Here is a 140257-nt window from a genome sequence, read left to right as displayed (position 1 = left end):
AAGCAATACGCGCCCCGAGGAGCGTCTTGCCACATGTCAACAATGGGTCTGACTGAGGGCCTCCAGGAGAGAAGCCAAAGCAAGACGCGCCCCGAGGAGCTTCTTTCCACATGTCAACAATGGGTCTTACTGAGGGCCTCCATGAGAGAAGCCCAAGCAAGAAGCGCCCCGAGGAGCGTCTTGCCACATGTCAACACTGGGTCTGACTGAGCGCCTCCAGGAGAGAGGCCCAAGCAAGACACGCCCCGAGGAGCGTCTTGACACATGTCAACACTGGGTCTGACTGAGGGCCTCAATGAGAGAAGCCCAAGCAAGACGTGCCCCGAGGAGCGTCTTGCCACATGTCAACACTGGGTCTGACTGAGTGCCTCCATGAGAGAAGCCCCAGCAAGACGCGCCCCGAGGAGCATCTTGCCACATGTCAACACTGGGTCTGACTGAGCGCCTCCAGGAGAGAGGCCCAAGCAAGACGCGCCCCGAGGAGCGTCTTGTCACATGTCACTACTCGGTCTGACTGAGCGCCTCCAGGAGAGAGGCCCAAGCAAGACGTGCCCCGAGGAGCGTCTTGCCACAGGTCAACAATGGGTCTGACTGAGGGCCTCCAGGAGAGAAGCCCAAGCAAGAAGAGCCCCGAGGAGCATCTTGCCACATGTCAACACTGGGTCTGACTGAGCGCCTCCAGGAGAGAGGCCCAAGCAAGACACGCCCCGAGGAGCATCTTGACACATGTCAACACTGGGTCTGACTGAGGGCCTCCATGAGAGAATCCCAAGCAAGACGCGCCCCGAGGAGAGTCTTGCCACATGTCAACACTGGGTCTGACAGAGGGCATCCAGGAGAGAGGCCCAAGCAATACGCGCCCCGAGGAGCGTCTTGCCACATGTCACCACTGGGTCTGACTGAGCGCCTCCAGGAGAGAGGCCCAAGCAAGAAGCGCCCCGAGGAGCGTCTTGCCACATGTCAGCACTCGGTCTGACTGAGCGCCTCCAGGAGAGAGGCCCAAGCAATACGCGCCCCGAGGAGCGTCTTGCCACTTGTCACCACTGGGTCTGACTGAGCGCCTCCAGGAGAGAGGCCCAAGCAAGAAGCGCCCCGAGGAGCGTCTTGCCACATGTCAGCACTCGGTCTGACTGAGCGCCTCCAGGAGAGAGGCCCCAAGTAAGACATGCCCCGAGGAGCGTCTTGCCACATGTCAACACTGTGTCTGACTGAGCGCCTCCAGGAGAGTGGCCCAAGCAATACGCGCCCCGAGGAGCGTCTTGCCACATGTCAACAATGGGTCTGACTGAGGGCCTCCAGGAGAGAAGCCAAAGCAAGACGCGCCCCGAGGAGCTTCTTTCCACATGTCAACAATGGGTCTTACTGAGGGCCTCCATGAGAGAAGCCCAAGCAAGAAGCGCCCCGAGGAGCGTCTTGCCACATGTCAACACTGGGTCTGACTGAGCGCCTCCAGGAGAGAGGCCCAAGCAAGACACGCCCCGAGGAGCGTCTTGACACATGTCAACACTGGGTCTGACTGAGGGCCTCAATGAGAGAAGCCCAAGCAAGACGTGCCCCGAGGAGCGTCTTGCCACATGTCAACACTGGGTCTGACTGAGTGCCTCCATGAGAGAAGCCCCAGCAAGACGCGCCCCGAGGAGCATCTTGCCACATGTCAACACTGGGTCTGACTGAGCGCCTCCAGGAGAGAGGCCCAAGCAAGACGCGCCCGAGGAGCGTCTTGTCACATGTCACTACTCGGTCTGACTGAGCGCCTCCAGGAGAGAGGCCCAAGCAAGACGTGCCCCGAGGAGCGTCTTGCCACAGGTCAACAATGGGTCTGACTGAGGGCCTCCAGGAGAGAAGCCCAAGCAAGAAGCGCCCCGAGGAGCGTCTTGCCACATGTCAACACTGGGTCTGACTGAGCGCCTCCAGGAGAGAGGCCCAATCAAGACACGCCCCGAGGAGCATCTTGACACATGTCAACACTGGGTCTGATTGAGGGCCTCCATGAGAGAATCCCAAGCAAGATGCGCCCCGAGGAGAGTCTTGCCACATGTCAACACTGGGTCTGACAGAGGGCATCCAGGAGAGAGGCCCAAGCAATACGCGCCCCGAGGAGCGTCTTGCCACATGTCACCACTGGGTCTGACTGAAGGCCTCCAGGAGAGAGGCCCAAGCAATACGCGCCCCGAGGAGCGTCTTGCCACTTGTCACCACTGGGTCTGACTGAGCGCCTCCAGGAGAGAGGCCCAAGCAAGAAGCGCCCCGAGGAGCGTCTTGCCACATGTCAGCAATCGGTCTGACTGAGCGCCTCCAGGAGAGAGGCCCAAGTAAGACGTGCCCCGAGGAGCGTCTTGCCACATGTCAACACTGTGTCTGACTGAGCGCCTCCAGGAGAGTGGCCCAAGCAAGACGCGCCCGGAGGAGCGTCTTGCCACATGTCAGCACTCGGTCTGACTGAGCGCCTCCAGGAGAGAGGCCCAAGCAAGACGCGCCCCGAGGAGCATCTTGACACATGTCTCCTCTGGGTCTGACTGGAGGCCTCCAGGAGAGAGGCCCAAGCAAGACGTGCCCCGAGGAGCGTCTTGCCACATGTCAACACTGGGTCTGACTGAGTGCCTCCATGAGAGAAGCCCCAGCAAGACGCGCCCCGAGGAGCATCTTGCCACATGTCAACACTGGGTCTGACTGAGAACCTCCAGGAGAGAAGCCCAAGCAAGAAGCGGCCAGAGGATGGTCTTGCCACAGTTCAACACTGGGTCTGACTGAGCGCCTCCAGGAGAGAGGCCCAAGCAAGACACGCCCCGAGGAGCGTCTTGGCACATGTCAACACTGGGTCTGACTGAGGACCTCCATGAGAGAAGCCCAAGCAAGACGCGCCCCGAGGAGAGTCTTGCCACATGTCAACCCTGGGTCTGACAGAGGGCATCCAGGAGAGAGGCCCAAGCAATACACGCCCAGAGGAGCGTCTTGCCACAAGTCACCACTGGGTCTGACTGAGCGCCTCCAGGAGAGAGGCCCAAGCAAGAAGCGCCCCGAGGAGCGTCTTGCCACGTGTCAACACTGGGTCTGATTGAGGGCCTTCTGGAGAGAGGCCCAAGCAAGACGCGCCCCGAGTAACGTCTTGCCTAATGTCAACAATGGGTCTGACTGAGGGCCTCCAGGAGAGAAGCCCAAGCAAGACGCGCCCCGAGGAGCTTCTTGCCACATGTCAGCACTCGGTCTGACTGAGCGCCTCCAGGAGAGAGGCCCAATCAAGACACGCCCCGAGGAGCATCTTGACACATGTCAACACTGGGTCTGATTGAGGGCCTCCATGAGAGAATCCCAAGCAAGATGCGCCCCGAGGAGAGTCTTGCCACATGTCAACACTGGGTCTGACAGAGGGCATCCAGGAGAGAGGCCCAAGCAATACGCGCCCCGAGGAGCGTCTTGCCACATGTCACCACTGGGTCTGACTGAGCGCCTCCAGGAGAGAGGCCCAAGCAAGAAGCGCCCCGAGGAGCGTCTTGCCACATGTCAGCACTCGGTCTGACTGAGCGCCTCCAGGAGAGAGGCCCAAGCAATACGCGCCCCGAGGAGCGTCTTGCCACTTGTCACCACTGGGTCTGACTGAGCGCCTCCAGGAGAGAGGCCCAAGCAAGAAGCGCCCCGAGGAGCGTCTTGCCACATGTCAGCAATCGGTCTGACTGAGCGCCTCCAGGAGAGAGGCCCAAGTAAGACGTGCCCCGAGGAGCGTCTTGCCACATGTCAACACTGTGTCTGACTGAGCGCCTCCAGGAGAGTGGCCCAAGCAAGACGCGCCCGGAGGAGCGTCTTGCCACATGTCAGCACTCGGTCTGACTGAGCGCCTCCAGGAGAGAGGCCCAAGCAAGACGCGCCCCGAGGAGCATCTTGACACATGTCTCCTCTGGGTCTGACTGGAGGCCTCCAGGAGAGAGGCCCAAGCAAGACGTGCCCCGAGGAGCGTCTTGCCACATGTCAACACTGGGTCTGACTGAGTGCCTCCATGAGAGAAGCCCCAGCAAGACGCGCCCCGAGGAGCATCTTGCCACATGTCAACACTGGGTCTGACTGAGAACCTCCAGGAGAGAAGCCCAAGCAAGAAGCGGCCAGAGGATGGTCTTGCCACAGTTCAACACTGGGTCTGACTGAGCGCCTCCAGGAGAGAGGCCCAAGCAAGACACGCCCCGAGGAGCGTCTTGGCACATGTCAACACTGGGTCTGACTGAGGACCTCCATGAGAGAAGCCCAAGCAAGACGCGCCCCGAGGAGAGTCTTGCCACATGTCAACCCTGGGTCTGACAGAGGGCATCCAGGAGAGAGGCCCAAGCAATACACGCCCAGAGGAGCGTCTTGCCACAAGTCACCACTGGGTCTGACTGAGCGCCTCCAGGAGAGAGGCCCAAGCAAGAAGCGCCCCGAGGAGCGTCTTGCCACGTGTCAACACTGGGTCTGATTGAGGGCCTTCTGGAGAGAGGCCCAAGCAAGACGCGCCCCGAGTAACGTCTTGCCTAATGTCAACAATGGGTCTGACTGAGGGCCTCCAGGAGAGAAGCCCAAGCAAGACGCGCCCCGAGGAGCTTCTTGCCACATGTCAGCACTCGGTCTGACTGAGCGCCTCCAGGAGAGAGGCCAAAGCAAGACGCGCCCCGAGGAGCGTCTTGCCACATGTCAACACTGGGTCTTACTGAGGGCCTCCAGGAGAGAGGCCCAAATAAGACGCGCCCCGAGGAGCATCTTGCCACATTTCAACAATGGGTCTGACTGAGGGCCTCCAGGAGAGAAGCCCAAGCAAGACGCGCCCCGAGGAGCGTCTTGCCACATGTCAGCACTCGGTCTGACTGAGCGCCTCCAGGAGAGAGGCCCAAGGAAGACGCGCCCCGAGGAGCGTCTTGCCACATGTCAACACTGGGTGTGACTGAGCGCCTCCAGGAGAGAGGCCCAAGCAAGATGCGCCCCAAGGAGAGTCTTGCCACATGTCAGCACTCGGTCTGACTGAGCGCCTCCAGGAGAGACGCCCAAGCAAGACGTGCCCCGAGGAGCGTCTTGACACATTTCTCCTCTGGGACTGACTGAGCGCCTCCAGGAGAGAGGCCCAAGCAAGACGTGCCCAGAGGAGCGTCTTTCCACATGTCAACACTGGGTCTGACTGAGTGCCTCCATGAGAGAAGCCCCAGCAAGACGCGCCCCGAGGAGCGTCTTGCCACATGTCAACACAGGGTCTGACTGAGCACCTCCAGGAGAGAGGCCCAAGCAAGACGCGCCCCGAGGAGCGTCTTGCCACATGTCAACACTGGGTCTGACTGAGCGCCTCCAGGAGAGAGGCCCGAGGAGCGTCTTGACACATGTCACCTCTGGGTCTGACTGAGCGCCTCCAGGAGAGAGGCCCAAGCAAGAAGCGCCCCGAGGAGCGTCTTGTCACATGTCAACACTGGGTCTGACTGAGCGCCTCCAGGAGCGAGGCCCAAGCAAGAATCGCCCGAGGAGCGTCTTGACACATGTCAACACGGGGTCTGACTGAGCACCTCCAGGAGAGAGGTCCAAGCAAGAAGTGCCCCGAGGAGCGTCTTGCCACATGTCAACACTGGGTCTGACTGAGTGCCTCCATGAGAGAAGCCCCAGCAAGACGCGCCCCGAGGAGCGTCTTGTCACATGTCACTACTCGGTCTGACTGAGCGCCTCCAGGAGAGAGGCCCAAGCAAGACGTGCCCCGAGGAGCGTCTTGCCACATGTCACTACTCGGTCTGACTGAGCGCCTCCAGGAGAGAGGTCCAAGCAATACGCGCCCCGAGGAGCGTCTTGCCACATGTCAACAATGGGTCTGACTGAGGACCTCCAGGAGAGAAACCAAAGCAAGACGCGCCCCGAGGAGCTTCTTTCCACATGTCAACAATGGGTCTTACTGAGGGCCTCCAGGAGAGAAGCCCAAGCAAGAAGTGCCACGAGGAGCGTCTTGCCACATGTCAACAATGGGTCTGACTGAGGGCCTCCATGAGAGAAGCCCAAGCAAGACGCGCCCCAAGGAGAGTCTTGCCACATGTCAACACTGGGTCTGACAGAGGGCATCCTGGAGAGAGGCCCAAGCAATACGCGCCCCGAGGAGCGTCTTGCCACATGTCAACAATGGGTCTGACTGAGGGCCTCCAGGAGAGAAGCCAAAGCAAGACGCGCCCCGAGGAGCTTCTTTCCACATGTCAACAATGGGTCTTACTGAGGGCCTCCATGAGAGAAGCCCAAGCAAGAAGCGCCCCGAGGAGCGTCTTGCCACATGTCAACACTGGGTCTGACTGAGCGCCTCCAGGAGAGAGGCCCAAGCAAGACACGCCCCGAGGAGCGTCTTGACACATGTCAACACTGGGTCTGACTGAGGGCCTCAATGAGAGAAGCCCAAGCAAGACGTGCCCCGAGGAGCGTCTTGCCACATGTCAACACTGGGTCTGACTGAGTGCCTCCATGAGAGAGGCCCAAGCAAGACGCGCCCCGAGGAGCGTCTTGTCACATGTCACTACTCGGTCTGACTGAGCGCCTCCAGGAGAGAGGCCCAAGCAAGACGTGCCCCGAGGAGCGTCTTGCCACAGGTCAACAATGGGTCTGACTGAGGGCCTCCAGGAGAGAAGCCCAAGCAAGAAGAGCCCCGAGGAGCATCTTGCCACATGTCAACACTGGGTCTGACTGAGCGCCTCCAGGAGAGAGGCCCAAGCAAGACACGCCCCGAGGAGCATCTTGACACATGTCAACACTGGGTCTGACTGAGGGCCTCCATGAGAGAATCCCAAGCAAGACGCGCCCCGAGGAGAGTCTTGCCACATGTCAACACTGGGTCTGACAGAGGGCATCCAGGAGAGAGGCCCAAGCAATACGCGCCCTGAGGAGCGTCTTGCCACATGTCACCACTGGGTCTGACTGAGCGCCTCCAGGAGAGAGGCCCAAGCAAGAAGCGCCCCGAGGAGCGTCTTGCCACATGTCAGCACTCGGTCTGACTGAGCGCCTCCAGGAGAGAGGCCCAAGCAATACGCGCCCCGAGGAGCGTCTTGCCACTTGTCACCACTGGGTATGACTGAGCGCCTCCAGGAGAGAGGCCCAAGCAAGAAGCGCCCCGAGGAGCGTCTTGCCACATGTCAGCACTCGGTCTGACTGAGCGCCTCCAGGAGAGAGGCCCAAGTAAGACGTGCCCCGAGGAGCGTCTTGCCACATGTCAACACTGTGTCTGACTGAGCGCCTCCAGGAGAGTGGCCCAAGCAATACGCGCCCCGAGGAGCGTCTTGCCACATGTCAACAATGGGTCTGACTGAGGGCCTCCAGGAGAGAAGCCAAAGCAAGACGCGCCCCGAGGAGCTTCTTTCCACATCTCAACAATGGGTCTTACTGAGGGCCTCCATGAGAGAAGCCCAAGCAAGAAGCGCCCCGAGGAGCGTCTTGCCACATGTCAACACTGGGTCTGACTGAGCGCCTCCAGGAGAGAGGCCCAAGCAAGACACGCCCCGAGGAGCGTCTTGACACATGTCAACACTGGGTCTGACTGAGGGCCTCAATGAGAGAAGCCCAAGCAAGACGTGCCCCGAGGAGCGTCTTGCCACATGTCAACACTGGGTCTGACTGAGTGCCTCCATGAGAGAAGCCCCAGCAAGACGCGCCCCGAGGAGCATCTTGCCACATGTCAACACTGGGTCTGACTGAGCGCCTCTAGGAGAGAGGCCCAAGCAAGACGCGCCCCGAGGAGCGTCTTGTCACATGTCACTACTCGGTCTGACTGAGCGCCTCCAGGAGAGAGGCCCAAGCAAGACGTGCCCCGAGGAGCGTCTTGCCACAGGTCAACAATGGGTCTGACTGAGGGCCTCCAGGAGAGAAGCCCAAGCAAGAAGCGCCCCGAGGAGCGTCTTGCCACATGTCAACACTGGGTCTGACTGAGCGCCTCCAGGAGAGAGGCCCAATCAAGACACGCCCCGAGGAGCATCTTGACACATGTCAACACTGGGTCTGACTGAGGGCCTCCATGAGAGAATCCCAAGCAAGATGCGCCCCGAGGAGAGTCTTGCCACATGTCAACACTTGGTCTGACAGAGGGCATCCAGGAGAGAGGCCCAAGCAATACGCGCCCCGAGGAGCGTCTTGCCACATGTCACCACTGGGTCTGACTGAGCGCCTCCAGGAGAGAGGCCCAAGCAAGAAGCGCCCCGAGGAGCGTCTTGCCACATGTCAGCACTCGGTCTGACTGAGCGCCTCCAGGAGAGAGGCCCAAGCAATACGCGCCCCGAGGAGCGTCTTGCCACTTGTCACCACTGGGTCTGACTGAGCGCCTCCAGGAGAGAGGCCCAAGCAAGAAGCGCCCCGAGGAGCGTCTTGCCACATGTCAGCACTCGGTCTGACTGAGCGCCTCCAGGAGAGAGGCCCAAGTAAGACGTGCCCCGAGTAGCGTCTTGCCACATGTCAACACTGTGTCTGACTGAGCGCCTCCAGGAGAGTGGCCCAAGCAAGACGCCCCCGGAGGAGCGTCTTGCCACATGTCAGCACTCGGTCTGACTGAGCGCCTCCAGGAGAGAGGCCCAAGCAAGACGCGCCCCGAGGAGCATCTTGACACATGTCTCCTCTGGGTCTGACTGAGCGCCTCCAGGAGAGAGGCCCAAGCAAGACGTGCCCCGAGGAGCGTCTTGCCACATGTCAACACTGGGTCTGACTGAGTGCCTCCATGAGAGAAGCCCCAGCAAGACGCGCCCCGAGGAGCATCTTGCCACATGTCAACACTGGGTCTGACTGAGAACCTCCAGGAGAGAAGCCCAAGCAAGAAGCGGCCAGAGGATGGTCTTGCCACAGTTCAACACTGGGTCTGACTGAGCGCCTCCAGGAGAGAGGCCCAAGCAAGAAGCGCCCCGAGGAGCGTCTTGCCACGTGTCAACACCGGGTCTGATTGAGGGCCTTCTGGAGAGAGGCCCAAGCAAGACGTGCCCCGAGGAACGTCTTGCCACATGTCAACAATGGGTCTGACTGAGCGCCTCCAGGAGAGAGGCCCAAGTAAGACATGCCCCGAGTAGCGTCTTGCCACATGTCAACACTGTGTCTGACTGAGCGCCTCCAGGAGAGTGGCCCAAGCAAGACGCCCCCGGAGGAGCGTCTTGCCACATGTCAGCACTCGGTCTGACTGAGCGCCTCCAGGAGAGAGGCCCAAGCAAGACGCGCCCCGAGGAGCATCTTGACACATGTCTCCTCTGGGTCTGACTGAGCGCCTCCAGGAGAGAGGCCCAAGCAAGACGTGCCCCGAGGAGCGTCTTGCCACATGTCAACACTGGGTCTGACTGAGTGCCTCCATGAGAGAAGCCCCAGCAAGACGCGCCCCGAGGAGCATCTTGCCACATGTCAACACTGGGTCTGACTGAGAACCTCCAGGAGAGAAGCCCAAGCAAGAAGCGGCCAGAGGATGGTCTTGCCACAGTTCAACACTGGGTCTGACTGAGCGCCTCCAGGAGAGAGGCCCAAGCAAGAAGCGCCCCGAGGAGCGTCTTGCCACGTGTCAACACCGGGTCTGATTGAGGGCCTTCTGGAGAGAGGCCCAAGCAAGACGTGCCCCGAGGAACGTCTTGCCACATGTCAACAATGGGTCTGACTGAGGGCCTCCAGGAGAGAAGCCCAAGCAAGACGCGCCCCGAGGAGCTTCTTGCCACATGTCAGCACTCGGTCTGACTGAGCGCCTCCAGGAGAGAGGCCAAAGCAAGACGCGCCCCGAGGAGCGTCTTGACACATGTCAACACTGGGTCTGACAGAGGGCCTCCATGAGAGAGGCCCAAGCAAGACGCGCCCCGAGGAGTGTCTTGCCACATGTCAACACTGGGTCTGACTGAGCGCCTCCAGGAGAGAGGCCCAAGCAAGACGCGCCTTGAGGAGCGTCTTGCCACGTGTCAACACTGGGTCTGACTTAGCGCCTCCAGGAGAGAGGCCCAAGCAAGATGCGCCCCGAGGAGCGTCTTGCCACGTGTCACCACTGGGTCTTACTGAGCTTCTCCAGGAGAGAGGCCCAAGCAAGACGCGCCCCGAGGAGCGTCTTGCCACGTGTCACCACTGGGTCTGAGTGAGCACCTCCAGGAGAGAGGCCCCAGCAAGACGCGCCCCGAGGAGCGTCTTGCCACATGTCACTACTCGGTCTAACTGAGCGCCTCCAGGAGAGAGGTCCAAGCAAGACGCGCCCCGAGGAGCGTCTTGCCACATGTCACTACTCGGTCTGACTGAGCGCCTCCAGGAGAGAGGCCCAAGCAAGACGTGCCCCGAGGAGCGTCTTGCCACATGTCAACAATGGGTCTGACTGAGGGCCTCCAGGAGAGAAGCCCAAGCAAGACGCGCCCCGAGGAGCGTCTTGCCACATGTCAACACTGGGTCTGACTGAGGGCCTCCAGGAGAGAGGCCCAAAGAAGACGCGCCCCGAGGAGCGTCTTGCCACATGTCAACAATGGGTCTGATTGAGGGCCTCCAGGAGAGAAGCCCAAGCAAGACGCGCCCCGAGGAGCGTCTTGCCACATGTCAGCACTCGGTCTGACTGAACGCCTCCAGGAGGGAGGCCCAAGCAAGATGCGCCCCGAGGAGCGTCTTGCTACATGTCAGCACTCGGTCTGACTGAGCGCCTCCAGGAGAGAGGCCCAAGTAAGACATGCCCCGAGGAGCGTCTTGCCACATGTCAACACTGGGTCTGACTGAGCGCCTCCAGGAGAGAGGCCCAAGCAAGACCCGCCCGGAGGAGCGTCTTGCCACATGTCAGCACTCGGTCTGTCTGAGCGCCTCCAGGAGAGAGGCCCAAGCAAGATGCGCCCCGAGGAGCATCTTGACACATGTCTCCTCTGGGTCTGACTGAGCGCCTCCAGGAGAGAGGCCCAAGCAAGACGTGCCCCGAGGAGCATCTTGCCACATGTCAACACTGGGTCTGACTGAGTGCCTCCATGAGAGAAGCCCCAGCAAGACGTGCCCCGAGGAGCATCTTGCCACATGTCAACACTGGGTCTGACTGAGAACCTCCAGGAGAGAAGCCCAATCAAGAAGCGGCCAGAGGATGGTCTTGCCACAGTTCAACACTGGGTCTGACTGAGCGCCTCCAGGAGAGAGGCCCAAGCAAGACACGCCCCGAGGAGCGTCTTGACACATGTCAACACTGGGTCTGACTGAGGACCTCCATGAGAGAAGCCCCAGCAAGACGCGCCCCGAGGAGCGTCTTGTCACATGTCACTACTCGGTCTGACTGAGCGCCTCCAGGAGAGAGGCCCAAGCAAGACGTGCCCCGAGGAGCGTCTTGCCACATGTCACTACTCGGTCTGACTGAGCGCCTCCAGGAGAGAGGTCCAAGCAACACGCGCCCCGAGGAGCGTCTTGCCACATGTCAACACTGGGTCTGACTGAGTGCCTCCATGAGAGAAGCCCCAGCAAGACGCGCCCCGAGGAGCGTCTTGCCACTTGTCACTACTCGGTCTGACTGAGTGCCTCCAGGAGAGAGGCCCAAGCAATACGCGCCCCGAGGAGCGTCTTGCCACATGTCAACAATGGGTCTGACTGAGGACCTCCAGGAGAGAAACCAAAGCAAGACGCGCCCAGAGGAGCTTCTTTCCACATGTCAACAATGGGTCTTACTGAGGGCCTCCAGGAGAGAAGCCCAAGCAAGAAGCGCCACGAGGAGTGTCTTGCCACATGTCAACACTGGGTCTGACTGAGGGCCTCCATGAGAGAAGCCCAAGCAAGACGCGCCCCAAGGAGAGTCTTGCCACATGTCAACACTGGGTCTGACAAAGGGCATCCTGGAGAGAGGCCCAAGCAATACGCGCCCCGAGGAGCGTCTTGCCACATGTCAACAATGGGTCTGACTGAGGGCCTCCAGGAGAGAAGCCAAAGCAAGACGCGCCCCGAGGAGCTTCTTTCCACATGTCAACAATGGGTCTTACTGAGGGCCTCCATGAGAGAAGCCCAAGCAAGAAGCGCCCCGAGGAGCGTCTTGCCACATGTCAACACTGGGTCTGACTGAGCGCCTCCAGGAGAGAGGCCCAAGCAAGACACGCCCCGAGGAGCGTCTTGACACATGTCAACACTGGGTCTGACTGAGGGCCTCAATGAGAGAAGCCCAAGCAAGACACGCCCCGAGGAGCGTCTTGCCACATGTCAACACTGGGTCTGACTGAGTGCCTCCATGAGAGAAGCCCCAGCAAGACGCGCCCCGAGGAGCATCTTGCCACATGTCAACACTGGGTCTGACTGAGCGCCTCCAGGAGAGAGGCCCAAGCAAGACGCGCCCCGAGGAGCGTCTTGTCACATGTCACTACTCGGTCTGACTGAGCGCCTCCAGGAGAGAGGCCCAAGCAAGACGTGCCCCGAGGAGCGACTTGCCACAGGTCAACAATGGGTCTGACTGAGGGCCTCCAGGAGAGAAGCCCAAGCAAGAAGCGCCCCGAGGAGCGTCTTGGCACATGTCAACACTGGGTCTGACTGAGCGCCTCCAGGAGAGAGGCCCAAGCAAGACACGCCCCGAGGAGCATCTTGACACATGTCAACACTGGGTCTGACTGAGGGCCTCCATGAGAGAAGCCCAAGCAAGACGCGCCCCGAGGAGAGTCTTGCCACATGTCAACACTGGGTCTGACAGAGGGCATCCAGGAGAGAGGCTAAAGCAATACGCGCCCCGAGGAGCGTCTTGCCACATGTCACCACTGGGTCTGACTGAGCGCCTCCAGGAGAGAGGCCCAAGCAAGAAGCGCCCGGAGGAGCATCTTGCCACATGTCAGCACTCGGTCTGACTGAGTGCCTCCAGGAGAGAGGCCCAAGCAATACGCGCCCCGAGGAGCGTCTTGCCACTTGTCACCACTGGGTCTGACTGAGCGCCTCCAGGAGAGAGGCCCAAGCAAGAAGCGCCCCGAGGAGCGTCTTGCCACATGTCAGCACTCGGTCTGACTGAGCGCCTCCAGGAGAGAGGCCCAAGTAAGACGTGCCCCGAGGAGCGTCTTGCCACATGTCAACACTGGGTCTGACTGAGCGCCTCCAGGAGAGTGGCCCAAGCAAGACGCGCCCGGAGGAGCGTCTTGCCACATATCAGCACTCGGTCTGACTGAGCGCCTCCAGGAGAGAGGCCCAAGCAAGACGCGCCCCGAGGAGCATCTTGACACATGTCTCCTCTGGGTCTGACTGAGCGCCTCCAGGAGAGAGGCCCAAGCAAGACGTGCCCCGAGGAGCATCTTGCCACATGTCAACACTGGGTCTGACTGAGTGCCTCCATGAGAGAAGCCCCAGCAAGACGCGCCCCGAGGAGCATCTTGCCACATGTCAACACTGGGTCTGACAGAGAACCTCCAGGAGAGAAGCCCAAGCAAGAAGCGGCCAGAGGATGGTCTTGCCACAGTTCAACACTGGGTCTGACTGAGCGCCTCCAGGAGAGAGGCCCAAGCAAGACACGCCCCGAGGAGAGTCTTGCCACATGTCAACGCTGGGTCTGACAGAGGGCATCCAGGAGAGAGGCCCAAGCAATACACGCCCCGAGGAGCGTCTTGCCACAAGTCACCACTGGGTCTGACTGAGCGCCTCCAGGAGAGAGGCCCAAGCAAGAAGCGCCCCGAGGAGCGTCTTGCCACGTGTCAACACTGGGTCTGATTGAGGGCCTTCTGGAGAGAGGCCCAAGCAAGACGCGCCCCGAGGAGCGTCTTGCCACATGTCAACAATGGGTCTGACTGAGGGCCTCCAGGAGAGAAGCCCAAGCAAGACGCGACCCGAGGAGCTTCTTGCCACATGTCAGCACTCGGTCTGACTGAGCGCCTCCAGGAGAGAGGCCAAAGCAAGACGCGCCCCGAGGAGCGTCTTGACACATGTCAACACTGGGTCTGACAGAGGGCCTCCATGAGAGAGGCCCCAGCAAGACGCGCCCCGAGGAGTGTCTTGCCACATGTCAACACTGGGTCTGACTGAGCGCCTCCAGGAGAGAGGCCCAAGCAAGACGCGCCTTGAGGAGCGTCTTGCCACGTGTCAACACTGGGTCTGACTTAGCGCCTCCAGGAGAGAGGCCCAAGCAAGATGCGCCCCGAGGAGCGTCTTGCCACGTGTCACCACTGGGTCTGACTGAGCTCCTCCAGGAGAGAGGCCCAAGCAAGACGCGCCCCGAGGAGAGTCTTGCCACGTGTCACCACTGGGTCTGAGTGAGCACCTCCAGGAGAGAGGCCCCAGCAAGACGCGCCCCGATGAGCGTCTTGCCACATGTCACTACTCGGTCTAACTGAGCGCCTCCAGGAGAGAGGTCCAAGCAAGACGCGCCCCGAGGAGCGTCTTGCCACATGTCACTACTCGGTCTGACTGAGCGCCTCCAGGAGAGAGGCCCAAGCAAGACGTGCCCCGAGGAGCGTCTTGCCACATGTCAACAATGGGTCTGACTGAGGGCCTCCAGGAGAGAAGCCCAAGCAAGACGCGCCCCGAGTAGCGTCTTGCCACATGTCAACACTGGGTCTGACTGAGGGCCTCCAGGAGAGAGGCCCAAATAAGACGTGCCCCGAGGAGCGTCTTGCCACATGTCAACAATGGGTCTGACTGAGGGCCTCCAGGAGAGAAGCCCAAGCAAGACGCGCCCCGAGGAGCGTCTTGCCACATGTCAGCACTCGGTCTGACTGAACGCCTCCAGGAGAGAGGCCCAAGCAAGACGCGCCCTGAGGAGCGTCTTGCCACATGTCAGCACTCGGTCTGACTGAGCGCCTCCAGGAGAGAGGCCCAAGTAAGACGTGCCCCGAGGAGCGTCTTGCCACATGTCAACACTGGGTCTGACTGAGCGCCTCCAGGAGAGAGGCCCAAGCAAGACCCGCCCGGAGGAGCGTCTTGCCACATGTCAGCACTCGGTCTGACTGAGCGCCTCCAGGAGAGAGGCCCAAGCAAGACACGCCCCGAGGAGCGTCTTGACACATGTCAACACTGGGTCTGACTGAGCGCCTCCAGGAGAGAGGTCCAAGCAACACGCGCCCCGAGGAGCGTCTTGCCACATGTCAACACTGGGTCTGACTGAGTGCCTCCATGAGAGAAAACCCAGCAAGACGCGCCCCGAGGAGCGTCTTGCTACATGTCAGCACTCGGTCTGACTGAGCGCCTCCAGGAGAGAGGCCCAAGTAAGACGTGCCCCGAGGAGCGTCTTGCCACATGTCAACACTGGGTCTGACTGAGCGCCTCCAGGAGAGAGGCCCAAGCAAGACCCGCCCGGAGGAGCGTCTTGCCACATGTCAGCACTCGGTCTGACTGAGCGCCTCCAGGAGAGAGGCCCAAGCAAGACGCGCCCTGAGGAGCATCTTGACACATGTCTCCTCTTAGTCTGACTGAGCGCCTCCAGGAGAGAGGCCCAAGCAAGACGTGCCCCGAGAAGCGTCTTGCCACATGTCAACACTGGGTCTGACTGAGTGCCTCCATGAGAGAAGCCCCAGCAAGACGCGCCCCGAGGAGCATCTTGCCACATGTCAACACTGGGTCTGACTGAGAACCTCCAGGAGAGAAGCCCAAGCAAGAAGCGGCCAGAGGATGGTCTTGCCACAGTTCAACACTGGGTCTGACTGAGCGCCTCCAGAAGAGAGGCCCAAGCAAGACATGCCCCGAGGAGCGTCTTGACACATGTCAACACTGGGTCTGACTGAGGCCCTCCATGAGAGAAGCCCCAGCAAGACGCGCGCCGAGGAGCGTCTTGTCACATGTCACTACTCGGTCTGACTGAGCGCCTCCAGGAGAGAGGCCCAAGCAAGACGTGCCCCGAGGAGCGTCTTGCCACATGTCACTACTCGGTCTGACTGAGCGCCTCCAGGAGAGAGGTCCAAGCAACACGCGCCCCGAGGAGCGTCTTGCCACATGTCAACACTGGGTCTGACTGAGTGCCTCCATGAGAGAAAACCCAGCAAGACGCGCCCCGAGGAGCGTCTTGCTACATGTCAGCACTCGGTCTGACTGAGCGCCTCCAGGAGAGAGGCCCAAGTAAGACGTGCCCCGAGGAGCGTCTTGCCACATGTCAACACTGGGTCTGACTGAGCGCCTCCAGGAGAGAGGCCCAAGCAAGACCCGCCCGGAGGAGCGTCTTGCCACATGTCAGCACTCGGTCTGTCTGAGCGCCTCCAGGAGAGAGGCCCAAGCAAGACGCGCCCCGAGGAGCATCTTGACACATGTCTCCTCTGGGTCTGACTGAGCACCTCCAGGAGAGAGGCCCAAGCAAGACGTGCCCCGAGGAGCGTCTTGCCACATGTCAACACTGGGTCTGACTGAGTGCCTCCATGAGAGAAGCCCCAGCAAGACGTGCCCCGAGGAGCATCTTGCCACATGTCAACACTGGGTCTGACTGAGAACCTCCAGGAGAGAAGCCCAATCAAGAAGCGGCCAGAGGATGGTCTTGCCACAGTTCAACACTGGGTCTGACTGAGCGCCTCCAGGAGAGAGGCCCAAGCAAGACACGCCCCGAGGAGCGTCTTGACACATGTCAACACTGGGTCTGACTGAGGACCTCCATGAGAGAAGCCCCAGCAAGACGCGCCCCGAGGAGCGTCTTGTCACATGTCACTACTCGGTCTGACTGAGCGCCTCCAGGAGAGAGGTCCAAGCAAGACGTGCCCCGAGGAGCGTCTTGCCACATGTCACTACTCGGTCTGACTGAGCGCCTCCAGGAGAGAGGTCCAAGCAACACGCGCCCCGAGGAGCGTCTTGCCACATGTCAACACTGGGTCTGACTGAGTGCCTCCATGAGAGAAGCCCCAGCAAGACGCGCCCCGAGGAGCGTCTTGCCACTTGTCACTACTCGGTCTGACTGAGCGCCTCCAGGAGAGAGGCCCAAGCAATACGCGCCCCGAGGAGCGTCTTGCCACATGTCAACAATGGGTCTGACTGAGGACCTCCAGGAGAGAAACCAAAGCAAGACGCGCCCCGAGGAGCTTCTTTCCACATGTCAACAATGGGTCTTACTGAGGGCCTCCAGGAGAGAAGCCCAAGCAAGAAGCGCCACGAGGAGTGTCTTGCCACATGTCAACACTGGGTCTGATTGAGGGCCTCCATGAGAGAAGCCCAAGCAAGACGCGCCCCAAGGAGAGTCTTGCCACATGTCAACACTGGGTCTGACAGAGGGCATCCTGGAGAGAGGCCCAAGCAATACGCGCCCCGAGGAGCGTCTTGCCACATGTCAACAATGGGTCTGACTGAGGGCCTCCAGGAGAGAAGCCAAAGCAAGACGCGCCCCGAGGAGCTTCTTTCCACATGTCAACAATGGGTCTTACTGAGGGCCTCCATGAGAGAAGCCCAAGCAAGAAGCGCCCCGAGGAGCGTCTTGCCACATGTCAACACTGGGTCTGACTGAGCGCCTCCAGGAGAGAGGCCCAAGCAAGACACGCCCCGAGGAGCGTCTTGACACATGTCAACACTGGGTCTGACTGAGGGCCTCAATGAGAGAAGCCCAAGCAAGACACGCCCCGAGGAGCGTCTTGCCACATGTCAACACTGGGTCTGACTGAGTGCCTCCATGAGAGAAGCCCAAGCAAGACGCGCCCCGAGGAGCGTCTTGTCACATGTCACTACTCGGTCTGACTGAGCGCCTCCAGGAGAGAGGCCCAAGCAAGACGTGCCCCGAGGAGCGACTTGCCACAGGTCAACAATGGGTCTGACTGAGGGCCTCCAGGAGAGAAGCCCAAGCAAGAAGCGCCCCGAGGAGCGTCTTGCCACATGTCAACACTGGGTCTGACTGAGCGCCTCCAGGAGAGAGGCCCAAGCAAGACACGCCCCGAGGAGCATCTTGACACATGTCAACACTGGGTCTGACTGAGGGCCTCCATGAGAGAAGCCCAAGCAAGACGCGCCCCGAGGAGAGTCTTGCCACATGTCAACACTGGGTCTGACAGAGGGCATCCAGGAGAGAGGCCCAAGCAATACGCGCCCCGAGGAGCGTCTTGCCACATGTCACCACTGGGTCTGACTGAGCGCCTCCAGGAGAGAGGCCCAAGCAAGAAGCGCCCGGAGGAGCATCTTGCCACATGTCAGCACTCGGTCTGACTGAGCGCCTCCAGGAGAGAGGCCCAAGCAATACGCGCCCCGAGGAGCGTCTTGCCACTTGTCACCACTGGGTCTGACTGAGCGCCTCCAGGAGAGAGGCCCAAGCAAGAAGCGCCCCGAGGAGCGTCTTGCCACATGTCAGCACTCGGTCTGACTGAGCGCCTCCAGGAGAGAGGCCCAAGTAAGACGTGCCCCGAGGAGCGTCTTGCCACATGTCAACACTCGGTCTGACTGAGCGCCTCCAGGAGAGAGGCCCAAGCAAGACGCGCCCCGAGGAGCATCTTGACACATGTCTCCTCTGGGTCTGACTGAGCGCCTCCAGGAGAGAGGTCCAAGCAAGACGTGCCCCGAGGAGCGTCTTGCCACATGTCAACACTGGGTCTGACTGAGTGCCTCCATGAGAGAAGCCCCAGCAAGACGCGCCCCGAGGAGCATCTTGCCACATGTCAACACTGGGTCTGACTGAGAACCTCCAGGAGAGAAGCCCAAGCAAGAAGCGGCCAGAGGATGGTCTTGCCACAGTTCAACACTGGGTCTGACTGAGCGCCTCCAGGAGAGAGGCCCAAGCAAGACACGCCCCGAGGAGCGTCTTGACACATGTCAACACTGGGTCTGACTGAGGACCTCCATGAGAGAAGCCCAAGCAAGACGCGCCCCGAGGAGAGTCTTGCCACATGTCAACGCTGGGTCTGACAGAGGGCATCCAGGAGAGAGGCCCAAGCAATACACGCCCCGAGGAGCGTCTTGCCACAAGTCACCACTGGGTCTGACTGAGCGCCTCCAGGAGAGAGGCCCAAGCAAGAAGCGCCCCGAGGAGCGTCTTGCCACGTGTCAACACTGGGTCTGATTGAGGGCCTTCTGGAGAGAGGCCCAAGCAAGACGCGCCCCGAGGAGCGTCTTGCCACATGTCAACAATGGGTCTGACTGAGGGCCTCCAGGAGAGAAGCCCAAGCAAGACGCGCCCCGAGGAGCTTCTTGCCACATGTCAGCACTCGGTCTGACTGAGCGCCTCCAGGAGAGAGGCCAAAGCAAGACGCGCCCCGGGGAGCGTCTTGACACATGTCAACACTGGGTCTGACAGAGGGCCTCCATGAGAGAGGCCCAAGCAAGACGCGCCCCGAGGAGTGTCTTGCCACATGTCAACACTGGGTCTGACTGAGCGCCTCCAGGAGAGAGGCCCAAGCAAGACGCGCCTTGAGGAGCGTCTTGCCACGTGTCAACACTGGGTCTGACTTAGCGCCTCCAGGAGAGAGGCCCAAGCAAGATGCGCCCCGAGGAGCGTCTTGCCACGTGTCACCACTGGGTCTGACTGAGCTCCTCCAGGAGAGAGGCCCAAGCGAGACGCGCCCCGAGGAGCGTCTTGCCACGTGTCACCACTGGGTCTGAGTGAGCACCTCCAGGAGAGAGGGCCCAGCAAGACGCGCCCCGAGGAGCGTCTTGCCACATGTCACTACTCGGTCTAACTGAGCGCCTCCAGGAGAGAGGTCCAAGCAAGACGCGCCCCGAGGAGCGTCTTGCCACATGTCACTACTCGGTCTGACTGAGCGCCTCCAGGAGAGAGGCCCAAGCAAGACGTGCCCCGAGGAGCGTCTTGCCACATGTCAACAATGGGTCTGAGTGAGCACCTCCAGGAGAGAGGGCCCAGCAAGACGCGCCCCGAGGAGCGTCTTGCCACATGTCACTACTCGGTCTAACTGAGCGCCTCCAGGAGAGAGGTCCAAGCAAGACGCGCCCCGAGGAGCGTCTTGCCACATGTCACTACTCGGTCTGACTGAGCGCCTCCAGGAGAGAGGCCCAAGCAAGACGCGCCCCGAGGAGCATCTTGACACATGTCTCCTCTGGGTCTGACTGAGCGCCTCCAGGAGAGAGGCCCAAGCAAGACACGCCCCGAGGAGCGTCTTGACACATGTCAACACTGGGTCTGACTGAGGGCCTCAATGAGAGAAGCCCAAGCAAGACACGCCCCGAGGAGCGTCTTGCCACATGTCAACACTGGGTCTGACTGAGTGCCTCCATGAGAGAAGCCCAAGCAAGACGCGCCCCGAGGAGCGTCTTGTCACATGTCACTACTCGGTCTGACTGAGCGCCTCCAGGAGAGAGGCCCAAGCAAGACGTGCCCCGAGGAGCGACTTGCCACAGGTCAACAATGGGTCTGACTGAGGGCCTCCAGGAGAGAAGCCCAAGCAAGAAGCGCCCCGAGGAGCGTCTTGCCACATGTCAACACTGGGTCTGACTGAGCGCCTCCAGGAGAGAGGCCCAAGCAAGACACGCCCCGAGGAGCATCTTGCCACATGTCAACACTGGGTCTGACTGAGAACCTCCAGGAGAGAAGCCCAAGCAAGAAGCGGCCAGAGGATGGTCTTGCCACAGTTCAACACTGGGTCTGACTGAGCGCCTCCAGGAGAGAGGCCCAAGCAAGACACGCCCCGAGGAGCGTCTTGACACATGTCAACACTGGGTCTGACTGAGGACCTCCATGAGAGAAGCCCACGCAAGACGCGCCCCGAGGAGAGTCTTGCCACATGTCAACGCTGGGTCTGACAGAGGGCATCCAGGAGAGAGGCCCAAGCAATACACGCCCCGAGGAGCGTCTTGCCACAAGTCACCACTGGGTCTGACTGAGCGCCTCCAGGAGAGAGGCCCAAGCAAGAAGCGCCCCGAGGAGCGTCTTGCCACGTGTCAACACTGGGTCTGATTGAGGGCCTTCTGGAGAGAGGCCCAAGCAAGACGCGCCCCGAGGAGCGTCTTGCCACATGTCAACAATGGGTCTGACTGAGGGCCTCCAGGAGAGAAGCCCAAGCAAGACGCGCCCCGAGGAGCTTCTTGCCACATGTCAGCACTCGGTCTGACTGAGCGCCTCCAGGAGAGAGGCCAAAGCAAGACGCGCCCCGAGGAGCGTCTTGACACATGTCAACACTGGGTCTGACAGAGGGCCTCCATGAGAGAGGCCCAAGCAAGACGCGCCCCGAGGAGTGTCTTGCCACATGTCAACACTGGGTCTGACTGAGCGCCTCCAGGAGAGAGGCCCAAGCAAGACGCGCCTTGAGGAGCGTCTTGCCACGTGTCAACACTGGGTCTGACTTAGCGCCTCCAGGAGAGAGGCCCAAGCAAGATGCGCCCCGAGGAGCGTCTTGCCACGTGTCACCACTGGGTCTGACTGAGCTCCTCCAGGAGAGAGGCCCAAGCGAGACGCGCCCCGAGGAGCGTCTTGCCACGTGTCACCACTGGGTCTGAGTGAGCACCTCCAGGAGAGAGGGCCCAGCAAGACGCGCCCCGAGGAGCGTCTTGCCACATGTCACTACTCGGTCTAACTGAGCGCCTCCAGGAGAGAGGTCCAAGCAAGACGCGCCCCGAGGAGCGTCTTGCCACATGTCACTACTCGGTCTGACTGAGCGCCTCCAGGAGAGAGGCCCAAGCAAGACGTGCCCCGGGGAGCGTCTTGCCACATGTCAACAATGGGTCTGAGTGAGCACCTCCAGGAGAGAGGGCCCAGCAAGACGCGCCCCGAGGAGCGTCTTGCCACATGTCACTACTCGGTCTAACTGAGCGCCTCCAGGAGAGAGGTCCAAGCAAGACGCGCCCCGAGGAGCGTCTTGCCACATGTCACTACTCGGTCTGACTGAGCGCCTCCAGGAGAGAGGCCCAAGCAAGACGCGCCCCGAGGAGCATCTTGACACATGTCTCCTCTGGGTCTGACTGAGCGCTTCCAGGAGAGAGGCCCAAGCAAGACACGCCCCGAGGAGCGTCTTGACACATGTCAACACTGGGTCTGACTGAGGGCCTCAATGAGAGAAGCCCAAGCAAGACACGCCCCGAGGAGCGTCTTGCCACATGTCAACACTGGGTCTGACTGAGTGCCTCCATGAGAGAAGCCCAAGCAAGACGCGCCCCGAGGAGCGTCTTGTCACATGTCACTACTCGGTCTGACTGAGCGCCTCCAGGAGAGAGGCCCAAGCAAGACGTGCCCCGAGGAGCGACTTGCCACAGGTCAACAATGGGTCTGACTGAGGGCCTCCAGGAGAGAAGCGCAAGCAAGAAGCGCCCCGAGGAGCGTCTTGCCACATGTCAACACTGGGTCTGACTGAGCGCCTCCAGGAGAGAGGCCCAAGCAAGACACGCCCCGAGGAGCATCTTGACACATGTCAACACTGGGTCTGACTGAGGGCCTCCATGAGAGAAGCCCAAGCAAGACGCGCCCCGAGGAGAGTCTTGCCACATGTCAACACTGGGTCTGACAGAGGTCATCCAGGAGAGAGGCCCAAGCAATACGCGCCCCGAGGAGCGTCTTGCCACGTGTCACCACTGGGTCTGACTGAGCGCCTCCAGGAGAGAGGCCCAAGCAAGAAGCGCCCGGAGGAGCATCTTGCCACATGTCAGCACTCGGTCTGACTGAGCGCCTCCAGGAGAGAGGCCCAAGCAATACGCGCCCCGAGGAGCGTCTTGCCACTTGTCACCACTGGGTCTGACTGAGCGCCTCCAGGAGAGAGGCCCAAGCAAGAAGCGCCCCGAGGAGCGTCTTGCCACATGTCAGCACTCGGTCTGACTGAGCGCCTCCAGGAGAGAGGCCCAAGTAAGACGTGCCCCGAGGAGCGTCTTGCCACATGTCAACACTCGGTCTGACTGAGCGCCTCCAGGAGAGAGGCCCAAGCAAGACGCGCCCCGAGGAGCATCTTGACACATGTCTCCTCTGGGTCTGACTGAGCGCCTCCAGGAGAGAGGTCCAAGCAAGACGTGCCCCGAGGAGCGTCTTGCCACATGTCAACACTGGGTCTGACTGAGTGCCTCCATGAGAGAAGCCCCAGCAAGACGCGCCCCGAGGAGCATCTTGCCACATGTCAACACTGGGTCTGACTGAGAACCTCCAGGAGAGAAGCCCAAGCAAGAAGCGGCCAGAGGATGGTCTTGCCACAGTTCAACACTGGGTCTGACTGAGCGCCTCCAGGAGAGAGGCCCAAGCAAGACACGCCCCGAGGAGCGTCTTGACACATGTCAACACTGGGTCTGACTGAGGACCTCCATGAGAGAAGCCCAAGCAAGACGCGCCCCGAGGAGAGTCTTGCCACATGTCAACGCTGGGTCTGACAGAGGGCATCCAGGAGAGAGGCCCAAGCAATACACGCCCCGAGGAGCGTCTTGCCACAAGTCACCACTGGGTCTGACTGAGCGCCTCCAGGAGAGAGGCCCAAGCAAGAAGCGCCCCGAGGAGCGTCTTGCCACGTGTCAACACTGGGTCTGATTGAGGGCCTTCTGGAGAGAGGCCCAAGCAAGACGCGCCCCGAGGAGCGTCTTGCCACATGTCAACAATGGGTCTGACTGAGGGCCTCCAGGAGAGAAGCCCAAGCAAGACGCGCCCCGAGGAGCTTCTTGCCACATGTCAGCACTCGGTCTGACTGAGCGCCTCCAGGAGAGAGGCCAAAGCAAGACGCGCCCCGAGGAGCGTCTTGACACATGTCAACACTGGGTCTGACAGAGGGCCTCCATGAGAGAGGCCCAAGCAAGACGCGCCCCGAGGAGTGTCTTGCCACATGTCAACACTGGGTCTGACTGAGCGCCTCCAGGAGAGAGGCCCAAGCAAGACGCGCCTTGAGGAGCGTCTTGCCACGTGTCAACACTGGGTCTGACTTAGCGCCTCCAGGAGAGAGGCCCAAGCAAGATGCGCCCCGAGGAGCGTCTTGCCACGTGTCACCACTGGGTCTGACTGAGCTCCTCCAGGAGAGAGGCCCAAGCGAGACGCGCCCCGAGGAGCGTCTTGCCACGTGTCACCACTGGGTCTGAGTGAGCACCTCCAGGAGAGAGGGCCCAGCAAGACGCGCCCCGAGGAGCGTCTTGCCACATGTCACTACTCGGTCTAACTGAGCGCCTCCAGGAGAGAGGTCCAAGCAAGACGCGCCCCGAGGAGCGTCTTGCCACATGTCACTACTCGGTCTGACTGAGCGCCTCCAGGAGAGAGGCCCAAGCAAGACGTGCCCCGAGGAGCGTCTTGCCACATGTCAACAATGGGTCTGACTGAGGGCCTCCAGGAGAGAAGCCCAAGCAAGACGCGCCCCGAGTAGCGTCTTGCCACATGTCAACACTGGGTCTGACTGAGGGCCTCCAGGAGAGAGGCCCAAATAAGACGCGCCCCGAGGAGCGTCTTGCCACATGTCAACACTGGGTCTGACTGAGTGCCTCCATGAGAGAAGCCCCAGCAAGACGCGCCCCGAGGAGCATCTTGCCACATGTCAACAATGGGTCTGACTGAGGGCCTCCAGGAGAGAAGCCCAAGCAAGACGCGCCCCGAGGAGCGTCTTGCCACATGTCATCACTCGGTCTGACTGAACGCCTCCAGGAGAGAGGCCCAAGCAAGACGCGCCCCGAGGAGCGTCTTGCCACATGTCAGCACTCGGTCTGACTGAGCGCCTCCAGGAGAGAGGCCCAAGTAAGACGTGCCCCGAGGAGGGTCTTGCCACATGTCAACACTGGGTCTGACTGAGTGCCTCCAGGAGAGAGGCCCAAGCAAGATCCGCCCGGAGGAGCGTCTTGCCACATGTCAGCACTCGGTCTGACTGAGCGCCTCCAGGAGAGAGGCCCAAGCAAGACACGCCCCGAGGAGCGTCTTGACACATGTCAACACTGGGTCTGACTGAGCGCCTCCAGGAGAGAGGCCCAAGCAAGACCCGCCCGGAGGAGCGTCTTGCCACATGTCAGCACTCGGTCTGACTGAGCGCCTCCAGGAGAGAGGCCCAAGCAAGACGCGCCCCGAGGAGCATCTTGACACATGTCTCCTCTGGGTCTGACTGAGCGCCTCCAGGAGAGAGGCCCAAGCAAGACGTGCCCCGAGGAGCGTCTTGCCACATGTCAACACTGGGTCTGACTGAGTGCCTCCATGAGAGAAGCCCCAGCAAGACGCGCCCCGAGGAGCATCTTGCCACATGTCAACACTGGGTCTGACTGAGAACCTCCAGGAGAGAAGCCCAAGCAAGAAGCGGCCAGAGGATGGTCTCTCCACAGTTCAACACTGGGTCTGACTGAGCGCCTCCAGGAGAGAGGCCCAAGCAAGACATGCCCCGAGGAGCGTCTTGACACATGTCAACACTGGGTCTGACTGAGGCCCTCCATGAGAGAAGCCCCAGCAAGACGCACGCCGAGGAGCGTCTTGTGACATGTCACTACTCGGTCTGACTGAGCGCCTCCAGGAGAGAGGCCCAAGCAAGACGTGCCCCGAGGAGCGTCTTGCCACATGTCACTACTCGGTCTGACTGAGCGCCTCCAGGAGAGAGGTCCAAGCAACACGCGCCCCGAGGAGCGTCTTGCCACATGTCAACACTGGGTCTGACTGAGTGCCTCCATGAGAGAAAACCCAGCAAGACGCGCCCCGAGGAGTGTCTTGCCACATGTCACTACTCGGTCTGACTGAGCGCCTCCAGGAGAGAGGCCCAAGCAATACGCACCCCGAGGAGCGTCTTGCCACATGTCAACAATGGGTCTGACTGAGGACCTCCAGGAGAGAAACCAAAGCAAGACGCGCCCCGAGGAGCTTCTTTCCACATGTCAACAATGGGTCTTACTGAGGGCCTCCAGGAGAGAAGCCCAAGCAAGAAGCGCCACGAGGAGCGTTTTGCCACATGTCAACACTGGGTCTGACTGAGGGCCTCCATGAGAGAAGCCCAAGCAAGACGCGCCCCAAGGAGAGTCTTGCCACATGTCAACACTGGGTCTGACAGAGGGCATCCTGGAGAGAGGCCCAAGCAATACGCGCCCCGAGGAGCGTCTTGCAACATGTCAACAATGGGTCTGACTGAGGGCCTCCAGGAGAGAAGCCAAAGCAAGACGCGCCCCGAGGAGCTTCTTTCCACATGTCAACAATGGGTCTTACTGAGGGCCTCCATGAGAGAAGCCCAAGCAAGAAGCGCCCCGAGGAGCGTCTTGCCACATGTCAACACTGGGTCTGACTGAGCGCCTCCAGGAGAGAGGCCCAAGCAAGACACGCCCCGAGGAGCGTCTTGACACATGTCAACACTGGGTCTGACTGAGGGCCTCAATGAGAGAAGCCCAAGCAAGACGTGCCCCGAGGAGCGTCTTGCCACATGTCAACACTGGGTCTGACTGAGTGCCTCCATGAGAGAAGCCCCAGCAAGACGCGCCCCGAGGAGCATCTTGCCACATGTCAACACTGGGTCTGACTGAGCGCCTCCAGGAGAGAGGCCCAAGCAAGACGTGCCCCGAGGAGCGTCTTGTCACATGTCACTACTCGGTCTGACTGAGCGCCTCCAGGAGAGAGGCCCAAGCAAGACGCGCCCCGAGGAGAGTCTTGCCACATGTCCACACTGGGTCTGACAGAGGGCATCCAGGAGAGAGGCCTAAGCAATACGCGCCCCGAGGAGCGTCTTGCCACATGTCACCACTGGGTCTGACTGAGCGCCTCCAGGAGAGAGGCCCAAGCAAGAAGCGCCCCGAGGAGCGTCTTGCCACATGTCAGCACTCGGTCTGACTGAGTGCCTCCAGGAGAGAGGCCCAAGCAATACGCGCCCCGAGGAGCGTCTTGCCACTTGTCACCACTGGGTCTGACTGAGCGCCTCCAGGAGAGAGGCCCAAGCAAGAAGCGCCCCGAGGAGCGTCTTGCCACATGTCAGCACTCGGTCTGACTGAGCGCCTCCAGGAGAGAGGCCCAAGCAAGACGCGCCCCGAGGAGCATCTTGACAAATGTCTCCTCTGGGTCTGACTGAGCGCCTCCAGGAGAGAGGCCCAAGCAAGACGTGCCCCGAGGAGCGTCTTGCCACATGTCAACACTGGGTTTGACTGAGTGCCTCCATGAGAGAAGCCCCAGCAAGACGCGCCCCGAGGAGCATCTTGCCACATGTCAACACTGGGTCTGACTGAGTGCCTCCATGAGAGAAGCCCCAGCAAGACGCGCCCCGAGGAGCATCTTGCCACATGTCAACACTGGGTCTGACTGAGAACCTCCAGGAGAGAAGCCCAAGCAAGAAGCGGCCAGAGGATGGTCTTGCCACAGTTCAACACTGGGTCTGACTGAGCGCCTCCATGAGAGAAGCCCCAGCAAGACGCGCCCCGAGGAGCATCTTGCCACATGTCAACACTGGGTCTGACTGAGAACCTCCAGGAGAGAAGCCCAAGCAAGAAGCGGCCAGAGGATGGTCTTGCCACAGTTCAACACTGGGTCTGACTGAGCGCCTCCAGGAGAGAGGCCCAAGCAAGACATGCCCCGAGGAGCGTCTTGACACATGTCAACACTGGGTCTGACTGAGGCCCTCCATGAGAGAAGCCCCAGCAAGACGCGCGCCGAGGAGCGTCTTGTCACATGTCACTACTCGGTCTGACTGAGCGCCTCCAGGAGAGAGGCCCAAGCAAGACGTGCCCCGAGGAGCGTCTTGCCACATGTCACTACTCGGTCTGACTGAGCGCCTCCAGGAGAGAGGTCCAAGCAACACGCGCCCCGAGGAGCGTCTTGCCACATGTCAACACTGGGTCTGACTGAGTGCCTCCATTAGAGAAAACCCAGCAAGACGCGCCCCGAGGAGTGTCTTGCCACATGTCACTACTCGGTCTGACTGAGCGCCTCCAGGAGAGAGGCCCAAGCAATACGCGCCCCGAGGAGCGTCTTGCCACATGTCAACAATGGGTCTGACTGAGGACCTCCAGGAGAGAAACCAAAGCAAGACGCGCCCCGAGGAGCTTCTTTCCACATGTCAACAATGGGTCTTACTGAGGGCCTCCAGGAGAGAAGCCCAAGCAAGAAGCGCCACGAGGAGCGTTTTGCCACATGTCAACACTGGGTCTGACTGAGGGCCTCCATGAGAGAAGCCCAAGCAAGACGCGCCCCAAGGAGAGTCTTGCCACATGTCAACACTGGGTCTGACAGAGGGCATCCTGGAGAGAGGCCCAAGCAATACGCGCCCCGAGGAGCGTCTTGCAACATGTCAACAATGGGTCTGACTGAGGGCCTCCAGGAGAGAAGCCAAAGCAAGACGCGCCCCGAGGAGCTTCTTTCCACATGTCAACAATGGGTCTTACTGAGGGCCTCCATGAGAGAAGCCCAAGCAAGAAGCGCCCCGAGGAGCGTCTTGCCACATGTCAACACTGGGTCTGACTGAGCGCCTCCAGGAGAGAGGCCCAAGCAAGACACGCCCCGAGGAGCGTCTTGACACATGTCAACACTGGGTCTGACTGAGGGCCTCAATGAGAGAAGCCCAAGCAAGACGTGCCCCGAGGAGCGTCTTGCCACATGTCAACACTGGGTCTGACTGAGTGCCTCCATGAGGGAAGCCCCAGCAAGACGCGCCCCGAGGAGCATCTTGCCACATGTCAACACTGGGTCTGACTGAGCGCCTCCAGGAGAGAGGCCCAAGCAAGACGTGCCCCGAGGAGCGTCTTGTCACATGTCACTACTCGGTCTGACTGAGCGCCTCCAGGAGAGAGGCACAAGCAAGACATGCCCCGAGGAGCGACTTGCCACAGGTCAACAATGGGTCTGACTGAGGGCCTCCAAGAGAGAAGCCCAAGCAAGAAGCGCCCCGAGGAGCGTCTTGCCACATGTCAACACTGGGTCTGACTGAGCGCCTCCAGGAGAGAGGCCCAAGCAAGACGCGCCCCGAGGAGCATCTTGACACATGTCTCCTCTGGGTCTGACTCAGCGCCTCCAGGAGAGAGGTCCAAGCAAGACGTGCCCCGAGGAGCGTCTTGCCACATGTCAACACTGGGTCTGACTGAGTGCCTCCATGAGAGAAGCCCCAGCAAGACGCGCCCCGAGGAGCATCTTGCCACATGTCAACACTGGGTCTGACTGAGAACCTCCAGGAGAGAAGCCCAAGCAAGAAGCGGCCAGAGGATGGTCTTGCCACAGTTCAACACTGGGTCTGACTGAGCGCCTCCAGGAGAGAGGCCCAAGCAAGACACGCCCCGAGGAGCGTCTTGACACATGTCAACACTGGGTCTGACTGAGGACCTCCATGAGAGAAGCCCAAGCAAGACGCGCCCCGAGGAGAGTCTTGCCACATGTCAATGCTGGGTCTGACAGAGGGCATCCAGGAGAGAGGCCCAAGCAATACACGCCCCGAGGAGCGTCTTGCCACAAGTCACCACTGGGTCTGACTGAGCGCCTCCAGGAGAGAGGCCCAAGCAAGAAGCGCCCCGAGGAGCGTCTTGCCACGTGTCAACACTGGGTCTGATTGAGGGCCTTCTGGAGAGAGGCCCAAGCAAGACGCGCCCCGAGGAGCGTCTTGCCACATGTCAGCACTCGGTCTGACTGAGCGCCTCCAGGAGAGAGGCCAAAGCAAGACGCGCCCCGAGGAGCGTCTTGACACATGTCAACACTGGGTCTGACAGAGGGCCTCCATGAGAGAGGCCCAAGCAAGACGCGCCCCGAGGAGTGTCTTGCCACATGTCAACACTGGGTCTGACTGAGCGCCTCCAGGAGAGAGGCCCAAGCAAGACGCGCCTTGAGGAGCGTCTTGCCACGTGTCAACACTGGGTCTGACTTAGCGCCTCCAGGAGAGAGGCCCAAGCAAGATGCGCCCCGAGGAGCGTCTTGCCACGTGTCACCACTGGGTCTGACTGAGCTCCTCCAGGAGAGAGGCCCAAGCGAGACGCGCCCCGAGGAGCGTCTTGCCACGTGTCACCACTGGGTCTGAGTGAGCACCTCCAGGAGAGAGGGCCCAGCAAGACGCGCACCGAGGAGCGTCTTGCCACATGTCACTACTCGGTCTAACTGAGCGCCTCCAGGAGAGAGGTCCAAGCAAGACGCGCCCCGAGGAGCGTCTTGCCACATGTCACTACTCGGTCTGACTGAGCGCCTCCAGGAGAGAGGCCCAAGCAAGACGTGCCCCGAGGAGCGTCTTGCCAAATGTCAACAATGGGTCTGACTGAGGGCCTCCAGGAGAGAAGCCCAAGCAAGACGCGCCCCGAGTAGCGTCTTGCCACATGTCAACACTGGGTCTGACTGAGGGCCTCCAGGAGAGAGGCCCAAATAAGACGCGCCCCGAGGAGCGTCTTGCCACATGTCAACAATGGGTCTGACTGAGGGCCTCCAGGAGAGAAGCCCAAGCAAGACGCGCCCCGAGGAGCGTCTTGCCACATGTCAGCACTCGGTCTGACTGAACGCCTCCAGGAGAGAGGCCCAAGCAAGACGCGCCCCGAGGAGCGTCTTGCCACATGTCAGCACTCGGTCTGACTGAGCGCCTCCAGGAGAGAGGCCCAAGTAAGACGTGCCCCGAGGAGCGTCTTGCCACATGTCAACACTGGGTCTGACTGAGCGCCTCCAGGAGAGAGGCCCAAGCAAGATCCGCCCGGAGGAGCGTCTTGCCACATGTCAGCACTCGGTCTGACTGAGCGCCTCCAGGAGAGAGGCCCAAGCAAGACACGCCCCGAGGAGCGTCTTGACACATGTCAACACTGGGTCTGACTGAGCGCCTCCAGGAGAGAGGCCCAAGCAAGACCCGCCCGGAGGAGCGTCTTGCCACATGTCAGCACTCGGTCTGACTGAGCGCCTCCAGGAGAGAGGCCCAAGCAAGACGCGCCCCGAGGAGCATCTTGACACATGTCTCCTCTGGGTCTGACTGAGCGCCTCCAGGAGAGAGGCCCAAGCAAGACGTGCCCCGAGGAGCATCTTGCCACATGTCAACACTGGGTCTGACTGAGTGCCTCCATGAGAGAAGCCCCAGCAAGACGCGCCCCGAGGAGCATCTTGCCACATGTCAACACTGGGTCTGACTGAGAACCTCCAGGAGAGAAGCCCAAGCAAGAAGCGGCCAGAGGATGGTCTCTCCACAGTTCAACACTGGGTCTGACTGAGCGCCTCCAGGAGAGAGGCCCAAGCAAGACATGCCCCGAGGAGCGTCTTGACACATGTCAACACTGGGTCTGACTGAGGCCCTCCATGAGAGAAGCCCCAGCAAGACGCACGCCGAGGAGCGTCTTGTGACATGTCACTACTCGGTCTGACTGAGCGCCTCCAGGAGAGAGGCCCAAGCAAGACGTGCCCCGAGGAGCGTCTTGCCACATGTCACTACTCGGTCTGACTGAGCGCCTCCAGGAGAGAGGTCCAAGCAACACGCGCCCCGAGGAGCGTCTTGCCACATGTCAACACTGGGTCTGACTGAGTGCCTCCATGAGAGAAAACCCAGCAAGACGCGCCCCGAGGAGTGTCTTGCCACATGTCACTACTCGGTCTGACTGAGCGCCTCCAGGAGAGAGGCCCAAGCAATACGCGCCCCGAGGAGCGTCTTGCCACATGTCAACAATGGGTCTGACTGAGGACCTCCAGGAGAGAAACCAAAGCAAGACGCGCCCCGAGGAGCTTCTTTCCACATGTCAACAATGGGTCTTACTGAGGGCCTCCAGGAGAGAAGCCCAAGCAAGAAGCACCACGAGGAGCGTTTTGCCACATGTCAACACTGGGTCTGACTGAGGGCCTCCATGAGAGAAGCCCAAGCAAGACGCGCCCCAAGGAGAGTCTTGCCACATGTCAACACTGGGTCTGACAGAGGGCATCCTGGAGAGAGGCCCAAGCAATACGCGCCCCGAGGAGCGTCTTGCAACATGTCAACAATGGGTCTGACTGAGGGCCTCCAGGAGAGAAGCCAAAGCAAGACGCGCCCCGAGGAGCTTCTTTCCACATGTCAACAATGGGTCTTACTGAGGGCCTCCATGAGAGAAGCCCAAGCAAGAAGCGCCCCGAGGAGCGTCTTGCCACATGTCAACACTGGGTCTGACTGAGCGCCTCCAGGAGAGAGGCCCAAGCAAGACACGCCCCGAGGAGCGTCTTGACACATGTCAACACTGGGTCTGACTGAGGGCCTCAATGAGAGAAGCCCAAGCAAGACGTGCCCCGAGGAGCGTCTTGCCACATGTCAACACTGGGTCTGACTGAGTGCCTCCATGAGAGAAGCCCCAGCAAGACGCGCCCCGAGGAGCATCTTGCCACATGTCAACACTGGGTCTGACTGAGCGCCTCCAGGAGAGAGGCCCAAGCAAGACGTGCCCCGAGGAGCGTCTTGTCACATGTCACTACTCGGTCTGACTGAGCGCCTCCAGGAGAGAGGCCCAAGCAAGACGCGCCCCGAGGAGAGTCTTGCCACATGTCCACACTGGGTCTGACAGAGGGCATCCAGGAGAGAGGCCCAAGCAATACGCGCCCCGAGGAGCGTCTTGCCACATGTCACCACTGGGTCTGACTGAGCGCCTCCAGGAGAGAGGCCCAAGCAAGAAGCGCCCCGAGGAGCGTCTTGCCACATGTCAGCACTCGGTCTGACTGAGTGCCTCCAGGAGAGAGGCCCAAGCAATACGCGCCCCGAGGAGCGTCTTGCCACTTGTCACCACTGGGTCTGACTGAGCGCCTCCAGGAGAGAGGCCCAAGCAAGAAGCGCCCCGAGGAGCGTCTTGCCACATGTCAGCACTCGGTCTGACTGAGCGCCTCCAGGAGAGAGGCCCAAGTAAGACGTGCCCCGAGGAGCGTTTTGCCACATGTCAAAACTGGGTCTGACTGAGCGCCTCCAGGAGAGTGGCCCAAGCAAGACACGCCCGGAGGAGCGTCTTGCCACATGTCAGCACTCGGTCTGACTGAGCGCCTCCAGGAGAGAGGCCCAAGCAAGACGCGCCCCGAGGAGCATCTTGACACATGTCTCCTCTGGGTCTGACTGAGCGCCTCCATGAGAGAGGCCCAAGCAAGACGTGCCCCGAGGAGCGTCTTGCCACATGTCAACACTGGGTCTGACTGAGTGCCTCCATGAGAGAAGCCCCAGCAAGACGCGCCCCGAGGAGCATCTTGCCACATGTCAACACTGGGTCTGACTGAGTGCCTCCATGAGAGAAGCCCCAGCAAGACGCGCCCCGAGGAGCATCTTGCCACATGTTAACACTGGGTCTGACTGAGAACCTCCAGGAGAGAAGCCCAAGCAAGAAGCGGCCAGAGGATGGTCTTGCCACAGTTCAACACTGGGTCTGACTGAGCGCCTCCATGAGAGAAGCCCCAGCAAGACGCGCCCCGAGGAGCATCTTGCCACATGTCAACACTGGGTCTGACTGAGAACCTCCAGGAGAGAAGCCCAAGCAAGAAGCGGCCAGAGGATGGTCTTGCCACAGTTCAACACTGGGTCTGACTGAGCGCCTCCAGGAGAGAGGCCCAAGCAAGACATGCCCCGAGGAGCGTCTTGACACATGTCAACACTGGGTCTGACTGAGGCCCTCCATGAGAGAAGCCCCAGCAAGACGCGCGCCGAGGAGCGTCTTGTCACATGTCACTACTCGGTCTGACTGAGCGCCTCCAGGAGAGAGGCCCAAGCAAGACGTGCCCCGAGGAGCGTCTTGCCACATGTCACTACTCGGTCTGACTGAGCGCCTCCAGGAGAGAGGTCCAAGCAACACGCGCCCCGAGGAGCGTCTTGCCACATGTCAACACTGGGTCTGACTGAGTGCCTCCATGAGAGAAAACCCAGCAAGACGCGCCCCGAGGAGTGTCTTGCCACATGTCACTACTCGGTCTGACTGAGCGCCTCCAGGAGAGAGGCCCAAGCAATACGCGCCCCGAGGAGCGTCTTGCCACATGTCAACAATGGGTCTGACTGAGGACCTCCAGGAGAGAAACCAAAGCAAGACGCGCCCCGAGGAGCTTCTTTCCACATGTCAACAATGGGTCTTACTGAGGGCCTCCAGGAGAGAAGCCCAAGCAAGAAGCGCCACGAGGAGCGTTTTGCCACATGTCAACACTGGGTCTGACTGAGGGCCTCCATGAGAGAAGCCCAAGCAAGACGCGCCCCAAGGAGAGTCTTGCCACATGTCAACACTGGGTCTGACAGAGGGCATCCTGGAGAGAGGCCCAAGCAATACGCGCCCCGAGGAGCGTCTTGCAACATGTCAACAATGGGTCTGACTGAGGGCCTCCAGGAGAGAAGCCAAAGCAAGACGCGCCCCGAGGAGCTTCTTTCCACATGTCAACAATGGGTCTTACTGAGGGCCTCCATGAGAGAAGCCCAAGCAAGAAGCGCCCCGAGGAGCGTCTTGCCACATGTCAACACTGGGTCTGACTGAGCGCCTCCAGGAGAGAGGCCCAAGCAAGACACGCCCCGAGGAGCGTCTTGACACATGTCAACACTGGGTCTGACTGATGGCCTCAATGAGAGAAGCCCAAGCAAGACGTGCCCCGAGGAGCGTCTTGCCACATGTCAACACTGGGTCTGACTGAGTGCCTCCATGAGAGAAGCCCCAGCAAGACGCGCCCCGAGGAGCATCTTGCCACATGTCAACACTGGGTCTGACTGAGCGCCTCCAGGAGAGAGGCCCAAGCAAGACGTGCCCCGAGGAGCGTCTTGTCACATGTCACTACTCGGTCTGACTGAGCGCCTCCAGGAGAGAGGCCCAAGCAAGACGTGCCCCGAGGAGCGACTTGCCACAGGTCAACAATGGGTCTGACTGAGGGCCTCCAAGAGAGAAGCCCAAGCAAGAAGCGCCCCGAGGAGCGTCTTGCCACATGTCAACACTGGGTCTGACTGAGCGCCTCCAGGAGAGAGGCCCAAGCAAGACACGCCCCGAGGAGCATCTTGACACATGTCAACACTGGGTCTGACTGAGGACCTCCATGAGAGAAGCCCAAGCAAGACGCGCCCCGAGGAGAGTCTTGCCACATGTCCACACTGGGTCTGACAGAGGGCATCCAGGAGAGAGGCCCAAGCAATACGCGCCCCGAGGAGCGTCTTGCCACATGTCACCACTGGGTCTGACTGAGCGCCTCCAGGAGAGAGGCCCAAGCAAGAAGCGCCCCGAGGAGCGTCTTGCCACATGTCAGCACTCGGTCTGACTGAGTGCCTCCAGGAGAGAGGCCCAAGCAATACGCGCCCCGAGGAGCGTCTTGCCACTTGTCACCATTGGGTCTGACTGAGCGCCTCCAGGAGAGAGGCCCAAGCAAGAAGCGCCCCGAGGAGCGTCTTGCCACATGTCAGCACTCGGTCTGACTGAGCGCCTCCAGGAGAGAGGCCCAAGTAAGACGTGCCCCGAGGAGCGTCTTGCCACATGTCAACACTGGGTCTGACTGAGCGCCTCCAGGAGAGTGTCCCAAGCAAGACACGCCCGGAAGAGCGTCTTGCCACATGTCAGCACTCGGTCTGACTGAGCGCCTCCAGGAGAGAGGCCCAAGCAAGACGCGCCCCGAGGAGCATCTTGACACATGTCTCCTCTGGGTCTGACTGAGCGCCTCCAGGAGAGAGGCCCAAGCAAGACGTGCCCCGAGGAGCGTCTTGCCACATGTCAACACTGGGTCTGACTGAGTGCCTCCATGAGAGAAGCCCCAGCAAGACGCGCCCCGAGGAGCATCTTGCCAAATGTCAACACTGGGTCTGACTGAGAACCTCCAGGAGAGAAGCCCATGCAAGAAGCGGCCAGAGGATGGTCTTGCCACAGTTCAACACTGGGTCTGACTGAGCGCCTCCAGGAGAGAGGCCCAAGCAAGACACGCCCCGAGGAGCGTCTTGACACATGTCAACACTGGGTCTGACTGAGGACCTCCATGAGAGAAGCCCAAGCAAGACGCGCCCCGAGGAGAGTCTTGCCACATGTCAACGCTGGGTCTGACAGAGGGCATGCAGGAGAGAGGCCCAAGCAATACACGCCCCGAGGAGCGTCTTGCCACAAGTCACCACTGGGTCTGACTGAGCGCCTCCAGGAGAGAGGCCCAAGCAAGAAGCGCCCCGAGGAGCGTCTTGCCACGTGTCAACACTGGGTCTGATTGAGGGCCTTCTGGAGAGAGGCCCATGCAAGACGCGCCCCGAGGAGCGTCTTGCCACATGTCAACAATGGGTCTGACTGAGGGCCTCCAGGAGAGAAGCCCAAGCAAGACGCGCCCCGAGGAGCTTCTTGCCACATGTCAGCACTCGGTCTGACTGAGCGCCTCCAGGAGAGAGGCCAAAGCAAGACGCGCCCCGAGGAGCGTCTTGACACATGTCAACACTGGGTCTGACAGAGGGCCTCCATGAGAGAGGCCCAAGCAAGACGCGCCCCGAGGAGTGTCTTGCCACATGTCAACACTGGGTCTGACTGAGCGCCTCCAGGAGAGAGGCCCAAGCAAGACGCGCCTTGAGGAGCGTCTTGCCACGTGTCAACACTGGGTCTGACTTAGCGCCTCCAGGAGAGAGGCCCAAGCAAGATGCGCCCCGAGGAGCGTCTTGCCACGTGTCACCACTGGGTCTGACTGAGCTCCTCCAGGAGAGAGGCCCAAGCAAGACGCGCCCCGAGGAGCGTCTTGCCACGTGTCACCACTGGGTCTGAGTGAGCACCTCCAGGAGAGAGGCCCCAGCAAGACGCGCCCCGAGGAGCGTCTTGCCACATGTCACTACTCGGTCTAACTGAGCGCCTCCAGGAGAGAGGTCCAAGCAAGACGCGCCCCGAGGAGCGTCTTGCCACATGTCACTACTCGGTCTGACTGAGCGCCTCCAGGAGAGAGGCCCAAGCAAGACGTGCCCCGAGGAGCATCTTGCCACATGTCAACAATGGGTCTGACTGAGGGCCTCCAGGAGAGAAGCCCAAGCAAGACGCGCCCCGAGGAGCGTCTTGCCACATGTCAACACTGGGTCTGACTGAGGGCCTCCAGGAGAGAGGCCCAAATAAGACGCGCCCCGAGGAGCGTCTTGCCACATGTCAACAATGGGTCTGACTGAGGGCCTCCAGGAGAGAATCCCAAGCAAGACGCGCCCCGAGGAGCGTCTTGCCACATGTCAGCACTCGGTCTGACTGAGCGCCTCCAGGAGAGAGGCCCAAGCAAGACGTGCCCCGAGGAGCATCTTGCCACATGTCAACAATGGGTCTGACTGAGGGCCTCCAGGAGAGAAGCCCAAGCAAGACGCGCCCCGAGGAGCGTCTTGCCACATGTCAACACTGGGTCTGACTGAGGGCCTCCAGGAGAGAGGCCCAAATAAGACGCGCCCCGAGGAGCGTCTTGCCACATGTCAACAATGGGTCTGACTGAGGGCCTCCAGGAGAGAAGCCCAAGCAAGACGCGCCTCGAGGAGCGTCTTGCCACATGTCAGCACTCGGTCTGACTGAGCGCCTCCAGGAGAGAGGCCCAAGCAAGACGCGTCCCGAGGAGCGTCGTGCCACATGTCAAAATTGGGTCTGACTGAGCGCCTCCAGGAGAGAGGCCCAAGCAAGACGCGCCCCGAGGAGAGTCTTGCCACATGTCAGCACTCGGTCTGACTGAGCGCCTCCAGGAGAGACGCCCAAGCAAGACGTGCCCCGAGGAGCGTCTTGACACATTTCTCCTCTGGGTCTGACTGAGCGCCTCCAGGAAAGAGGCCCAAGCAAGACGTGCCCCGAGGAGCGTCTTTACACATGTCAACACTGGGTCTGACTGAGTGCCTCCATGAGAGAAGCCCCAGCAAGACGCGCCCCGAGGAGCGTCTTGCCACATGTCAACACTGGGTCTGAATGAGCACCTCCAGGAGAGAGGCCCAAGCAAGACGCGCCCCGAGGAGCGTCTTGCCACATGTCAACACTGGGTCTGACTGAGCGCCTCCAGGAGAGAGGCCCGAGGAGCGTCTTGACACATGTCACCTCTGGGTCTGACTGAGCGCCTCCAGGAGAGAGGCCCAAGCAAGACGCGCCCCGAGGAGCGTCTTGACACATGTCAACACTGGGTCTGACTGAGCACCTCCAGGAGAGAGGTCCAAGCAAGAAGCGCCCCGAGGAGCGTCTTGCCACATGTCAGCACTGGGTCTGACTGAGTGCCTCCATGAGAGAAGCCCCAGCAAGACGCGCCCCGAGGAGCGTCTTGTCACATGTCACTACTCGGTCTGACTGAGCGCCTCCAGGAGAGAGGCCCAAGCAAGACGTGCCCCGAGGAGCGTCTTGCCACATGTCACTACTCGGTCTGACTGAGCGCCTCCAGGAGAGAGGTCCAAGCAACACGCGCCCCGAGGAGCGTCTTGCCACATGTCAACACTGGGTCTGACTGAGTGCCTCCATGAGAGAAGCCCCAGCAAGACGCGCCCCGAGGAGCGTCTTGCCACATGTCACTACTCGGTCTGACTGAGTGCCTCCAGGAGAGAGGCCCAAGCAATATGCGCCCCGAGGAGCGTCTTGCCACATGTCAACATTGGGTCTGACTGAGCGCCTCCAGGAGAGAGGCCCAAGCAAGACGCGCCCCGAGGAGAGTCTTGCCACATGTCAGCACTCGGTCTGACTGAGCGCCTCCAGGAGAGACGCCCAAGCAAGACGTGTACCGAGGAGCGTCTTCACACATTTCTCCTCTGGGTCTGACTGAGCGCCTCCAGGAGAGAGGCCTTAGCAAGACATGCCCCGAGGAGCATCTTGCCACATGTCAACAATGGGTCTGACTGAGGGCCTCCAGGAGAGAAGCCCAAGCAAGACGCGCCCCGAGGAGCGTCTTGCCACATGTCAACACTGGGTCTGACTGAGGGCCTCCAGGAGAGAGGCCCAAATAAGACGCGCCCCGAGGAGCGTCTTGCCACATGTCAACAATGGGTCTGACTGAGGGCCTCCAGGAGAGAAGCCCAAGCAAGACGCGCCCCGAGGAGCGTCTTGCCACATGTCAGCACTCGGTCTGACTGAGCGCCTCCAGGAGAGAGGCCCAAGCAAGACGCGTCCCGAGGAGCGTCGTGCCACATGTCAACATTGGGTCTGACTGAGCGCCTCCAGGAGAGAGGCCCAAGCAAGACGCGCCCCGAGGAGAGTCTTGCCACATGTCAGCACTCGGTCTGACTGAGCGCCTCCAGGAGAGACGCCCAAGCAAGACGTGCCCCGAGGAGCGTCTTGACACATTTCTCCTCTGGGTCTGACTGAGCGCCTCCAGGAGAGAGGCCTTAGCAAGACATGCCCCGAGGAGCATCTTGCCACATGTCAACAATGGGTCTGACTGAGGGCCTCCAGGAGAGAAGCCCAAGCAAGACGCGCCCCGAGGAGCGTCTTGCCACATGTCAACACTGTGTCTGACTGAGGGCCTCCAGGAGAGAGGCCCAAATAAGACGCGCCCCGAGGAGCGTCTTGCCACATGTCAACAATGGGTCTGACTGAGGGCCTCCAGGAGAGAAGCCCAAGCAAGAAGCGCCCCGAGGAGCGTCTTGCCACATGTCAGCACTCGGTCTGACTGAGCGCCTCCAGGAGAGAGGCCCAAGCAAGACGCGTCCCGAGGAGCGTCGTGCCACATGTCAACATTGGGTCTGACTGAGCGCCTCCAGGAGAGAGGCCCAAGCAAGACGCGCCCCGAGGAGAGTCTTGCCACATGTCAGCACTCGTTCTGACTGAGCGCCTCCAGGAGAGACGCCCAAGCAAGACGTGCCCCGAGGAGCGTCTTGACACATTTCTCCTCTGGGTCTGACTGAGCGCCTCCAGGAGAGAGGCCCAAGCAAGACGTGCCCCGAGGAGCGTCTTTACACATGTCAACACTGGGTCTGACTGAGTGCCTCCATGAGAGAAGCCCCAGCAAGACGCGCCCCGAGGAGCGTCTTGCCACATGTCAACACTGGGTCTGAATGAGCACCTCCAGGAGAGAGGCCCAAGCAAGAAGCGCCCCGAGGAGCGTCTTGCCACATGTCAGCACTCGGTCTGACTGAGCGCCTCCAGGAGAGAGGCCCAAGTAAGACGTGCCCCGAGGAGCGTCTTGCCACATGTCAACACTGGGTCTGACTGAGCGCCTCCAGGAGAGTGTCCCAAGCAAGACACGCCCGGAAGAGCGTCTTGCCACATGTCAGCACTCGGTCTGACTGAGCGCCTCCAGGAGAGAGGCCCAAGCAAGACGCGCCCCGAGGAGCATCTTGACACATGTCTCCTCTGGGTCTGACTGAGCGCCTCCAGGAGAGAGGCCCAAGCAAGACGTGCCCCGAGGAGCGTCTTGCCACATGTCAACACTGGGTCTGACTGAGTGCCTCCATGAGAGAAGCCCCAGCAAGACGCGCCCCGAGGAGCATCTTGCCAAATGTCAACACTGGGTCTGACTGAGAACCTCCAGGAGAGAAGCCCATGCAAGAAGCGGCCAGAGGATGGTCTTGCCACAGTTCAACACTGGGTCTGACTGAGCGCCTCCAGGAGAGAGGCCCAAGCAAGACACGCCCCGAGGAGCGTCTTGACACATGTCAACACTGGGTCTGACTGAGGACCTCCATGAGAGAAGCCCAAGCAAGACGCGCCCCGAGGAGAGTCTTGCCACATGTCAACGCTGGGTCTGACAGAGGGCATGCAGGAGAGAGGCCCAAGCAATACACGCCCCGAGGAGCGTCTTGCCACAAGTCACCACTGGGTCTGACTGAGCGCCTCCAGGAGAGAGGCCCAAGCAAGAAGCGCCCCGAGGAGCGTCTTGCCACGTGTCAACACTGGGTCTGATTGAGGGCCTTCTGGAGAGAGGCCCATGCAAGACGCGCCCCGAGGAGCGTCTTGCCACATGTCAACAATGGGTCTGACTGAGGGCCTCCAGGAGAGAAGCCCAAGCAAGACGCGCCCCGAGGAGCTTCTTGCCACATGTCAGCACTCGGTCTGACTGAGCGCCTCCAGGAGAGAGGCCAAAGCAAGACGCGCCCCGAGGAGCGTCTTGACACATGTCAACACTGGGTCTGACAGAGGGCCTCCATGAGAGAGGCCCAAGCAAGACGCGCCCCGAGGAGTGTCTTGCCACATGTCAACACTGGGTCTGACTGAGCGCCTCCAGGAGAGAGGCCCAAGCAAGACGCGCCTTGAGGAGCGTCTTGCCACGTGTCAACACTGGGTCTGACTTAGCGCCTCCAGGAGAGAGGCCCAAGCAAGATGCGCCCCGAGGAGCGTCTTGCCACGTGTCACCACTGGGTCTGACTGAGCTCCTCCAGGAGAGAGGCCCAAGCAAGACGCGCCCCGAGGAGCGTCTTGCCACGTGTCACCACTGGGTCTGAGTGAGCACCTCCAGGAGAGAGGCCCCAGCAAGACGCGCCCCGAGGAGCGTCTTGCCACATGTCACTACTCGGTCTAACTGAGCGCCTCCAGGAGAGAGGTCCAAGCAAGACGCGCCCCGAGGAGCGTCTTGCCACATGTCACTACTCGGTCTGACTGAGCGCCTCCAGGAGAGAGGCCCAAGCAAGACGTGCCCCGAGGAGCATCTTGCCACATGTCAACAATGGGTCTGACTGAGGGCCTCCAGGAGAGAAGCCCAAGCAAGACGCGCCCCGAGGAGCGTCTTGCCACATGTCAACACTGGGTCTGACTGAGGGCCTCCAGGAGAGAGGCCCAAATAAGACGCGCCCCGAGGAGCGTCTTGCCACATGTCAACAATGGGTCTGACTGAGGGCCTCCAGGAGAGAATCCCAAGCAAGACGCGCCCCGAGGAGCGTCTTGCCACATGTCAGCACTCGGTCTGACTGAGCGCCTCCAGGAGAGAGGCCCAAGCAAGACGTGCCCCGAGGAGCATCTTGCCACATGTCAACAATGGGTCTGACTGAGGGCCTCCAGGAGAGAAGCCCAAGCAAGACGCGCCCCGAGGAGCGTCTTGCCACATGTCAACACTGGGTCTGACTGAGGGCCTCCAGGAGAGAGGCCCAAATAAGACGCGCCCCGAGGAGCGTCTTGCCACATGTCAACAATGGGTCTGACTGAGGGCCTCCAGGAGAGAAGCCCAAGCAAGACGCGCCTCGAGGAGCGTCTTGCCACATGTCAGCACTCGGTCTGACTGAGCGCCTCCAGGAGAGAGGCCCAAGCAAGACGCGTCCCGAGGAGCGTCGTGCCACATGTCAAAATTGGGTCTGACTGAGCGCCTCCAGGAGAGAGGCCCAAGCAAGACGCGCCCCGAGGAGAGTCTTGCCACATGTCAGCACTCGGTCTGACTGAGCGCCTCCAGGAGAGACGCCCAAGCAAGACGTGCCCCGAGGAGCGTCTTGACACATTTCTCCTCTGGGTCTGACTGAGCGCCTCCAGGAAAGAGGCCCAAGCAAGACGTGCCCCGAGGAGCGTCTTTACACATGTCAACACTGGGTCTGACTGAGTGCCTCCATGAGAGAAGCCCCAGCAAGACGCGCCCCGAGGAGCGTCTTGCCACATGTCAACACTGGGTCTGAATGAGCACCTCCAGGAGAGAGGCCCAAGCAAGACGCGCCCCGAGGAGCGTCTTGCCACATGTCAACACTGGGTCTGACTGAGCGCCTCCAGGAGAGAGGCCCGAGGAGCGTCTTGACACATGTCACCTCTGGGTCTGACTGAGCGCCTCCAGGAGAGAGGCCCAAGCAAGACGCGCCCCGAGGAGCGTCTTGACACATGTCAACACTGGGTCTGACTGAGCACCTCCAGGAGAGAGGTCCAAGCAAGAAGCGCCCCGAGGAGCGTCTTGCCACATGTCAGCACTGGGTCTGACTGAGTGCCTCCATGAGAGAAGCCCCAGCAAGACGCGCCCCGAGGAGCGTCTTGTCACATGTCACTACTCGGTCTGACTGAGCGCCTCCAGGAGAGAGGTCCAAGCAACACGCGCCCCGAGGAGCGTCTTGCCACATGTCAACACTGGGTCTGACTGAGTGCCTCCATGAGAGAAGCCCCAGCAAGACGCGCCCCGAGGAGCGTCTTGCCACATGTCACTACTCGGTCTGACTGAGTGCCTCCAGGAGAGAGGCCCAAGCAATATGCGCCCCGAGGAGCGTCTTGCCACATGTCAACATTGGGTCTGACTGAGCGCCTCCAGGAGAGAGGCCCAAGCAAGACGCGCCCCGAGGAGAGTCTTGCCACATGTCAGCACTCGGTCTGACTGAGCGCCTCCAGGAGAGACGCCCAAGCAAGACGTGTCCCGAGGAGCGTCTTGACACATTTCTCCTCTGGGTCTGACTGAGCGCCTCCAGGAGAGAGGCCTTAGCAAGACATGCCCCGAGGAGCATCTTGCCACATGTCAACAATGGGTCTGACTGAGGGCCTCCAGGAGAGAAGCCCAAGCAAGACGCGCCCCGAGGAGCGTCTTGCCACATGTCAACACTGGGTCTGACTGAGGGCCTCCAGGAGAGAGGCCCAAATAAGACGCGCCCCGAGGAGCGTCTTGCCACATGTCACTACTCGGTCTGACTGAGCGCCTCCAGGAGAGAGGTCCAAGCAACACGCGCCCCGAGGAGCGTCTTGCCACATGTCAACACTGGGTCTGACTGAGTGCCTCCATGAGAGAAGCCCCAGCAAGACGCGCCCCGAGGAGCGTCTTGCCACATGTCACTACTCGGTCTGACTGAGTGCCTCCAGGAGAGAGGCCCAAGCAATATGCGCCCCGAGGAGCGTCTTGCCACATGTCAACATTGGGTCTGACTGAGCGCCTCCAGGAGAGAGGCCCAAGCAAGACGCGCCCCGAGGAGAGTCTTGCCACATGTCAGCACTCGGTCTGACTGAGCGCCTCCAGGAGAGACGCCCAAGCAAGACGTGTCCCGAGGAGCGTCTTGACACATTTCTCCTCTGGGTCTGACTGAGCGCCTCCAGGAGAGAGGCCTTAGCAAGACATGCCCCGAGGAGCATCTTGCCACATGTCAACAATGGGTCTGACTGAGGGCCTCCAGGAGAGAAGCCCAAGCAAGACGCGCCCCGAGGAGCGTCTTGCCACATGTCAACACTGGGTCTGACTGAGGGCCTCCAGGAGAGAGGCCCAAATAAGACGCGCCCCGAGGAGCGTCTTGCCACATGTCAACAATGGGTCTGACTGAGGGCCTCCAGGAGAGAAGCCCAAGCAAGACGCGCCCCGAGGAGCGTCTTGCCACATGTCAGCACTCGGTCTGACTGAGCGCCTCCAGGAGAGAGGCCCAAGCAAGACGCGTCCCGAGGAGCGTCGTGCCACATGTCAACATTGGGTCTGACTGAGCGCCTCCAGGAGAGAGGCCCAAGCAAGACGCGCCCCGAGGAGAGTCTTGCCACATGTCAGCACTCGGTCTGACTGAGCGCCTCCAGGAGAGACGCCCAAGCAAGACGTGCCCCGAGGAGCGTCTTGACACATTTCTCCTCTGGGTCTGACTGAGCGCCTCCAGGAGAGAGGCCTTAGCAAGACATGCCCCGAGGAGCATCTTGCCACATGTCAACAATGGGTCTGACTGAGGGCCTCCAGGAGAGAAGCCCAAGCAAGACGCGCCCCGAGGAGCGTCTTGCCACATGTCAACACTGTGTCTGACTGAGGGCCTCCAGGAGAGAGGCCCAAATAAGACGCGCCCCGAGGAGCGTCTTGCCACATGTCAACAATGGGTCTGACTGAGGGCCTCCAGGAGAGAAGCCCAAGCAAGAAGCGCCCCGAGGAGCGTCTTGCCACATGTCAGCACTCGGTCTGACTGAGCGCCTCCAGGAGAGAGGCCCAAGCAAGACGCGTCCCGAGGAGCGTCGTGCCACATGTCAACATTGGGTCTGACTGAGCGCCTCCAGGAGAGAGGCCCAAGCAAGACGCGCCCCGAGGAGAGTCTTGCCACATGTCAGCACTCGTTCTGACTGAGCGCCTCCAGGAGAGACGCCCAAGCAAGACGTGCCCCGAGGAGCGTCTTGACACATTTCTCCTCTGGGTCTGACTGAGCGCCTCCAGGAGAGAGGCCCAAGCAAGACGTGCCCCGAGGAGCGTCTTTACACATGTCAACACTGGGTCTGACTGAGTGCCTCCATGAGAGAAGCCCCAGCAAGACGCGCCCCGAGGAGCGTCTTGCCACATGTCAACACTGGGTCTGAATGAGCACCTCCAGGAGAGAGGCCCAAGCAAGACGCGCCCCGAGGAGCGTCTTGCCACATGTCAACACTGGGTCTGACTGAGCGCCTCCAGGAGAGAGGCCCGAGGAGCGTCTTGACACATGTCACCTCTGGGTCTGACTGAGCGCCTCCAGGAGAGAGGCCCAAGCAAGACGCGCCCCGAGGAGCGTCTTGACACATGTCAACACTGGGTCTGACTGAGCACCTCCAGGAGAGAGGTCCAAGCAAGAAGCGCCCCGAGGAGCGTCTTGCCACATGTCAACACTGGGTCTGACTGAGTGCCTCCATGAGAGAAGCCCCAGCAAGACGCGCCCCGAGGAGCGTCTTGTCACATGTCACTACTCGGTCTGACTGAGCGCCTCCAGGAGAGAGGCCCAAGCAAGACGTGCCCCTAGGAGTGTCTTGCCACATGTCACTACTCGGTCTGACTGAGCGCCTCCAGGAGAGAGGTCCAAGCAACACGCGCCCCGAGGAGCGTCTTGCCACATGTCAACACTGGGTCTGACTGAGTGCCTCCATGAGAGAAGCCCCAGCAAGACGCGCCCCGAGGAGCGTCTTGCCACATGTCACTACTCGGTCTGACTGAGTGCCTCCAGGAGAGAGGCCCAAGCAATACGCGCCCCGAGGAGCGTCGTGCCACATGTCAACATTGGGTCTGACTGAGCGCCTCCAGGAGAGAGGCCCAAGCAAGACGCGCCCCGAGGAGAGTCTTGCCACATGTCAGCACTCGGTCTGACTGAGCGCCTCAAGGAGAGACGCCCAAGCAAGACGTGCCGCGAGGAGCGTCTTGACACATTTCTCCTCTGGGTCTGACTGAGCGCCTCCAGGAGAGAGGCCCAAGCAAGAAGTGCCCCGAGGAGCGTCTTTACACATGTCAACACTGGGTCTGACTGAGTGCCTCCATGAGAGAAGCCCCAGCAAGACGCGCCCCGAGGAGCGTCTTGCCACATGTCAACACTGAGTCTGAATGAGCACCTCCAGGAGAGAGGCCCAAGCAAGACGCGCCCCGAGGAGCGTCCTGCCACGTGTCACCACTGGGTCTGAGTGAGCACCTCCAGGAGAGAGGCCCAAGCAAGACGCGCCCCGAGGAGCGTCCTGCCACGTGTCACCACTGGGTCTGAGTGAGCACCTCCAGGAGAGAGGCCCCAGCAAGACGCGCCCCGAGGAGCGTCTTGCCACATGTCACTACTCTGTCTGACTGAGCGCCTCCAGGAGAGAGGCCCAAGCAAGACGTGCCCCGAGGAGCATCTTGCCACATGTCAACAATGGGTCTGACTGAGGGCCTCCAGGAGAGAAGCCCAAGCAAGACGCGCCCCGAGGAGGGTCTTGCCACATGTCAACACTGGGTCTGACTGAGGGCCTCCAGGAGAGAGGCCCAAATAAGACGCGCCCCGAGGAGCGTCTTGCCACATGTCAACAATGGGTCTGACTGAGGGCCTCCAGGAGAGAATCCCAAGCAAGACGCGCCCCGAGGAGCGTCTTGCCACATGTCAGCACTCGGTCTGACTGAGCGCCTCCAGGAGAGAGGCCCAAGCAAGACGTGCCCCGAGGAGCATCTTGCCACATGTCAACAATGGGTCTGACTGAGGGCCTCCAGGAGAGAAGCCCAAGCAAGACGCGCCCCGAGGAGCGTCTTGCCACATGTCAACACTGGGTCTGACTGAGGGCCTCCAGGAGAGAGGCCCAAATAAGACGCGCCCCGAGGAGCGTCTTGCCACATGTCAACAATGGGTCTGACTGAGGGCCTCCAGGAGAGAAGCCCAAGCAAGACGCGCCTCGAGGAGCGTCTTGCCACATGTCAGCACTCGGTCTGACTGAGCGCCTCCAGGAGAGAGGCCCAAGCAAGACGCGTCCCGAGGAGCGTCGTGCCACATGTCAAAATTGGGTCTGACTTAGCGCCTCCAGGAGAGAGGCCCAAGCAAGACGCGCCCCGAGGAGAGTCTTGCCACATGTCAGCACTCGGTCTGACTGAGCGCCTCCAGGAGAGACGCCCAAGCAAGATGTGCCCCGAGGAGCGTCTTGACACATTTCTCCTCTGGGTCTGACTGAGCGCCTCCAGGAGAGAGGCCCAAGCAAGACGTGCCCCGAGGAGCGTCTTTACACATGTCAACACTGGGTCTGACTGAGTGCCTCCATGAGAGAAGCCCCAGCAAGACGCGCCCCGAGGAGCGTCTTGCCACATGTCAACACTGGGTCTGAATGAGCACCTCCAGGAGAGAGGCCCAAGCAAGACGCGCCCCGAGGAGCGTCTTGCCACATGTCAACACTGGGTCTGACTGAGCGCCTCCAGGAGAGAGGCCCGAGGAGCGTCTTGACACATGTCACCTCTGGGTCTGACTGAGCGCCTCCAGGAGAGAGGCCCAAGCAAGACGCGCCCCGAGGAGCGTCTTGACACATGTCAACACTGGGTCTGACTGAGCACCTCCAGGAGAGAGGTCCAAGCAAGAAGCGCCCCGAGGAGCGTCTTGCCACATGTCAGCACTGGGTCTGACTGAGTGCCTCCATGAGAGAAGCCCCAGCAAGACGCGCCCCGAGGAGCGTCTTGTCACATGTCACTACTCGGTCTGACTGAGCGCCTCCAGGAGAGAGGCCCAAGCAAGACGTGCCCCGAGGAGCGTCTTGCCACATGTCACTACTCGGTCTGACTGAGCGCCTCCAGGAGAGAGGTCCAAGCAACACGCGCCCCGAGGAGCGTCTTGCCACATGTCAACACTGGGTCTGACTGAGTGCCTCCATGAGAGAAGCCCCAACAAGACGCGCCCCGAGGAGCGTCTTGCCACATGTCACTACTCGGTCTGACTGAGTGCCTCCAGGAGAGAGGCCCAAGCAATATGCGCCCCGAGGAGCGTCTTGCCACATGTCAACATTGGGTCTGACTGAGCGCCTCCAGGAGAGAGGCCCAAGCAAGACGCGCCCCGAGGAGAGTCTTGCCACATGTCAGCACTCGGTCTGACTGAGCGCCTCCAGGAGAGACGCCCAAGCAAGACGTGTCCCGAGGAGCGTCTTGACACATTTCTCCTCTGGGTCTGACTGAGCGCCTCCAGGAGAGAGGCCTTAGCAAGACATGCCCCGAGGAGCATCTTGCCACATGTCAACAATGGGTCTGACTGAGGGCCTCCAGGAGAGAAGCCCAAGATAGACGCGCCCCGAGGAGCGTCTTGCCACATGTCAACACTGGCTCGACTGAGGGCCTCCAGGAGAGAGGCCCAAATAAGACGCGCCCCGAGGAGCGTCTTGCCACATGTCAACAATGGGTCTGACTGAGGGCCTCCAGGAGAGAAGCCCAAGCAAGACGCGCCCCGAGGAGCGTCTTGCCACATGTCAGCACTCGGTCTGACTGAGCGCCTCCAGGAGAGAGGCCCAAGCAAGACGCGTCCCGAGGAGCGTCGTGCCACATGTCAACATTGGGTCTGACTGAGCGCCTCCAGGAGAGAGGCCCAAGCAAGACGCGCCCCGAGGAGAGTCTTGCCACATGTCAGCACTCGGTCTGACTGAGCGCCTCCAGGAGAGACGCCCAAGCAAGACGTGCCCCGAGGAGCGTCTTGACACATTTCTCCTCTGGGTCTGACTGAGCGCCTCCAGGAGAGAGGCCTTAGCAAGACATGCCCCGAGGAGCATCTTGCCACATGTCAACAATGGGTCTGACTGAGGGCCTCCAGGAGAGAAGCCCAAGCAAGACGCGCCCCGAGGAGCGTCTTGCCACATGTCAACACTGGGTCTGACTGAGGGCCTCCAGGAGAGAGGCCCAAATAAGACGCGCCCCGAGGAGCGTCTTGCCACATGTCAACAATGGGTCTGACTGAGGGCCTCCAGGAGAGAAGCCCAAGCAAGAAGCGCCCCGAGGAGCGTCTTGCCACATGTCAGCACTCGGTCTGACTGAGCGCCTCCAGGAGAGAGGCCCAAGCAAGACGCGTCCCGAGGAGCGTCGTGCCACATGTCAACATTGGGTCTGACTGAGCGCCTCCAGGAGAGAGGCCCAAGCAAGACGCGCCCCGAGGAGAGTCTTGCCACATGTCAGCACTCGATCTGACTGAGCGCCTCCAGGAGAGACGCCCAAGCAAGACGTGCCCCGAGGAGCGTCTTGACACATTTCTCCTCTGGGTCTGACTGAGCGCCTCCAGGAGAGAGGCCCAAGCAAGACGTGCCCCGAGGAGCGTCTTTACACATGTCAACACTGGGTCTGACTGAGTGCCTCCATGAGAGAAGCCCCAGCAAGACGCGCCCCGAGGAGCGTCTTGCCACATGTCAACACTGGGTCTGAATGAGCACCTCCAGGAGAGAGGCCCAAGCAAGACGCGCCCCGAGGAGCGTCTTGCCACATGTCAACACTGGGTCTGACTGAGCGCCTCCAGGAGAGAGGCCCGAGGAGCGTCTTGACACATGTCACCTCTGGGTCTGACTGAGCGCCTCCAGGAGAGAGGCCCAAGCAAGACGCGCCCCGAGGAGCGTCTTGACACATGTCAACACTGGGTCTGACTGAGCACCTCCAGGAGAGAGGTCCAAGCAAGAAGCGCCCCGAGGAGCGTCTTGCCACATGTCAACACTGGGTCTGACTGAGTGCCTCCATGAGAGAAGCCCCAGCAAGACGCGCCCCGAGGAGCGTCTTGTCACATGTCACTACTCGGTCTGACTGAGCGCCTCCAGGAGAGAGGCCCAAGCAAGACGTGCCCCGAGGAGCGTCTTGCCACATGTCACTACTCGGTCTGACTGAGCGCCTCCAGGAGAGAGGTCCAAGCAACACGCGCCCCGAGGAGCGTCTTGCCACATGTCAACACTGGGTCTGACTGAGTGCCTCCATGAGAGAAGCCCCAGCAAGACGCGCCCCGAGGAGCGTCTTGCCACATGTCACTACTCGGTCTGACTGAGTGCCTCCAGGAGAGAGGCCCAAGCAATACGCGCCCCGAGGAGCGTCTTGCCACATGTCAACATTGGGTCTGACTGAGCGCCTCCAGGAGAGAGGCCCAAGCAAGACGCGCCCCGAGGAGCGTCTTGACACATGTTAACACTGGGTCTGACTGAGGGCCTCCATGTGAGAAGCCCAAGCAAGACGCGCCCCGAGGAGTGTCTTTACACATGTCAACACTGGGTCTGACTGAGTGCCTCCATGAGAGAAGCCCCAGCAAGACGCGCCCCGAGGAGCGTCTTGCCACATGTCAACACTGGGTCTGACTGAGGGCCTCCAGGAGAGAGGCCCAAATAAGACGCGCCCCGAGGAGCGTCTTGCCACATGTCAACAATGGGTCTGACTGAGGGCCTCCAGGAGAGAAGCCCAAGCAAGACGCGCCCCGAGGAGCGTCTTGCCACATGTCAGCACTCGGTCTGACTGAGCGCCTCCAGGAGAGAGGCCCAAGCAAGACGCGTCCCGAGGAGCGTCGTGCCACATGTCAACATTGGGTCTGACTGAGCGCCTCCAGGAGAGAGGCCCAAGCAAGACGCGCCCCGAGGAGAGTCTTGCCACATGTCAGCACTCGATCTGACTGAGCGCCTCCAGGAGAGACGCCCAAGCAAGACGTGCCCCGAGGAGCGTCTTGACACATTTCTCCTCTGTGTCTGACTGAGCGCCTCCAGGAGAGAGGCCCAAGCAAGACGTGCCCCGAGGAGCGTCTTTACACATGTCAACACTGGGTCTGACTGAGTGCCTCCATGAGAGAAGCCCCAGCAAGACGCGCCCCGAGGAGCGTCTTGCCACATGTCAACACTGGGTCTGAATGAGCACCTCCAGGAGAGAGGCCCAAGCAAGACGCGCCCCGAGGAGCGTCTTGCCACATGTCAACACTGGGTCTGACTGAGCGCCTCCAGGAGAGAGGCCCGAGGAGCGTCTTGACACATGTCACCTCTGGGTCTGACTGAGCGCCTCCAGGAGAGAGGCCCAAGCAAGACGCGCCCCGAGGAGCGTCTTGACACATGTCAACACTGGGTCTGACTGAGCACCTCCAGGAGAGAGGTCCAAGCAAGAAGCGCCCCGAGGAGCGTCTTGCCACATGTCAACACTGGGTCTGACTGAGTGCCTCCATGAGAGAAGCCCCAGCAAGACGCGCCCCGAGGAGCGTCTTGTCACATGTCACTACTCGGTCTGACTGAGCGCCTCCAGGAGAGAGGCCCAAGCAACACGCGCCCCGAGGAGCGTCTTGCCACATGTCAACACTGGGTCTGACTGAGTGCCTCCATGAGAGAAGCCCCAGCAAGACGCGCCCCGAGGAGCGTCTTGCCACATGTCACTACTCGGTCTGACTGAGCGCCTCCAGGAGAGAGGTCCAAGCAACACGCGCCCCGAGGAGCGTCTTGCCACATGTCAACACTGGGTCTGACTGAGTGCCTCCATGAGAGAAGCCCCAGCAAGACGCGCCCCGAGGAGCGTCTTGCCACATGTCACTACTCGGTCTGACTGAGTGCCTCCAGGAGAGAGGCCCAAGCAATACGCGCCCCGAGGAGCGTCTTGCCACATGTCAACATTGGGTCTGACTGAGCGCCTCCAGGAGAGAGGCCCAAGCAAGACGCGCCCCGAGGAGAGTCTTGCCACATGTCAGCACTCGGTCTGACTGAGTGCCTCAAGGAGAGACGCCCAAGCAAGACGTGCCGCGAGGAGCGTCTTGACACATTTCTCCTCTGGGTCTGACTGAGCGCCTCCAGGAGAGAGGCCCAAGCAAGACGTGCCCCGAGGAGCGTCTTTACACATGTCAACACTGGGTCTGACTGAGTGCCTCCATGAGAGAAGCCCCAGCAAGACGCGCCCCGAGGAGCGTCTTGCCACATGCAAACACTGGGTCTGAATGAGCACCTCCAGGAGAGAGGCCCAAGCAAGACGCGCCCCGAGGAGCGTCTTGCCACATGTCAACACTGGGTCTGACTGAGCGCCTCCAGGAGAGAGGCCCGAGGAGCGTCTTGACACATGTCACCTCTGGGTCTGACTGAGCGCCTCCAGGAGAGAGGCCCAAGCAAGACGCGCCCCGAGGAGCGTCTTGACACATGTCAACACCGGGTCTGACTGAGCACCTCCAGGAGAGAGGTCCAAGCAAGAAGCGCCCCGAGGAGCGTCTTGCCACATGTCAACACTGGGTCTGACTGAGTGCCTCCATGAGAGAAGCCCCAGCAAGACGCGCCCCGATGAGCGTCTTGTCACATGTCACTACTTGGTCTGACTGAGCGCCTCCAGGAGAGAGGCCCAAGCAAGACGTGCCCCGAGGAGCGTCTTGCCACATGTCACTACTCGGTCTGACTGAGTGCCTCCAGGAGAGAGGCCCAAGCAATACGCGCCCCGAGGAGCGTCTTGCCACATGTCAACAATGGGTCTGACTGAGGGCCTCCAGGAGAGAAACCAAAGCAAGACGCGCCCCGAGGAGCTTCTTTCCACATGTCAACAATGGGTCTTACTGAGGGCCTCCAGGAGAGAAGCCCAAGCAAGAAGCGCCCCGAGGAGCGTCTTGCCACATGTCAACACTGGGTCTGACTGAGCGCCTCCAGGAAAGAGGCCCAAGCAAGACACGCCCCGAGGAGCGTCTTGACACATGTCAACACTGGGTCTGACTGAGGGCCTCCATGAGAGAAGCCCAAGCAAGACGCGCCCCGAGGAGAGTCTTGCCACATGTCAACACTGGGTCTGACAAAGGGCATCCAGGAGAGAGGCCCAAGCAATACGCGCCCCGAGGAGCGTCTTGCCACATGTCATCAATGGGTCTGACTGAGGGCCTCCAGGAGAGAAGCCAAAGCAAGACGCGCCCCGAGGAGCTTCTTTCCACATGTCAACAATGGGTCTTACTGAGGGCCTCCATGAGAGAAGCCCAAGCAAGACGCGCCCCGAGGAGTGTCTTGCCACATGTCAACACTGTGTCTGACTGAGCGCCTCCAGGAGAGAGGCCCAAGCAAGACGCGCCCCGAGGAGCGTCTTGCCACGTGTCAACACTGGGTCTGACTTAGCGCCTCCAGGAGAGTGGCCCAAGCAAGATGCGCCCCGAGGAGCGTCTTGCCACGTGTCACCACTGGGTCTGACTGAGCTCTTCCAGGAGAGAGGCCCAAGCAAGACGCGCCCAGAGGAGCGTCTTGCCACGTGTCACCACTGGGTCTGATTGAGCACCTCCAGGAGAGAGGCCCCAGCAAGACGCGCCCCGAGGAGCGTCTTGCCACATGTCACTACTCGGTCTAACTGAGCGCCTCCAGGAGAGAGGTCCAAGCAAGACGCGCCCCGAGGAGCGTCTTGCCACAAGTCACTACTCGGTCTGACTGAGCGCCTCCAGGAGAGAGGCCATAGCAAGACGTGCCCCAAGGAGCGTCTTGCCACATGTCAAAAATGGGTCTTACTGAGCGCCTCCAGGAGAGAGGCCCAAGCAAGACGCGCCCCGGGGAGCGTCTTGCCATATGTCAACACTGGGTCTGACTGAGCGCCTCCAGGAGCGAGGCCCAAGCAAGAAACGCCCGAGGAGCGTCTTGACACATGTCAACACTGGGTCTGACTGAGCGCCTCCAGGAGAGAGGTCCAAACAACACGCGCCCCCAGGAGCGTCTTGCCACATGTCAACACTGGGTCTGACTGAGTGCCTCCATGAGAGAAGCCCCAGCAAGACGCGCCCCGAGGAGCGTCTTGTCACATGTCACTACTCGGTCTGACTGAGCGCCTCCAGGAGAGAGGCCCAAGCAAGACGTGCCCCGAGGAGCATCTTGTCATATGTCAACACTGGGTCTGACTGAGCGCCTCCAGGAGCGAGGCCCAAGCAAGAAACGCCCGAGGAGCGTCTTGACACATGTCAACACTGGGTCTGACTGAGCGCCTCCAGGAGAGAGGTCCAAACAACACGCGCCCCCAGGAGCGTCTTGCCACATGTCAACACTGGGTCTGACTGAGTGCCTCCATGAGAGAAGCCCCAGCAAGACGCGCCCCGAGGAGCGTCTTGTCACATGTCACTACTCGGTCTGACTGAGCGCCTCCAGGAGAGAGGCCCAGGCAAGACGTTCCCCGAGGAGCGTCTTGCCACATGTCAACAATGTGTCTGACTGAGGGCCTCCAGGAGAGAAGCCCAAGCAAGAAGAGCCCCGAGGAGCGTCTTGCCACATGTCAACACTGGGTCTGACTGAGCGCCTCCAGGAGAGACGCCCAAGCAAGACACGCCCCGAGGAGCGTCTTGACACATGTTAACACTGGGTCTGACTGAGGGCCTCCATGTGAGAAGCCCAAGCAAGACGCGCCCCGAGGAGAGTCTTGCCACATGTCAACACTGGGTCTGACAGAGGGCATCCAGGAGAGAGTCCCAAGCAATACGCGCCCCGAGGAGCGTCTTGCCACATGTCAACAATGGGTCTGACTGAGGGCCTCCAGGAGAGAAGCCCAAGGTACACGCGCCCCGAGGAGCTTCTTGCCACATGTCAGCACTCGGTCTGACTGAGCGCCTCCAGGAGAGAGGCCAAAGCAAGACACGCCCCGAGGAGCGTCTTGACACATGTCAACACTGGGTCTGACAGAGGGCCTCCATGAGAGAGGCCCAAGCAAGACGCGCCCCGAGGAGTGTCTTGCCACATGTCAACACTGGGTCTGACTGAGCGCCTCCAGGAGAGAGGCCCAAGCAAGACGCGCCCCGAGGAGCGTCTTGCCACGTGTCAACACTGGGTCTGACTTAGCGCCTCCAGGAGAGAGGCCCAAGCAAGATGCGCCCCGAGGAGCGTCTTGCCACGTGTCACCACTGGGTCTGACTGTGCTCATCCAGGAGAGAGGCCCAAGCAAGACGCGCCCCGAGGAGCGTCTTGCCACATGTCACTACTCGGTCTAACTGAGCGCCTCCAGGAAAGAGGTCCAAGCAAGACACGCCCCGAGGAGCGTCTTGCCACATGTCACTACTCGGTCTGACTGAGCGCCTCCAGGAGGGAGGTCCAAGCAAGACGCGCCCCGAGGAGCGTCTTGCCACATGTCACTACTCGGTCTGACTGAGCGCCTCCAGGAGAGAGGCCAAAGCAAGACGTGCCCTGAGGAGCGTCTTGCCACATGTCAACAATGGGTCTGACTGAGGGCCTCCAGGAGAGAAGCCCAAGCAAGACGCGCCCCGAGGAGCGTCTTGCCACATTTCAACACTGGGTCTGACTGAGGGCCCCCAGGAGAGAGGCCCAAATAAGACGCGCCCCGAGGAGCGTCTTGCCACATGTCACCACTGGGTCTGACTGAGGGCCTCCAGGAGAGAAGCCCAAGCAAGATGCGCCCCGAGGAGCGTCTTGCCACATGTCAGCACTCGGTCTGACTGAGCGCCTCCAGGAGAGAGGCCCAAGCAAGACGTGCCCCGAGGAGCGTCTTGACACATGTCTCCTCTGGGTCTGACTGAGCGCCTCCAGGAGAGAGGCCCAAGCAAGACGTGCCCCGAGGAGCATCTTGCCACATGTCAACACTGGGTCTGACTGAGGGCATCCAGGAGAGAGGCCCAAGCAATACGCGCCCCGAGGAGCGTCTTGCCACATGTCAACAATGGGTCTGACTGAGGGCCTCCAGGAGAGAAGCCCAAGGTACACGCGCCCCGAGGAGCTTCTTGCCACATGTCAGCACTCGGTCTGACTGAGCGCCTCCAGGAGAGAGGCCAAAGCAAGACACGCCCCGAGGAGCGTCTTGACACATGTCAACACTGGGTCTGACAGAGGGCCTCCATGAGAGAGGCCCAAGCAAGACGCGCCCCGAGGAGTGTCTTGCCACATGTCAACACTGGGTCTGACTGAGCGCCTCCAGGAGAGAGGCCCAAGCAAGACGCGCCCCGAGGAGCGTCTTGCCACGTGTCAACACTGGGTCTGACTTAGCGCCTCCAGGAGAGAGGCCCAAGCAAGATGCGCCCCGAGGAGCGTCTTGCCACGTGTCACCACTGGGTCTGACTGTGCTCATCCAGGAGAGAGGCCCAAGCAAGACGCGCCCCGAGGAGCGTCTTGCCACGTGTCACCACTGGGTCTGATTGAGCACCTCCAGGAGAGAGGCCCAAGCAAGACCCGCCCCGAGGAGCGTCTTGCCACATGTCACTACTCGGTCTAACTGAGCGCCTCCAGGAAAGAGGTCCAAGCAAGACACGCCCCGAGGAGCCTCTTGCCACATGTCACTACTCGGTCTGACTGAGCGCCTCCAGGAGGGAGGTCCAAGCAAGACGCGCCCCGAGGAGCGTCTTGCCACATGTCACTACTGGGTCTGATTGAGCACCTCCAGGAGAGAGGCCCAAGCAAGACGTGCCCCGAGGAGCGTCTTGACACATGTCTCCTCTGGGTCTGACTGAGCGCCTCCAGGAGAGAGGCCCAAGCAAGACGTGCCCCGAGGAGCATCTTGCCACATGTCAACACTGGGTCTGACTGAGTGCCTCCATGAGAGAAGCCCCAGCAAGACGCGCCCCGAGGAGCGTCTTGCCACATGTCAACACTGGGTCTGACTGAGCACCTCCAGGAGAGAGGCCCAAGCAAGACGCGCCCCGAGGAGCGTCTTGCCACATGTCAACACTGGGTCTGACTGAGCGCCTCCAGGAGAGAGGCCCAAGCAAGACGCGCCCCGAGGAGCGTCTTGACACATGTTAACACTGGGTCTGACTGAGGGCCTCCATGTGAGAAGCCCAAGCAAGACGCGCCCCGAGGAGAGTCTTGCCACATGTCAACACTGGGTCTGACAGAGGGCATCCAGGAGAGAGGCCCAAGCAATACGCGCCCCGAGGAGCGTCTTGCCACATGTCAACAATGGGTCTGACTGAGGGCCTCCAGGAGAGAAGCCCAAGCAAGACGCGCCCCGAGGAGCTTCTTGCCACATGTCAGCACTCGGTCTGACTGAGCGCCTCCAGGAGAGAGGCCAAAGCAAGACGCGCCCCGAGGAGCGTCTTGACACATGTCAACACTGGGTCTGACAGAGGGCCTCCATGAGAGAGGCCCAAGCAAGACGCGCCCCGAGGAGTGTCTTGCCACATGTCAACACTGGGTCTGACTGAGCGCCTCCAGGAGAGAGGCCCAAGCAAGATGCGCCCCGAGGAGCGTCTTGCTGTGTGTCAACACTGGGTCTGAGTGAGCGCCTCCAGGAGAGAGGCCGAGGAGCGTCTTGACACATGTCACTACTCGGTCTAACTGAGCGCCTCCAGGAGAGAGGTCCAAGCAAGACGCGCCCCGAGGAGCGTCTTGCCACTGTCACTACTCGGTCTAACTGAGCGCCTCCAGGAAAGAGGTCCACCAAGACACGCCCCGAGGAGCGTCTTGCCACATGTCACTACTCGGTATGACTGAGCGCCTCCAGGAGGGAGGTCCAAGCAAGACGCGCCCCGAGGAGCGTCTTGCCACATGTCACTACTCGGTCTGACTGAGCGCCTCCAGGAGAGAGGCCAAAGCAAGACGTGCCCTGAGGAGCGTCTTGCCACATGTCAACAATGGGTCTGACTGAGGGCCTCCAGGAGAGAAGCCCAAGCAAGACGCGCCCCGAGGAGCGTCTTGCCACATTTCAACACTGGGTCTGACTGAGGGCCCCCAGGAGAGAGGCCCAAATAAGACGCGCCCCGAGGAGCGTCTTGCCACATGTCAACACTGGGTCTGACTGAGGGCCTCCAGGAGAGAAGCCCAAGCAAGATGCGCCCCGAGGAGCGTCTTGCCACATGTCAGCACTCGGTCTGACTAAGCGCCTCCTGGAGAGAGGCCCAAGCAAGACGCGCCCGGAGGAGCGTCTTGCCACATGTCAGCACTCGGTCTGACTGAGCGCCTCCAGGAGAGAGGCCCAAGCAAGACGTGCCCCGAGGAGCGTCTTGACACATGTCTCCTCTGGGTCTGACTGAGCGCCTCCAGGAGAGAGGCCCAAGCAAGACGTGCCCCGAGGAGCATCTTGCCACATGTCAACACTGGGTCTGACTGAGTGCCTCCATGAGAGAAGCCCCAGCAAGACGCGCCCCGAGGAGCGTCTTGCCACATGTCAACACTGGGTCTGACTGAGCACCTCCAGGAGAGAGGCCCAAGCAAGACGCGCCCCTAGGAGCGTCTTGCCACATGTCAACACTGGGTCTGACTGAGCGCCTCCAGGAGAGAGGCCCGAGGAGCGTCTTGCCACATGTCACCTCTGGGTCTGACTGAGCACCTCCAGGAGAGAGGCCCAAGCAAGACGCGCCCGGAGGAGCGTCTTGCCACATGTCAGCACTCGGTCTGACTGAGCGCCTCCAGGAGAGAGGCCCAAGCAAGACGCGCCCCGAGGAGCGTCTTGACACATGTTAACACTGGGTCTGACTGAGGGCCTCCATGTGAGAAGCTCAAGCAAGACGCGCCCCGAGGAGAGTCTTGCCACATGTCAACACTGGGTCTCACAGAGGGCATCCAGGAGAGAGGCCCAAGCAATACGCGCCCCGAGGAGCGTCTTGCCACATGTCAACAATGGGTCTGACTGAGGGCCTCCAGGAGAGAAGCCCAAGCAAGACGCGCCCCGAGGAGTGTCTTGCCACATGTCAGCACTCGGTCTGACTGAGCGCCTCCAGGAGAGAGGCCAAAGCAAGACGCGCCCCGAGGAGCGTCTTGACACATGTCAACACTGGGTCTGACAGAGGGCCTCCATGAGAGAGGCCCAAGCAAGACGCGCCCCGAGGAGTGTCTTGCCACATGTCAACACTGGGTCTGACTGAGCGCCTCCAGGAGAGAGGCCCAAGCAAGACGCACCCCGAGGAGCGTCTTGCCACGTGTCAACACTGGGTCTGAGTGAGCGCCTCCAGGAGAGAGGTCCAAGCAAGACGCGCCCCGAGGAGCGTCTTGCCACATGTTACTACTCGGTCTGACTGAGCGCCTCCAGGAGAGAGGCCCAAGGAAGACGTGCCCCGAGGAGCGTCTTGCCACTTGTCAACAATGGGTCTGACTGAGGGCCTCCAGGAGAGAGGCCCAAGCAATACGCGCCCCGAGGAGCGTCTTGCCACATGTCAACAATGGGTCTGACTGAGGGTCTCCAGGAGAGAAGCCCAAGCAAGACGTGCCCCGAGGAGCTTCTTGCCACATGTCAGCACTCGGTCTGACTGAGCGCCTCCAGGAGAGAGGCCAAAGCAAGACGCGCCCCGAGGAGCGTCTTGACACATGTCAACACTGGGTCTGACAGAGGGCCTCCATGAGAGAGGCCCAAGCAAGACGCGCCCCGAGGAGTGTCTTGCCACATGTCAACACTGTGTCTGACTGAGCGCCTCCAGGAGAGAGGCCCAAGCAAGACGCACCCCGAGGAGCATCTTGCCACGTGTCAACACTGGGTCTGAGTGAGCGCCTCCAGGAGAGAGGTCCAAGCAAGACGCGCCCCGAGGAGCGTCTTGCCACATGTCACTACTCGGTCTGACTGAGCGCCTCCAGGAGAGAGGCCCAAGGAAGACGTGCCCCGAGGAGCGTCTTGCCACATGTCAACAATGGGTCTGACTGAGGGCCTCCAGGAGAGAAGCCCAAGCAAGACGCGCCCCGAGGAGCGTCTTGCCACATGTCAACACTGGGTCTGACTGAGGGCCTCCAGGAGAGAGGCCCAAATAAGACGCACCCCGAGGAGCGTATTGCCACATATCAACAATGGGTCTGACTGAGGGCCTCCAGGAGAGAAGCCCAAGCAAGACGCGCCCCGAGGAGCGTATTGCCACATGTCAGCACTCGGTCTGACTGAGCGCCTCCAGGAGAGAGGCCCAAGCAAGACGAGCCCCGAGGAGCGTCTTGCCACATGTCAACACTGGGTCTGACTGAGCGCCTCTAGGAGAGAGGCCCAAGCAAGACGTGCCCCGAGGAGCGTCTTGCCACATGTCACTACTCGGTCTGACTGAGCGCCTCCAGGAGAGAGGTCCAAGCAACACGCGCCCCGAGGAGCGTCTTGCCACATGTCAACACTGGGTCTGACTGAGTGCCTCCATGAGAGAAGCCCCAGCAAGACGTGCCCCGAGGAGCGTCTTGCCACATGTCACTACTCGGTCTGACTGAGTGCCTCCAGGAGAGAGGCCCAAGCAATACGCGCCCCGAGGAGCGTCTTGCCACATGTCAACACTGGGTCTGACTGAGCGCCTCCAGGAGAGAGGCCCAAGCAAGACGCGCCCCGAGGAGCGTCTTGCCACATGTCAACACTGGGTCTGACTGAGGGCCTCCAGGAGAGAGGCCCAAATAAGACGCGCCCCGAGGAGCGTCTTGCCACATATCAACAATGGGTCTGACTGAGGGCCTCCAGGAGAGAAGCCCAAGCAAGACGCGCCCCGAGGAGCATCTTGCCACATGTCAACACTGGGTCTGACTGAGCGCCTCCAGGAGAGAGGCCCAAGCAAGACGCGCCCCGAGGAGAGTCTTGCCACATGTCAGCACTCGGTCTGACTGAGCGCCTCCAGGAGAGACGCCCAAGCAAGACCTGCCCCGAGGAGCGTCTTGACACATTTCTCCTCTGGGTCTGACTGAGCGCCTCCAGGAGAGAGGCCCAAGCAAGACGTGCCCCGAGGAGCGTCTTTCCACATGTCAACACTGGGTCTGACTGAGTGCCTCCATGAGAGAAGCCCCAGCAAGACACGCCCCGAGGAGCTTCTTGCCACATGTCAACACTGGGTCTGACTTAGCGCCTCCAGGAGAGAGGCCCGAGGAGCGTCTTGACACATGTCACCTCTGGGTCTGACTGAGCCTCTCCAGGAGAGAGGCCCAAGCAAGACGCGCCCCGAGGAGCGTCTTGTCACATGTCAACACTGGGTCTGACTGAGCGCCTCCAGGAGAGAGGCCCAAGCAAGACACGCCCCGAGGAGCGTCTTGACACATGTCAACACTGGGTCTGACTGAGGGCCTCCATGAGAGAAGCCCAAGCAAGACGCGCCCCGAGGAGAGTCTTGCCACATGTCAACACTGGGTCTGACAAAGGGCATCCAGGAGAGAGGCCCAAGCAATACGCGCCCCGGGGAGCGTCTTGCCACATGTCAACAATGGGTCTGACTGAGGGCCTCCAGGAGAGAAGCCAAAGCAAGACGCGCCCCGAGGAGCTTCTTTCCACATGTCAACAATGGGTCTTACTGAGGGCCTCCATGAGAGAAGCCCAAGCAAGACGCGCCCCGAGGAGTGTCTTGCCACATGTCAACATTGTGTCTGACTGAGCGCCTCCAGGAGAGAGGCCCAAGCAAGACGCGCCCCGAGGAGCGTCTTGCCACGTGTCAACACTGGGTCTGACTTAGCGCCTCCAGGAGAGAGGCCCAAGCAAGATGCGCCCCGAGGAGCGTCTTGCCACGTGTCACCACTGGGTGTGACTGAGCTCCTACAGGAGAGAGGCCCAAGCAAGACGTGCCCCGAGGAGCGTCTTGCCACATGTCAACAATGGGTCTGACTGAGGGCCTCCAGGAGAGAAGCCCAAGCAAGACGCGCCCCGAGGAGCGTCTTGCCACATGTCAACACAGGGTCTGACTGAGGGCCTCCAGGAGAGAGGCCCAAATAAGACGCTTCCCGAGGAGCGTCTTGACACATTTCTCCTCTGGGTCTGACTGAGCGCCTCCAGGAGAGAGGCCCAAGCAAGACGCGCCCCGAGGAGAGTCTTGCCACATGTCAGCACTCGGTCTGACTGAGCGCCTCCAGGAGAGACGCCCAAGCAAGACGTGCCCCGAGGAGCGTCTTGACACATTTCTCCTCTGGGTCTGACTGAGCGCCTCCAGGAGAGAGGCCCAAGCAAGACGTGCCCCGAGGAGCGTCTTTCCACATGTCAACACTGGGTCTGACTGAGTGCCTCCATGAGAGAAGCCCCAGCAAGACGCGCCCCGAGGAGCGTCTTGCCACATGTCAACACTGGGTCTGACTGAGCACCTCCAGGAGAGAGGCCCAAGCAAGACGCGCCCCGAGGAGCGTCTTGCCACATGTCAACATTGGGTCTGACTGAGCGTCTCCAGGAGAGAGGCCCGAGGAGCGTCTTGACACATGTCACTACTCGGTCTGACTGAGCGCCTCCAGGAGAGAGGCCCAAGCAAGACGTGCCCCGAGGAGCGTCTTGCCACATGTCAACAATGGGTCTGACTGAGGGCCTCCAGGAGAGAAGCCCAAGCAAGACGCGCCCCGAGGAGCGTCTTGCCACATGTCAACACTGGGTCTGACTGAGGGCCTCCAGGAGAGAGGCCCAAATAAGACGTGCCCCGAGGAGCGTCTTGCCACATGTCAACAATGGGTCTGACTGAGGGCCTCCAGGAGAGACGCCCAAGCAAGACGTGCCCCGAGGAGCGTCTTGCCACATGTCAACACTGGGTCTGACTGAGCGCCTCCAGGAGAGAGGCCCGAGGAGCGTCTTGACACATGTCACTACTCGGTCTAACTGAGCGACTCCAGGAGAGAGGTCCAAGCAAGACGCGCCCCGAGGAGCGTCTTGCCACATGTCACTACTCGGTCTGACTGAGCGCCTCCAGGAGAGAGGCCCAAGCAAGACGTGCCCCGAGGAGCGTCTTGCCACATGTCAACAATGGGTCTGACTGAGGGCCTCCAGGAGAGAAGCCCAAGCAAGACGCGCCCCGAGGAGCGTCTTGCCACATGTCAACACTGGGTCTGACTGAGGGCCTCCAGGAGAGAGGCCCAAATAAGACGTGCCCCGAGGAGCGTTATGCCACATGTCAACAATGGGTCTGACTGAGGGCCTCCAGGAGAGAAGCCCAAGCAAGACGCGCCCCGAGGAGCGTCTTGCCACATGTCAACACTGGGTCTGACTGAGCGCCTCCAGGAGAGAGGCCCAAGCAAGACGCGCCCCGAGGAGAGTCTTGCCACATGTCAGCACTCGGTCTGACTGAGCGCCTCCAGGAGAGACGTCCAAGCAAGACGTGCCCCGAGGAGCGTCTTGACACATTTCTCCTCTGGGTCTGACTGAGCGCCTCCAGGAGAGAGGCCCAAGCAAGACGTGCCCCGAGGAGCGTCTTTCCACATGTCAACACTGAGTATGACTGAGTGCTCCATGAGAGAAGCCCCAGCAAGACGCGCCCCGAGGAGCGTCTTGCCACGTGTCAACACTGGGTCTGAGTGAGCGCCTCCAGGAGAGAGGCCGAGGAGCGTCTTGACACATGTCACTACTCGGTCTAACTGAGCGCCTCCAGGAGAGAGGTCCAAGCAAGACGCGCCCCGAGGAGCGTCTTGCCACATGTCACTACTCGGTCTGACTGAGCGCCTCCAGGAGAGAGGCCCAAGCAAGACGCACCCCTAGGAGCGTCTTGCCACATGTCAACAATGGGTCTGACTGAGGGCCTCCAGGAGAGAAGCCCAAGCAAGACGCGCCCCGAGGAGCGTCTTGCCACATGTCAACACTGGGTCTGACTGAGGGCCTCCAGGAGAGAGGCCCAAATAAGACGCGCCCCGAGGAGCGTCTTGCCACATATCAACAATGGGTCTGACTGAGGGCCTCCAGGAGAGAAGCCCAAGCAAGACGCGCCCCGAGGAGCGTCTTGCCACATGTCAACACTGGGTCTGACTGAGCGCCTCCAGGAGAGAGGCCCAAGCAAGACGCGCCCCGAGGAGAGTCTTGCCACATGTCAGCACTCGGTCTGACTGAGCGCCTCCAGGAGAGACGCCCAAGCAAGACCTGCCCCGAGGAGCGTCTTGACACATTTCTCCTCTGGGTCTGACTGAGCGCCTCCAGGAGAGAGGCCCAAGCAAGACGTGCCCCGAGGAGCGACTTTCCACATGTCAACACTGGGTCTGACTGAGTGCCTCCATGAGAGAAGCCCCAGCAAGACACGCCCCGAGGAGCGTCTTGCCACATGTCAACACTGGGTCTGACTGAGCGCCTCCAGGAGAGAGGCCCGAGGAGCGTCTTGACACATGTCACCTCTGGGTCTGACTGAGCCTCTCCAGGAGAGAGGCCCAAGCAAGACGCGCCCCGAGGAGCGTCTTGTCACATGTCAACACTGGGTCTGACTGAGCGCCTCCAGGAGCGAGGCCCAAGCAAGAATCGCCCGAGGAGCGTCTTGACACATGTCAACACTGGGTCTGACTGAGCACCTCCAGGAGAGAGGTCCAAGCAAGAAGCGCCCGGAGGAGCGTCTTGCCACATGTCAACACTGGGTCTGACTGAGTGCCTCCATGAGAGAAGCCCAGGCAAGACGCGCCCCGAGGTGCGTCTTGTCACATGTCACTACTCGGTCTGACTGAGCGCCTCCAGGAGAGAGGCCCAAGCAAGACGTGCCCCGAGGAGCGTCTTGCCACATGTCACTACTCGGTCTGACTGAGCGCCTCCAGGAGAGAGGTCCAAGCAACACGCGCCCCAAGGAGCGTCTTGCCACATGTCAACACTGGGTCTGACTGAGTGCCTCCATGAGAGAAGCCCCAGCAAGACGCGCCCCGAGGAGCGTCTTGCCACATGTCACTACTCGGTCTGACTGAGCGCCTCCAGGAGAGAGGCCCAAGCAATACGCGCCCCGAGGAGCATCTTGCCACATATCAACAATGGGTCTGACTGAGGGCCTCCAGGAGAGAAACCAAAGCAAGACGCGCCCCGAGGAGCTTCTTTCCACATGTCAACAATGGGTCTTACTGAGGGCCTCCAGGAGAGAAGCCCAAGCAAGAAGCGCCCCGAGGAGCATCTTGCCACATGTCAACACTGGGTCTGACTGAGCGCCTCCAGGAGAGAGGCCCAAGCAAGACACGCCCCGAGGAGCGTCTTGACACATGTCAACACTGGGTCTGACTGAGGGCCTCCATGAGAGAAGCCCAAGCAAGACGCGCCCCGAGGAGAGTCTTGCCACATGTCAACACTGGGTCTGACAGAGGGATTTCCAGGAGAGAGGCCCAAGCAATACGCGCCCCAAGGAGCGTCTTGCCACATGTCAACAATGGGTCTGACTGAGGGCCTCCAGGAGAGAAGCCAAAGCAAGACGCGCCCCGAGGAGCTTCTTTCCACATGTCAACAATGGGTCTGACTTAGTGCCTCCAGGAGAGAGGCCCAAGTAAGATGCGCCCCGAGGAGCGTCTTGCCACGTGTCACCACTGGGTCTGACTGAGCTCCTCCAGGAGAGAGGCCCAAGCAAGACGTGCCCCGAGGAGCGTCTTTCCACATGTCAACACTGGGTCTGACTGAGTGCCTCCATGAGAGAGGCCCAAGCAAGACGCGCCTCGAGGAGCGTCTTGCCACATGTCAACACTGGGTCTGACTGAGCGCCTCCAGGAGAGAGGCCCGAGGAGCGTCTTGACACATGTCACTACTCGGTCTAACTGAGCGCCTCCAGGAGAGAGGTCCAAGCAAGACGCGCCCCGAGGAGCGTCTTGCCACATGTCACTACTCGGTCTGACTGAGCGCCTCCAGGAGAGAGGCCCAAGCAAGACGTGCCCCAAGGAGCGTCTTGCCACATGTCAACAATGGGTCTGACTGAGGGCCTTCAGGAGAGAAGCCCAAGCAAGACGCGCCCCGAGGAGCGTCTTGCCACATGTCAACACTGGGTCTGACTGAGGGCCTCCAGGAGAGAGGCCCAAATAAGACGCGCCCCGAGGAGCATCTTGCCACATGTCAACAATGGGTCTGACTGAGGGCCTCCAGGAGAGAAGCCCAAGCAAGACGCGCCCCGAGGAGTGTATTGCCACATGTCAGCACTCGGTCTGACTGAGCGCCTCCAGGAGAGAGGCCCAAGCAAGACGCGCCCCGAGGAGCGTCTTGCCACATGTCAACACTGGGTCTGACTGAGCGCGTCCAGGAGAGAGGCCCAAGCAACACGCGCCCCGAGGAGAGTCTTGCCACATGTCAGCACTCGGTCTGACTGAGCGCCTCCAGGAGAGACGCCCAAGCAAGACGTGCCCCGAGGAGCGTCTTGACACATTTCTCCTCTGGGTCTGACTGAGCGCCTCCAGGAGAGAGGCCCAAGCAAGACGTGCCCCGAGGAGCGTCTTTCCACATGTCAACACTGGGTCTGACTGAGTTCCTCCATGAGAGAAGCCCCAGCAAGACGCGCCCCGAGGAGTGTCTTGCCACATGTCAACACTGGGTCTGACTGAGCACCTCCAGGAGAGAGGCCCAAGCAAGACGCGCCCCGAGGATTGTCTTGCCACATGTCAACACTGGGTCTGACTGAGCGCCTCCAGGAGAGAGGCCCGAGGAGCGTCTTGACACATGTCACCTCTGGGTCTGACTGAGCGCCTCCAGGAGAGAGGCCCAAGCAAGACGCGCCCCGAGGAGCGTCTTGTCACATGTCAACACTGGGTCTGACTGAGCGCCTCCAGGAGCGAGGCCCAAGCAAGAATCGCCCGAGGAGCGTCTTGACACATGTCAACACTGGGTCTGACTGAGCACCTCCAGGAGAGAGGTCCAAGCAAGAAGCGCCCCGAGGAGCGTCTTGCCACATGTCAACACTGGGTCTGACTGAGTGCCTCCATGAGAGAAGCCCCAGCAAGACGCGCCCCGAGGTGCGTCTTGTCACATGTCACTACTCGGTCTGACTGAGCGCCTCCAGGAGAGAGGCCCAAGCAAGACGTGCCCCGAGAAGCGTCTTGCCACATGTCACTACTCGGTCTGACTGAGCGCCTCCAGGAGAGAGGCCCAAGCAATACACGCCCCGAGGAGCATCTTGCCACATGTCAACAATGGGTCTGACTGAGGGCCTCCAGGAGAGAAACCAAAGCAAGACGCGCCCCGAGGAGCTTCTTTCCACATGTCAACAATGGGTCTTACTGAGGGTTCTCCAGGAGAGAAGCCCAAGCAAGAAGCGCCCCGAGGAGCGTCTTGCCACATGTCAACACTGGGTCTGACTGAGCGCCTCCAGGAGAGAGGCCCAAGCAAGACACGCCCCGAGGAGCGTCTTGACACATGTCAACACTGGGTCTGACTGAGGGCCTCCATGAGAGAAGCCCAAGCAAGACGCGCCCCGAGGAGAGTCTTGCCACAGGTCAACACTGGGTCTGACAGAGGGCATCCAGGAGAGAGGCCCAAGCAATACGCGCCCCGAGGAGCGTCTTGCCACATGTCAACAATGTGTCTGACTGAGGGCCTCCGGGAGAGAAGCCAAAGCAAGACGCGCCCCGAGGAGCTTCTTTCCACATGTCAACAATGGGTCTTACTGAGGGCCTCCATGAGAGAAGCCCAAGCAAGACGCGCCCCGAGGAGTGTCTTGCCACATGTCAACACTGTGCCTGACTGAGCGCCTCCAGGAGAGAGGCCCAAGCAAGACGCGCCCCGAGGAGCGTCTTGCCACGTGTCAACACTGGGTCTGACTTAGCGCCTCCAGGAGAGAGGCCCGAGCAAGATGCGCCCCGAGGAGCGTCTTGCCACGTGTCACCATGGGTATGACTGAGCTCCTACAGGAGAGAGGCCCAAGCAAGATGTGCCCCGAGGAGCGTCTTGCCACATGTCAACAATGGGTCTGACTGAGGGCCTCCAGGAGAGAAGCCCAAGCAAGACGCGCCCCGAGGAGCGTCTTGCCACATGTCAACACAGGGTCTGACTGAGGGCCTCCAGGAGAGAGGCCCAAATAAGACGCGCCCCGAGGAGCGTCTTGCCACATGTCAACAATGGGTCTGACTGAGGGCCTCCAGGAGAGAAGCCCAAGCAAGACGCGCCCCGAGGAGCGTCTTGCCACATGTCAGCACTCGGTCTGACTGAGCGCCTCCAGGAGAGAGGCCCAAGCAAGACGCGCCCCGAGGAGCGTCTTGCCACATGTCAACACTGGGTCTGACTGAGCGCCTCCAGGAGAGAGGCCCAAGCAAGACGCGCCCCGAGGAGAGTCTTGCCACATGTCAGCACTCGGTCTGACTGAGCGCCTCCAGGAGAGACGCCCAAGGAAGACGTGCCCCGAGGAGCGTCTTGACACATTTCTCCTCTGGGTCTGACTGAGCGCCTCCAGGAGAGAGGCCCAAGCAAGACGTGCCCCGAGGAGCGTCTTTCCACATGTCAACACTGGGTCTGACTGAGTGCCTCCATGAGAGAAGCCCCAGCAAGACGCGCCCCGAGGAGCGTCTTGCCACATGTCAACACTGGGTCTGACTGAGCACCTCCAGGAGAGAGGCCCAAGCAAGACGCGCCCCGAGGAGCGTCTTGCCACATGTCAACACTGGGTCTGACTGAGCGTCTCCAGGAGAGAGGCCCGAGGAGCGTCTTGACACATGTCACTACTCGGTCTGACTGAGCGCCTCCAGGAGAGAGGCCCAAGCAAGACGATCCCCGAGGAGCATCTTGCCACATGTCAACAATGGGTCTGACTGAGGGCCTCCAGGAGAGAAGCCCAAGCAAGACGCGCCCCGAGGAGCGTCTTGCCACATGTCAACACAGGGTCTGACTGAGGGCCTCCAGGAGAGAGGCCCAAATAAGACGCGCCCCGAGGAGCGTCTTGCCACATGTCAACAATGGGTCTGACTGAGGGCCTCCAGGAGAGATGCCCAAGCAAGACGCGCCCCGAGGAGCGTCTTGCCACATGTCAGCACTCGGTCTGACTGAGCGCCTCCAGGAGAGAGGCCCAAGCAAGACGTGCCCCGAGGAGCGTCTTGACACATTTCTCCTCTGGGTCTGACTGAGCGCCTCCAGGAGAGAGGCCCAAGCAAGACGTGCCCCGAGGAGCGTCTTTCCACATGTCAACACTGAGTATGACTGAGTGCTCCATGAGAGAAGCCCCAGCAAGACGCGCCCCGAGGAGCGTCTTGCCACGTGTCAACACTGGGTCTGAGTGAGCGCCTCCAGGAGAGAGGCCGAGGAGCGTCTTGACACATGTCACTACTCGGTCTAACTGAGCGCCTCCAGGAGAGAGGTCCAAGCAAGACGCGCCCCGAGGAGCGTCTTGCCACATGTCACTACTCGGTCTGACTGAGCGCCTCCAGGAGAGAGGCCCAAGCAAGACGCACCCCTAGGAGCGTCTTGCCACATGTCAACAATGGGTCTGACTGAGGGCCTCCAGGAGAGAAGCCCAAGCAAGACGCGCCCCGAGGAGCGTCTTGCCACATGTCAACACTGGGTCTGACTGAGGGCCTCCAGGAGAGAGGCCCAAATAAGACGCGCCCCGAGGAGCGTCTTGCCACATATCAACAATGGGTCTGACTGAGGGCCTCCAGGAGAGAAGCCCAAGCAAGACGCGCCCCGAGGAGCGTCTTGCCACATGTCAACACTGGGTCTGACTGAGCGCCTCCAGGAGAGAGGCCCAAGCAAGACGCGCCCCGAGGAGAGTCTTGCCACATGTCAGCACTCGGTCTGACTGAGCGCCTCCAGGAGAGACGCCCAAGCAAGACCTGCCCCGAGGAGCGTCTTGACACATTTCTCCTCTGGGTCTGACTGAGCGCCTCCAGGAGAGAGGCCCAAGCAAGACGTGCCCCGAGGAGCGACTTTCCACATGTCAACACTGGGTCTGACTGAGTGCCTCCATGAGAGAAGCCCCAGCAAGACACGCCCCGAGGAGCGTCTTGCCACATGTCAACACTGGGTCTGACTGAGCGCCTCCAGGAGAGAGGCCCGAGGAGCGTCTTGACACATGTCACCTCTGGGTCTGACTGAGCCTCTCCAGGAGAGAGGCCCAAGCAAGACGCGCCCCGAGGAGCGTCTTGTCACATGTCAACACTGGGTCTGACTGAGCGCCTCCAGGAGCGAGGCCCAAGCAAGAATCGCCCGAGGAGCGTCTTGACACATGTCAACACTGGGTCTGACTGAGCACCTCCAGGAGAGAGGTCCAAGCAAGAAGCGCCCGGAGGAGCGTCTTGCCACATGTCAACACTGGGTCTGACTGAGTGCCTCCATGAGAGAAGCCCAGGCAAGACGCGCCCCGAGGTGCGTCTTGTCACATGTCACTACTCGGTCTGACTGAGCGCCTCCAGGAGAGAGGCCCAAGCAAGACGTGCCCCGAGGAGCGTCTTGCCACATGTCACTACTCGGTCTGACTGAGCGCCTCCAGGAGAGAGGTCCAAGCAACACGCGCCCCAAGGAGCGTCTTGCCACATGTCAACACTGGGTCTGACTGAGTGCCTCCATGAGAGAAGCCCCAGCAAGACGCGCCCCGAGGAGCGTCTTGCCACATGTCACTACTCGGTCTGACTGAGCGCCTCCAGGAGAGAGGCCCAAGCAATACGCGCCCCGAGGAGCATCTTGCCACATATCAACAATGGGTCTGACTGAGGGCCTCCAGGAGAGAAACCAAAGCAAGACGCGCCCCGAGGAGCTTCTTTCCACATGTCAACAATGGGTCTTACTGAGGGCCTCCAGGAGAGAAGCCCAAGCAAGAAGCGCCCCGAGGAGCATCTTGCCACATGTCAACACTGGGTCTGACTGAGCGCCTCCAGGAGAGAGGCCCAAGCAAGACACGCCCCGAGGAGCGTCTTGACACATGTCAACACTGGGTCTGACTGAGGGCCTCCATGAGAGAAGCCCAAGCAAGACGCGCCCCGAGGAGAGTCTTGCCACATGTCAACACTGGGTCTGACAGAGGGATTTCCAGGAGAGAGGCCCAAGCAATACGCGCCCCAAGGAGCGTCTTGCCACATGTCAACAATGGGTCTGACTGAGGGCCTCCAGGAGAGAAGCCAAAGCAAGACGCGCCCCGAGGAGCTTCTTTCCACATGTCAACAATGGGTCTGACTTAGTGCCTCCAGGAGAGAGGCCCAAGTAAGATGCGCCCCGAGGAGCGTCTTGCCACGTGTCACCACTGGGTCTGACTGAGCTCCTCCAGGAGAGAGGCCCAAGCAAGACGTGCCCCGAGGAGCGTCTTTCCACATGTCAACACTGGGTCTGACTGAGTGCCTCCATGAGAGAGGCCCAAGCAAGACGCGCCTCGAGGAGCGTCTTGCCACATGTCAACACTGGGTCTGACTGAGCGCCTCCAGGAGAGAGGCCCGAGGAGCGTCTTGACACATGTCACTACTCGGTCTAACTGAGCGCCTCCAGGAGAGAGGTCCAAGCAAGACGCGCCCCGAGGAGCGTCTTGCCACATGTCACTACTCGGTCTGACTGAGCGCCTCCAGGAGAGAGGCCCAAGCAAGACGTGCCCCAAGGAGCGTCTTGCCACATGTCAACAATGGGTCTGACTGAGGGCCTTCAGGAGAGAAGCCCAAGCAAGACGCGCCCCGAGGAGCGTCTTGCCACATGTCAACACTGGGTCTGACTGAGGGCCTCCAGGAGAGAGGCCCAAATAAGACGCGCCCCGAGGAGCATCTTGCCACATGTCAACAATGGGTCTGACTGAGGGCCTCCAGGAGAGAAGCCCAAGCAAGACGCGCCCCGAGGAGTGTATTGCCACATGTCAGCACTCGGTCTGACTGAGCGCCTCCAGGAGAGAGGCCCAAGCAAGACGCGCCCCGAGGAGCGTCTTGCCACATGTCAACACTGGGTCTGACTGAGCGCGTCCAGGAGAGAGGCCCAAGCAACACGCGCCCCGAGGAGAGTCTTGCCACATGTCAGCACTCGGTCTGACTGAGCGCCTCCAGGAGAGACGCCCAAGCAAGACGTGCCCCGAGGAGCGTCTTGACACATTTCTCCTCTGGGTCTGACTGAGCGCCTCCAGGAGAGAGGCCCAAGCAAGACGTGCCCCGAGGAGCGTCTTTCCACATGTCAACACTGGGTCTGACTGAGTTCCTCCATGAGAGAAGCCCCAGCAAGACGCGCCCCGAGGAGTGTCTTGCCACATGTCAACACTGGGTCTGACTGAGCACCTCCAGGAGAGAGGCCCAAGCAAGACGCGCCCCGAGGATTGTCTTGCCACATGTCAACACTGGGTCTGACTGAGCGCCTCCAGGAGAGAGGCCCGAGGAGCGTCTTGACACATGTCACCTCTGGGTCTGACTGAGCGCCTCCAGGAGAGAGGCCCAAGCAAGACGCGCCCCGAGGAGCGTCTTGTCACATGTCAACACTGGGTCTGACTGAGCGCCTCCAGGAGCGAGGCCCAAGCAAGAATCGCCCGAGGAGCGTCTTGACACATGTCAACACTGGGTCTGACTGAGCACCTCCAGGAGAGAGGTCCAAGCAAGAAGCGCCCCGAGGAGCGTCTTGCCACATGTCAACACTGGGTCTGACTGAGTGCCTCCATGAGAGAAGCCCCAGCAAGACGCGCCCCGAGGTGCGTCTTGTCACATGTCACTACTCGGTCTGACTGAGCGCCTCCAGGAGAGAGGCCCAAGCAAGACGTGCCCCGAGAAGCGTCTTGCCACATGTCACTACTCGGTCTGACTGAGCGCCTCCAGGAGAGAGGCCCAAGCAATACACGCCCCGAGGAGCATCTTGCCACATGTCAACAATGGGTCTGACTGAGGGCCTCCAGGAGAGAAACCAAAGCAAGACGCGCCCCGAGGAGCTTCTTTCCACATGTCAACAATGGGTCTTACTGAGGGTTCTCCAGGAGAGAAGCCCAAGCAAGAAGCGCCCCGAGGAGCGTCTTGCCACATGTCAACACTGGGTCTGACTGAGCGCCTCCAGGAGAGAGGCCCAAGCAAGACACGCCCCGAGGAGCGTCTTGACACATGTCAACACTGGGTCTGACTGAGGGCCTCCATGAGAGAAGCCCAAGCAAGACGCGCCCCGAGGAGAGTCTTGCCACAGGTCAACACTGGGTCTGACAGAGGGCATCCAGGAGAGAGGCCCAAGCAATACGCGCCCCGAGGAGCGTCTTGCCACATGTCAACAATGTGTCTGACTGAGGGCCTCCGGGAGAGAAGCCAAAGCAAGACGCGCCCCGAGGAGCTTCTTTCCACATGTCAACAATGGGTCTTACTGAGGGCCTCCATGAGAGAAGCCCAAGCAAGACGCGCCCCGAGGAGTGTCTTGCCACATGTCAACACTGTGCCTGACTGAGCGCCTCCAGGAGAGAGGCCCAAGCAAGACGCGCCCCGAGGAGCGTCTTGCCACGTGTCAACACTGGGTCTGACTTAGCGCCTCCAGGAGAGAGGCCCGAGCAAGATGCGCCCCGAGGAGCGTCTTGCCACGTGTCACCATGGGTATGACTGAGCTCCTACAGGAGAGAGGCCCAAGCAAGATGTGCCCCGAGGAGCGTCTTGCCACATGTCAACAATGGGTCTGACTGAGGGCCTCCAGGAGAGAAGCCCAAGCAAGACGCGCCCCGAGGAGCGTCTTGCCACATGTCAACACAGGGTCTGACTGAGGGCCTCCAGGAGAGAGGCCCAAATAAGACGCGCCCCGAGGAGCGTCTTGCCACATGTCAACAATGGGTCTGACTGAGGGCCTCCAGGAGAGAAGCCCAAGCAAGACGCGCCCCGAGGAGCGTCTTGCCACATGTCAGCACTCGGTCTGACTGAGCGCCTCCAGGAGAGAGGCCCAAGCAAGACGCGCCCCGAGGAGCGTCTTGCCACATGTCAACACTGGGTCTGACTGAGCGCCTCCAGGAGAGAGGCCCAAGCAAGACGCGCCCCGAGGAGAGTCTTGCCACATGTCAGCACTCGGTCTGACTGAGCGCCTCCAGGAGAGACGCCCAAGGAAGACGTGCCCCGAGGAGCGTCTTGACACATTTCTCCTCTGGGTCTGACTGAGCGCCTCCAGGAGAGAGGCCCAAGCAAGACGTGCCCCGAGGAGCGTCTTTCCACATGTCAACACTGGGTCTGACTGAGTGCCTCCATGAGAGAAGCCCCAGCAAGACGCGCCCCGAGGAGCGTCTTGCCACATGTCAACACTGGGTCTGACTGAGCACCTCCAGGAGAGAGGCCCAAGCAAGACGCGCCCCGAGGAGCGTCTTGCCACATGTCAACACTGGGTCTGACTGAGCGTCTCCAGGAGAGAGGCCCGAGGAGCGTCTTGACACATGTCACTACTCGGTCTGACTGAGCGCCTCCAGGAGAGAGGCCCAAGCAAGACGATCCCCGAGGAGCATCTTGCCACATGTCAACAATGGGTCTGACTGAGGGCCTCCAGGAGAGAAGCCCAAGCAAGACGCGCCCCGAGGAGCGTCTTGCCACATGTCAACACAGGGTCTGACTGAGGGCCTCCAGGAGAGAGGCCCAAATAAGACGCGCCCCGAGGAGCGTCTTGCCACATGTCAACAATGGGTCTGACTGAGGGCCTCCAGGAGAGATGCCCAAGCAAGACGCGCCCCGAGGAGCGTCTTGCCACATGTCAGCACTCGGTCTGACTGAGCGCCTCCAGGAGAGAGGCCCAAGCAAGACGCGCCCCGAGGAGCGTCTTGCCACATGTCAACACTGGGTCTGACTGAGCGCCTCCAGGAGAGAGGCCCAAGCAAGACGCGCCCCGAGGAGAGTCTTGCCACATGTCAGCACTCGGTCTGACTGAGCGCCTCCAGGAGAGACGCCCAAGCAAGACGTGCCCCGAGGAGCGTCTTGACACATTTCTCCTCTGGGTCTGACTGAGCGCCTCCAGGAGAGAGGCCCAAGCAAGACGTGCCCCGAGGAGCGTCTTTCCACATGTCAACACTGGGTCTGACTGAGTGCCTCCATGAGAGAAGCCCCAGCAAGACGCGCCCCGAGGAGCGTCTTGCCACATGTCACTACTCGGTCTGACTGAGCGCCTCCAGGAGAGAGGCCCAAGCAAGACGCGCCCCGAGGAGAGTCTTGCCACATGTCAACACTGGGTCTGACAGAGGGCATCCAGGAGAGAGGCCCAAGCAATACGCGCCCCGAGGAGCGTCTTGCCACATGTCAACAATGGGTCTGACTGAGGGCCTCCAGGAGAGAAGCCTAAGCAAGACGCGCCCCGAGGAGCTTCTTTCCACATGTCAACAATGGGTCTTACTGAGGGCCTCCATGAGAGAAGGCCAAGCAAGACGCGCCCCGAGGAGTGTCTTGCCACATGTCAACACTGTGCCTGACTGAGCGCCTCCAGGACAGAGACCCAAGCAAGACGCGCCCCGAGGAGCGTCTTGCCACGTGTCAACACTGGGTCTGACTTAGCGCATCCAGGAGAGAGGCCCAAGCAAGATGCGCCCCGAGGAGCGTCTTGCCACGTGTCACCACTGGGTCTGACTGAGCTCCTCCAGGAGAGAGGCCCAAGCAAGACGCGCCCCGAGGAGCGTCTTGCCACGTGTCACCACTGGGTCTGAGTGAGCACCTCCAGGAGAGAGGTCCAAGCAAGACGCGCCCCGAGGAGCGTCTTGCCACATGTCACTACTCGGTCTGACTGAGCGCCTCCAGGAGAGAGGCCCAAGCAAGACGTGCCCCGAGGAGCGTCTTGCCACATGTCAACACAGGGTCTGACTGAGGGCCTCCAGGAGAGAGGCCCAAATAAGACGCGCCCCGAGGAGCGTCTTGCCACATGTCAACAATGGGTCTGACTGAGGGCCTCCAGGAGAGAAGCCCAAGCAAGACGCGCCCCGAGGAGCGTCTTGCCACATGTCTACACTGGGTCTGACTGAGCGCCTCCAGGGGAGAGGGCCAAGCAAGACGCGCCCCGAGGAGAGTCTTGCCACATGTCACCACTTGGTCTGACTGAGCGCCTCCAGGAGAGACGCCCAAGCAAGACATGCCCCGAGGAGCGTCTTGACACATTTCTCCTCTGGGTCTAACTGAGCGCCTCCAGGAGAGAGGCCCAAGCAAGACGTGCCCCGAGGAGTGTCTTTCCACATGTCAACTCTGGGTCTGACTGAGTGCCTCCATGAGAGAAGCCCCAGCAAGACGCGCCCCGAGGAGCGTCTTGCCACATGTCAACACTGGGTCTGACTGAGCACCTCCAGGAGAGAGGCCCAAGCAAGACGCGCCCCGAGGAGCGTCTTGCCACATGTCAACACTGGGTCTGACTGAGCGCCTCCAGGAGAGAGGCCCGAGGAGCGTCTTGACACATGTCACTACTCGGTCTAACTGAGCGACTCCAGGAGAGAGGTCCAAGCAAGACGCGCCCCGAGGAGCGTCTTGCCACATGTCAACACTGGGTCTGACTGAGTGCCTCCATGAGAGAAGCCCCAGCAAGACGCGCCCCGAGGAGCGTCTTGCCACATGTCACTACTCGGTCTGACTGAGCGCCTCCAGGAGAGAGGCCCAAGCAATACGCGCCCCGAGGAGCATCTTGCCACATGTCAACAATGGGTCTGACTGAGGGCCTCCAGGAGAGAAACCAAAGCAAGACGCGCCCCGAGGAGCTTCTTTCCACATGTCAACAATGGGTCTTACTGAGGGCCTCCAGGAGAGAAGCCAAAGCAAGAAGCGCCCCCAGGAGCGTCTTGCCACATGTCAACACTGGGTCTGACTGAGCGCCTCCAGGAGAGAGGCCCAAGCAAGACACGCCCCGAGGAGCGTCTTGACACATGTCAACACTGGGTCTGACTGAGGGCCTCCATGAGAGAAGCCCAAGTAAGACGCGCCCCGAGGAGAGTCTTGCCACAGGTCAACACTGGGTCTGACAGAGGGCATCCAGGAGAGAGGCCCAAGCAATACGCGCCCCGAGGAGCGTCTTGCCACATGTCAACAATGTGTCTGACTGAGGGCCTCCGGGAGAGAAGCCAAAGCAAGACGCGCCCCGAGGAGCTTCTTTCCACATGTCAACAATGGGTCTTACTGAGGGACTCCATGAGAGAAGCCCAAGCAAGACGCGCCCCGAGGAGTGTCTTGCCACATGTCAACACTGTGCCTGACTGAGCGCCTCCAGGAGAGAGGCCCAAGCAAGACGCGCCCCGAGGAGCGTCTTGCCACGTGTCAACACTGGGTCTGACTTAGCGCCTCCAGGAGAGAGGCCCAAGCAAGATGCGCCCCGAGGAGCGTCTTGCCACGTGTCACCATGGGTCTGACTGAGCTCCTACAGGAGAGAGGCCCAAGCAAGATGTGCCCCGAGGAGCGTCTTGCCACATGTCAACAATGGGTCTGACTGAGGGCCTCCAGGAGAGAAGCCCAAGCAAGACGCGCCCCGAGGAGCGTCTTGCCACATGTCAACACAGGGTCTGACTGAGGGCCTCCAGGAGAGAGGCCCAAATAAGACGCGCCCCGAGGAGCGTCTTGCCACATGTCAACAATGGGTCTGACTGAGGGCCTCCAGGAGAGAAGCCCAAGCAAGACGCGCCCCGAGGAGTGTCTTGCCACATGTCAACACTGTGCCTGACTGAGCGCCTCCAGGACAGAGGCCCAAGCAAGACGCGCCCCGAGGAGCGTCTTGCCACGTGTCAACACTGGGTCTGACTTAGCGCATCCAGGAGAGAGGCCCAAGCAAGATGCGCCCCGAGGAGCGTCTTGCCACGTGTCACCACTGGGTCTGACTGAGCTCCTCCAGGAGAGAGGCCCAAGCAAGACGCGCCCCGAGGAGCGTCTTGCCACGTGTCACCACTGGGTCTGAGTGAGCACCTCCAGGAGAGAGGCCCTAGCAAGACGCGCCCCGAGGAGCGTCTTGCCACATGTCACTACTCGGTCTCACGGAGCGCCTCCAGGAGAGAGGTCCAAGCAAGACGCGCCCCGAGGAGCGTCTTGCCACATGTCACTACTCGGTCTGACTGAGCGCCTCCAGGAGAGAGGCCCAAGCAAGACGTGCCCCGAGGAGCGTCTTGCCACATGTCAACACAGGGTCTGACTGAGGGCCTCCAGGAGAGAGGCCCAAATAAGACGCGCCCCGAGGAGCGTCTTGCCACATGTCAACAATGGGTCTGACTGAGGGCCTCCAGGAGAGAAGCCCAAGCAAGACGCGCCCCGAGGAGCGTCTTGCCACATGTCTACACTGGGTCTGACTGAGCGCCTCCAGGGGAGAGGGCCAAGCAAGACGCGCCCCGAGGAGAGTCTTGCCACATGTCACCACTTGGTCTGACTGAGCGCCTCCAGGAGAGACGCCCAAGCAAGACATGCCCCGAGGAGCGTCTTGACACATTTCTCCTCTGGGTCTAACTGAGCGCCTCCAGGAGAGAGGCCCAAGCAAGACGTGCCCCGAGGAGTGTCTTTCCACATGTCAACTCTGGGTCTGACTGAGTGCCTCCATGAGAGAAGCCCCAGCAAGACGCGCCCCGAGGAGCGTCTTGCCACATGTCAACACTGGGTCTGACTGAGCACCTCCAGGAGAGAGGCCCAAGCAAGACGCGCCCCGAGGAGCGTCTTGCCACATGTCAACACTGGGTCTGACTGAGCGCCTCCAGGAGAGAGGCCCGAGGAGCGTCTTGACACATGTCACTACTCGGTCTAACTGAGCGACTCCAGGAGAGAGGTCCAAGCAAGACGCGCCCCGAGGAGCGTCTTGCCACATGTCAACACTGGGTCTGACTGAGTGCCTCCATGAGAGAAGCCCCAGCAAGACGCGCCCCGAGGAGCGTCTTGCCACATGTCACTACTCGGTCTGACTGAGCGCCTCCAGGAGAGAGGCCCAAGCAATACGCGCCCCGAGGAGCATCTTGCCACATGTCAACAATGGGTCTGACTGAGGGCCTCCAGGAGAGAAACCAAAGCAAGACGCGCCCCGAGGAGCTTCTTTCCACATGTCAACAATGGGTCTTACTGAGGGCCTCCAGGAGAGAAGCCAAAGCAAGAAGCGCCCCCAGGAGCGTCTTGCCACATGTCAACACTGGGTCTGACTGAGCGCCTCCAGGAGAGAGGCCCAAGCAAGACACGCCCCGAGGAGCGTCTTGACACATGTCAACACTGGGTCTGACTGAGGGCCTCCATGAGAGAAGCCCAAGTAAGACGCGCCCCGAGGAGAGTCTTGCCACAGGTCAACACTGGGTCTGACAGAGGGCATCCAGGAGAGAGGCCCAAGCAATACGCGCCCCGAGGAGCGTCTTGCCACATGTCAACAATGTGTCTGACTGAGGGCCTCCGGGAGAGAAGCCAAAGCAAGACGCGCCCCGAGGAGCTTCTTTCCACATGTCAACAATGGGTCTTACTGAGGGACTCCATGAGAGAAGCCCAAGCAAGACGCGCCCCGAGGAGTGTCTTGCCACATGTCAACACTGTGCCTGACTGAGCGCCTCCAGGAGAGAGGCCCAAGCAAGACGCGCCCCGAGGAGCGTCTTGCCACGTGTCAACACTGGGTCTGACTTAGCGCCTCCAGGAGAGAGGCCCAAGCAAGATGCGCCCCGAGGAGCGTCTTGCCACGTGTCACCATGGGTCTGACTGAGCTCCTACAGGAGAGAGGCCCAAGCAAGATGTGCCCCGAGGAGCGTCTTGCCACATGTCAACAATGGGTCTGACTGAGGGCCTCCAGGAGAGAAGCCCAAGCAAGACGCGCCCCGAGGAGCGTCTTGCCACATGTCAACACAGGGTCTGACTGAGGGCCTCCAGGAGAGAGGCCCAAATAAGACGCGCCCCGAGGAGCGTCTTGCCACATGTCAACAATGGGTCTGACTGAGGGCCTCCAGGAGAGAAGCCCAAGCAAGACGCGCCCCGAGGAGCGTCTTGCCACATGTCAGCACTCGGTCTGACTGAGCGCCTCCAGGAGAGAGTCCCAAGCAAGACGCGCCCCGAGGAGCGTCTTGCCACATGTCAACACTGGGTCTGACTGAGCGCCTCCAGGAGAGAGGCCCAAGCAAGACGCGCCCCGAGGAGAGTCTTGCCACATGTCAGCACTCGGTCTGACTGAGCGCCTCCAGGAGAGACGCCCAAGCAAGACGTGCCCCGAGGAGCGTCTTGACACATTTCTCCTCTGGGTCTGACTGAGCGCCTCCAGGAGAGAGGCCCAAGCAAGACGTGCCCCGAGGAGCGTCTTTCCACATGTCAACACTGGGTCTGACTGAGTGCCTCCATGAGAGAAGCCCCAGCAAGACGCGCCCCGAGGAGCGTCTTGCCACATGTCAACACTGGGTCTGACTGAGCACCTCCAGGAGAGAGGCCCAAGCAAGACGCGCCCCGAGGAGCGTCTTGCCACATGTCAACACTGGGTCTGACTGAGCGTCTCCAGGAGAGAGGCCCGAGGAGCGTCTTGACACATGTCACTACTCGGTCTGACTGAGCGCCTCCAGGAGAGAGGCCCAAGCAAGACGTGCCCTGAGGAGCATCTTGCCACATGTCAACAATGGGTCTGACTGAGGGCCTCCAGGAGAGAAGCCCAAGCAAGACGCGCCCCGAGGAGCGTCTTGCCACATGTCAACACTGGGTCTGACTGAGGGCCTCCAGGAGAGAGGCCCAAATAAGACGTGCCCCGAGGAGCGTCTTGCCACATGTCAACAATGGGTCTGACTGAGGGCCTCCAGGAGAGACGCCCAAGCAAGACGTGCCCCGAGGAGCGTCTTGACACATTTCTCCTCTGGGTCTGACTGAGCGCCTCCAGGAGAGAGGCCCAAGCAAGACATGCCCCGAGAAGCGTCTTTCCACATGTCAACACTGGGTCTGACTGAGTGCCTCCATGAGAGAAGCCCCAGCAAGAAAGCGCCCCGAGGAGCGTCTTGCCACATGTCAACACTGGGTCTGACTGAGCACCTCCAGGAGAGAGGCCCAAGCAAGACGCGCCCCGAGGAGCGTCTTGCCACATGTCAACACTGGGTCTGACTGAGCGCCTCCAGGAGAGAGGCCCGAGGAGCGTCTTGACACATGTCACCTCTGGGTCTGACTGAGCGCCTCCAGGAGAGAGGCCCAAGCAAGACGCGCCCCGAGGAGCGTCTTGTCACATGTCAACACTGGGTCTGACTGAGCGCCTCCAGGAGCGAGGCCCAAGCAAGAATCGCCCGAGGAGAGTCTTGACACATGTCAACACTGGGTCTGACTGAGCACCTCCAGGAGAGAGGTCCAAGCAAGAAGCGCCCCGAGGAGCGTCTTGCCACAAGTCAACACTGGGTCTGACTGAGTGCCTCCATGAGAGAAGCCCCAGCAAGACGCGCCCCGAGGAGCATCTTGTCACATGTCACTACTCGGTCTGACTGAGTGCCTCCAGGAGAGAGGCCCAAGCAAGACGTGCCCCGAGGAGCGTCTTGCCACATGTCACTACTCGGTCTGACTGAGCGCCTCCAGGAGAGAGGTCCAAGCAACACGCGCCCCGAGGAGCGTCTTGCCACATGTCAACACTGGGTCTGACTGAGTGCCTCCATGAGAGAAGTCCCAGCAAGACCCGCCCCGAGGAGCGTCTTGCCACATGTCACTACTCGGTCTGACTGAGTGCCTCCAGGAGAGAGGCCCAAGCAATACGCGCCCCGAGGAGCGTCTTGCCACATGTCAACAATGGGTATGACTGAGTGCCTCCATGAGAGAAGCCCCAGCAAGACGCGCCCCGAGGAGCGTCTTGCCACATGTCACTACTCGGTCTGACTGAACGCCTCCAGGAGAGAGGCCCAAGCAATACGCGCCCCGAGGAGAGTCTTGCCACATGTCAACACTGGGTTTGACAGAGGGCATCCAGGAGAGAGGCCCAAGCAATACGCGCCCCGAGGAGCGTCTTGCCACATGTCAACAATGGGTCTGACTGAGGGCCTCCAGGAGAGAAGCCTAAGCAAGACGCGCCCCGAGGAGCTTCTTTCCACATGTCAACAATGGGTCTTACTGAGGGCCTCCATGAGAGAAGCCCAAGCAAGACGCGCCCCGAGGAGTGTCTTGCCACATGTCAACACTGTGCCTGACTGAGCGCCTCCAGGAGAGAGGCCTAAGCAAGACGCGCCCCGAGGAGCGTCTTGCCACGTGTAAACACTGGGTCTGACTGAGCTCCTCCAGGAGAGAGGCCCAAGCAAGACGCGCCCCGAGGAGCGTCTTGCCACATGTCACTACTCGGTCTAACTGAGCACCTCCAGGAGAGAGGTCCAAGCAAGACGCGCCCCGAGGAGCGTCTTGCCACATTTCACTACTCGGTCTGACTGAGCGCCTCCAGGAGAGAGGCCCAAGCAAGACGTGCCCCGAGGAGCGTCTTGCCACATGTCAACACAGGGTCTGACTGAGGGCCTCCAGGAGAGAGGCCCAAATAAGACACGCCCCGAGGAGCGTCTTGCCACATGTCAACAATGGGTCTGACTGAGGGCCTCCAGGAGAGAAGCCCAAGCAAGACGCGCCCCGAGGAGCGTCTTGCCACATGTCTACACTGGGTCTGACTGAGCGCCTCCAGGGGAGAGGCCCAAGCAAGACGCGCCCCGAGGAGAGTCTTGCCACATGTCACCACTTGGTCTGACTGAGCGCCTCCAGGAGAGACGCCCAAGCAAGACGTGCCCCGAGGAGCGTCTTGACACATTTCTCCTCTGGGTCTAACTGAGCGCCTCCAGGAGAGAGGCCCAAGCAAGACGTGCCCCGAGGAGCGTCTTTCCACATGTCAACACTGGGTCTGACTGAGTGCCTCCATGAGAGAAGCCCCAGCAAGACGCTCCCCGAGGAGCGTCTTGCCACATGTCAACACTGGGTCTGACTGAGCGCCTCCAGGAGAGAGGCCCGAGGAGCGTCTTGACACATGTCACTACTCGTTCTAACTGAGCGACTCCAGGAGAGAGGTCCAAGCAAGACACGCCCCGAGGAGCGTCTTGCCACATGTCACTACTCGGTCTGACTGTGCGCCTCCAGGAGAGAGGCCCAAGCAAGACGTGCCCCGAGGAGCGTCTTGCCACATGTCAACAATGGGTCTGACTGAGGGCCTCCAGGAGAGAAGCCCAAGCAAGACGCGCCCCGAGGAGCGTCTTGCCACATGTCAACACTGGGTCTGACTGAGGGCCTCCAGGAGAGAGGCCCAAATAAGACGTGCCCCGAGGAGCGTTATGCCACATGTCAACAATGGGTCTGACTGAGGGCCTCCAGGAGAGAAGGCCAAGCAAGACGCGCCCCGAGGAGCGTCTTGCCACATGTCAGCACTCGGTCTGACTGAGCGCCTCCAGGAGAGAGTCCCAAGCAAGACGCGCCCCGAGGAGCGTCTTGCCACATGTCAACACTGGGTCTGACTGAGCGCCTCCAGGAGAGAGGCCCAAGCAAGACGCGCCCCGAGGAGAGTCTTGCCACATGTCAGCACTCGGTCTGACTGAGCGCCTCCAGGAGAGACGTCCAAGCAACACGTGCCCCGAGGAGCGTCCTGACACATTTCTCCTCTGGGTCTGACTGAGCGCCTCCAGGAGAGAGGCCCAAGCAAGACGTGCCCCGAGGAGCGTCTTTCCACATGTCAACACTGGGTATGACTGAGTGCTCCATGAGAGAAGCCCCAGCAAGACGCGCCCCGAGGAGCGTCTTGCCACATGTCAACACTGGGTCTGACTGAGCACCTCCAGGAGAGAGGCCCAAGCAAGACGCGCCCCGAGGAGCGTCTTGCCACATGTCAACACTGGGTCTGACTGAGCGCCTCCAGGAGAGAGGCCCGAGGAGCGTCTTGACACATGTCACCTCTGGGTCTAACTGAGCGCCTCCAGGAGAGAGGCCCAAGCAAGACGCGCCCCGAGGAGCGTCTTGTCACATGTCAACACTGGGTCTGACTGAGCGCCTCCAGGAGCGAGGCCCAAGCAAGAATCGCCCGATGAGCGTCTTGACACATTTCAACACTGGGTCTGACTGAGCACCTCCAGGAGAGAGGTCCAAGCAAGAAGCGCCCCGAGGAGCGTCTTGCCACATGTCAACACTGGGTCTGACTGAGTGCCTCCATGAGAGAAGCCCCAGCAAGACGCGTCCCGAGGAGCGTCTTGTCACATGTCACTACTCGGTCTGACTGAGCGCCTCCAGGAGAGAGGCCCAAGCAAGACGTGCCCCGAGGAGCGTCTTGCCACATGTCACTACTCGGTCTGACTGAGCGCCTCCAGGAGAGAGGTCCAAGCAACACGCGCCCCGAGGAGCGTCTTGCCACATGTCAACACTGGGTCTGACTGAGTGCCTCCATGAGAGAAGCCCCAGCAAGACGCGCCCCGAGGAGCGTCTTGCCACATGTCACTACTCGGTCTGACTGAGCGCCTCCAGGAGAGAGACCCAAGCAACACGCGCCCCGAGGAGCTTCTTGCCACATGTCAACACTGGGTCTGACTGAGCGCCTCCAGGAGAGAGGCCCAAGCAAGACACGCCCCGAGGAGCGTCTTGACACATGTCAACACTGGGTCTGACTGAGGGCCTCCATGAGAGAAGCCCAAGCAAGACGCGCCCCAAGGAGAGTCTTGCCACATGTCAACACTGGGTCTGACATAGGGCATCCAGGAGAGAGGCCCAAGCAATACGCGCCCCGAGGAGCGTCTTGCCACATGTCAACAATGGGTCTGACTGAGGGCCTCCAGGAAAGAAGACAAAGCAAGACGCGCCCCGAGGAGCTTCTTTCCACATGTCAACAATGGGTCTTACTGAGGGCCTCCATGAGAGAAGCCCAAGCAAGACGCGCCCCGAGGAGTGTCTTGCCACGTGTCAACACTGTGTCTGACTGAGCGGCTCCAGGAGAGAGGCCCAAGCAAGAAGCGCCCCGAGGAGCGTCTTGCCACGTGTCAACACTGGGTCTGACTTAGCGCCTCCAGGAGAGTGGCCCAAGCAAGATGCGCCCCGAGGAGCGTCTTGCCACGTGTCACCACTGGGTCTGACTGAGCTCCTCCAGGAGAGAGGCCCAAGCAAGAAGCGCCCAGAGGAGCGTCTTGACACGTGTCACCACTGGGTCTGATTGAGCACCTCCAGGAGAGAGGCCCCAGCAAGACGCGCCCCGAGGAGCGTCTTGCCACATGTCACTACTCGGTCTGACTGAGCATCTCCAGGAGAGAGGATCAAGCAAGACGTGCCCCGAGGAGCGTCTTGCCACATGTCAAAAATGGGTCTGACTGAGGGCCTCCATGAGAGAAGCCCAAGCAAGACGCGCCCCGAGGAGAGTCTTGCCACATGTCAACAGTCGGTCTGACAGAGGGCATTCAGGAGAGAGGCCCAAGCAATACGCGCCCCGAGGAGCATCTTGCCACATGTCACCACTGGGTCTGAATGAGCGCCTCCAGGAGAGAGGCCCAACCAAGACGTGCCCCGAGGAATGTCCTCCCACATGCCAACACTTGGTCTGACTGAGCGCCTCCAGGAGAGAGGCCCAAGCAAGACGCGCCCCGAGGAGCGTCTTGCCACGTGTCAACACTGGGTCTGACTGAGCGCCTCCAGGAGAGAGGCCCAAGCAAGACGCGCCCCGAGGAGCGTCTTTCCACATGTCACCACTGGGTCTGACTGACCGCCTCCAGGAGAGAGGCCCAAGCAAGACGCGCCCCGAGGAGCGTCTTGCCACATGTCAACACTGGGTCTGACTGAGCGCCTCCAGGAGAGAAGCCCAAGCAAGACGCGCCCCGAGGAGCGTCTTGCCACATGTCAACACTGGGTCTGACTGAGGGCCTCCAGGAGAGAGGCCCAAATAAGACGCGCCCCGAGGAGCGTCTTGCCACATGTCAACAATGGGTCTGACTGAGGGCCTCCAGGAGAGAAGCCCAAGCAAGACGCGCCCCGAGGAGCGTCTTGCCACATGTCAGCACTTGGTCTGACTGAGCGCCTCCAGGAGAGAGGCCCAAGCAAGACGCGCCCCGAGGAGCGTCTTGCCACATGTCAACACTGGGTCTGACTGAGCACCTCCAGTAGAGAGGCCCAAGCAAGACGCGCCCCGAGGAGAGTCTTGCCACATGTCAGCACTCGGTCTGACTGAGCGCCTCCAGGAGAGACGCCCAAGCAAGACGCGCCCCGAGGAGCGTCTTGACACATTTCTCCTCTGGGTCTGACTGAGTGCCTCCATGAGAGAAGCCCCAGCAAGACGCGCCCCGAGGAGCGTCTTGCCACATGTCAACACTGGGTCTGACTGAGCACCTCCAGGAGAGAGGCCCAAGCAAGACGCGCCCCGAGGAGAGTCTTGCCACATGTCAGCACTCGGTCTGACTGAGCGCCTCCAGGAGAGACGCCCAAGCAAGACGCGCCCCGAGGAGCGTCTTGACACATTTCTTCTCTGGGTCTGACTGAGCGCCTCCAGGAGAGAGGCCCAAGCAAGACGCGCCCCGAGGAGCGTCTTGCCACATGTCAACACTGGGTCTGACTGAGCGCCTCCAGGAGAGAGGCCCGAGGAGCGTCTTGACACATGTCACCTCTGGGTCTGACTGAGCGCCTCCAGGAGAGAGGTCCAAACAACACGCGCCCCGAGGAGCGTCTTGCCACATGTCAACACTGGGTCTGACTGAGCGCCTCCAGGAGAGAGGTCCAAACAACACGCGCCCCGAGGAGCGTCTTGCCACATGTCAACACTGGGTCTGACTGAGTGCCTCCATGAGAGAAGCCCCAGCAAGACACGCCCCGAGGAGCGTCTTGTCACATGTCACTACTCGGTCTGACTGAGCGCCTCCAGGAGAGAGGACCAAGCAAGACGTGCCCCGAGGAGCGTCTTGCCACATGTCAACAATGTGTCTGACTGAGGGCCTCCAGGAGAGAAGCCCAAGCAAGAAGCGCCCCGAGGAGCGTCTTGCCACAGGTCAACACTGGGTCTGACTGAGCGCCTCCAGGAGAGAGGCCCAAGCAATACGCGCCCCGAGGAGCGTCTTGCCACATGTCAACAATGGGTCTGACTGAGGGCCTCCAGGAGAGAAGCCCAAGGTAGACGCGCCCCGAGGAGCTTCTTGCCACGTGTCAGCACTCGGTCTGACTGAGCGCCTCCAGGAGAGAGGCCAAAGCAAGACACGCCCCGAGGAGCGTCTTGACACATGTCAACACTGGGTCTGACAGAGGGCCTCCATGAGAGAGGCCCAAGCAAGACGCGCCCCGAGGAGTGTCTTGCCACATGTCAACACTGGGTCTGACTGAGCGCCTCCAGGAGAGAGGCCCAAGCAAGACGCGCCCCGAGGAGCGTCTTGCCACATGTCAACACTGGGTCTGACTGAGCGCCTCCAGGAGAGAGGCCCAAGCAAGACGCGCCCCGAGGAGAGTCTTGCCACATGTCAGCACTCGGTCTGACTGAGCGCCTCCAGGAGAGACGTCCAAGCAACACGTGCCCCGAGGAGCGTCCTGACACATTTCTCCTCTGGGTCTGACTGAGCGCCTCCAGGAGAGAGGCCCAAGCAAGACGTGCCCCGAGGAGCGTCTTTCCACATGTCAACACTGGGTATGACTGAGTGCTCCATGAGAGAAGCCCCAGCAAGACGCGCCCCGAGGAGCGTCTTGCCACATGTCAACACTGGGTCTGACTGAGCACCTCCAGGAGAGAGGCCCAAGCAAGACGCGCCCCGAGGAGCGTCTTGCCACATGTCAACACTGGGTCTGACTGAGCGCCTCCAGGAGAGAGGCCCGAGGAGCGTCTTGACACATGTCACCTCTGGGTCTAACTGAGCGCCTCCAGGAGAGAGGCCCAAGCAAGACGCGCCCCGAGGAGCGTCTTGTCACATGTCAACACTGGGTCTGACTGAGCGCCTCCAGGAGCGAGGCCCAAGCAAGAATCGCCCGAGGAGCGTCTTGACACATTTCAACACTGGGTCTGACTGAGCACCTCCAGGAGAGAGGTCCAAGCAAGAAGCGCCCCGAGGAGCGTCTTGCCACATGTCAACACTGGGTCTGACTGAGTGCCTCCATGAGAGAAGCCCCAGCAAGACGCGTCCCGAGGAGCGTCTTGTCACATGTCACTACTCGGTCTGACTGAGCGCCTCCAGGAGAGAGGCCCAAGCAAGACGTGCCCCGAGGAGCGTCTTGCCACATGTCACTACTCGGTCTGACTGTGCGCCTCCAGGAGAGAGGTCCAAGCAACACGCGCCCCGAGGAGCGTCTTGCCACATGTCAACACTGGGTCTGACTGAGTGCCTCCATGAGAGAAGCCCCAGCAAGACGCGCCCCAAGGAGCGTCTTGCCACATGTCACTACTCGGTCTGACTGAGCGCCTCCAGGAGAGAGACCCAAGCAACACGCGCCCCGAGGAGCTTCTTGCCACATGTCAACACTGGGTCTGACTGAGCGCCTCCAGGAGAGAGGCCCAAGCAAGACACGCCCCGAGGAGCGTCTTGACACATGTCAACACTGGGTCTGACTGAGGGCCTCCATGAGAGAAGCCCAAGCAAGACGCGCCCCAAGGAGAGTCTTGCCACATGTCAACACTGGGTCTGACATAGGGCATCCAGGAGAGAGGCCCAAGCAATACGCGCCCCGAGGAGCGTCTTGCCACATGTCAACAATGGGTCTGACTGAGGGCCTCCAGGAAAGAAGACAAAGCAAGACGCGCCCCGAGGAGCTTCTTTCCACATGTCAACAATGGGTCTTACTGAGGGCCTCCATGAGAGAAGCCCAAGCAAGACGCGCCCCGAGGAGTGTCTTGCCACGTGTCAACACTGTGTCTGACTGAGCGGCTCCAGGAGAGAGGCCCAAGCAAGAAGCGCCCCGAGGAGCGTCTTGCCACGTGTCAACACTGGGTCTGACTTAGCGCCTCCAGGAGAGTGGCCCAAGCAAGATGCGCCCCGAGGAGCGTCTTGCCACGTGTCACCACTGGGTCTGACTGAGCTCCTCCAGGAGAGAGGCCCAAGCAAGAAGCGCCCAGAGGAGCGTCTTGACACGTGTCACCACTGGGTCTGATTGAGCACCTCCAGGAGAGAGGCCCCAGCAAGACGCGCCCCGAGGAGCGTCTTGCCACATGTCACTACTCGGTCTGACTGAGCATCTCCAGGAGAGAGGATCAAGCAAGACGTGCCCCGAGGAGCGTCTTGCCACATGTCAAAAATGGGTCTGACTGAGGGCCTCCATGAGAGAAGCCCAAGCAAGACGCGCCCCGAGGAGAGTCTTGCCACATGTCAACAGTCGGTCTGACAGAGGGCATTCAGGAGAGAGGCCCAAGCAATACGCGCCCCGAGGAGCATCTTGCCACATGTCACCACTGGGTCTGAATGAGCGCCTCCAGGAGAGAGGCCCAACCAAGACGTGCCCCGAGGAATGTCCTCCCACATGCCAACACTTGGTCTGACTGAGCGCCTCCAGGAGAGAGGCCCAAGCAAGACGCGCCCCGAGGAGCGTCTTGCCACGTGTCAACACTGGGTCTGACTGAGCGCCTCCAGGAGAGAGGCCCAAGCAAGACGCGCCCCGAGGAGCGTCTTTCCACATGTCACCACTGGGTCTGACTGACCGCCTCCAGGAGAGAGGCCCAAGCAAGACGCGCCCCGAGGAGCGTCTTGCCACATGTCAACACTGGGTCTGACTGAGCGCCTCCAGGAGAGAAGCCCAAGCAAGACGCGCCCCGAGGAGCGTCTTGCCACATGTCAACACTGGGTCTGACTGAGGGCCTCCAGGAGAGAGGCCCAAATAAGACGCGCCCCGAGGAGCGTCTTGCCACATGTCAACAATGGGTCTGACTGAGGGCCTCCAGGAGAGAAGCCCAAGCAAGACGCGCCCCGAGGAGCGTCTTGCCACATGTCAGCACTTGGTCTGACTGAGCGCCTCCAGGAGAGAGGCCCAAGCAAGACGCGCCCCGAGGAGCGTCTTGCCACATGTCAACACTGGGTCTGACTGAGCACCTCCAGGAGAGAGGCCCAAGCAAGACGCGCCCCGAGGAGAGTCTTGCCACATGTCAGCACTCGGTCTGACTGAGCGCCTCCAGGAGAGACGCCCAAGCAAGACGCGCCCCGAGGAGCGTCTTGACACATTTCTCCTCTGGGTCTGACTGAGTGCCTCCATGAGAGAAGCCCCAGCAAGACGCGCCCCGAGGAGCGTCTTGCCACATGTCAACACTGGGTCTGACTGAGCACCTCCAGGAGAGAGGCCCAAGCAAGACGCGCCCCGAGGAGAGTCTTGCCACATGTCAGCACTCGGTCTGACTGAGCGCCTCCAGGAGAGACGCCCAAGCAAGACGCGCCCCGAGGAGCGTCTTGACACATTTCTTCTCTGGGTCTGACTGAGCGCCTCCAGGAGAGAGGCCCAAGCAAGACGCGCCCCGAGGAGCGTCTTGCCACATGTCAACACTGGGTCTGACTGAGCGCCTCCAGGAGAGAGGCCCGAGGAGCGTCTTGACACATGTCACCTCTGGGTCTGACTGAGCGCCTCCAGGAGAGAGGTCCAAACAACACGCGCCCCGAGGAGCGTCTTGCCACATGTCAACACTGGGTCTGACTGAGCGCCTCCAGGAGAGAGGTCCAAACAACACGCGCCCCGAGGAGCGTCTTGCCACATGTCAACACTGGGTCTGACTGAGTGCCTCCATGAGAGAAGCCCCAGCAAGACACGCCCCGAGGAGCGTCTTGTCACATGTCACTACTCGGTCTGACTGAGCGCCTCCAGGAGAGAGGCCCAAGCAAGACGTGCCCCGAGGAGCGTCTTGCCACATGTCAACAATGTGTCTGACTGAGGGCCTCCAGGAGAGAAGCCCAAGCAAGAAGCGCCCCGAGGAGCGTCTTGCCACAGGTCAACACTGGGTCTGACTGAGCGCCTCCAGGAGAGAGGCCCAAGCAATACGCGCCCCGAGGAGCGTCTTGCCACATGTCAACAATGGGTCTGACTGAGGGCCTCCAGGAGAGAAGCCCAAGGTAGACGCGCCCCGAGGAGCTTCTTGCCACGTGTCAGCACTCGGTCTGACTGAGCGCCTCCAGGAGAGAGGCCAAAGCAAGACACGCCCCGAGGAGCGTCTTGACACATGTCAACACTGGGTCTGACAGAGGGCCTCCATGAGAGAGGCCCAAGCAAGACGCGCCCCGAGGAGTGTCTTGCCACATGTCAACACTGGGTCTGACTGAGCGGCTCCAGGAGAGAGGCCCAAGCAAGAAGCGCCCCGAGGAGCGTCTTGCCACGTGTCAACACTGGGTCTGACTTAGCGCCTCCAGGAGAGTGGCCCAAGCAAGATGCGCCCCGAGGAGCGTCTTGCCACGTGTCACCACTGGGTCTGACTGAGCTCCTCCAGGAGAGAGGCCCAAGCAAGAAGTGCCCAGGGGAGCGTCTTGACACGTGTCACCACTGGGTCTGATTGAGCACCTCCAGGAGAGAGGCCCCAGCAAGACGCGCCCCGAGGAGCGTCTTGCCACATGTCACTACTCGGTCTGACTGAGCATCTCCAGGAGAGAGGATCAAGCAAGACGTGCCCCGAGGAGCGTCTTGCCACATGTCAAAAATGGGTCTGACTGAGGGCCTCCATGAGAGAAGCCCAAGCAAGACGCGCCCCGAGGAGAGTCTTGCCACATGTCAACAGTCGGTCTGACAGAGGGCATTCAGGAGAGAGGCCCAAGCAATACGCGCCCCGAGGAGCATCTTGCCACATGTCACCACTGGGTCTGAATGAGCGCCTCCAGGAGAGAGGCCCAACCAAGACGTGCCCCGAGGAATGTCCTCCCACATGCCAACACTTGGTCTGACTGAGCGCCTCCAGGAGAGAGGCCCAAGCAAGACGCGCCCCGAGGAGCGTCTTGCCACGTGTCAACACTGGGTCTGACTGAGCGCCTCCAGGAGAGAGGCCCAAGCAAGACGCGCCCCGAGGAGCGTCTTTCCACATGTCACCACTGGGTCTGACTGACCGCCTCCAGGAGAGAGGCCCAAGCAAGACGCGCCCCGAGGAGCGTCTTGCCACATGTCAACACTGGGTCTGACTGAGCGCCTCCAGGAGAGAAGCCCAAGCAAGACGCGCCCCGAGGAGCGTCTTGCCACATGTCAACACTGGGTCTGACTGAGGGCCTCCAGGAGAGAGGCCCAAATAAGACGCGCCCCGAGGAGCGTCTTGCCACATGTCAACAATGGGTCTGACTGAGGGCCTCCAGGAGAGAAGCCCAAGCAAGACGCGCCCCGAGGAGCGTCTTGCCACATGTCAGCACTTGGTCTGACTGAGCGCCTCCAGGAGAGAGGCCCAAGCAAGACGCGCCCCGAGGAGAGTCTTGCCACATGTCAGCACTCGGTCTGACTGAGCGCCTCCAGGAGAGACGCCCAAGCAAGACGCGCCCCGAGGAGCGTCTTGACACATTTCTCCTCTGGGTCTGACTGAGTGCCTCCATGAGAGAAGCCCCAGCAAGACGCGCCCCGAGGAGCGTCTTGCCACATGTCAACACTGGGTCTGACTGAGCACCTCCAGGAGAGAGGCCCAAGCAAGACGCGCCCCGAGGAGAGTCTTGCCACATGTCAGCACTCGGTCTGACTGAGCGCCTCCAGGAGAGACGCCCAAGCAAGACGCGCCCCGAGGAGCGTCTTGACACATTTCTTCTCTGGGTCTGACTGAGCGCCTCCAGGAGAGAGGCCCAAGCAAGACGCGCCCCGAGGAGCGTCTTGCCACATGTCAACACTGGGTCTGACTGAGCGCCTCCAGGAGAGAGGCCCGAGGAGCGTCTTGACACATGTCACCTCTGGGTCTGACTGAGCGCCTCCAGGAGAGAGGTCCAAACAACACGCGCCCCGAGGAGCGTCTTGCCACATGTCAACACTGGGTCTGACTGAGCGCCTCCAGGAGAGAGGTCCAAACAACACGCGCCCCGAGGAGCGTCTTGCCACATGTCAACACTGGGTCTGACTGAGTGCCTCCATGAGAGAAGCCCCAGCAAGACACGCCCCGAGGAGCGTCTTGTCACATGTCACTACTCGGTCTGACTGAGCGCCTCCAGGAGAGAGGCCCAAGCAAGACGTGCCCCGAGGAGCGTCTTGCCACATGTCAACAATGTGTCTGACTGAGGGCCTCCAGGAGAGAAGCCCAAGCAAGAAGCGCCCCGAGGAGCGTCTTGCCACAGGTCAACACTGGGTCTGACTGAGCGCCTCCAGGAGAGAGGCCCAAGCAATACGCGCCCCGAGGAGCGTCTTGCCACATGTCAACAATGGGTCTGACTGAGGGCCTCCAGGAGAGAAGCCCAAGGTAGACGCGCCCCGAGGAGCTTCTTGCCACGTGTCAGCACTCGGTCTGACTGAGCGCCTCCAGGAGAGAGGCCAAAGCAAGACACGCCCCGAGGAGCGTCTTGACACATGTCAACACTGGGTCTGACAGAGGGCCTCCATGAGAGAGGCCCAAGCAAGACGCGCCCCGAGGAGTGTCTTGCCACATGTCAACACTGGGTCTGACTGAGCGCCTCCAGGAGAGAGGCCCAAGCAAGACGCGCCCCGAGGAGCGTCTTGCCACATGTCAACACTGGGTCTGACTGAGCGCCTCCAGGAGAGAGGCCCAAGCAAGACGCGCCCCGAGGAGAGTCTTGCCACATGTCAGCACTCGGTCTGACTGAGCGCCTCCAGGAGAGACGTCCAAGCAACACATGCCCCGAGGAGCGTCCTGACACATTTCTCCTCTGGGTCTGACTGAGCGCCTCCAGGAGAGAGGCCCAAGCAAGACGTGCCCCGAGGAGCGTCTTTCCACATGTCAACACTGGGTATGACTGAGTGCTCCATGAGAGAAGCCCCAGCAAGACGCGCCCCGAGGAGCGTCTTGCCACATGTCAACACTGGGTCTGACTGAGCACCTCCAGGAGAGAGGCCCAAGCAAGACGCGCCCCGAGGAGCGTCTTGCCACATGTCAACACTGGGTCTGACTGAGCGCCTCCAGGAGAGAGGCCCGAGGAGCGTCTTGACACATGTCACCTCTGGGTCTAACTGAGCGCCTCCAGGAGAGAGGCCCAAGCAAGACGCGCCCCGAGGAGCGTCTTGTCACATGTCAACACTGGGTCTGACTGAGCGCCTCCAGGAGCGAGGCCCAAGCAAGAATCGCCCGAGGAGCGTCTTGACACATTTCAACACTGGGTCTGACTGAGCACCTCCAGGAGAGAGGTCCAAGCAAGAAGCGCCCCGAGGAGCGTCTTGCCACATGTCAACACTGGGTCTGACTGAGTGCCTCCATGAGAGAAGCCCCAGCAAGACGCGTCCCGAGGAGCGTCTTGTCACATGTCACTACTCGGTCTGACTGAGCGCCTCCAGGAGAGAGGCCCAAGCAAGACGTGCCCCGAGGAGCGTCTTGCCACATGTCACTACTCGGTCTGACTGAGCGCCTCCAGGAGAGAGGTCCAAGCAACACGCGCCCCGAGGAGCGTCTTGCCACATGTCAACACTGGGTCTGACTGAGTGCCTCCATGAGAGAAGCCCCAGCAAGACGCGCCCCGAGGAGCGTCTTGCCACATGTCACTACTCGGTCTGACTGAGCGCCTCCAGGAGAGAGACCCAAGCAACACGCGCCCCGAGGAGCTTCTTGCCACATGTCAACACTGGGTCTGACTGAGCGCCTCCAGGAGAGAGGCCCAAGCAAGACACGCCCCGAGGAGCGTCTTGACACATGTCAACACTGGGTCTGACTGAGGGCCTCCATGAGAGAAGCCCAAGCAAGACGCGCCCCAAGGAGAGTCTTGCCACATGTCAACACTGGGTCTGACATAGGGCATCCAGGAGAGAGGCCCAAGCAATACGCGCCCCGAGGAGCGTCTTGCCACATGTCAACAATGGGTCTGACTGAGGGCCTCCAGGAAAGAAGACAAAGCAAGACGCGCCCCGAGGAGCTTCTTTCCACATGTCAACAATGGGTCTTACTGAGGGCCTCCATGAGAGAAGCCCAAGCAAGACGCGCCCCGAGGAGTGTCTTGCCACGTGTCAACACTGTGTCTGACTGAGCGGCTCCAGGAGAGAGGCCCAAGCAAGAAGCGCCCCGAGGAGCGTCTTGCCACGTGTCAACACTGGGTCTGACTTAGCGCCTCCAGGAGAGTGGCCCAAGCAAGATGCGCCCCGAGGAGCGTCTTGCCACGTGTCACCACTGGGTCTGACTGAGCACCTCCAGGAGAGAGGCCCAAGCAAGAAGCGCCCAGAGGAGCGTCTTGACACGTGTCACCACTGGGTCTGATTGAGCACCTCCAGGAGAGAGGCCCCAGCAAGACGCGCCCCGAGGAGCGTCTTGCCACATGTCACTACTCGGTCTGACTGAGCATCTCCAGGAGAGAGGATCAAGCAAGACGTGCCCCGAGGAGCGTCTTGCCACATGTCAAAAATGGGTCTGACTGAGGGCCTCCATGAGAGAAGCCCAAGCAAGACGCGCCCCGAGGAGAGTCTTGCCACATGTCAACAGTCGGTCTGACAGAGGGCATTCAGGAGAGAGGCCCAAGCAATACGCGCCCCGAGGAGCATCTTGCCACATGTCACCACTGGGTCTGAATGAGCGCCTCCAGGAGAGAGGCCCAACCAAGACGTGCCCCGAGGAATGTCCTCCCACATGCCAACACTTGGTCTGACTGAGCGCCTCCAGGAGAGAGGCCCAAGCAAGACGCGCCCCGAGGAGCGTCTTGCCACGTGTCAACACTGGGTCTGACTGAGCGCCTCCAGGAGAGAGGCCCAAGCAAGACGCGCCCCGAGGAGCGTCTTTCCACATGTCACCACTGGGTCTGACTGACCGCCTCCAGGAGAGAGGCCCAAGCAAGACGCGCCCCGAGGAGCGTCTTGCCACATGTCAACACTGGGTCTGACTGAGCGCCTCCAGGAGAGAGGCCCAAGCAAGACGCGCCCCGAGGAGCGTCTTGCCACATGTCAACACTGGGTCTGACTGAGCACCTCCAGGAGAGAGGCCCAAGCAAGACGCGCCCCGAGGAGCGTCTTGCCACATTTCTCCTCTGGGTCTGACTGAGTGCCTCCATGAGAGAAGCCCCAGCAAGACGCGCCCCGAGGAGCGTCTTGCCACATGTCAACACTGGGTCTGACTGAGCACCTCCAGGAGAGAGGCCCAAGCAAGACGCGCCCCGAGGAGAGTCTTGCCACATGTCAGCACTCGGTCTGACTGAGCGCCTCCAGGAGAGAGGCCCAAGCAAGACGCGCCCCGAGGAGCGTCTTGACACATTTCTTCTCTGGGTCTGACTGAGCGCCTCCAGGAGAGAGGCCCAAGCAAGACGCGCCCCGAGGAGCGTCTTGCCACATGTCAACACTGGGTCTGACTGAGCGCCTCCAGGAGAGAGGCCCGAGGAGCGTCTTGACACATGTCACCTCTGGGTCTGACTGAGCGCCTCCAGGAGAGAGGTCCAAACAACACGCGCCCCGAGGAGCGTCTTGCCACATGTCAACACTGGGTCTGACTGAGCGCCTCCAGGAGAGAGGTCCAAACAACACGCGCCCCGAGGAGCGTCTTGCCACATGTCAACACTGGGTCTGACTGAGTGCCTCCATGAGAGAAGCCCCAGCAAGACACGCCCCGAGGAGCGTCTTGTCACATGTCACTACTCGGTCTGACTGAGCGCCTCCAGGAGAGAGGCCCAAGCAAGACGTGCCCCGAGGAGCGTCTTGCCACATGTCAACAATGTGTCTGACTGAGGGCCTCCAGGAGAGAAGCCCAAGCAAGAAGCGCCCCGAGGAGCGTCTTGCCACAGGTCAACACTGGGTCTGACTGAGCGCCTCCAGGAGAGAGGCCCAAGCAATACGCGCCCCGAGGAGCGTCTTGCCACATGTCAACAATGGGTCTGACTGAGGGCCTCCAGGAGAGAAGCCCAAGGTAGACGCGCCCCGAGGAGCTTCTTGCCACGTGTCAGCACTCGGTCTGACTGAGCGCCTCCAGGAGAGAGGCCAAAGCAAGACACGCCCCGAGGAGCGTCTTGACACATGTCAACACTGGGTCTGACAGAGGGCCTCCATGAGAGAGGCCCAAGCAAGACGCGCCCCGAGGAGTGTCTTGCCACATGTCAACACTGGGTCTGACTGAGCGCCTCCAGGAGAGAGGCCCAAGCAAGACGCGCCCCGAGGAGCGTCTTGCCACGTGTCAACACTGGGTCTGACTGAGCGCCTCCAGGAGAGAGGCCCAAGCAAGATGCGACCCGAGGAGCGTCTTGCCAAGTGTCACCACTGGGTCTGACTGAGCTCCTCCAGGAGAGAGGCCCCAGCAAGACGCGCCCCGAGGAGCATCTTGCCTTATGTCAGCACTCGGTCTGACTGAGCGCCTCCAGGAGAGAGGCCCAAGCAAGACCCGCCCCGAGGAGCGTCTTGACACATGTCAACACTGGGTCAGACAGAGGGCCTCCATGAGAGAGGCCCAAGCAAGACGCGCCCAGAGGAGTGTCTTGCCACATGTCAACACTGGGTCTGACTGAGCGCCTCCAGGAGAGAGGCCCAAGCAAGACGCGCCCCGAGGAGCGTCTTGCCACGTGTCAACACTGGGTCTGACTGAGCGCCTCCAGGAGAGAGGCCCAAGCAAGATGCGCCCCGAGGAGCGTCTTGCCACGTGTCACCACTGGGTCTGACTGAGCTCCTCCAGGAGAGAGGCCCAGGCAAGACGCACCCCGAGGAGCGTCTTGCCACGTGTCACCACTGAGTCTAATTGAGCACCTCCAGGAGAGAGGCCCCAGCAAGACGCGCCCCGAGGAGCATCTTGCCTTATGTCAGCACTCGGTCTGACTGAGCGCCTCCAGGAGAGAGGCCCAAGCAAGACCCGCCCCGAGGAGCGTCTTGCCACATGTCACTACTCGGTCTAACTGAGCGCCTCCAGGAAAGAGGTCCAAGCAAGACACGCCCCGAGGAGCGTCTTGCCACATGTCACTACTCGGTCTGACTGAGCGCCTCCAGGAGAGAGGCCCAAGAAAGACGTGCCCCGAGGAGCGTCTTGCCACTTGTCAACAATGGGTCTGACTGAGGGCCTCCAGGTGAGAAGCCCAAGCAAGACGCGCCCCGAGGAGCGTCTTGCCACATTTCAACACTGGGTCTGACTGAGGGCCCCCAGGAGAGAGGCCCAAATAAGACGCGCCCCGAGGAGCGTCTTGCCACATGTCAACACTGGGTCTGACTGAGGGCCTCCAGGAGAGAAGCCCAAGCAAGATGCGCCCCGAGGAGCGTCTTGCCACATGTCAGCACTCGGTCTGACTGAGCACCTCCTGGAGAGAGGCCCAAGCAAGACGAGCCCCGAGGAGCGTCTTGCCACATGTCAACACTGGGTCTGACTGAGCGCCTCCAGGAGAGAGGCCCAAGCAAGACGCGCCCCGAGGAGCGTCTTGCCACATGTGAACACTGGGTCTGACTGAGCGCCTCCAGGAGAGAGGCCCAAGCAAGACGCGCCCGGAGGAGCGTCTTGCCACATGTCAGCACTCGGTCTGACTGAGCGCCTCCAGGAGAGAGGCCCAAGCAAGACGCGCCCCGAGGAGCGTCTTGACACATGTCTCCTCTGGGTCTGACTGAGCGCCTCCAGGAGAGAGGCCCAAGCAAGACGTGCCCCGAGGAGCATCTTGCCACATGTCAACACTGGGTCTGACTGAGTGCCTCCATGAGAGAAGCCCCAGCAAGATGCGCCCCGAGGAGCGTCTTGCCACATGTCAACACTGGGTCTGACTGAGCGCCTCCAGGAGAGAGGCCCAAGCAAGACGCGCCCCGAGGAGCGTCTTGACACATGTCTCCTCTGGGTCTGACTGAGCGCCTCCAGGAGAGAGGCCCAAGCAAGACGTGCCCCGAGGAGCATCTTGCCACATGTCAACACTGGGTCTGACTGAGTGCCTCCATGAGAGAAGCCCCAGCAAGGCGCGCCCCGAGGAGCGTCTTGCCACATGTCAACACTGGTTCTGACTGAGCGCCTCCAGGAGAGAGGCCCGAGGAGCGTCTTGCCACATGTCAACACTGGGTCTGACTGAGCACCTCCAGGAGAGAGGCCCAAGCAAGACGTTTCCCGAGGAGCGTCTTGCCACATGTCAACACTGGGTCTGACTGAGCGCCTCCAGGAGAGAGGCCCGAGGAGCGTCTTGCCACATGTCACCTCTGGGTCTGACTGAGCGCCTCCAGGAGAGAGGCGCAAGCAAGAAACGCCCGAGGAGCTTCTTGCCACATGTCAGCACTCGGTCTGACTGAGCGCCTCCAGGAGAGAGGCCCAAGCAAGAAGCGCCCCGAGGAGCGTCTTGCCACATGTCACCTCTGGGTCTGACTGAGCGCCTCCAGGAGAGAGGCGCAAGCAAGAAACGCCCGAGGAGCTTCTTGCCACATGTCAGCACTCGGTCTGACTGAGCGCCTCCAGGAGAGAGGCCCAAGCAAGAAGCGCCCCAAGGAGCTTGCCACATGTCAACAATGGGTCTGACTGAGGGCCTCCAGGAGAGAAGCCCAAGCAAGACGCGCCCCGAGGAGCGTCTTGCCACATGTCACTACTCGGTCTGACTGAGCGCCTCCAGGAGAGAGGTCCAAGCAACACGCGCCCCGAGGAAAGTCTTTCCACATTTCAACACTGGGTCTGACTGAGTGCCTCCAGGAGAGAGGCCCAAGCAAGACGTGCCCCGAGGAGCGTCTTGCCACATGTCAACACTGGGTCTGACTGAGCGCTTCCAGGAGAGAGGCCCAAGCAAGACACGCCCCGAGGAGCGTCTTGACACATGTCAACACTGGGTCGGACTGAGGGCCTCCATGAGAGAAGCCCAAGCAAGACGCGCCCCGAGGAGAGTCTTGCCACATGTCAACAGTCGGTCAGACAGAGGGCATTCAGGAGAGAGGCCCAAGCAATACGCGCCCCGAGGAGCGTCTTGCCACATGTCACCACTGGGTCTGAATGAGCGCCTCCAGGAGAGAGGCCCAACCAAGACGCGTCCCGAGGAATGTCCTCCCACATGCCAACACTGGGTCTGACTGAGCGCCTCCAGGAGAGAGGCCCAAGCAAGACGCGCCCCGAGGAGCGTCTTGCCATGTGTCAACACTGGGTCTGACTGAGCGCCTCCAGGAGAGAGGCCCAAGCAAGACGCGCCCCGAGGAGCGTCTTTCCACATGTCACCACTGGGTCTGACTGAGCGCCTCCAGGAGAGAGGCCCAAGCAAGACGCGCCCCGAGGAGCGTCTTGCCACATGTCAACACTGGGTCTGACTGAGCGCCTCTAGGAGAGAAGCCCAAGCAAGACGCGCCCCGAGGAGCGTCTTGCCACATGTCAACACTGGGTCTGACTGAGGGCCTCCAGGAGAGAGGCCCAAATAAGACGCGCCCCGAGGAGCGTCTTGCCACATGTCAACAATGGGTCTGACTGAGGGCCTCCAGGAGAGAAGCCCAAGCAAGACGCGCCCCGAGGAGCGTCTTGCCACATGTCAACACTGGGTCTGTCTGAGCTCCTCCAGGAGAGAGGCCCAAGCAAGACGTGCCCCGAGGAGCGTCTTTCCACATGTCAACACTGGGTCTGTCTGAGCGCCTCCAGGAGAGAGGCCCGAGGAGCGTCTTGACACATTTCACCTCTGGGTCTGACTGAGCGCCTCCAGGAGAGAGGCCCTAGCAAGACGTGCCCCGAGGAGCATCTTGTCATATGTCAACACTGGGTCTGACTGAGCGCCTCCAGGAGCAAGGCCCAAGCAAGAAACGCCCGAGGAGCGTCTTGACACATGTCAACACTAGGTCTGACTGAGCGCCTCCAGGAGAGAGGTCCAAACAACACGCGCCCCGAGGAGCGTCTTGCCACATGTCAACACTGGGTCTGACTGAGTGCCTCCATGAGAGAAGCCCCAGCAAGACGCTCCCCGAGGAGCGTCTTGTCACATGTCACTACTCGGTCTGACTGAGCGCCTCCAGGAGAGAGGCCCAAGCAAGACGTGCCCCGAGGAGCGTCTTGCCACATGTCAACAATGTGTCTGACTGAGGGCCTCCAGGAGAGAAGCCCAAGCAAGAAGCGCCCCGAGGAGCGTCTTGCCACATGTCAACACTGGGTCATACTGAGCGCCTCCAGGAGAGAGGCCGAAGCAAGACACGCCCCGAGGAGCGTCTTGACACATGTTAACACTGGGTCTGACTGAGGGCCTCCATGTGAGAAGCCCAAGCAAGACGCGCCCCGAGGAGAGTCTTGCCACATGTCAACCCTGGGTCTGACAGAGGGCATCCAGGAGAGAGGCCCAAGCAATACGCGCCCCGAGGAGCGTCTTGCCACATGTCAACAATGGGTCTGACTGAGGGCCTCCATGAGAGAAGCCCAAGGTAGACGCGCCCCGAGGAGCTTCTTGCCACATGTCAGCACTCGGTCCGACTGAGCGCCTCCAGGAGAGAGGCCAAAGCAAGACACGCCCCGAGGAGCGTCTTGACACATGTCAACACTGGGTCTGACTGAGCGCCTCCAGGAGAGAGGCCCAAGCAAGACGCGCCCCGAGGAGCATCTTGCCACGTGTCAACACTGGGTCTGACTGAGCGCCTCCAGGAGAGAGGCCCAAGCAAGATGCGCCCCGAGGAGCGTCTTGCCACGTGTCACCACTGGGTCTGACTGAGCTCCTCCAGGAGAGAGGCCCAAGCAAGACGCGCCCCGAGGAGCGTCTTGCCACGTGTCACCACTGAGTCTGATTGAGCACCTCCAGGAGAGAGGCCCCAGCAAGACGCGCCCCGAGGAGCATATTGCCTTATGTCAGCACTCGGTCTGACTGAGCGCCTCCAGGAGAGAGGCCCAAGCAAGACCCGCCCCGAGGAGCGTCTTGCCACATGTCACTACTCGGTCTAACTGAGCGCCTCCAGGAAAGAGGTCCAAGCAAGACACGCCCCGAGGAGCGTCTTGCCACATGTCACTACTCGGTCTGACTGAGCGCCTCCAGGAGGGAGGTCCAAGCAAGACGCGCCCCGAGGAGCGTCTTGCCACATGTCACTACTCGGTCTGACTGAGCGCCTCCAGGAGAGAGGCCCAAGCAAGACGTGCCCAGAGGAGCGTCTTGCCACATGTCAACAATGGGTCTGACTGAGGGCCTCCAGGAGAGAAGCCCAAGCAAGACGCGCAACGAGGAGCGTCTTGCCACATTTCAACACTGGGTCTGACTGAGGGCCCCCAGGAGAGAGGCCCAAATAAGACGCGCCCCGAGGAGCGTCTTGCCACATGTCAACACTGGATCTGACTGAGGGCCTCCAGGAGAGAAGCCCAAGCAAGATGCGCCCCGAGGAGCGTCTTGCCACATGTCAGCACTCGGTCTGACTGAGCGCCTCCTGGAGAGAGGCCCAAGCAAGACGTGCCCCGAGGAGCATCTTGCCACATGTCAACACTGGGTCTGACTGAGTGCCTCCATGAGAGAAGCCCCAGCAAGACGCGCCCCGAGGAGCGTCTTGCCACATGTCAACACTGGGTCTGACTGAGCACCTCCAGGAGAGAGGCCCAAGCAAGACGCGCCCCGAGGAGCGTCTTGCCACATGTCAACACTGGGTCTGACTGAGCGCCTCCAGGAGAGAGGCCCAAGCAAGATGCGCCCCGAGGAGCTTCTTGACACATGTCTCCTCTGGGTCTGACTGAGCGCCTCCAGGAGAGAGGCCCAAGCAAAACGTGCCCCGAGGAGCATCTTGCCACATGTCAACACTGGGTCTGACTGAGTGCCTCCATGAGAGAAGCCCCAGCAAGACGCGCCCCGAGGAGCGTCTTGCCACATGTCAACACTGGGTCTGACTGAGCGCCTCCAGGAGAGAGGCCCGAGGAGCGTCTTGCCACATGTCAACACTGGGTCTGACTGAGCACCTCCAGGAGAGAGGCCCAAGAAAGACGCGCCCCGAGGAGCGTCTTGCCACATGTCAACACTGGGTCTGACTGAGCGCCTCCAGGAGAGAGGCCCGAGGAGCGTCTTGCCACATGTCACCTCTGGGTCTGACTGAGCGCCTCCAGGAGAGAGGCGCAAGCAAGAAACGCCCGAGGAGCTTCTTGCCACATGTCAGCACTCGGTCTGACTGAGCGCCTCCAGGAGAGAGGCCCAAGCAAGAAGCGCCCCGAGGAGCGTCTTGCCACATGTCACCTCTGGGTCTGACTGAGCGCCTCCAGGAGAGAGGCGCAAGCAAGAAACGCCCGAGGAGCTTCTTGCCACATGTCAGCACTCGGTCTGACTGAGCGCCTCCAGGAGAGAGGCCCAAGCAAGAAGCGCCCCGAGGAGCGTCTTGCCACATGTCAACAATGGGTCTGACTGAGGGCCTCCAGGAGAGAAGCCCAAGCAAGACGCGCCCCGAGGAGCGTCTTGCCACATGTCACTACTCGGTCTGACTGAGCGCCTCCAGGAGAGAGGTCCAAGCAACACGCGCCCCGAGGAGCGTCTTGCCACATGTCAACACTGGGTCTGACTGAGTGCCTCCATGAGAGAAGCCCCAGCAAGACGCGCCCCGAGGAGCGTCTTGCCACATGTCAACACTGGGTCTGACTGAGCGCCTCCAGGAGAGAGGCCCAAGAAAGACGTGCCCCGAGGAGCGTCTTGCCACATGTCAACAATGGGTCTGACTGAGGGCCTCCAGGAGAGAAGCCCAAGCAAGAAGCGCCCCGAGAAGCGTCTTGCCAAATGTCAACACTGGGTCTGACTGAGCGCCTCCAGGAGAGAGGCCCAAGCAAGACACGCCCCGAGGAGCGTCTTGACACATGTCAACACTGGGTCTGACTGAGGGCCTCCATGAGAGAAGCCCAAGCAGGACGCGCCCCGAGGAGAGTCTTGCCACATGTCAACACTGGGTCTGACAGAGGGCATCCAGGAGAGAGGCCCAAGCAATACGCGCCCCGAGGAGCGTCTTGCCACTTGTCAACAATGGGTCTGACTGAGGGCCTCCAGGAGAGAAGCCAAAGCAAGACGCACCCCGAGGAGCTTCTTTCCACATGTGAACAATGGGTCTTTCTGAGGGCCTCCATGAGAGAAGCCCAAGCAAGACGCGCCCCGAGGAGTGTCTTGCCACATGTCAACACTGTGTCTGACTGAGCGCCTCCAGGAGAGAGGCCCAAGCAAGACGCGCCCCGAGGAGCCTCTTGCCACGTGTCAACACTGGGTCTGACTTAGCGCCTCCAGGAGAGAGGCCCAAGCAAGATGTGCCCCGAGGAGCGTCTTGCCACGTGTCACCACTGGGTCTGACTGAGCTCCTCCAGGAGAGAGGCCCAAGCAAGATGCGCCCAGAGGAGCGTCTTGCCACGTGTCACCACTGGGTCTGATTGAGCACCTCCAGGAGAGAGGCCCCAGCAAGACGCGCCCCGAGGAGCGTCTTGCCACATGTCACTACTCGGTCTAACTGAGCTCCTCCAGGAGAGAGGCCCAAGCAAGTCGCGCCCCGAGGAGCGTCTTGCCACGTGTCACCACTGGGTCTGATTGAGCACCTCCAGGAGAGAGGCCCCAGCAAGACGCGCCCCGAGGAGCATCTTGCCTTTTGTCAGCACTCGGTCTGACTGAGCGCCTCCAGGAGAGAGGCCCAAGCAAGACCCGCCCCGAGGAGCGTCTTGCCACATGTCACTACTCGGTCTAACTGAGCGCCTGCAGGAAAGAGGTCCAAGCAAGACACGCCCCGAGGAGCGTCTTGCCACATGTCACTACTCGGTCTGACTGAGCGCCTCCAGGAGGGAGGTCCAAGCAAGACGCGCCCCGAGGAGCATCTTGCCACATGTCACTACTCGGTCTGACTGAGCGCCTCCAGGAGAGAGGCCCAAGCAAGACGTGCCCCGAGGAGCGTCTTGCCACATGTCAACAATGGGTCTGACTGAGGGACTCCAGGAGAGAAGCCCAAGCAAGACGCGCCCCGAGGAGCCTCTTGCCACATTTCAACACTGGGTCTGACTGAGGGCCCCCAGGAGAGAGGCCCAAATAAGACGCGCCCCGAGGAGCGTCTTGCCACATGTCAACACTGGGTCTGACTGAGGGCCTCCAGGAGAGAAGCCCAAGCAAGATGCGCCCCGAGGAGCGTCTTGCCACATGTCAGCACTCGGTCTGACTGAGCGCCTCCTGGAGAGAGGCCCAAGCAAGACGTGCCCCGAGGAGCGTCTTGCCACATGTCAACACTGGGTCTGATTGAGCACCTCCAGGAGAGAGGCCCCAGCAAGATGCGCCCCGAGGAGCATCTTGCCTTTTGTCAGCACTCGGTCTGACTGAGCGCCTCCAGGAGAGAGGCCCAAGCAAGACCCGCCCCGAGGAGCGTCTTGCCACATGTCACTACTCGGTCTAACTGAGCGCCTCCAAGAAAGAGGTCCAAGCAAGACACGCCCCGAGGAGCGTCTTGCCACATGTCACTACTCGGTCTGACTGAGCGCCTCCAGGAGGGAGGTCCAAGCTAGACGCGCCCCGAGGAGCATCTTGCCACATGTCACTAATCGGTCTGACTGAGCGCCTCCAGGAGAGAGGCCCAAGCAAGACGTGCCCCGAGGAGCGTCTTGCCACATGTCAACAATGGGTCTGACTGAGGGCCTCCAGGAGAGAAGCCCAAGCAAGACGCGCCCCGAAGAGCGTCTTGCCACATTTCAACACTGGGTCTGACTGAGGGCCCCCAGGAGAGAGGCCCAAATAAGACGCGCCCCGAGGAGCGTCTTGCCACATGTCAACACTGGGTCTGACTGAGGGCCTCCAGGAGAGAAGCCCAAGCAAGATGCGCCCCGAGGAGCGTCTTGCCACATGTCAGCACTCGGTCTGACTGAGCGCCTCCTGGAGAGAGGCCCAAGCAAGACGTGCCCCGAGGAGCGTCTTGCCACATGTCAACACTGGGTCTGACTGAGCGCCTCCAGGAGAGAGGCCCAAGCAAGACGCGCCCCGAGGAGCGTCTTGCCACATGTGAACACTGGGTCTGACTGAGCGCCTCCAGGAAAGAGGCCCAAGCAAGACGCGCCCGGAGGAGCGCTTTGCCACATGTCAGCACTCGGTCTGACTGAGCGCCTCCAGGAGAGAGGCCCAAGCAAGACGCGCACCGAGGAGCATCTTGACACATGTCTCCTCTGGGTCTGACTGAGCGCCTCCAGGAGAGAGGCCCAAGCAAGACGTGCCCCGAGGAGCATCTTGCCACATGTCAACACTTGGTCTGACTGAGTGCCTCCATGAGAGAAGCCCCAGCAAGACACGCCCCGAGGAGCGTCTTGCCACATGACAACACTGGGTCTGACTGAGCACCTCCAGGAGAGAGGCCCAAGCAAGACGCGCCCCGAGGAGCGTCTTGCCACATGTCAACACTGGGTCTGACTGAGCGCCTCCAGGAGAGAGGCCCGAGGAGCGTCTTGCCACATGTCACCTCTGGGTCTGACTGAGCGCCTCCAGGAGAGAGGCGCAAGCGAGAAACGCCCGAGGAGCGTCTTGACACATGTCAACACTGGGTCTGACTGAGCGCCTCCAGGAGAGAGGCCCAAGCAACACGCGCCCCGAGGAGCGTCTTGCCACATGTCAACACGGGGTCTGAATGAGTGCCTCCATGAGAGAAGCCCCAGCAAGACGCGCCCCGAGGAGCGTCTTGCCACATGTCACTACTCGGTCTGACTGAGCACCTCCAGGAGAGAGGCCCAAGCAAGACGTGCCCCGAGGAGCGTCTTGCCACATGTCAACAATGGGTCTGACTGAGGGCCTCCAGGAGAGAAGCCCAAGCAAGAAGCGCCCCGAGGAGCGTCTTGCCACATGTCACTACTCGGTCTAACTGAGCGCCTCCAAGAAAGAGGTCCAAGCAAGACACGCCCCGAGGAGCGTCTTGCCACATGTCACTACTCGGTCTGACTGAGCGCCTCCAGGAGGGAGGTCCAAGCTAGACGCGCCCCGAGGAGCATCTTGCCACATGTCACTAATCGGTCTGACTGAGCGCCTCCAGGAGAGAGGCCCAAGCAAGACGTGCCCCGAGGAGCGTCTTGCCACATGTCAACAATGGGTCTGACTGAGGGCCTCCAGGAGAGAAGCCCAAGCAAGACGCGCCCCGAAGAGCGTCTTGCCACATTTCAACACTGGGTCTGACTGAGGGCCCCCAGGAGAGAGGCCCAAATAAGACGCGCCCCGAGGAGCGTCTTGCCACATGTCAACACTGGGTCTGACTGAGGGCCTCCAGGAGAGAAGCCCAAGCAAGATGCGCCCCGAGGAGCGTCTTGCCACATGTCAGCACTCGGTCTGACTGAGCGCCTCCTGGAGAGAGGCCCAAGCAAGACGTGCCCCGAGGAGCGTCTTGCCACATGTCAACACTGGGTCTGACTGAGCGCCTCCAGGAGAGAGGCCCAAGCAAGACGCGCCCCGAGGAGCGTCTTGCCACATGTGAACACTGGGTCTGACTGAGCGCCTCCAGGAAAGAGGCCCAAGCAAGACGCGCCCGGAGGAGCGCTTTGCCACATGTCAGCACTCGGTCTGACTGAGCGCCTCCAGGAGAGAGGCCCAAGCAAGACGCGCACCGAGGAGCATCTTGACACATGTCTCCTCTGGGTCTGACTGAGCGCCTCCAGGAGAGAGGCCCAAGCAAGACGTGCCCCGAGGAGCATCTTGCCACATGTCAACACTTGGTCTGACTGAGTGCCTCCATGAGAGAAGCCCCAGCAAGACACGCCCCGAGGAGCGTCTTGCCACATGACAACACTGGGTCTGACTGAGCACCTCCAGGAGAGAGGCCCAAGCAAGACGCGCCCCGAGGAGCGTCTTGCCACATGTCAACACTGGGTCTGACTGAGCGCCTCCAGGAGAGAGGCCCGAGGAGCGTCTTGCCACATGTCACCTCTGGGTCTGACTGAGCGCCTCCAGGAGAGAGGCGCAAGCGAGAAACGCCCGAGGAGCGTCTTGACACATGTCAACACTGGGTCTGACTGAGCGCCTCCAGGAGAGAGGCCCAAGCAACACGCGCCCCGAGGAGCGTCTTGCCACATGTCAACACGGGGTCTGAATGAGTGCCTCCATAAGAGAAGCCCCAGCAAGACGCGCCCCGAGGAGCGTCTTGCCACATGTCACTACTCGGTCTGACTGAGCACCTCCAGGAGAGAGGCCCAAGCAAGACGTGCCCCGAGGAGCGTCTTGCCACATGTCAACAATGGGTCTGACTGAGGGCCTCCAGGAGAGAAGCCCAAGCAAGAAGCGCCCCGAGGAGCGTCTTGCCACATGTCAACACTGGGTCTGACTGAGCGCCTCCAGGAGAGAGGCCCAAGCAAGACGCGCCCCGAGGAGCGTCTTGACAAATGTCAACACTGGGTCTGACTGAGGGCCTCCATGAGAGAAGCCCAAGCAAGACGCGCCCCGAGGAGAGGCTTGCCACATGTCAACACTGGGTCTGACAGAGGGCATCCAGGAGAGAGGCCCAAGCAATACGCTCCCCGAGGAGCGTCTTGCCACATGTCAACAATGGGTCTGACTGAGGGCCTCCAGGAGAGAAGCCAAAGCAAGACGCGCCCCGAAGAGCTTCTTTCCACATGTGAACAATGGGTCTTACTGAGGGCCTCCATGAGAGAAGCCCAAGCAAGACGCGCCCCGAGGAGTGTCTCTCCACATGTCAACACTGTGTCTGACTGAGCGCCTCCAGGAGAGAGGCCCAAGCAAGACGCGCCCTGAGGAGCGTTTTGCCACGTGTCAACACTGGGTCTGACTGAGCTCCTCCAGGAGAGAGGCCCAAGCAAGACGCGCCCAGAGGAGCGTCTTGCCACGTGTCACCACTGGGTCTGATTGAGCACCTCCAGGAGAGAGGCCCCAGCAAGACGCACACCGAGGAGCGTCTTGCCACATGTCACTACTCGGTCTAACTGAGCGCCTCCAGGAGAGAGGCCCAAGCAAGACGTGCCCCGAGGAGCGTCTTGCCACATGTCAACAATGGGTCTGACTGAGGGCCTCCAGGAGAGAAGCCCAAGCAAGACGCGCCCAGAGGAGCGTCTTGCCACATGTCAACACTGGGTCTGACTGAGCGCCTCCAGGAGAGAGGCCCAAGCAAGACACGCCCCGAGGAGCGTCTTGCCACATGTCAACAATGGGTCTGACTGAGGGCCTCCAGGAGAGAGGCCCAAGCAAGATGCGCGCGGAGGAGCGTCTTGCCACATGTCAACACTGGGTCTGACAGAGGGCCTCCAGGAGAGAGGCCCAAGCAAGACGCGCCCCGAGGAGCGTCTTGTCACATGTCAACACTGGGTCTTTTTGAGCGCCTCCAGGAGAGAAGCCCAAGCAAGACGCGGCCCGAGGAGCGTCTTGCCACATGTCAGCACTCGGTCTGACTGAGCGCCTCCAGGAGAGAGGCCCAAGCAAGACGCGCCCCGAGGAGCGTCTTGCCACATGTCAACAATGGGTCTGACTGAGGGCCTCCAGGAGAGAAGCCCAAGCAACACGCGGCCCGAGGAGCGTCTTGCCACATGTCAGCACTCGGTCTGACTGAGCGCCTCCAGGAGAGAGGCCCAAGCAAGACGCGCCCCGAGGAGCGTCTTGCCACATGTCAACAATGGGTCTGACTGAGGGCCTCCAGGAGAGAAGCCCAAGCAAGACGTGCCCCGAGGAGTGGCTTGCCACATGTCACCACTTGGTCTGACTGAGCGCCTCCAGGAGAGAGGCCCAAGCAACACGCGCCCCGAGGAGCGTCAGGCCACATGTCACTACTCAGTCTGACTGGGCGCCTCCAGGAGAGAGGCCCAAGCAACACGCGCCCCGAGGAGAATCAGGCCACATGTCACTATTGTTGACATGTTGACGCGCTCCTCGGGGCGCATCTTGCTTGGGCCTCTCCCCTTGAGGCCCTCTGTCAGACCCAGTGTTGACATGTGGCAAAACGCTCCTCCAGGCGCGTCTTGCTTGGGCTTCTCTCATGGAGGCCCTCAGTCAGACCCAGTGTTGACATGTGTCAAGACGCTCCTCGGGGCGTGTCTTGCTTGGGCCTCTCTCCTGGAGGCACTCAGTCAGACCCAGTGTTGACATGTGGCAAGACGCTCCTCGGGGCGCGTCTTGCTTGGGCCTCCCTCCTGGAGGCGCTCAAACAGACCGAGTAGTGACATGTGGCAAGACGCTCCTCGGGGCGCGTCTTGCTGGGGCTTCTCTCATGGAGGCACTCAGTCAGACCCAGTGTTGACATGTGGCAAGAAGCTCCTCGGGGCGCGTCTTGCTTGGGTCTCTCTCCTGGAGGCGCCTAAACAGACCGAGTAGTGACATGTGGCAAGACGCTCCTCGGGGCGCGTCTTGCTGGGGCTTCTCTCATGGAGGCACTCAGTCAGACCCAGTGTTGACATGTGGCAAGAAGCTCCTCGGGGCGCGTCTTGCTTGGGCCTCTCTCCTGGAGGCGCTCAAACAGACCGAGTAGTGACATGTGGCAAGACGCTCCTCGGGGCGCGTCTTGCTGGGGCTTCTCTCATGGAGGCACTCAGTCAGACCCAGTGTTGACATGTGGCAAGACGCTCCTCGGGGCGCGTCTTGCTTGGACCTCTCTCCCTGAGGCATTCAGTCAGACCGAGTAGTAACATGTGGCAAGACGCTCCTCGGGGCGCGTCTTGCTTGGACCTCTCTCCCTGAGGCGCTCAGTCAGACCCAGTGTTGACATTTGGCAAGACACTCCTCGGGGCGCGTCTTGCTTTGGCCTCTCTCCTGGAGGCGCTCAGTCAGACCGAGTGCTGACATGTGGCAAGACGCTCCTCGGGCCGCGTGTTGCTTGGGCTTCTCTCCTGGAGGCCCTCAGTCAGACCCATTGTTGACATGTGGCAAGACGCTCCTCGGGGCGCGTCTTGCTTGGGCCTCTCTCCTGGAGGCGCTCAGTCAGACCGAGTGCTGACATGTGGCAAGACGCTCCTCGGGGCGCGTCTTGCTTGGGCCTCTCTCCTGGAGGCCCTCTGTCAGACCCAGTGTTGACATGTGGCAAGACGCTCCTCCGGGCGCATCTTGCTTGGGCCTCTCTCCTGGAGGCCCTCAGTCAGACCCATTGTTGACATGTGGCAAGACGCTCCTCGGGGCGCGCCTTGCTTGGGCCTCTCTCCTGGAGGCGCTAAGTCAGACCGAGTGCTGACATAAGGCAAGACGCTCCTCGGGGCGCGTCTTGCTTGGGCCTCTCTCCTGGAGGCGCTCAGTCAGACTGAGTAGTGACATGTGGCCTGACGCTCCTCAGGGCGCGTCTTGCTTGGGCCTCTCTCCTGGAGGCGCTCAGTCAGACCCAGTGGTGACATGTGGCAAGACACTCCTCGGGGCGCGTCTTGCTTGGGCCTCTCTCCTGGAGGCCCTCTGTCAGACCCAGTGTTGACATGTGTCAAGACGCTCCTCGGGGCGCGTCTTGCTTGGGCTTCTCTCCTGGAGGCCCTCAGTCAGACCCATTGTTGACATGTGGCAAGACACTCCTCGGGGCGTGTCTTGCTTGGGCTTCTCTCCTGGAGGCGCTCAGACAGACCCAGTGTTGACATGTGATAAGACGCTCCTCGGGGCGCGTCTTGCTTGGGCCTCTCTCCTGGAGGCGCTCAGTCAGACCCAGTGTTGACATGTGGCAAGACGCTTCTCGGGGCGCGTCTTGCTTGGGCCTCTCTCCTGGAGGCGCTCAGTCAGACCCAGTGGTGACACGTGGAAAGACGCTCCTCGGGGCGCGTCTTGCTTGGGCCTCTCTCCTGGAGGCGCTCAGTCAGACCCATTGTTGACACGTAGCAAGACGCTCCTCGGGGCGCCTCTGACTTGGGCCTCTCTCCTGGAGGCGCTCAGTCAGACCCAGTGTTGGCATGTGGCAAGACACTCCACGGGGCGCGTCTTGGTTGGGCCTCTCTCCTGGAGGCGCTCATTCAGACCCAGTGGTGACATGTGGCAAGACGCTCATCGGGGCGCGTATTGCTTGGGCCTCTCTCCTGAATGCCCTCTGTCAGTCCGAGTGTTGACATGTGGCAAGACTCTCCTCGGGGCGCGTCTTGCTTGGGCTTCTCTCATGGAGGCCCTCAGTCAGACCCAGTGTTGACATATGTCAAGACGCTCCTCGGGGCGTGTCTTGCTTGGGCCTCTCTCCTGGAGGCGCTCAGTCAGACCCAGTGTTGACATGTGGCAAGACGCTCCTCGGGGCGCGTCTTGCTTGGGCTTCTCTCGTGGAGGCCCTCAGTCAGACCCATTGTTGACATGTGGCAAGACACTCCTCGGGGTACGTCTTGCTTGGGCCTCTTTCCTGGAGGCGCTCAAACAGACCGAGTAGTGACATGTGGCAAGACGCTCCTCGGGGCGCGTCTTGCTGGGGCTTCTCTCATGGAGGCACTCAGTCAGACCCAGTGTTGACATGTGGCAAGACGCTCCTCGGGGCGCGTCTTCCTTGGACCTCTCTCCCTGAGGCGCTCAGTCAGACCGAGTAGTGACATGTGGCCTGACGCTCCTCAGGGCGCGTCTTGCTTGGGCCTCTCTCCTGGAGGCGCTCAGTCAGACCCAGTGTTGACATTTGGCAAGACACTCCTCGGGGCGCGTCTTGCTTTGGCCTCTCTCCTGGAGGCGCTCAGTCAGACCGAGTGCTGACATGTGGCAAGACGCTCCTCGGGCCGCGTGTTACTTGGGCTTCTCTCCTGGAGGCCCTCAGTCAGACCCATTGTTGACATGTGGCAAGACGCTCCTCGGGGCGCGTCTTGCTTGGGCCTCTCTCCTGGAGGCGCTCAGTCAGACCGAGTGCTGACATGTGGCAAGACGCTCCTCGGGGCGCGTCTTGCTTGGGCTTCTCTCCTGGAGGCGCTCAGAAAGACCCAGTGTTGACATGTGACAAGACGCTCCTCGGGGCACGTCTTGCTTGGGCCTCTCTCCTGGAGGCGCTCAGTCAGAACCAGAGGTGACATGTGGCAAGACGCTCCTCGGGGCGCGTCTTGCTAGGGCCTCTCTCCTGGAGGCCCTCTGTCAGACCCAGTGTTGACATGTGGCCTGACGCTCCTCGGGGCGCGTCTTGCTTGGGCCTCTCTCCTGGAGGCGCTCAGTTAGACCCAGTGGTGACGTGTGGCAAGACACTCCTCGGGGCGCGTCTTGCTTGGGCCTCTCTCCTGGAGGCCCTCTGTCAGACCCAGTGTTGACATGTGTCAAGACGCTCCTCGGGGCGCGTCTTGCTTGGGCCTCTCTCCTGGAGGCGCTCAGTCAGACCCAGTGTTGACATGTGGCAAGACGCTCCTCGGGGCGCGTCTTGCTTGGGCCTCTCTCCTGAAGGCGCTCAGTCAGACCCATTGTTGACATGTGGCAAGACGCTCCTCGGGGCACGTCTTGCTTGGGCCTCTCTCCTGGAGGCGCTCAGTCAGACCGAGTAGTGACATGTGGCAAGACGCTCCTCGGGGCGCGTCTTGCTGGGGCCTCTCTCCTGGAGGCGCTCAGTCAGACCGAGTAGTGACATGTGGCAAGACACTCCTCGGGGCGCGTCTTGCTTGGGCTTCTCTCATGGAGGCCCTCAGTAAGACCCATTGTTGACAAGTGGAAAGAAGCTCCTTGGGTCGCATCTTGCTTTGGCTTCTCTCCTGGAGGCGCTCAGACAGACCCAGTGTTGACATGTGACAAGACGCTCCTCGGGGCAGTCTTGCTTGGGCCTCTCTCCTGGAGGCGCTCAGTCAGACCCAGTGTTGACATGTGGCAAGACGCTTCTCGGGGCGCGTCTTGCTTGGGCCTCTCTCCTGGAGGCGCTCAGTCAGACCCAGTGGTGACACGTGGAAAGATGCTCCTCGGGGCGCGTCTTGCTTGGGCCTCTCTCCTGGAGGCGCTCAGTCAGACCCATTGTTGACACGTAGCAAGACGCTCCTCGGGGCGCCTCTGACTTGGGCCTCTCTCCTGGAGGCGCTCAGTCAGACCCAGTGTTGGCATGTGGCAAGACACTCCTCGGGGCGCGTCTTGGTTGGGCCTCTCTCCTGGAGGCGCTCATTCAGACCCAGTGGTGACATGTGGCAAGACGCTCATCGGGGCGCGTATTGCTTGGGCCTCTCTCCTGAATGCCCTCTGTCAGTCCGAGTGTTGACATGTGGCAAGACTCTCCTCGGGGCGCGTCTTGCTTGGGCTTCTCTCATGGAGGCCCTCAGTCAGACCCAGTGTTGACATGTGTCAAGACGCACCTCGGGGCGTGTCTTGCTTGGGCCTCGCTCCTGGAGGCGCTCAGTCAGACCCAGTGTTGACATTTGGCAAGACGCTCCTCGGGGCGCGTCTTGCTTGGGCTTCTCTCCTGGAGGCCCTCAGTCAGACCCATTGTTGACATGTGGCAAGACACTCCTCGGGGCACGTCTTGCTTGGGCCTCTCTCCTGGAGGCGCTCAAACAGACCGAGTAGTGACATTTGGCAAGACGCTCCTCGGGGCGCGTCTTGCTGGGGCTTCTCTCATGGAGGCACTCAGTAAGACCCAGTGTTGACATGTGGCAAGACGCTCCTCGGGGCGCGTCTTGCTTGGACCTCTCTCCCTGAGGCGCTCAGTCAGACCGAGTGGTGATATGTGGCAAGACGCTCCTCGGGGCGCGTCTTGCTTGGACCTCTCTCCCTGAGGCGCTCAGTCAGACCCAGTGTTGACATTTGGCAAGACACTCCTCGGGGCGCGTCTTGCTTTGGCCTCTCTCCTGGAGGCGCTCAGTCAGACCGAGTGCTGACATGTGGCAAGACGCTCCTCGGGCCGCGTGTTACTTGGGCTTCTCTCCTGGAGGCCCTCAGTCAGACCCATTGTTGACATGTGGCAAGACGCTCCTCGGGGCGCGTCTTGCTTGGGCCTCTCTCCTGGAGGCGCTCAGTCAGACCGAGTGCTGACATGTGGCAAGACGCTCCTCGGGGCGCGTCTTGCTTGGGCCTCTCTCCTGGAGGCGCTCAGTCAGAACCAGAGGTGACATGTGGCAAGACGCTCCTCGGGGCGCGTCTTGCTAGGGCCTCTCTCCTGGAGGCCCTCTGTCAGACCCAGTGTTGACATGTGGCCTGACGCTCCTCGGGGCGCGTCTAGCTTGGGCCTCTCTCCTGGAGGCGCTCAGTCAGACCCAGTGGTGACATGTGGCAAGACACTCCTCGGGGCGCGTCTTGCTTGGGCCTCTCTCCTGGAGGCCCTCTGTCAGACCCAGTGTTGACATGTGTCAAGACGCTCCTCGGGGCACGTCTTGCTTGGGCCTCTCTCCTGGAGGGGCTCAGTCAGACCGAGTGCTGACATAAGGCAAGACGCTCCTCGGGGCGCGTCTTGCTGGGGCCTCTCTCCTGGAGGCGCTCAGTCAGACTGAGTAGTGACATGTGGCCTGACGCTCCTCGGGGCGCGTCTTGCTTGGGCCTCTCTCCTGGAGGCGCTCAGTCAGACCCATTGTTGACATGTGGCAAGACGCTCCTCGGGGCGCGTCTTGCTTGGGCCTCTCTCCTGGAGGCCCTCTGTCAGACCCAGTGTTGACATGTGTCAAGACGCTCCTCGGGGCGCGTCTTGCTTGGGCCTCTCTCCTGGAGGCGCTCAGTCAGACCCATTGTTGACATGTGGCAAGACGCTCCTCGGGGCACGTCTTGCTTGGGCCTCTCTCCTGGAGGCGCTCAGTCAGACCGAGTAGTGACATGTGGCAAGACGCTCCTCGGGGCGCGTCTTGCTGGGGCCTCTCTCCTGGAGGCGCTCAGTCAGACCGAGTAGTGACATGTGGCAAGACACTCCTCGGGGCGCGTCTTGCTTGGGCTTCTCTCATGGAGGCCCTCAGTAAGACCCATTGTTGACAAGTGGAAAGAAGCTCCTCGGGGCGCGTCTTGCTTTGGCTTCTCTCCTGGAGGCCCTCAGTCAGACCCATTGTTGACATGTGGCAAGAAGCTCCTCGGGGCGCGTATTGCTTGGGCCTCTCTCCTGGTTGCCCTCTGTCAGACCCAGTGTTGACATGTGGCAAGACTCTCCTCGGGGCGCGTCTTGCTTGGGCTTCTCTCATGGAGGCCCTCAGTCAGACCCAGTGTTGACATGTGTCAAGACCCTCCTCGGGGCGTGTCTTGCTTGGGCCTCTCTCCTGGAGGCGCTCAGTCAGACCCAGTGTTGACATGTGGCAAGACGCTCCTCGGGGCGCTTCTTGCTTGGGCTTCTCTCCTGGAGGCCCTAAGTCAGACCCATTGTTGACATGTGGCAAGACGCTCCTCGGGGCACGTCTTGCTTGGGCCTCTCTCCTGGAGGAGCTCAGTCAGACCGAGTAGTGACATGTGGCAAGACGCTCCTCGGGGCGCGTCTTGCTGGGGCTTCTCTCATGGAGGCACTCAGTCAGACCCAGTGTTGACATGTGGCAAGACGCTCCTCGGGGCGCGTGTTGCTTGGACCTCTCTCCTGGAGGCGCTCAATTAGACCCAGTGTTGACATGTGGCAAGACACTCCTCGGGGCGCGTCTTGCTTGGGCTTCTCTCCTGGAGGCCCTCAGTCAGACCCATTGTTGAAATGTGGCAAGAAGCTCCTCGGGGGGCTTCTTGCTTGGGCCTCTCTCCTGGAGGCGCTCAGTCAGACCGAGTGCTGACATGTGGCAAGACGCTCCTCGGGGCGCGTCTTGCAGGGGCCTCTCTCCTGGAGGCGCTCAGTCAAACCCAGTGTTGACATGTGTCAAGACGCTCCTCGTGCGTTTCTTGCTTGCGCGTCTCTCCTGGAGGCACTCAGTAAGACCCAGAGGTGACATGTGGCAAGACGCTCCTCGGGCCTCTCTCCTGGAGGCGCTCAGTCAGACCCAGTGTTGACATGTGGCAAGACGCTCCTCGGTTCGTGTCTTGCTTGGGCCTCTCTCCTGGAGCTGCTCAGTCAGACCCAGTGTTGACATGTGGCAAGACGCTCCTCGGGGCGCGTCTTGCTGGGGCTTCTCTCATGGAGGCACTCAGTCAGACCCAGTGTTGACATGTGGCAAGATGCTCGTCGGGGCACGTCTTGCTTGGGCCTCTCTCCTGGAGGCGCTCAGTCAGACCCAGAGGAGACATGTGTCAAGACCCTCCTCCGGGCGCGTCTTGCTTGGGCCTCTCTCCTGGAGGCGCTCAGTCAGACCCAGTTTTCACATGTGGCAAGACACTCCTCGAGGCGCGTCTTGCTTGGGCCTCTCTCCTGGAGGCGCTCAGTCAGACCCAGTGTTGACATGTGGCAAGACGCTCCTCGGGGCGCGTCTTGCTTGGGCCTCTCTCCTGGAGGCGCTCAGTCAGACCGAGTGCTGACATGTGGCAAGACGCTCCTCGGGGCGCATCTTGCTTGGGCTTCTCTCCTGGAGGCCCTCAGTCAGACCCAGTGTTGACATGTGGCAAGACACTCCTCGGGGCACGTCTTGCTTGGGCCTCTCTCCTGGAGGCGCTCAAACAGACCGAGTAGTGACATGTGGCAAGACGCTCCTCGGGGCGCGTCTTGCTGGGGCTTCTCTCATGGAGGCACTCAGTCAGACCCAGTGTTGACATGTGGCAAGACGCTCCTCGGGGCGCGTCTTGCTTGGACCTCTCTCCCTGAGGCGCTCAGTCAGACCGAGTAGTGACATATGGCAAGACGCTCCTCGGGGCGCGTCTTGCTTGGACCTCTCTCCCTGAGGCGCTCAGTCAGACCCAGTGTTGACATTTGGCAAGACACTCCTCGGGGCGCGTCTTGCTTTGGCCTCTCTCCTGGAGAAGCTCAGTCAGACCGAGTGCTGACATGTGGCAAGACGCTCCTCGGGCCGCGTGTTACTTGGGCTTCTCTCCTGGAGGCCCTCAGTCAGACCCATTGTTGACATGTGGCAAGACGCTCCTCGGGGCGCGTCTTGCTTGGACCTCTCTCCCTGAGGCGCTCAGTCAGACCGAGTAGTGACATATGGCAAGACGCTCCTCGGGGCGCGTCTTGCTTGGACCTCTCTCCCTGAGGCGCTCAGTCAGACCCAGTGTTGACATTTGGCAAGACACTCCTCGGGGCGCGTCTTGCTTTGGCCTCTCTCCTGCAGGCGCTCAGTCAGACCGAGTGCTGACATGTGGCAAGACGCTCCTCGGGCCGCGTGTTACTTGGGCTTCTCTCCTGGAGGCCCTCAGTCAGACCCATTGTTGACATGTGGCAAGACGCTCCTCGGGGCGCGTCTTGCTTGGGCCTCTCTCCTGGAGGCGCGCAGTCAGACCGAGTGCTGACATGTGGCAAGACGCTCCTCGGGGCGCGTCTTGCTTGGGCTTCTCTCCTGGAGGCGCTCAGAAAGACCCAGTGTTGACATGTGACAAGACGCTCCTCGGGGCAGGTCTTGCTTGGGCCTCTCTCCTGGAGGCGCTCAGTCAGAACCAGAGGTGACATGTGGCAAGACGCTCCTCGGGGCGCGTCTTGCTAGGGCCTCTCTCCTGGAGGCCCTCTGTCAGACCCAGTGTTGACATGTGGCAAGACGCTCCTCGGGGCGCGTCTTGCTTGGGCCTCTCTCCTGGAGGCCCTCAGTCAGACCCATTGTTGACATGTGGCAAGACGCTCCTCGGGGCGCGTCTTGCTTGGGCCTCTCTCCTGGAGGGGCTCAGTCAGACCGAGTGCTGACATAAGGCAAGACGCTCCTTGGGGCGCGTCTTGCTGGGGCCTCTCTCCTGGAGGCGCTCAGTCAGACTGAGTAGTGACATGTGGCCTGACGCTCCTCGGGGCGCGTCTTGCTTGGGCCTCTCTCCTGGAGGCGCTCAGTCAGACCCAGTGGTGACATGTGGCAAGACACTCATCGGGGCGCGTCTTGCTTGGGCCTCTCTCCTGGAGGCCCTCTGTCAGACCCAGTGTTGACATGTGTCAAGACGCTCCTCGGGGCGCGTCTTGCTTGGGCCTCTCTCCTGGAGGCGCTCAGTCAGACCCAGTGTTGACATGTGGCAAGACGCTCCTCGGGGCGCGTCTTGCTTGGGCCTCTCTCCTGAAGGCGCTCAGTCAGACCCATTGTTGACATGTGGCAAGACGCTCCTCGGGGCACGTCTTGCTTGGGCCTCTCTCCTGGAGGCGCTCAGTCAGACCGAGTAGTGACATGTGGCAAGACGCTCCTCGGGGCGCGTCTTGCTTGGACCTCTCTCCTGGAGGCGCTCAGTTAGACCGAGTTGTGACATGTGGCAAGATGCTCCTCGGGGCGCGTCTTGCTTGGGCCGCTCTCCTGGAGGCGCTCAGTCAGACCGAGTGCTGACATAAGGCAAGACGCTCCTCGGGGCGCGTCTTGCTGGGGCCTCTCTCCTGGAGGTGCTCAATCAGACCCAGTAGTGACACGTGGCAAGACGCTCCTTTGGGCGCGTCTTGCTTGGGCCTCTCTCCTGGAGGAGCTCAGTAAGACCCAGTGGTGACACGTGGCAAGACGCTCTTCGGGGCGCATCTTGCTTGGGCCTCTCTCCTGGAGGTGCTAAGTCAGACCCAGTGTTGACACGTGGCAAGACGCTCATCGGGGCGCGTCTTGCTTGGGCCTCTCTCCTGGAGGCGCTCAGTCAGACACAGTGTTGACATGTGGCAAGACACTCCTCGGGGCGCGTCTTGCTTGGGCTTCTCTCATGGAGGCCCTCAGTAAGACCCATTCTTGACAAGTGGAAAGAAGCTCCTCGGGGCGCGTCTCGCTTTGGCTTCTCTCCTGGAGGCCCTCAGTCAGACCCATTGTTGACATGTGGCAAGAAGCTCCTCGGGGCGCGTATTGCTTGGGCCTCTCTCCTGGTTGCCCTCTGTCAGACCCAGTGTTGACATGTGGCAAGACTCTCCTCGGGGCGTGTCTTGCTTGGGCCTCTCTCCTGGAGGCGCTCAGTCAGACCCAGTGTTGACATGTGGCAAGACGCTCCTCGGGGCGCTTCTTGCTTGGGCTTCTCTCCTGGAGGCCCTCAGTCAGACCCATTGTTGACATGTGGCAAGACGCTCCTCGGGGCACGTCTTGCTTGGGCCTCTCTCCTGGAGGCGCTCAGTCAGACCGAGTAGTGACATGCGGCAAGACGCTCCTCGGGGCGCGTCTTGCTGGGGCTTCTCTCATGGAGGCACTCAGTCAGACCCAGTGTTGACATGTGGCAAGACGCTCCTCGGGGCGCGTGTTGCTTGGACCTCTCTCCTGGAGGCGCTCAATTAGACCCAGTGTTGACATGTGGCAAGACACTCCTCGGGGCGCATCTTGCTTGGGCTTCTCTCCTGGAGGCCCTCAGTCAGACCCATTGTTGACATGTGGCAAGAAGCTCCTCGGGGCGCTTCTTGCTTGGGCCTCTCTCCTGGAGGCGCTCAGTCAGACCGAGTGCTGACATGTGGCAAGACGCTCCTCGGGGCGCGTCTTGCAGGGGCCTCTCTCCTGGAGGCGCTCAGTCAAACCCAGTGTTGACATGTGTCAAGACGCTCCTCGTGCGTTTCTTGCTTGCGCGTCTCTCCTGGAGGCGCTCAGTAAGACCCAGAGGTGACATGTGGCAAGACGCTCCTCGGGCCTCTCTCCTGGAGGCGCTCAGTCAAACCCAGTGTTGACATGTGGCAAGACGCTCCTCGGTTCGTGTCTTGCTTGGGCCTCTCTCCTGGAGGTGCTCAGTCAGACCAAGTGTTGACATGTGGCAAGACGCTCCTCGGGGCGCGTCTTGCTGGGGCTTCTCTCATGGAGGCACTCAGTCAGACCCAGTGTTGACATGTGGCAAGATGCTCGTCGGGGCACGTCTTGCTTGGGCCTCTCTCCTGGAGGCACTCAGTCAGACCCAGAGGAGACATGTGTCAAGACCCTCCTCGGGGCGCGTCTTGCTTGGGCCTCTCTCCTGGCGGCGCTCAGTCAGACCCAGTTTTCACATGTGGCAAGACACTCCTCGAGGCGCGTCTTGCTTGGGCCTCTCTCCTGGAGGCGCTCAGTCAGACCCAGTGTTGACATGTGGCAAGACGCTCCTCGGGGCGCGTCTTGCTTGGGCCTCTCTCCTGGAGGCGCTCAGTCAGACCGAGTGCTGACATGTGGCAAGACGCTCCTCGGGGCGCATCTTGCTTGGGCTTCTCTCCTGGAGGCCCTCAGTCAGACCCAGTGTTGACATGTGGCAAGACGCTCCTCGGGGCGCGTCTTATTTGGGCCTCTCTCCTGGAGGCCCTCAGTCAGACCCAGTGTTGACATGTGGCAAGACGCTCTTCGGGGCGCGTCTTGCTTGGGCTTCTCTCCTGGAGGCCCTCAGTCAGACCCATTGTTGACATGTGGCAAGACGCTCCTCGGGGCACGTCTTGCTTGGGCCTCTCTCCTTGAGGCTCTCAGTCAGACCGAGTAGTGACATGTGGCAAGATGCTCCTCGGGGCGCGTCTTGCTTGGGCCTCACTCCAGAAGGCCCTCAATCAGACCCAGTGTTGACACGTGGCAAGACGCTCCTCGGGGCGCGTCTTACTTGGGCCTCTCTCCTGGAGGCGCTCAGTCAGACTGAGTAGTGACATGTGGCCTGACGCTCCTCGGGGCGCGTGTTGCTTGGGCCTCTCTCCTGGAGGCGCTCAGTCAGACCAAGTGGTGACATGTGGCAAGACACTCCTCGGGGCGCGTCTTACTTGGGCCTCTCTCCTGGAGGCGCTCAGTCAGACTGAGTAGTGACATGTGTCAAGACGCTCCTCGGGGCGCGTCTTGCTTGGGCTTCTCTCCTGGAGGCCCTCAGTCATACCCATTGTTGACATGTGGCAAGAAGCTCCTCGGGGCGCGTATTGCTTGGGCCTCTCTCCTGGTTGCCCTCTGTCAGACCCAGTGTTGACATGTGGCAAGACTCTCCTCGGGGCGCGTCTTGCTTGGGCCTCTCTCCTGGAGGCGCTCAGTCAGACCCAGTGTTGACATGTGGCAAGACGCTCCTCGGGGCGCTTCTTGCTTGGGCTTCTCTCCTGGAGGCCCTCAGTCAGACCCATTGTTGACATGTGGCAAGACGCTCCTCGGGGCACGTCTTGCTTGGGCCTCTCTCCTGGAGGCGCTCAGTCAGACTGAGTAGTGACATGCGGCAAGACGCTCCTCGGGGCGCGTCTTGTTGGGGCTTCTCTCATGGAGGCACTCAGTCAGACCCAGTGTTGACATGTGGCAAGACGCTCCTCGGGGCGCGTGTTGCTTGGACCTCTCTCCTGGAGGCGCTCAATTAGACCCAGTGTTGACATGTGGCAAGACACTCCTCGGGGCGCATCTTGCTTGGGCTTCTCTCCTGGAGGCCCTCAGTCAGACCCATTGTTGACATGTGGCAAGAAGCTCCTCGGGGCGCTTCTTGCTTGGGCCTCTCTCCTGGAGGCGCTCAGTCAGACCGAGTGCTGACATGTGGCAAGACGCTCCTCGGGGCGCGTCTTGCAGGGGCCTCTCTCCTGGAGGCGCTCAGTCAAACCCAGTGTTGACATGTGTCAAGACGCTCCTCGTGCGTTTCTTGCTTGCGCGTCTCTCCTGGAGGCGCTCAGTAAGACCCAGAGGTGACATGTGGCAAGACGCTCCTCGGGCCTCTCTCCTGGAGGCGCTCAGTCAGACCCAGTGTTGACATGTGGCAAGACGCTCCTCGGTTCGTGTCTTGCTTGGGCCTCTCTCCTGGAGGTGCTCAGTCAGACCAAGTGTTGACATGTGGCAAGACGCTCCTCTGGGCGCGTCTTGCTGGGGCTTCTCTCATGGAGGCACTCAGTCAGACCCAGTGTTGACATGTGGCAAGATGCTCGTCGGGGCACGTCTTGCTTGGGCCTCTCTCCTGGAGGCACTCAGTCAGACCCAGAGGAGACATGTGTCAAGACCCTCCTCGGGGCGCGTCTTGCTTGGGCCTCTCTCCTGGCGGCGCTCAGTCAGACCCAGTTTTCACATGTGGCAAGACACTCCTCGAGGCGCGTCTTGCTTGGGCCTCTCTCCTGGAGGCGCTCAGTCAGACCCAGTGTTGACATGTGGCAAGACGCTCCTCGGGGCGCGTCTTGCTTGGGCCTCTCTCCTGGAGGCGCTCAGTCAGACCGAGTGCTGACATGTGGCAAGACGCTCCTCGGGGCGCATCTTGCTTGGGCTTCTCTCCTGGAGGCCCTCAGTCAGACCCAGTGTTGACATGTGGCAAGACGCTCCTCGGGGCGCGTCTTATTTGGGCCTCTCTCCTGGAGGCCCTCAGTCAGACCCAGTGTTGACATGTGGCAAGACGCTCTTCGGGGCGCGTCTTGCTTGGGCTTCTCTCCTGGAGGCCCTCAGTCAGACCCATTGTTGACATGTGGCAAGACGCTCCTCGGGGCACGTCTTGCTTGGGCCTCTCTCCTTGAGGCTCTCAGTCAGACCGAGTAGTGACATGTGGCAAGACGCTCCTCGGGGCGCGTCTTGCTTGGGCCTCACTCCAGAAGGCCCTCAATCAGACCCAGTGTTGACACGTGGCAAGACGCTCCTCGGGGCGCGTCTTACTTGGGCCTCTCTCCTGGAGGCGCTCAGTCAGACTGAGTAGTGACATGTGGCCTGACGCTCCTCGGGGCGCGTGTTGCTTGGGCCTCTCTCCTGGAGGCGCTCAGTCAGACCAAGTGGTGACATGTGGCAAGACACTCCTCGGGGCGCGTCTTACTTGGGCCTCTCTCCTGGAGGCGCTCAGTCAGACTGAGTAGTGACATGTGTCAAGACGCTCCTCGGGGCGCGTCTTGCTTGGGCTTCTCTCCTGGAGGCCCTCAGTCATACCCATTGTTGACATGTGGCAAGACGCTCCTAGGGGCGCGTCTTGCTTTGGCCTCTCTCCTGGAGGCGCTCAGTCAGACCGAGTGCTGACATGTGGAAAGTCGCTCCTCGGGGCGCGTCTTGCTTGGGCTTCCCTCCTGGAGGCGCTCAGAAAGACCCAGTGTTGACATGTGACAAGACGCTCCTCGGGGCGCATCTTGCTTGGGCCTCTCTCCTGGAGGCGCTCAGTCAGACCCACTGGAGACATGTGGCAAGACACTCCTCGGGGCGCGTCTTGCTTGGGCCTCTCTCCTGGAGGCCCTCTGTCAGACCCAGTGTTGACATGTGGCAAGACGCTCCTCAGGGCGCGTCTTGCTTGGGCCTCTCTCCTGGAGGCGCTCAGTCAGACCGAGTGCTGACATGTGGCAAGACGCTCCTCGGGCCGCGTGTTGCTTGGGCTTCTCTCCTGGAGGCCCTCAGTCAGACCCATTGTTGACATGTGGCAAGAAGCTCCTCGGGGCGCGTATTGCTTGGGCCTCTCTCCTGGATGACCTCTGTCAGACCCAGTGTTGACATGTGGCAAGACTCTCCTCGGGGCACGTCTTGCTTGGGCTTCTCTCATGGAGGCGCTCAGTAAGACCCAGAGGTGACATATGGCAAGACGCTCCTCGGGCCTCTCTCCTGGAGGCGCTCAGTCAGACCCAGTGTTGACATGTGGCAAGACGCTCCTCGGTTCGTGTCTTGCTTGGGCCTCTCTCCTGGAGGTGCTCAGTCAGACCCAGTGTTGACATGTGTCAAGACGCTCCTCGGGGCGCGTCTTGCTGGGGCTTCTCTCATGGAGGCACTCAGTCAGACCCAGTGTTGACATGTGGCAAGATGCTTGTCGGGGCACGTCTTGCTTGGGCCTCTCTCCTGGAGGCGCTCAGTCAGACCCAGAGGAGACATGTGTCAAGACCCTCCTCGGGGCGCGTCTTGCTTGGGCCTCTCTCCTGGAGGCGCTCAGTCAGACCGAGTGCTGACATGTTGCAAGACGCTCCTCCGGGCGCGTCTTGCTTGGGCCTCTCTCCTGGAGGCGCTCAGTCAGACCCAGTTTTCACATGTGGCTAGACGCTCCTCGAGGCGCGTCTTGCTTGGGCCTCTCTCCTGGAGGTGCTAAGTCAGACCCAGTGTTGACATGTGGCAAGACGCTCCTCGGGGCGCGTCTTGCTGGGGCTTCTCTCATGGAGGCACTCAGTCAGACCCAGTGTTGATATTTGGCAAGATGCTCGTCGGGGCACGTCTTGCTTGGGCCTCTCTCATGGAGGCGCTCAGTCAGACCCAGAGGAGACATGTGTCAAGACCCTCCTCGGGGCGCGTCTTGCTTGGGCCTCTCTCCTGGAGGCGCTCAGTCAGACCGAGTGCTGACATGTTGCAAGACGCTCCTCCGGGCGCGTCTTGCTTGGGCCTCTCTCCTGGAGGCGCTCAGTCAGACCCAGTTTTCACATGTGGCAAGACGCTCCTCGAGGCGCGTCTTGCTTGGGCCTCTCTACTGGAGGCGCTCAGTCAGACCCAGTGTTGACATGTGGCAAGACGCTCCTCGGGGCGTGTCTTGCTTGGGCCTCTCTCCTGGAGGCCCTCTGTCAGACCCAGTGTTGACATGTGGCAAGACGCTCCTCAGGGCGCGTCTTGCTTGGGCCTCTCTCCTGGAGGCGCTCAGTCAGACCGAGTGCTGACATGTGGCAAGACGCTCTTCGGGCCGCGTGTTGCTTGGGCTTCTCTCCTGGAGGCCCTCAGTCAGACCCATTGTTGGCATGTGGCAAGAAGCTCCTCGGGGCGCGTATTGCTTGGGCCTCTCTCCTGGATGACCTCTGTCAGACCCAGTGTTGACATGTGGCAAGACTCTCCTCGGGGCGCGTCTTGCTTGGGCTTCTCTCATGGAGGCCCTCAGTCAGACCCAGTGTTTACATGTGTCAAGACACTCCTCGGGGCGTGTCTTGCTTGGGCCTCTCTCCTGGAGGCGCTCAGTCAGACCCAGTGTTGACATGTGGCAAGACGCTCCTCGGGGCACTTCTTGCTTGGGCTTCTCTCCTTGAGGCCTTCAGTCAGACCCATTGTTGACATGTGGCAAGACGCTCCTCGGGGCATGTCTTGCTTGGGCCTCTCTCCTGGAGGCGCTCAGTCAGACCGAGTAGTGACATGTGGCAAGACGCTCCTCGGGGCGCGTCTTGCTGGGGCTTCTCTCATGGAGGCACTCAGTCAGACCCAGTGTTGACATGTGGCAAGACGCTCCTCGGGGCGCGTGTTGCTTGGACCTCTCTCCTGGAGGCGCTCAATTAGACCCAGTGTTGACATGTGGCAAGACACTCCTCGGGGCGCGTCTTGCTTGGGCTTCTCTCCTGGAGGCCCTCAGTCAGACCCATTGTTGACATGTGGCAAGAAGCTCCTCGGGGCGCTTCTTGCTTGGGCCTCTCTCCTGGAGGCGCTCAGTCAGACCGAGTGCTGACATGTGGCAAGACGCTCCTCGGGGCGCGTCTTGCAGGGGCCTCTCTCCTGGAGGCGCTCAGTCAAACCCAGTGTTGACATGTGTCAAGACGCTCCTCGTGCGTTTCTTGCTTGTGCCTCTCTCCTGGAGGCGCTCAGTAAGACCCAGAGGTGACATATGGCAAGACGCTCCTCGGGCCTCTCTCCTGGAGGCGCTCAGTCAGACCCAGTGTTGACATGTGGCAAGACACTCCTCGGTTCGTGTCTTGCTTGGGACTCTCTCCTGGAGGTGCTCAATCAGACCCAGTGTTGACATGTGTCAAGACGCTCCTCGGGGCGCGTCTTGCTGGGGCTTCTCTCATGGAGGCACTCAGTCAGACCCAGTGTTGACATGTGGCAAGATGCTCGTCGGGGCACGTCTTGCTTGGGCCTCTCTCCTGGAGGCGCTCAGTCAGACCCAGAGGAGACATGTGTCAAGACCCTCCTCGGGGCGCGTCTTGCTTGGGCCTCTCTCCTGGAGGCGCTCAGTCAGACCGAGTGCTGACATGTTGCAAGATGCTCCTCCGGGCGCGTCTTGCTTGGGCCTCTCTCCTGGAGGCGCTCAGTCAGACCCAGTTTTCACATGTGGCAAGACGCTCCTCGAGGCGCGTCTTGCTTGGGCCTCTCTCCTGGAGGTGCTCAGTCAGACCCAGTGTTGACATGTGGCAAGACGCTCCTCGGGGCGCGTCTTGCTGGGGCTTCTCTCATGGAGGCACTCAGTCAGACCCAGTGTTGACATGTGGCAAGATGCTCGTCGGGGCACGTCTTGCTTGGGCCTCTCTCCTGGAGGCGCTCAGTCAGACCCAGAGGAGACATGTGTCAAGAACCTCCTCGGGGCGCGTCTTGCTTGGGCCTCTCTCCTGGAGGCGCTCAGTCAGACCGAGTGCTGACATGTTGCAAGACGCTCCTCCGGGCGCGTCTTGCTTGGGCCTCTCTCCTGGAGGCGCTCAGTCAGACCCAGTTTTCACATGTGGCAAGACGCTCCTCGAGGCGCGTCTTGCTTGGGCCTCTCTCCTGGAGGCGCTCAGTCAGACCCAGTGTTGACATGTGGCAAGACGCTCCTCGGGGCGTGTCTTGCTTGGGCCTCTCTCCTGGAGGCGCTCAGTCAGACCCAGTGTTGACATGTGGCAAGACGCTCCTCGGGGCGCGTCTTGCTTGGACTTCTCTCCTGGAGGTGCTCAGTCAGACCCATTGTTGACATGTGGCAAGACACTCCTCGGGGCACGTCTTGCTTGGGCCTCTCTCCTGGAGGCGCTCAAACAGACCGAGTAGTGACATGTGGCAAGACGCTCCTCGGGCCGCGTCTTGCTTGGGCTTCTCTCATGGAGGCACTCAGTCAGACCCAGTGTTGACATTTGGCAAGACACTCCTCGGGGCGCGTCTTGCTTTGGCCTCTCTCCTGGAGGCGCTCAGTCAGACCGAGTGCTGACTTGTGGCAAGTGGCTCCTCGGGCCGCGTGTTACTTGGGCTTCTCTCCTGGAGGCCCTCAGTCGGACCCATTGTTGACATGTGGCAAGACGCTCCTCGGGGCGCGTCTTGCTTGGGCCTCTCTCCTGGAGGCGCTCAGTCAGACCGAGTGCTGACATGTGGCAAGACGCTCCTCGGGGCGCGTCTTGCTTGGGCTTCTCTCCTGGAGGCGCTCAGAAAGACCCAGTGTTGACATGTGACAAGACGCTCCTCGGGGCACGTCTTGCTTGGGCCTCTCTCCTGGAGGCGCTCAGTCAGAACCAGAGGTGACATGTGGCAAGACGCTCCTCGGGGTGCGTCTTGCTAGGGCCTCTCTCCTGGAGGCCCTCTGTCAGACCCAGTGTTGACATGTGGCAAGACGCTCCTCGGGGAGCGTCTTGCTTGGGCCTCTCTCCTGGAGGCCCTCAGTCAGACCCATTGTTGACATGTGGCAAGACGCTCCTCGGGGCGTGTCTTGCTTGGGCCTCTCTCCTGGAGGGGCTCAGTCAGACCGAGTGCTGACATAATTCAAGACGCTCCTCGGGGCGCGTCTTGCTGGGGCCTCTCTCCTGGAGGCGCTCAGTCAGACTGAGTAGTGACATGTGGCCTGACGCTCCTCGGGGCGCGTCTTGCTTGGGCCTCTCTCCTGGAGGCCCTCAGTCAGACCCAGTGGTGACATCTGGCAAGACACTCCTCGGGGCGTGTCTTGCTTGGGCCTCTCTCCTGGAGGCCCTCTGTCAGACCCAGTGTTGACATGTGTCAAGACGCTCCTCGGGGCGCGTCTTGCTTGGGCCTCTCTCCTGGAGGCGCTCAGTCAGACCCAGTGTTGACATGTGGCAAGACGCTCCTCGGGGCACATCTTGCTTGGGCCTCTCTCCTGGAGGCGCTCAGTCAGACCCATTGTTGACATGTGGCAAGACGCTCCTCGGGGCACGTCTTGCTTGGGCCTCTCTCCTGGAGGCGCTCAGTCAGACCGAGTAGTGACATGTGGCAAGACGCTCCTCGGGGCGCGTCTTGCTTGGACCTCTCTCCTGGAGGCGCTCAGTTAGACCGAGTAGTGACATGTGGCAAGATGCTCCTCGGGGCGCGTCTTGCTTGGGCCGCTCTCCTGGAGGCGCTCAGTCAGACCGAGTGCTGACATAAGGCAAGACGCTCCTCGGGGCGCGTCTTGCTGGGGCCTCTCTCCTGGAGGTGCTCAATCAGACCCAGTGGTGACACGTGGCAAGACGCTCCTTTGGGCGCATCTTGCTTGGGCCTCTCTCCTGTAGGAGCTCAGTAAGACCCAGTGGTGACACGTGGCAAGACGCTCTTCGGGGCGCATCTTGCTTGGGCCTCTCTCCTGGAGGTGCTAAGTCAGACCCAGTGTTGACATGTGGCAAGACGCTCCTCGGGGCGCGTCTTATTTGGGCCTCTCTCCTGGAGGCCCTCAGTCAGACCCAGTGTTGACATGTGGCAAGACGCTCCTCGGGGCGCGTCTTGCTTGGGCTTCTCTCCTGGAGGCCCTCAGTCAGACCCATTGTTGACATGTGGCAAGACGCTCCTCGGGGCACGTCTTGCTTGGGCCTCTCTCCTGGAGGCTCTCAGTCAGACCGAGTAGTGACATGTTGCAAGACGCTCCTCGGGGCGCGTCTTGCTTGGGCCTGACTCCAGAAGGCCCTCAATCAGACCCAGTGTTGACACGTGGCAAGACGCTCCTCGGGGCGCGTCTTACTTGGGCCTCTCTCCTGGAGGCGCTCAGTCACACTGAGTAGTGACATGTGGCCTGACGCTCCTCGGGCCGCGTGTTGCTTGGGCTTCTCTCCTGGAGGCCCTCAGTCAGACCCATTGTTGACATGTGGCAAGAAGCTCCTCGGGGCGCGTTTTGCTTGGGCCTCTCTCCTGGATGCCCTCTGTCAGACCCAGTGTTGACATGTGGCAAGACTCTCCTCGGGGCGCGTCTTGCTTGGGCTTCTGTCATGGAGGCCCTCAGTCAGACCCAGTGTTGACATGTGTCAAGACGCTCCTCGGGGCGTGTCTTGCTAGGGCCTCTCTCCTGGAGGCGCTCAGTCAGACCCAGTGTTGACATGTAGCAAGACGCTCCTCGGGGCGCTTCTTGCTTGGGCTTCTCTCCTGGAGGCCCTCAGTCAGACCCATTGTTGACATGTGGCAAGACGCTCCTCGGGGCACGTCTTGCTTGGGCCTCTCTCCTGGAGGCGCTCAGTCAGACCGAGTAGTGACATGTGGCAAGACGCTCCTCGGGGCGCGTCTTGCTGGGGCTTCTCTCATGGAGGCACTCAGTCAGACCCAGTGTTAACATGTGGCAAGACGCTCCTCGGGGCGCGTGTTGCTTGGACCTCTCTCCTGGAGGCACTCAATTAGACCCAGTGTTGACATGTGGCAAGACACTCCTCGGGGCGCGTCTTGCTTGGGCTTCTCTCCTGGAGGCCCTCAGTCAGACCCATTGTTGACATGTGGCAAGAAGCTCCTCGGGGCGCTTCTTGCTTGGGCCTCTCTCCTGGAGGCGCTCAGTCAGACCGAGTGCTGACATGTGGCAAGACGCTCCTCGGGGCGCGTCTTGCAGGGGCCTCTCTCCTGGAGGCGCTCAGTCAAACCCAGTGTTGACATGTGTCAAGACGCTCCTCGTGCGTTTCTTGCTTGCGCCTCTCTCCTGGAGGCGCTCAGTAAGACCCAGAGGTGACATGTGGCAAGACGCTCCTCGGGCCTCTCTCCTGGAGGCGCTCAGTCAGACCCAGTGTTGACATGTGGCAAGACGCTCCTCGGTTCGTGTCTTGCTTGGGCCTCTCTCCTGGAGGTGCTCAGTCAGACCCAGTGTCGACATGTGTCAAGACGCTCCTCGGGGCGCGTCTTGCTGGGGCTTCTCTCATGGAGGCACTCAGTCAGACCCAGTGTTGACATGTGGCAAGATGCTCGTCGGGGCACGTCTTGCTTGGGCCTCTCTCCTGGAGGCGCTCAGTCAGACCCAGAGGAGACATGTGTCAAGACCCTCCTCGGGGCGCGTCTTGCTTGGGCCTCTCTCCTGGAGGCGCTCAGTCAGACCGAGTGCTGACATGTGGCAAGACGCTCCTCGGGGCGCGTCTTGCTTGGGCTTCTCTCCTGGAGGCGCTCAGAAAGACCCAGTGTTGACATGTGACAAGACGCTCCTCGGGGCACGTCTTGCTTGGGCCTCTCTCCTGGAGGCGCTCAGTCAGAACCAGAGGTGACATGTGGCAAGACGCTCCTCGGGGTGCGTCTTGCTAGGGCCTCTCTCCTGGAGGCCCTCTGTCAGACCCAGTGTTGACATGTGGCAAGACGCTCCTCGGGGAGCGTCTTGCTTGGGCCTCTCTCCTGGAGGCCCTCAGTCAGACCCATTGTTGACATGTGGCAAGACGCTCCTCGGGGCGCGTCTTGCTTGGGCCTATCTCCTGGAGGGGCTCAGTCAGACCGAGTGCTGACATAATTCAAGACGCTCCTCGGGGCGCGTCTTGCTGGGGCCTCTCTCCTGGAGGCGCTCAGTCAGACTGAGTAGTGACATGTGGCCTGACGCTCCTCGGGGCGCGTCTTGCTTGGGCCTCTCTCCTGGAGGCCCTCAGTCAGACCCAGTGGTGACATCTGGCAAGACACTCCTCGGGGCGTGTCTTGCTTGGGCCTCTCTCCTGGAGGCCCTCTGTCAGACCCAGTGTTGACATGTGTCAAGACGCTCCTCGGGGCGCGTCTTGCTTGGGCCTCTCTCCTGGAGGCGCTCAGTCAGACCCAGTGTTGACATGTGGCAAGACGCTCCTCGGGGCACGTCTTGCTTGGGCCTCTCTCCTGGAGGCGCTCAGTCAGACCGAGTAGTGACATGTGGCAAGACGCTCCTCGGGGCGCGTCTTGCTGGGGCTTCTCTCATGGAGGCACTCAGTCAGACCCAGTGTTAACATGTGGCAAGACGCTCCTCGGGGCGCGTGTTGCTTGGACCTCTCTCCTGGAGGCACTCAATTAGACCCAGTGTTGACATGTGGCAAGACACTCCTCGGGGCGCGTCTTGCTTGGGCTTCTCTCCTGGAGGCCCTCAGTCAGACCCATTGTTGACATGTGGCAAGAAGCTCCTCGGGGCGCTTCTTGCTTGGGCCTCTCTCCTGGAGGCGCTCAGTCAGACCGAGTGCTGACATGTGGCAAGACGCTCCTCGGGGCGCGTCTTGCAGGGGCCTCTCTCCTGGAGGCGCTCAGTCAAACCCAGTGTTGACATGTGTCAAGACGCTCCTCGTGCGTTTCTTGCTTGCGCCTCTCTCCTGGAGGCGCTCAGTAAGACCCAGAGGTGACATGTGGCAAGACGCTCCTCGGGCCTCTCTCCTGGAGTCGCTCAGTCAGACCCAGTGTTGACATGTGGCAAGACGCTCCTCGGTTCGTGTCTTGCTTGGGCCTCTCTCCTGGAGGTGCTCAGTCAGACCCAGTGTCGACATGTGTCAAGACGCTCCTCGGGGCGCGTCTTGCTGGGGCTTCTCTCATGGAGGCACTCAGTCAGACCCAGTGTTGACATGTGGCAAGATGCTCGTCGGGGCACGTCTTGCTTGGGCCTCTCTCCTGGAGGCGCTCAGTCAGACCCAGAGGAGACATGTGTCAAGACCCTCCTCGGGGCGCGTCTTGCTTGGGCCTCTCTCCTGGAGGCGCTCAGTCAGACCGAGTGCTGACATGTGGCAAGACGCTCCTCGGGGCGCGTCTTGCTTGGGCCTCTCTCCTGGAGGCGCTCAGTCAGACCGAGTGCTGACATGTGGCAAGACGCTCCTCGGGGCGCGTCTTGCTTGGGCTTCTCTCCTGGAGGCGCTCAGAAAGACCCAGTGTTGACATGTGACAAGACGCTCCTCGGGGCACGTCTTGCTTGGGCCTCTCTCCTGGAGGCGCTCAGTCAGAACCAGAGGTGACATGTGGCAAGACGCTCCTCGGGGTGCGTCTTGCTAGGGCCTCTCTCCTGGAGGCCCTCTGTCAGACCCAGTGTTGACATGTGGCAAGACGCTCCTCGGGGAGCGTCTTGCTTGGGCCTCTCTCCTGGAGGCCCTCAGTCAGACCCATTGTTGACATGTGGCAAGACGCTCCTCGGGGCGCGTCTTGCTTGGGCCTCTCTCCTGGAGGGGCTCAGTCAGACCGAGTGCTGACATAATTCAAGACGCTCCTCGGGGCGCGTCTTGCTGGGGCCTCTCTCCTGGAGGCGCTCAGTCAGACTGAGTAGTGACATGTGGCCTGACGCTCCTCGGGGCGCGTCTTGCTTGGGCCTCTCTCCTGGAGGCCCTCAGTCAGACCCAGTGGTGACATCTGGCAAGACACTCCTCGGGGCGTGTCTTGCTTGGGCCTCTCTCCTGGAGGCCCTCTGTCAGACCCAGTGTTGACATGTGTCAAGACGCTCCTCGGGGCGCGTCTTGCTTGGGCCTCTCTCCTGGAGGCGCTCAGTCAGACCCAGTGTTGACATGTGGCAAGACGCTCCTCGGGGCACGTCTTGCTTGGGCCTCTCTCCTGGAGGCGCTCAGTCAGACCCATTGTTGACATGTGGCAAGACGCTCCTCGGGGCACGTCTTGCTTGGGCCTCTCTCCTGGAGGCGCTCAGTCAGACCGAGTAGTGACATGTGGCAAGACGCTCCTCGGGGCGCGTCTTGCTTGGACCTCTCTCCTGGAGGCGCTCAGTTAGACCGAGTAGTGACATGTGGCAAGATGCTCCTCGGGGCGCGTCTTGCTTGGGCCGCTCTCCTGGAGGCGCTCAGTCAGACCGAGTGCTGACATAAGGCAAGACGCTCCTCGGGGCGCGTCTTGCTGGGGCCTCTCTCCTGGAGGTGCTCAATCAGACCCAGTGGTGACACGTGGCAAGACGCTCCTTTGGGCGCATCTTGCTTGGGCCTCTCTCCTGTAGGAGCTCAGTAAGACCCAGTTGTGACACGTGGCAAGACGCTCTTCGGGCCGCATCTTGCTTGGGCCTCTCTCCTGGAGGTGCTAAGTCAGACCCAGTGTTGACATGTGGCAAGACGCTCCTCGGGGCGCGTCTTATTTGGGCCTCTCTCCTGGAGGCCCTCAGTCAGACCCAGTGTTGACATGTGGCAAGATGCTCCTCGGGGCGCGTCTTGCTTGGGCTTCTCTCCTGGAGGCCCTCAGTCAGACCCATTGTTGACATGTGGCAAGACGCTCCTCGGGGCACGTCTTGCTTGGGCCTCTCTCCTGGAGGCTCTCAGTCAGACCGAGTAGTGACATGTGGCAAGACGCTCCTCGGGGCGCGTCTTGCTTGGGCCTGACTCCAGAAGGCCCTCAATCAGACCCAGTGTTGACACGTGGCAAGACGCTCCTCGGGGCGCGTCTTACTTGGGCCTCTCTCCTGGAGGCGCTCAGTCACACTGAGTAGTGACATGTGGCCTGACGCTCCTCGGGGCGCGTGTTGCTTGGGCCTCTCTCCTGGAGGCGCTCAGTCAGACCAAGTGGTGACATGTGGCAAGACACTCCTCGGGGCGCGTCTTGCTTGGGCCTCTCTCCTGGAGGCCCTCTTTCAGACCCAGTGTTGACATGTGTCAAGACGCTCCTCGGGGCGCGTCTTGCTTGGGCTTCTCTCCTGGAGGCCCTCAGTCATACCCATTGTTGACATGTGGCAAGACGCTCCTCAGGGCGCGTCTTGCTTGGGCCTCTCTCCTGGAGGAGCTCAGTCAGACCGAGTGCTGACATGTGGCAAGACGCTCCTCGGGCCGCGTGTTGCTTGGGCTTCTCTCCTGGAGGCCCTCAGTCAGACCCATTGTTGACATGTGGCAAGAAGCTCCTCGGGGCGCGTATTGCTTGGGCCTCTCTCCTGGATGCCCTCTGTCAGACCCAGTGTTGACATGTGGCAAGACTCTCCTCGGGGCGCGTCTTGCTTGGGCTTCTGTCATGGAGGCCCTCAGTCAGACCCAGTGTTGACATGTGTCAAGACGCTCCTCGGGGCGTGTCTTGCTAGGGCCTCTCTACTGGAGGCGCTCAGTCAGACCCAGTGTTGACATGTGGCAAGACGCTCCTCGGGGCGCTTCTTGCTTGGGCTTCTCTCCTGGAGGCCCTCAGTCAGACCCATTGTTGACATGTGGCAAGACGCTCCTCGGGGCACGTCTTGCTTGGGCCTCTCTCCTGGAGGCGCTCAGTCAGACCGAGTAGTGACATGTGGCAAGACGCTCCTCGGGGCGCGTCTTGCTGGGGCTTCTCTCATGGAGGCACTCAGTCAGACCCAGTGTTAACATGTGGCAAGACGCTCCTCGGGGCGCGTGTTGCTTGGACCTCTCTCCTGGAGGCACTCAATTAGACCCAGTGTTGACATGTGGCAAGACACTCCTCGGGGCGCGTCTTGCTTGGGCTTCTCTCCTGGAGGCCCTCAGTCAGACCCATTGTTGACATGTGGCAAGAAGCTCCTCGGGGCGCTTCTTGCTTGGGCCTCTCTCCTGGAGGCGCTCAGTCAGACCGAGTGCTGACATGTGGCAAGACGCTCCTCGGGGCGCGTCTTGCAGGGGCCTCTCTCCTGGAGGCGCTCAGTCAAACCCAGTGTTGACATGTGTCAAGACGCTCCTCGTGCGTTTCTTGCTTGCGCCTCTCTCCTGGAGGCGCTCAGTAAGACCCAGAGGTGACATGTGGCAAGACGCTCCTCGGGCCTCTCTCCTGGAGGCGCTCAGTCAGACCCAGTTTTGACATGTGGCAAGACGCTCCTCGGTTCGTGTCTTGCTTGGGCCTCTCTCCTGGAGGTGCTCAGTCAGACCCAGTGTCGACATGTGTCAAGACGCTCCTCGGGGCGCGTCTTGCTGGGCCTTCTCTCATGGAGGCACTCAGTCAGACCCAGTGTTGACATGTGGCAAGATGCTCGTCGGGGCACGTCTTGCTTGGGCCTCTCTCCTGGAGGCGCTCGGTCAGACCCAGAGGAGACATGTGTCAAGACCCTCCTCGGGGCGCGTCTTGCTTGGGCCTCTCTCCTGGAGGCGCTCAGTCAGACCGAGTGCTGACATGTTGCAAGATGCTCGTCGGGGCACGTCTTGCTTGGGCCTCTCTCCTGGAGGCGCTCAGTCAGACCCAGAGGAGACATGTGTCAAGACCCTCCTCGGGGCGCGTCTTGCTTGGGCCTCTCTCCTGGAGGCGCTCAGTCAGACCCAGTTTTCACATGTGGCAAGACGCTCCTCGAGGCGCGTCTTGCTTGGGCCTCTCTCCTGGAGGCGCTCAGTCAGACCCAGTGTTGACATGTGGCAAGACGCTCCTCGGGGCGCGTCTTGTTTGGGCCTCTCTCCTGGAGGCGCTCAGTCAGACCGATTGCTGACATGTTGCAAGACGTTCCTCGGGGCGCGTCTTGCTTGGGCCTCACTCCAGAAGGCCCTCAATCAGACCCAGTGTTGACACGTGGCAAGACGCTCCTCGGGGCGCGTCTTACTTGGGCCTCTCTCCTGGAGGCGCTCAGTCAGACTGAGTAGTGACATGTGTCCTGACGCTCCTCGGGGCGCGTGTTGCTTGGGCCTCTCTCCTGGAGGCGCTCAGTCAGACCAAGTGGTGACATGTGGCAAGACACTCCTCGGGGCGCGTCTTGCTTGGGCCTCTCTCCTGGAGGCCCTCTGTCAGACCCAGTGTTGACATGTGTCAAGACGATCCTCGGGGCGCGTCTTGCTTGGGCTTCTCTCCTGGAGGCCCTCAGTCATACCCATTGTTGACATGTGGCAAGACGCTCCTAGGGGCTTGTCTTGCTTTGGCCTCTCTCCTGGAGGCGCTCAGTCAGACCGAGTGCTGACATGTGGAAAGACGCTCCTCGGGGCTTGTCTTGCTTGGGCTTCCCTCCTGGAGGCGCTCAGAAAGACCCAGTGTTGACATGTGACAAGACGCTCCTCGGGGCGCATCTTGCTTGGGCCTCTCTCCTGGAGGCGCTCAGTCAGACCCACTGGAGACATGTGGCAAGACACTCCTCGGGGCGCGTCTTGCTTGGGCCTCTCTCCTGGAGGCCCTCTGTCAGACCCAGTGTTGACATGTGGCAAGACGCTCCTCAGGGCGCGTCTTGCTTGGGCCTCTCTCCTGGAGGCCCTCAGTCAGACCCATTGTTGACATGTGGCAAGACGCTCCTCGGGGCACGTCTTGCTTGGGCCTCTCTCCTGGAGGCTCTCAGTCAGACCGAGTAGTGACATGTGGCAAGACGCTCCTCGGGGCGCGTCTTGCTTGGGCCTGACTCCAGAAGGCCCTCAATCAGACCCAGTGTTGACACGTGGCAAGACGCTCCTCGGGGCGCGTCTTACTTGGGCCTCTCTCCTGGAGGCGCTCAGTCACACTGAGTAGTGACATGTGGCCTGACGCTCCTCGGGGCGCGTGTTGCTTGGGCCTCTCTCCTGGAGGCGCTCAGTCAGACCAAGTGGTGACATGTGGCAAGACACTCCTCGGGGCGCGTCTTGCTTGGGCCTCTCTCCTGGAGGCCCTCTTTCAGACCCAGTGTTGACATGTGTCAAGACGCTCCTCGGGGCGCGTCTTGCTTGGGCTTCTCTCCTGGAGGCCCTCAGTCATACCCATTGTTGACATGTGGCAAGACGCTCCTAGGGGCGCGTCTTGCTTTGGCCTCTCTCCTGGAGGCGCTCAGTCAGACCGAGTGCTGACATGTGGAAAGACGCTCCTCGGGGCGCGTCTTGCTTGGGCCTCCCTCCTGGAGGCGCTCAGAAAGACCCACTGTTGACATGTGGCAAGACGCTCCTCAGGGCGCGTCTTGCTTGGGCCTCTCTCCTGGAGGAGCTCAGTCAGACCGAGTGCTGACATGTGGCAAGACGCTCCTCGGGCCGCGTGTTGCTTGGGCTTCTCTCCTGGAGGCCCTCAGTCAGACCCTTTGTTGACATGTGGCAAGAAGCTCCTCGGGGCGCGTATTGCTTGGGCCTCTCTCCTGGATGCCCTCTGTCAGACCCAGTGTTGACATGTGGCAAGACTCTCCTCGGGGCGCGTCTTGCTTGGGCTTCTGTCATGGAGGCCCTCAGTCAGACCCAGTGTTGACATGTGTCAAGACGCTCCTCGGGGCGTGTCTTGCTAGGGCCTCTCTCCTGGAGGCGCTCAGTCAGACCCAGTGTTGACATGTGGCAAGACGCTCCTCGGGGCGCTTCTTGCTTGGGCTTCTCTCCTGGAGGCCCTCAGTCAGACCCATTGTTGACATGTGGCAAGACGCTCCTCGGGGCACGTCTTGCTTGGGCCTCTCTCCTGGAGGCGCTCAGTCAGACCGAGTAGTGACATGTGGCAAGACGCTCCCCGGGGCGCGTCTTGCTGGGGCTTCTCTCATGGAGGCACTCAGTCAGACCCAGTGTTAACATGTGGCAAGACGCTCCTCGGGGCGCGTGTTGCTTGGACCTCTCTCCTGGAGGCACTCAATTAGACCCAGTGTTGACATGTGGCAAGACACTCCTCGGGGCGCGTCTTGCTTGGGCTTCTCTCCTGGAGGCCCTCAGTCAGACCCATTGTTGACATGTGGCAAGAAGCTCCTCGGGGCGCTTCTTGCTTGGGCCTCTCTCCTGGAGGCGCTCAGTCAGACCGAGTGCTGACATGTGGCAAGACGCTCCTCGGGGCGCGTCTTGCAGGGGCCTCTCTCCTGGAGGCGCTCAGTCAAACCCAGTGTTGACATGTGTCAAGACGCTCCTCGTGCGTTTCTTGCTTGCGCCTCTCTCCTGGAGGCGCTCATTAAGACCCAGAGGTGACATGTGGCAAGACGCTCCTCGGGCCTCTCTCCTGGAGGCGCTCAGTCAGACCCAGTGTTGACATGTGGCAAGACGCTCCTCGGTTCGTGTCTTGCTTGGGCCTCTCTCCTGGAGGTGCTCAGTCAGACCCATTGTCGACATGTGTCAAGACGCTCCTCGGGGCGCGTCTTGCTGGGGCTTCTCTCATGGAGGCACTCAGTCAGACCCAGTGTTGACATGTGGCAAGATGCTCGTCGGGGCACGTCTTGCTTGGGCCTCTCTCCTGGAGGCGCTCAGTCGGACCCAGAGGAGACATGTGTCAAGACCCTCCTCGGGGCGCGTCTTGCTTGGGCCTCTCTCCTGGAGGCGCTCAGTCAGACCGAGTGCTGACATGTTGCAAGATGCTCGTCGGGGCACGTCTTGCTTGGGCCTCTCTCCTGGAGGCGCTCAGTCAGACCCAGAGGAGACATGTGTCAAGACCCTCCTCGGGGCGCGTCTTGCTTGGGCCTCTCTCCTGGAGGCGCTCAGTCAGACCCAGTTTTCACATGTGGCAAGACGCTCCTCGAGGCGCGTCTTGCTTGGGCCTCTCTCCTGGAGGCGCTCAGTCAGACCCAGTGTTGACATGTGGCAAGACGCTCCTCGGGGCGCGTCTTGTTTGGGCCTCTCTCCTGGAGGCGCTCAGTCAGACCGATTGCTGACATGTTGCAAGACGTTCCTCGGGGCGCGTCTTGCTTGGGCCTCACTCCAGAAGGCCCTCAATCAGACCCAGTGTTGACACGTGGCAAGACGCTCCTCGGGGCGCGTCTTACTTGGGCCTCTCTCCTGGAGGCGCTCAGTCAGACTGAGTAGTGACATGTGTCCTGACGCTCCTCGGGACGCGTGTTGCTTGGGCCTCTCTCCTGGAGGCGCTCAGTCAGACCAAGTGGTGACATGTGGCAAGACACTCCTCGGGGCGCGTCTTGCTTGGGCCTCTCTCCTGGAGGCCCTCTGTCAGACCCAGTGTTGACATGTGTCAAGACGATCCTCGGGGCGCGTCTTGCTTGGGCTTCTCTCCTGGAGGCCCTCAGTCATACCCATTGTTGACATGTGGCAAGACGCTCCTAGGGGCTTGTCTTGCTTTGGCCTCTCTCCTGGAGGCGCTCAGTCAGACCGAGTGCTGACATGTGGAAAGACGCTCCTCGGGGCTTGTCTTGCTTGGGCTTCCCTCCTGGAGGCGCTCAGAAAGACCCAGTGTTGACATGTGACAAGACGCTCCTCGGGGCGCATCTTGCTTGGGCCTCTCTCCTGGAGGCGCTCAGTCAGACCCACTGGAGACATGTGGCAAGACACTCCTCGGGGCGCGTCTTGCTTGGGCCTCTCTCCTGGAGGCCCTCTGTCAGACCCAGTGTTGACATGTGGCAAGACGCTCCTCAGGGCGCGTCTTGCTTGGGCCTCTCTCCTGGAGGCGCTCAGTCAGACCGAGTGCTGACATGTGGCAAGACGCTCCTCGGGCCGCGTGTTGCTTGGGCTTCTCTCCTGGAGGCCCTCAGTCAGACCCATTGATGACATGTGGCAAGAAGCTCCTCGGGGCGCGTATTGCTTGGGCCTCTCTCCTGGATGCCCTCTGTCAGACCCAGTGTTGACATGTGGCAAGACTCTCCTCGGGGCGCGTCTTGCTTGGGCTTCTCTCATGGAGGCCCTCAGTCAGACCCAGTGTTGACATGTGTCTAGACGCTCCTCGGGGCGTGTCTTGCTTGGGCCTCTCTCCTGGAGGCGCTCAGTCAGACCCAGTGTTGACATGTGGCAAGACGCTCCTCGGGGCGCTTCTTGCTTGGGCTTCTCTCCTGGAGGCCCTCAGTCAGACCCATTGTTGACATGTGGCAAGACGCTCCTCGGGGCACGTCTTGCTTGGGCCTCTCTCCTGGAGGCGCTCAGTCAGACCGAGTAGTGACATGTGGCAAGACGCTCCTCGGGGCGCGTCTTGCTGGGGCTTCTCTCATGGAGGCACTCAGTCAGACCCAGTGTTGACATGTGGCAAGACGCTCCTCGGGGCGCGTGTTGCTTGGACCTCTCTCCTGGAGGCGCTCAATTAGACCCAGTGTTGACATGTGGCAAGACACTCCTCGGGGCGCGTCTTGCTTGGGCTTCTCTCCTGGAGGCCCTCAGTCAGACCCATTGTTGACATGTGGCAAGAAGCTCCTCGGGGCGCTTCTTGCTTGGGCCTCTCTCCTGGAGGCGCTCAGTCAGACCGAGTGCTGACATGTGGCAAGACGCTCCTCGGGGCGCGTCTTGCAGGGGCCTCTCTCCTGGAGGCGCTCAGTCAAACCCAGTGTTGAAATGTGTCAAGACGCTCCTCGTGCGTTTCTTGCTTGCGCCTCTCTCCTGGAGGCGCTCAGTAAGACCCAGAGGTGACATGTGGCAAGACGCTCCTCGGGCCTCTCTCCTGGAGGCGCTCAGTCAGACCCAGTGTTGACATGTGGCAAGACCTTCCTCGGTTCGTGTCTTGCTTGGGCCTCTCTCCTGGAGGTGCTCAGTCAGACCCAGTGTTGACATTTGTCAAGACGCTCCTCGGGGCGCTTCTTGCTGGGGCTTCTCTCATGGAGGCACTCAGTCAGACCCAGTGTTGACATGTGGCAAGATGCTCGTCGGGGCACATCTTGCTTGGGCCTCTCTCCTGGAGGCGCTCAGTCAGACCCAGAGGAGACATGTGTCAAGAACCTCCTCGGGGCGCGTCTTGCTTGGGCCTCTCTCCTGGAGGCGCTCAGTCAGACCGAGTGCTGACATGTTGCAAGACGCTCCTCCGGGCGCGTCTTGCTTGGGCCTCTCTCCTGGAGGCGCTCAGTCAGACCCAGTTTTCACATGTGGCAAGACGCTCCTCGAGGCGCGTCTTGCTTGGGCCTCTCTCCTGGAGGCGCTCAGTCAGACCCAGTGTTGACATGTGGCAAGACGCTCCTCGGGGCGTGTCTTGCTTGGGCCTCTCTCCTGGAGGCGCTCAGTCAGACCCAGTGTTGACATGTGGCAAGACGCTCCTCGGGGCGCGTCTTGCTTGGACTTCTCTCCTGGAGGTGCTCAGTCAGACCCATTGTTGACATGTGGCAAGACACTCCTCGGGGCACGTCTTGCTTGGGCCTCTCTCCTGGAGGCGCTCAAACAGACCGAGTAGTGACATGTGGCAAGACGCTCCTCGGGCCGCGTCTTGCTTGGGCTTCTCTCATGGAGGCACTCAGTCAGACCCAGTGTTGACATTTGGCAAGACACTCCTCGGGGCGCGTCTTGCTTTGGCCTCTCTCCTGGAGGCGCTCAGTCAGACCGAGTGCTGACTTGTGGCAAGTGGCTCCTCGGGCCGCGTGTTACTTGGGCTTCTCTCCTGGAGGCCCTCAGTCGGACCCATTGTTGACATGTGGCAAGACGCTCCTCGGGGCGCGTCTTGCTTGGGCCTCTCTCCTGGAGGCGCTCAGTCAGACCGAGTGCTGACATGTGGCAAGACGCTCCTCGGGGCGCGTCTTGCTTGGGCTTCTCTCCTGGAGGCGCTCAGAAAGACCCAGTGTTGACATGTGACAAGACGCTCCTCGGGGCACGTCTTGCTTGGGCCTCTCTCCTGGAGGCGCTCAGTCAGAACCAGAGGTGACATGTGGCAAGACGCTCCTCGGGGTGCGTCTTGCTAGGGCCTCTCTCCTGGAGGCCCTCTGTCAGACCCAGTGTTGACATGTGGCAAGACGCTCCT

This window comes from Nothobranchius furzeri, chromosome 17 (genome assembly GCF_043380555.1).
Source record: "Nothobranchius furzeri strain GRZ-AD chromosome 17, NfurGRZ-RIMD1, whole genome shotgun sequence".
In the NCBI taxonomy this organism is placed as follows: domain Eukaryota; kingdom Metazoa; phylum Chordata; class Actinopteri; order Cyprinodontiformes; family Nothobranchiidae; genus Nothobranchius; species Nothobranchius furzeri.
The sequence above is the reverse complement of the archived record's forward strand: the minus strand, read 5'-3'. Positions refer to the sequence as shown.